At 53.3% G+C, this 122,150-nt stretch overlaps 6 protein-coding genes and 1 non-coding gene across 14 annotated transcripts; 3 read left to right on the plus strand and 4 right to left on the minus strand.

Annotated features, from left to right (window-relative positions):
* Nucleotides 1-1,562: 1,562 nt before the first annotated feature.
* Nucleotides 1,563-34,396, plus strand: TJAP1 (tight junction associated protein 1). 3 transcript variants are annotated; one of them, XM_038761325.1, is made up of 12 exons: nucleotides 1,563-1,685; nucleotides 15,358-15,478; nucleotides 26,942-27,056; nucleotides 27,299-27,333; nucleotides 27,739-27,906; nucleotides 28,701-28,729; nucleotides 30,811-30,972; nucleotides 31,071-31,137; nucleotides 31,403-31,432; nucleotides 32,134-32,241; nucleotides 32,897-32,980; nucleotides 33,413-34,396. In XM_038761325.1, exons 5-12 carry the CDS (start codon nucleotides 27,784-27,786, stop codon nucleotides 34,358-34,360), a joined length of 1,551 nt encoding a protein of 516 aa, XP_038617253.1. In that variant the 5' UTR covers nucleotides 1,563-1,685; nucleotides 15,358-15,478; nucleotides 26,942-27,056; nucleotides 27,299-27,333; nucleotides 27,739-27,783; the 3' UTR covers nucleotides 34,361-34,396. The 3 variants fall into 3 exon arrangements, with proteins under 3 accessions (XP_038617253.1, XP_038617256.1, XP_038617255.1); XM_038761327.1 differs by lacking the exon at nucleotides 1,563-1,685 and adding an exon at nucleotides 6,592-6,796; XM_038761328.1 differs by lacking the exon at nucleotides 15,358-15,478.
* Nucleotides 34,397-35,555: 1,159 nt separating this feature from the next.
* LRRC73 (leucine rich repeat containing 73) lies at nucleotides 35,556-40,739 on the minus strand. Of its 2 annotated transcripts, XM_038761267.1 has the most exons (6): nucleotides 40,421-40,737; nucleotides 38,228-38,388; nucleotides 37,672-37,794; nucleotides 36,855-36,955; nucleotides 36,046-36,232; nucleotides 35,556-35,839 (listed from the first exon to the last, which is right to left on the minus strand). In XM_038761267.1, exons 1-6 carry the CDS (start codon nucleotides 40,690-40,692, stop codon nucleotides 35,769-35,771), a joined length of 915 nt encoding a protein of 304 aa, XP_038617195.1. In that variant the 5' UTR covers nucleotides 40,693-40,737; the 3' UTR covers nucleotides 35,556-35,768. The 2 variants fall into 2 exon arrangements, with proteins under 2 accessions (XP_038617195.1, XP_038617196.1); XM_038761268.1 differs by lacking the exon at nucleotides 36,855-36,955 and having other exon boundaries at nucleotides 40,421-40,739.
* A 5,943-nt stretch (nucleotides 40,740-46,682) lies between these two features.
* On the minus strand, nucleotides 46,683-52,786 carry YIPF3 (Yip1 domain family member 3). The gene is made up of 9 exons (XM_038761286.1): nucleotides 52,670-52,786; nucleotides 49,416-49,613; nucleotides 49,160-49,266; nucleotides 48,496-48,541; nucleotides 48,155-48,247; nucleotides 47,882-48,013; nucleotides 47,525-47,638; nucleotides 47,182-47,305; nucleotides 46,683-46,900 (listed from the first exon to the last, which is right to left on the minus strand). The coding sequence occupies exons 1-9, from the start codon at nucleotides 52,748-52,750 to the stop codon at nucleotides 46,767-46,769; spliced, it is 1,029 nt and encodes a 342-aa protein (XP_038617214.1). The 5' UTR covers nucleotides 52,751-52,786; the 3' UTR covers nucleotides 46,683-46,766.
* A 300-nt stretch (nucleotides 52,787-53,086) lies between these two features.
* POLR1C (RNA polymerase I and III subunit C) lies at nucleotides 53,087-60,723 on the plus strand. Of its 2 annotated transcripts, XM_038761228.1 has the most exons (9): nucleotides 53,087-53,166; nucleotides 53,269-53,340; nucleotides 56,185-56,292; nucleotides 56,852-56,984; nucleotides 57,893-58,012; nucleotides 58,338-58,490; nucleotides 58,827-58,976; nucleotides 59,433-59,549; nucleotides 60,260-60,723. In XM_038761228.1, the coding sequence occupies exons 1-9, from the start codon at nucleotides 53,098-53,100 to the stop codon at nucleotides 60,376-60,378; spliced, it is 1,041 nt and encodes a 346-aa protein (XP_038617156.1). In that variant the 5' UTR covers nucleotides 53,087-53,097; the 3' UTR covers nucleotides 60,379-60,723. The 2 variants fall into 2 exon arrangements, with proteins under 2 accessions (XP_038617156.1, XP_038617157.1); XM_038761229.1 differs by lacking the exon at nucleotides 56,185-56,292.
* On the minus strand, nucleotides 60,613-96,899 carry XPO5 (exportin 5). Of its 2 annotated transcripts, none has more exons than XM_038761227.1 (32): nucleotides 96,691-96,899; nucleotides 92,835-92,956; nucleotides 91,484-91,556; nucleotides 90,065-90,202; nucleotides 89,308-89,490; nucleotides 87,891-87,914; nucleotides 87,285-87,470; nucleotides 86,774-86,850; nucleotides 85,469-85,568; nucleotides 84,333-84,416; nucleotides 83,921-84,046; nucleotides 83,396-83,486; nucleotides 82,301-82,429; nucleotides 80,706-80,821; nucleotides 78,837-78,992; nucleotides 77,930-77,971; nucleotides 76,987-77,076; nucleotides 75,718-75,917; nucleotides 74,528-74,627; nucleotides 72,673-72,854; nucleotides 69,012-69,112; nucleotides 68,633-68,729; nucleotides 67,973-68,109; nucleotides 66,883-66,980; nucleotides 66,245-66,291; nucleotides 64,776-64,873; nucleotides 63,990-64,049; nucleotides 63,398-63,480; nucleotides 62,847-62,954; nucleotides 62,602-62,739; nucleotides 62,033-62,197; nucleotides 60,613-61,827 (listed from the first exon to the last, which is right to left on the minus strand). In XM_038761227.1, the coding sequence occupies exons 1-32, from the start codon at nucleotides 96,793-96,795 to the stop codon at nucleotides 61,690-61,692; spliced, it is 3,594 nt and encodes a 1,197-aa protein (XP_038617155.1). In that variant the 5' UTR covers nucleotides 96,796-96,899; the 3' UTR covers nucleotides 60,613-61,689. The 2 variants fall into 2 exon arrangements, with proteins under 2 accessions (XP_038617155.1, XP_038617154.1); XM_038761226.1 differs by having other exon boundaries at nucleotides 87,891-87,917.
* A 1,982-nt stretch (nucleotides 96,900-98,881) lies between these two features.
* On the plus strand, nucleotides 98,882-120,061 carry POLH (DNA polymerase eta). Of its 3 annotated transcripts, none has more exons than XM_038760781.1 (11): nucleotides 98,882-98,933; nucleotides 102,892-103,032; nucleotides 103,503-103,637; nucleotides 105,053-105,270; nucleotides 107,350-107,519; nucleotides 109,151-109,254; nucleotides 111,082-111,201; nucleotides 112,049-112,172; nucleotides 113,642-113,707; nucleotides 116,637-116,806; nucleotides 118,405-120,060. In XM_038760781.1, the coding sequence occupies exons 2-11, from the start codon at nucleotides 102,896-102,898 to the stop codon at nucleotides 119,336-119,338; spliced, it is 2,178 nt and encodes a 725-aa protein (XP_038616709.1). In that variant the 5' UTR covers nucleotides 98,882-98,933; nucleotides 102,892-102,895; the 3' UTR covers nucleotides 119,339-120,060. The 3 variants fall into 3 exon arrangements, with proteins under 3 accessions (XP_038616709.1, XP_038616711.1, XP_038616712.1); XM_038760783.1 differs by lacking the exon at nucleotides 98,882-98,933 and adding an exon at nucleotides 99,842-99,860; XM_038760784.1 differs by lacking the exons at nucleotides 98,882-98,933; nucleotides 102,892-103,032 and having other exon boundaries at nucleotides 103,548-103,637; nucleotides 104,895-105,270; nucleotides 118,405-120,061.
* On the minus strand, nucleotides 108,724-108,851 carry LOC119941119. Its single transcript, XR_005455146.1, has one exon. It is a non-coding gene; the product is annotated as a U6atac minor spliceosomal RNA (small nuclear RNA).
* Nucleotides 120,062-122,150: the final 2,089 nt, after the last annotated feature.

Genomic DNA, 122,150 nt, shown 5'->3' on the forward strand with positions numbered 1-122,150 from the left:
TGTTGGGTAGGGACTGTCTCTATCTGTTGCTAGCTTGTACTTCCCAAGTGCTTAGCAGTGCTTTGCACATAGTAAGCGCTTAATAAATGCCATCGTTATTTTTATTATTAATGAATAGACTGTGAGCCCGCTGTTGGGTAGGGACCATCTCTGTCTGTTGCCAACTTGGACTTCCCAAGCGCTTAGCAGTGCTTTGCACATAGTAAGCGCTTAATAAATGCCATCATTATTATTATTATTAGTGAATAGACTGTGAGCCTGCTGTTGCCAACTTGGACTTCCCAAGGGCTTAGCAGTGCTTTGCACATAGTAACCGCTTAATAAATGCCATCATTATTATTATTATTATTATTATTATTATTATTAATGAATAGACTGTGAGCCCGCTGTTGCCAACTTGGACTTCCCAAGCGCTTAGCAGTGCTTTGCACATAGTAAGCGCTTAATAAATGCCATCATTATTATTATTATTAATGAATAGACTGTGAGCCCGCTGTTGCCAACTTGGACTTCCCAAGCACTTAGCAGTGCTTTGCACATAGTAAGCGCCTAATAAATGCCATCATTATTATTATTAACAACAGTAGGTAGGGACCGTCTCTATGTGTTGCCAGCTTGGACTTCCCAAGCGCTTTGCACATAGTAAGCGCTTAATAAACGCTATTATTATTATTATTACTACAGTGCTCACAGTTGGGTAGGGACCGTCTCTGTGTGTTGCCAACTTGGACTTCCCAAGCGCTTTGCACATAGTAAGCGCTTAATAATAATAATAATAACAACATAATATTATAGACATATATATTATCACACATAATTAACTACATTATATCTTATATTATTATAATATTATTATATTATATTATATTATATTATATTATATTATATTATATTATATTATATTAATTATATATTACATTATATTGCAATATTATATTATATTATATCATATCATTATATTATGTTGTGTTTTATATTATATTATATTATACATCATATTATATATAATAGATTATATTATCATACATAATGCATTACATTATATATCATATAATATTATTTTATGTAATATTATATAATTTGTTATATTATATAATATATAACATATTATCACACACAGCATATTACATGATCATATCATAATAATTTTATAATATTATATATTATATAATATCATAATATCATGTATTATTGCATTTCATACTATGTTATATGACAATATGATATAATATTATAATATCATATATAATTATGACATGATATATTATATATTATATGGTATAATATATTATGTATTATTATGTATAATAATTATATAATAATAATAATTATTATTATTACAGTGCTCAGCACACCGTGAGCGCTCAATCAATACGACCGAACGAGCGAACGAACGACCTCCGCCTCAGGCCCGGGGCGCCCCGCCCGCCGACAGCGCCCCCTTCCGGAGGCCGGGCGCGCCCCCCGCCGCGCCGTGCGACGCGCTGACGTCACGTGCGTCGCGCGCGTGGGGATTCCGCCGGCCGCGGCGGGATTACCCGACCCTCCCCGCGGCAAGATGGCGGCCTGAGGGGACCGGTCAGGGCCCAGAAAGTTTGTGGCGGGGAGGACGAGGCGTCGTCGCGGAAGACCCCTGAGGACAGGGGGGAACGGGAAGGAGGGAAGACACCGACAGGGAGACGGGGGTAGGAGCCGACCCGCCGGGGGGAGACGGACGGACGGCGTGGGGTGGGGGCCAACCGGAAGGCCCTGAGGGCAAGAGGGCCGACACGCCCAGGCCGAAAGTTTGAGGGGCCAAAAGGGGCCACCTCCAAACTGCTTCACCTGAGGGAAAAGTTGGGGTGCAAAGACCGGCCAACACCCTCCCAAGTCGGGGGGACGACCCTCAACCTCAGGCCAGAGTTTTAAGAAAGTTTTCAAGTGTGTGTGTGTGTGTGTGTGTGTGTGTGTGTGTGTGTGTGTTGGGGGGCCTGCACACAGTAAGCGCCCAAGAAACAGTAACGTTGATGATGGTGTTGGGTGAGCAATTCTCAAATGTATCGACGATTTACTGTGTGCAGAGTACCGTGCTAAGTGCTTATTATTCTATTTTACTCAATAACCAATCAGTAATAATCAAGTATTGATAATAATCAATAATCAGTCAAGCAGCGTGGCTCAGTGGAAAGAGCCCGGGCTTTGGAGTCAGAGGTCGTGGGTTCGAATCCCGGTCTGCTGTGTGACCTTGGGCAAGTCACTTCACTTCTCTGAGCCCCAGTTGCCCCATCTGGAAAATGGGGATGAAGAGTGTGAGCCCCACGTGGGACAACCTCATTACCTTGTTTCCCCTCCCCAGCGCTTGGAACAGTGCTTTGCACAGAGTAAGCGCTTAACAGATGCCATCATTATTTTCTAGACTGTGAGCCCACTGGTGGGTAGGAACCGTCTCTAGATGTTGCCAATTTGTACTTCCCAAGCGCTTAGTACAGTGCTCTGCACATAGTAAGCGCTCAATAAATACGATTGATGATTAATGGTGTGTATATAGCTATAATCCTACTTAATCTGATGGTGTTGACACCTGTCTATTCGTTTTGTCATCCGTCTTCCCCTTCTAGACTGTGAGCCCGTTGTTGGGTAGGGACCATCTCTGTCGCCGATTTGTACTTCCCAAGCGCTTAGTACAGTGCTCTGCACACAGTGAGTGCTCAATAAATGCAGTTGAATGAGCACTGTACGACCCAGTGAATGGAGTGAGGCCTGGAGGGAGTCTTCAACGGGGGGATTACCTCTGCAGTAGTAATAATAATAATAATAATAATAATGGTAGTATTTATTAAGCGCTTACTATGTGCAAAGCAATCAATCGTATTTATTGAGCGCCTACTGTGTGCAGAGCACTGGACTAAGCGCTTGGGAAGTCCAGGTTGGCAACATCTAGAGACGGTCCCTACCCAACAGTGGGCTCACAGTCTAAAAAGGGGAAGACAGAGAACAAAACCAAAACATACTAACAAAATGAAATAAATAGAATAGATATGTACAAGTAAAATAAATAATTAGAGTAATAAATATGTACAAGCATATGTACATATATACATATACACAATTGAATGAGCACTGTACGGCCGAGTGAATGGAGTGAGGCCAGGAGGGAGTCTTCAACGGGGGGATTGCATCTGCAGTAGTAATAATAATAATAATGGTAGTATTTATTAAGCGCTTACTATGTGCAAAGCAAGCAATCAATCGATCGTATTTATTGAGCACTTACTGTGTGCAGAGCACTGGACTAAGCGCTTGGGAAGTCCAAGTTGGCAACATATAGAGAACGGTCCCTACCCAACAGTGTGCTCACAGTCTAAAAAGGGGGAGACAGACAACAAAACCAAAACATACTAACAAAATGAAATAAATGGAATAGATGTGTACAAGTAAAATAAATAAATAAATAGGGTAATAAATATGTACAAACAGATATACATATATACAATTGAATGAGCACTGTACGACCGAGTGAATGGAGTGAGACCTAGAGGGAGTCTTCAACGGGGGGATTGCATCTGCGGTAGTAATAATAATAATAATAATAATAGTAGTATTTATTAAGCGCTTACTATGTGCAAAGCAATCAATCATCAATCGTATTTATTGAGCGCCTGCTGTGTGCAGAGCACCGGACTAAGCACTTGGGAAGTCCAAGTTGGCAACATCTAGAGCCGGTCCCTACCCAACAGTGGGCTCACAGTCTAAAAGAAATAGTAATGTTGATGATGGTGTTGGGTGAGCAATACTCAAATGTATTGAGTATTTACTGTGTGCAGAGTACTGTAATAAGTGCTTATTATTCTATTTTATTAATGCTGTGTATATAGCTATAATCCTACTTAATCTGATGGTGTTGACACCTGTCTACTTGTTTTGTCATCCGTCTCCCCCTTCTAGACCGTGAGCCCGTGGTTGGGTAGGGACCGTCTTTGTCGCCGATTTGTACTTCCCAAGCGCTTAGTACAGTGCTCTGCACACAGTGAGTGCTCAATAAATGCAATTGAATGAGCACTGTACGACCCAGTGAATGGAGTGAGGCCTAGAGAGAGTCTTCAACGGGGTGATTACATCTGCGGTAGTAATAATAATAATAATGGTAGTATTTATTAAGCCCTTACTATGTGCAAAGCAAGCAATCGTATTTATTGAGCGCTTACTGTGTGCAGAGCACTGGGCTAAGTGCTTGGGAAGTCCAAGTTGGCAACATCTAGAGACGGTCCCTACCCAACAGTGGGCTCACAGTCTAGAAGGGGGAGACAGACAACAAAACCAAAATATACTAACAAAATGAAATAAATAGAATAGCTATGTACAAGTTAAATAAATAAATAAATAGAGTAATAAATATGTACAAACATATATACATATATACAATTGAATGAGCACTGTACGACCGAGTGAATGGAGTGAGGCCTGGAGGGAGTCTTCAATGGGGGATTGCATCTGCGGTAGTAATAATAATAATAATAATAATAATGGTAGTATTTATTAAGCGCTTACTATGTGCAAAGCATCATCATCATCATCATCAATCATATTTATTGAGCGCTTACTAAAGCAATCAATCATCAGTCGTATTTATTGAGCGCCTACTGTGTGCAGAGCACCGGACTAAGCGCTTGGGAAGTCCAAGTTGGCAACATCTAGAGACGGTCCCTACCCAACAGTGGGCTTATAGTCTAAAAGAAATAGTAATGTTGATGATGGTGTTGGGTGAGCAATACTCAAATGTAGTAAGTATTTACTGTGTGCAGAATACTGTACTAAGTGCTTATTATTCTGTTTTATTAATGATGTGTATGTAGCTATAATCCTACTTATTCTGATGGTGTTGACACCTGTCTACTTGTTTTGTCATCCGTCTCCCCCTTCTAGACTGTGAGCCCGTTGTTGGGTAGGGACTGTCTCTGTCGCCGATTTGTATCAATCAATCAATCAATCATATTTATTGAGCGCTTACTGTGTGCAGAGCACTGGACTAAGCGCTTGGGAAGTCCAAGTTGGCAACATCTAGAGACGGTCCCTACCCAACAGTGGGCTCACAGTCTAAAAAGGGGGAGACAGAGAACAAAACCAAAACATACTAACATCGGGAGGCCAGGAGGGATTCTTAAATGGGGGGATTGCATCTGGGGTAATAATAATAATAATAATAATGGCATTTATTAAGTGCTTACTATTTGCAAAGCACTGTTCTAATCGCTGGGGAGGTTACAAGGTGATCAGGTTGTCCCACATGGGGCTCACAGTCTTAAATAATAATGATGGCATTTGTTAAGCACATGCTATGTGACAAGCACTGTACGACTGAATGAATGAATGGAGTGAGGCCAGGAGGGATTCTTAAACAGGGGGATTGCAATTGGGGTAATAATAATAATAATAATAATAATGGCATTTGTTAATAATAATAATAATAATAATGGCATTTATTAAGCACTTACTATGTTTAAAGCGCTGTTCTAAGCACTGGGGAGGTTATAAGGTGACCAGATTGTCCCACGGGGGGCTCACAGTCTTCACCCCCATTTTACAGATGAGGTAACTGAGGCCCAGAGAAGTGAAGTGACTTGCCCAAAGTCACACAGCTGACAGTTGGCGGAGCCGGGATTTGAACCCATGACCTCTGACTCCAAAGCCCGGGCTCTTTCCACTAAGCCACGCTGCTTCTCACTGTTCTAAGCACTGGATACAAGGTGATCAGGTTGTCCCATGTGGGGCCCACAGTCTTAATCCCCGTTTTACAGATGAGGGAACTGAGTCACAGAGGAGTCAAGTGACGTGCCCAAAGTCACACAGCTGACAATCGGCAGAGCCGGGATTTGAACCCATGACCTCTGACTCCAAAGCCCGACCTCTTTACACTGAGCCACGCTGCTTCTAAGCGCTGAGCACTGTAAGACTGAATGAATGGAGTGAGGCCAGGAGGGATTCTTAAACAGGGGGATTGCAACTGGGGTAATAATAATAATAATGATGGCATTTGTTAAGCGCTTACTATGTGGCAAGCACTGTTCTAAGCGCTGAGCACTGTACGACTGAGTGAATGAATGGAGTGAGGCCAGGAGGGGTTCTTAAACAGGAGGATTGCAACTGGGGTAATAATAATAATAATAATAATGGTGGCATTTGTTAAGCGTTTCCTATGTGCCAAGCACTGTTCTGAGCGCTGAGCACTGTTCTAAGCGCGAGCACTGTACGACTGAATGAATGGAGTGAGGCCAGGAGGGACGCTTAAACAGGGGGATTGCAACTGGGGTAATAATAATGATGGCATCTGTTAAGCGCTTACTGTGTGCCAAGCACTGTTCTAAGCGCTGAGCACTGTACGACTGAGTGAATGAATGGAGTGAGGCCTGGGCGGACGGACTCGGGGATTGCAACTGGGGTAATAATAATAATAACGGTGGCATTTGTTAAGCGCTTACTATGTGCCTAGCACTGTTCTAAACACTGGGGAAGATACAAGGTAATCAGGTTGCCCCACGTGGGGCTCTCAGTCTTAAGAGCGGAAGAGTCGGAAGTGGGTGGAATCCAGGAAAGACGCGCGCATCCCTCTCATTGCGGAGCGTTGAGGTCGGAAAGCTGGTGAAGAGGAAGCTGAAGCCGGAGAGGTGGGAGACGCCTTGAGATGGTAGCTCGGTCCCTCTCAGGAACTGACCTGATCTGAGCCAGGAGGGCTGCCATGTAACTACCCGGGACCCGAAGGCCTGGGGAATAGGCAGATAGAGCAACTGTCCAAGAGGAAGAGGCTTCCACTCAGGAGCAGGTGAGATAAGAAAGCTGGATCCCCGGGAGGCAAAACTGAGCCTTCCAGCTCCCGTCGGGAAGGCATCAGAGGGTCATTCCTGAACCCACCAGAAAGGTCTTCTCTATGCTTCCCCTATTGCTTTGCTCTGTGCTCGATGGCTAGAGGGCTGGAGAACTACTTGAGCGACTCTGTGTTTCGCCTTACAACCAGCCACAGGTGGAAACCCAGAAGTGGCCCAAATCGCACTGCCCATTATTCGTTCAGTCGTATTTATGTATCGTTTACTGTGTGCAGAGCACTGTACTAAGCGCTTGGAGAGCACAACTTGGCAACAGAGACAATCCCTACCCTACAAAGGGTTCACGGGCTAGAAGGGGGGAGACAGACAACAAAACAAGTAGACCGGCATCAGTAGCATTACTCTTACCATTACTCATCTAGGGGTACTAGGCATTTGGAACATAGCTCCAAAAACTCTAAAGATTCACCAGCTGTCGCCTCCAAAGGCGTCAAGGGGCCACGGGTGCCTAGCAGTAGTAGTAATGGTATTTAGTGAGCACTTACTAATTGCGATGCATGGCATTTAAGCTCCAGGGAAGGTACAACCGAAACACAAGACATATTCCTTGCCCCCAAGGGGCTTACCCTCTTAAAGGGGATACCAGACATAAAAATATTTACAGAGAGCGGGGTGAGAAGGAATGAAAGGCGTGGTCAGTCAACTGTGTAGATACAGTAAGCGCTCAATAAATACGATTGATTGATACATGAGGGCCGAAGATGGGTACAGATATAGAGGCAGCCTTTGGGTTCATACGAGCCGATGGGTTGGAAGTTGGGGAAGGCTTATTTGGGGAGGTGGAACTGGAGGAGGGCTTTGAAGGTGGGGAGATCTGTGGTCTGGTGGATTTTGGCAGGAAACGCAATTCCAGGACGGGAGGATGGAGTGAGCAAGAAATTGGAGGCGAACGAGGAAGGAGTTGGGCCCAGTGGTGGGGTGGGGAGGAGCAAGGAGTGAACGGTGATGGGTAAAATGGGGAGAACCCTGGTGGGGTGTCCTGAAGCTGATGGGAAGGAGTTTTTGTTGGATGAAGGTTTTGCAGGAGAGGGGATGTGTGCCGAGGGCGATGTTCCAGAGAGATGATCTGGGCAGCCGGGTAGAGGGGAGAGGCTGGCGGCAGGGAGATCGGCGAGGAGGCCGACACACCGTGAAACTGGGATGTGAGGAGTGCTGGAATCACCTCATGCCAGTTTTGGGTGGAGAGAAAGGGGTGGATCTGTGAAATGTGTTGGGGGAGGAAGTGGCTGGATTTAGCAATGATTGAATAGAAGAACTGAATGGCAGTAAAGAGTTGGGTTTTTTTTTACTGTTGTTACTTTAATGATATTTGTCAAGTGCTTACCGTGTGCCAGGGATTATACTAAGCACTGGGGTAACACAAGCTAATCAGTTTGGACACGGTCCATGTCCCTCTTGGGGTTCACAGTCTTAACCCCCCTTTTTACGGATGAGATAACCGAGGCCCAGTGCAGTGACTTGCTCAAGGTCACACAGCAGACAAGTGGGGGAGCTGGGATTAGAACCCAGATCCTCCGACTCCAGATCCTCCGACTCCAAAGCTCGTGCTTTTCCCACAAGGCCAAGCTTGCGGATGACAGCGAGGTCGCCGGCTTCGGTTACAGGGAGGGTGGTGGCGTCAGCCGGGGTGGGAAAGTGGGGAAAAGGAGAGGGTTTAGTAGGGAACACCAGAAGGACAGTTTTGGGTGTGTTGAGTTTGGGTTGCCTGGGGATAGGGAGGCAGCCAAACCGAGATTCTCGAGTGGACTGTGGCGGAGAGGCCAGGGCTGGACATTTGGGAGGCAGCCACATAGACGGTAGCTGAAGCCATGCTGAGTGAAAGGAGAATGAGAGTCAGAGAGGATGGCAGTGATTGATTGATTGATTGATTGATTGTTGGCAACTCACTCCCCCATCAACCCCCTCACAAGCGGGCTTCCTCCTGCCAGCACTCAGTTGTCCTGGGCTCTGTGTTTCACGGGCATTGAGGAGTTCCTGAATTGAGTTGTTGACCCAGTTCAAAGTTGCCAAAAAGCCTTTTGGACAGTTCATCCTGCTCAATTGGACCCACACCCGACGGGGCTGAGGGCCAGAATTCCAGATCGGCTGGACTTAAGGATTCGGCCGTAGGCATTACTGATAAGAAGGTCCCGGAGAGTTTTGGAGGGCTAGATGCTCAAACCCGACGATGCAAGTCAATTTGGGGTATTTGGGGGTTGAAACGATCCTGACCTTATCCTGGCCCGCTATGGAACCGAAGGTGCCGTGACTTTCCAGCGCTTAGAACAGTGCCCGGTGCTTAGGACAGTGCTTTGCACATAGTAAGTGCTTAATAAATGCCATCATTATTATTATTTCCTGCCCAGTCAGGCAGATGGAGCGGTTGACTGAATGTTATCTTCTGGGATCCTGCTGACAGAGCTAAGGGGACTTTGTGAGGTGGGGTTCTTTTCCCTCTCTGGAACCACCCACTCATGGTCCGATTAGACCAGACAAACTTCAAAATTGAGCCTGTAGACTGTAAGCGCATCTCTAGACCGTAAGCTTGTTGTAGGCAGGGAATATGTCTGTTATATTTTTATATCATATTCTGCACGTAGTAAGTGCTCAATGAATACGACTGACTGACTGCTAAATCTGGGAAGCAAAGCTGGAGTGCCACTTTCCAGGAAGGGAAGGGAAGAAAATCAGTTGCAAGTGAGACATGGCCTCCCTTCCAGCCCTCTCTCATCATCCCTTGTAGGCAGCTCTGATTCAGGATGTGCCCTGGGGTCGGGGCAGGAGCAGAGAGTGAGCACTCCTACCATTTTTTATTTTAATGGCATTTGTTAAGTGTGTACAATGTGCCAAGCACTGTACTAAGCGCTGGTGTTGATACAGCTAATCAGGTTGCACACAGTCCCACATGGGACTCAGAGACCTAGTTCCCATTCTTCAGATGCGGTAAAGGCACGGAGAAGTGAAGTGACTTGCCTGAGGTCACACAGCAGGTGTGTGGCAGAGCCGGGTTTAGAACCCAGGTCCCTCTGATTCCCAGGCCCTTGCTGTATCCACAAGGCCACACTGCTTCTCTGTTAATATATTTCTGCACAGGCGGACTAGGCCCAAGCCCAGGGCAGCAGATTTCACTGTTGCCCCCTCCTCAAATGAGGTTTGGAGTTGCGGTAGAATGGAATAGCAGAGTTTATGCCATTGGGGCTGCAGGACCGTTCCCAAGTCATTTTCATAAACCACTCTTCCCTCCTCCTGTGGCCATCAAATCCCAAGTGGCAGGACCAGTGGGGCAACCCTACCTTCCCACACGTCCCCTGCCGTTAGATCCGGCAGCAAAAATCCAAGTCCAGAGGCTTGGCATCCAGCGGGCCGCCACATTTTTTCCCCTGGGAGAGCCAGGAGAAGTGGTTTTCTTGGACAGATCTCTCTTCGGGATTGGCCGGGAAAACAGCAGGGCCAGAGCCACGACAGACAGAGAAGAGAAGCCTGGAATGCAGAGCCGTTAACTCTTACTAATAAGAAGCCGGGCGTAGCGATTTGAATGGGGAAGCAGGTGACCCAGGCTTCAGGATCGTAGCCCACCCGGCGATCTTGCTGTGATTTCTCTCATCCATCGTTACCCGTACGTGGTACCTGATTGGGAAGGGATGGCTGGTGGAGGGGAGGGGGAAAACTTGGTATTTAGGTGTGACGGAGTGAGGGACCATGACCTCGCCAAAGAGGTCATATGCTGGGCCGGACGTTGGATCCTGCAGGTCGTGTGGCTCAGTGGAAAGGACATGAGTCAGAGGCCCAGGTTTTAATTCCAGCACTGCCCCTGAACTGCTGTGTGACCTTGGACAACTCACTTAACCTCTCAGGCCTCAGTCTCCCCAGTGGGCCTGGCGGACGGGGCTCTGAGGGACACTGATGCCCGCCTTCACCGTTTACCTCCGCTGAGCCGGGTCAGATGGGGGTCCTGGGGCCTCATCTGAGTGGGCTGGGCCAAAGAAGGCCAGAGAGGGACCTTCTCCCCAGTCGCCGGCTGGCCAGCGCTGCACCCCTGTCCCAGCCCCTCGGCGGGACTTCCCGGGCACCGTCTGCAGCCTCAAGCTTCACCTCCGTGAAACTTGGGACCGAAGCACTTTTGCCCCGGATCTGGTCATCTAAGACGAAATCCTTCCTCGTTAAGAAAGCGTCAGGGCCGACGGGAATAATAATAACGGTAATAATTATGGTACTCGTTAAGCTCTTACTATGCGCCAAGCACTGTTCTAAGTGCTGGGGTAGATACAGGTTAATCACGTCGGACTTAGTCTCTGTCTCGCATTGGGTTCACGTGTTTAATCCCCATTTTTTACGGATGAGGTAACTGAGGCCCAGAGAAGTGAGGAATTCGTATTCGTATTCGATTGTATTTACTGAGCGCTTACTGTATGCAGAGCATGGTACTAAGCGCTTGGGAAGTACAAGTTGGCAACATATAGAGATGGTCCCTACCCAGCCGTGGGCTCACAGTCTAGAAGACTTGCCCAAGGTCACACAGCAGATACGTGGCAAACCCATGACCTTCTGTCTCCAGGGCCAGTGCTCCCTCCATTACGCCGTGCTGCTTCCCACAGCATGGGAAATGACTCCACGGGCCCGCTCAGCCCTTAAAGCTTTTATTTTGGGCGGCAGAGCGGGCATAGCATCCCGGGCTGGGGCGGCGTGGCTCGTCAGCGTGGTTCGCCAGCCCCACCGCGGGGTGGTAGCCAGCTTCCACGGAGCGCCCGAGGCCGGTTCGGTCGCCCGGGTTGGCAGCGGGGCCCTCGGGTGAATTTCTCCGTCCTGCATCCCCGTGCCTTCCCTCCCGTGCACCCTCGGGGCTCTCACGCGTGCACAGGGCACGGGAGAGGCGTGTGGCACCACACCCAGAGGAGCGGCCGGGATTTGGTACACTGGCATTCCTCTAGCCCAGGTCTGGGGCGGGCCCTCCCCCACTCCCTCCTTCTGAGTCATAGTCCAACTTTAACTCTCTTTCTGGGGCTCCCGTACACACCGCTCGCTGCCTGTCCTGGGCTTTGGGCCGGGAGGCCGTTCGACCTAACCCAAGAACCGGGTTCCCTTCCCTTTTCCTTTTTTGGGGTGCCCCGCTCCCTGCCCTGGGGGCTCTTTGAGGCTCTCTTGCCTTATGTGGGAAGGTGATGCCCAGGCACAGCGGGCGAACTGAGGTTCTGCCCACGTGGGCCTCTCAGAAATCACAGTGCAGCCCCCTCACAGAGGTGCCCATTTGGTGGCCAGTGGCTCAACTCATCAGCCTTCTTCTGGGCTAGTGACCGGGGTCTCTTCCACCTCTAGACTGTAAGCTTGTTATGGGCAGGGGATGTGTCAACTAATGCCGTTAATAATAATAATGATGATGGTATTTGTTAAGCGCTATTATGTTCAAAGCTCTGGTGGGGGGGATACAAGGTAATCAGGTTGTCCCACGTGGGGCTCACAGTCTTAATCCCCATTTTACAGGGAATTGAAGCACAGAGAAGTTAAGAAGTGACTTGCCCAAAGTCACACAGCCGTTAAGTTTCGGAGCCGGGATTAAAACCCATGACCTCTGACTCCCAAGCCCGTTCTCTTTCCACTGAGCCACGCTGCTTCTCTACATTATAGACTATATATATGCTCTACAAGAGTACGTTATATCGTACTCTCCCAAGCTCTTAGTAAGGTCCTCTGCACATAGTAATCACTTAATCACAGTCTTCTAGACTGTGAGCCCACTGTTGGGTAGGGACTGTCTCTGTATGTTGCCAACTTGTACTTCCCAAGCGCTTAGTACAGTGCTCTGCACACAGTATGCGCTCAATAAATACAATTGATTGATTAATAAAGCCTATTGATTGAGTGATTTTCTCCCCCAACATCCCTAGGTTCCTCCTCTTCTCCCCATTGCCCGGACATCTCTCGGCTCCTGCCCCTTGGCCATTGTCGCCGTTCCCCTCCCTCCCTCCCGCTCCTAGAACCTCCTTTCAGAGCTGGGGGCTTCTGCGGGAAGCGCGGCCGGCCCCGGCCGGAGTGTTAGGGGAAATGTGGCCTCGTCCCGAGAGTCCTCTGCGTTTGTAACCGATTTCCAGGCCAGCGATAGGAGTTGCTCACAATCGGGACATTGTCCTCGTGGCAAATGGGACGGAGCTGGCAGTTCTGAGCCGTGGGATCCTCTGTTGGCCTTGATTAGCTTGTTCGGCAGCCGGGAGCAGCGGCATTCATTCATTCATTCAATCGTATTTATTGAGCGCTTACTGTGTGCAGAGCATTGGACTAAGCGCTTGGGAAGTCCAAGTTGGCAACATATAGAGACGGTCCCTACTCAACAGCGGGCTCACAGTCTAGAAGGGGGAGACAGACAACAAAACAAAACATATTAACAAAATAAAATAAATAGAATAAATATGTACAAGTAAAATAAGTAAATGGAGTAATAAATTCAGAGCAGCATCATAATAATAAGAGCTTAATAAGAGCAGCATAATAATAATACAGCAACAACAACAGTTAAGCAGTTGAGATATTTGTTAAGCACTTATTATGTGCGACGTACCGTATTACTCCCAGGGATAGATGCAAGCAAATTGGGTCGGACACATTTGCCTGTCCGTCATGGGGCTTACAGGCTTAATCCCCCATTTTACGGATGACAGAACTGAGGCACGGAGAAGTGAAATGACTTGTCCAAGGTCACCCAGCAGACAAGAGGCAGAATTGGGATTTGTTCCCAGTTCTTCTGACTCCCAGCCTGCGCTTTATTCACTAGGCCACATTGGTTCTCCAAGATAGGCCTTCCCCAACCTTGATAGAAGCCCAGCGCTTAAGGACTTAAAACGAGGGCAGATGTCCATCAGGATCTCCTCCTCCCCATCCTGTCTGACCAGTCCCTCTTCTCGACCTTGTCCAGGGAACAGTTTTGAATATTTCTGGCCTCCTGGGCGTGCCCCCGTAGGCCTGCAGTAATCTATCCCCTGGCCCCCCTCAATCCATCCTTCCATTCAGTCATCCATCCGTCGGTGGTACTGATCGAAGACCTACTCTGTGCAGGGCACTGTACTCAGCTCTTGGGAGCGTGCAAGAGTTAGTAGACCTTATCCCCTCCCTCAGGGAGCCTTCAGTCTAGCGGGAGAGCTGCCAAACGATCACACGATTCCCAGTTGGTTTTCTGGCCAGGGCGGAGCGCCACAACCTGAAGAGTTGAGAGTGTTTCCCAGCCGGTGGGCACCCCTGCCCTTCTGAAGTCTGCCGAGTCGAACCCTCCCCCATCTCCCCATCCCTCAACGCGATCCGCTCCCTCCTTCCATCCTGAGGCACTGCTAACCTCAGGACAGTGGCGGCGTCCCCCACACTCTCCCCAGTTGGCCTTATGGGGAATGGGGTTGCAGAGAAGATCCTGGGCCGCTCGCCTTGGGGCCCGTGGGAAGATTTCCCCTCTCGGGCCTGGTTCTGCCACTAGCCTCCTCTCCCTGCAACCTGAAATTAAGGCATCAAAGCCCACCTCCTTTGTCTCCAGGCTCCCCGGAGGAGGCCTTGGAAGCAGAAGGGCCTGGGTTCTCAGCTCCACCATGTCTGCTCCGTGGCCTTGGGCAAGTCACTTCACTTCTCTGGGCCTCATCTGTAAAACGGGGATTAAGACTATGACCTCCATGTGGGTTATGGACCGTGGCCAACCTGATTACCTTCTATCTACGCCTGGCACATAGAAGAGAAGCAGCATAATGTAGTGGTTAGAATACTGGCCTGGGAACTGAAAGGTCATGGGTTCTAATCCTGGCTCTGCCACTCGTCTGTTGTGTGACCTTGGGTAAGTCTCTGCTTCTCTGTGCCTCAGTTTTGCTTCTCTGTGCCTCAGTTTCCTCATCTATGAAATGGGGATTGAGACTGTGAGCCCCAAGCGGGGCAGAGGGTGTGTCCAACCCAATTTAGTTGTGTCCATCCCCGCGCTTAGTACAGTGCCTGGCACCCAGTAAACACTTAACAAATACCACAATTATTATTATGATTATTAGTCTGCACTTAACGAATGCCATTAAAAAAAGGCTGCCCTTTGCTCCGATACCCGCCCATTGTACTGACTTTCTGACGCCTTTGCTCCAGCCTCAGACAACGCAGGCCGGAGCCGTCTCCGGCTCTCCCCATCAATGCCATGGGGGAGGGGTGGGCGAGAGGGCATGGCCTACCCTTGCAGCTGGCACACACGGAGACGCTGAGCGTTTCGGTGGTAGCTCCAGGCAGGCCGGAAAGAACAGCCCAACCGTCTGGAAGGGAGCAGGTTATCATCCGGCTGCGCCCACCCCTCCACCCAACTCCCAACAGTGCCTGGTTTCCGGATTCCCCTAGCAGAATTCCCTGCCCACCGTTTCAGGGCTTGCCTCCTGGGCACCTCTGCTTTTCCTTTCCTGCTGTTCCTGGGTGGCAGGGCGAGGCCGGGAGGAGAGTGTGTAGTAAGCCCTCCTTCTCGATCGTGGAGCCCGGGAAAAGGGGCTGGGGCGGCCCTTAGCTTGGCATCCTTCTCTCTTTGCAGCTCCCGAGTTTGGCTGCTCGTAAATCCAGCTGTCTGTTTGTATGGAGAACCGGGAAGGTGTCTGCCATGAGCTTGCTGCTAACACCAAGAACTGGCTGGCTTGGGAGACGACACTAACCTCGTGAGTCTAGACCCCCACCTCGCCGATCCCGTAACACACCCTCCCTCCGTCACCTTCCCGAGAGCCCCCCCGCGTCTGCTTGCCCCCTTGCTGCCGGCCCCTGATCCAGGAGTCCCTCTGTTGCATGGCGCTCTTCCCACACCCCCAGTTGAGAAATGTGGCCCTGGCTGCAGGTGGGGGCCGGGTGCCCACCCTTTCACTCCTCCCCTTCCCCAGCCCCCCCCCGGCACCCTTACGCTGGACACCTCCCTGCCTCTGGCTCCCCACTCAGCCCCACAGACCACCTCAACGAGGGATGAGCCGAGCAATCCCCAAACTCCACCGTGGCCCTGAGATGCTCTGGGCCAAGAAGGGAAAATGGATTTCCCACTCCTAATTATCTCCCGATAATCTCCTGTCCACCCCGGCGGACAGGGGCTTACTTACTTTTTTAAGTAAGTGCGTAAAAACCCAACAAAAACAGCCATATTTTCTCCACCATTTTCTAAGTGACCACAGTAAGTCTCCCAGGCCTTTCTCTAAGGAGCTGAATATGAGCCCTCGAGGGTTCCTCTGTCTGGGAGCTGGGGGCTCTGGGGGGAAACTGAGCCTGAGCGGCACCTTCTCTCTGCCAAGGGGACTCCAGGAAGACGGGTGGAGTTTGATCCTTCCGCACCCGGAGGTTGTGGTGAACTTTACCCCCCAAGGGAGGCCAGAGCTGGTTTAGGAGCTTCAGCTGTCCCTGGGCCGAAAGAGGGGACGGGGACTTCTGGCTGAGCCTGCTCAGATTCCCCGGCCGGTCGGCGGGCGGGCAGGAAGGCGGCCGGCTGGCGCTGGTAGGTAAGCGGAGCCCCGGCCTGGGCCCACCGGGGCCGTCTCCTCGACACCTCCCTCTTCCCTGCCCCGATTTAGCCGGGCGAGGGGGCCCGAAGCGGGGGAGCAGGAGTTGAGGCTCTAGGGTAACCAGCTCTCTCCTTGGCAGGGGGGACCAAGGAGGGGGCCTGTATCTCGTGGCGACTCTGAGCACCTCGGGAGGTCTGGGAGGACGGCCCGGGTGGACTGGGCTCGGTCCGGGGAGAAACCGGCAGGCAGCCCGTCCCCTTTAGCGGGGCCCCACGGCCTTGCGAGCCCGGGAAGCTGGGGGAGGGCCTGATGAGCCCGGGGCCCAGGCCTGGCTCTCATACATGGGTCACGGGTTGGTCCTGGCATGCCTGTGTGTCCGAGAGAGGTTCTTGACCCCCAGTTTTTTTTAGCGTGGGTATAAACTCTGAGATAGGTACAGGCTATTTCCACTCTGCCCGACTAAGAGTCTCACAGTGGAGGAAGAGGGACTGAAATTGCCCGTTTCTGCGGTCAACATCCTTAAGTCAAGCAGCCTCGCTGGACGTGTATGTGAGAAGGGGGTGGTCTTCAGTCAGTAGCCCTCGATCACGGACGGTCACCGCCTCCCCAGGGTGGGCCTTGGGCCTGGGTGACCCAGCAGGGCGGCCTGTGGCGGGCTCTGTGGACCTCAGAGCTCCCAGTTTCAGAGGGGAGTCCGTGGTGTCTGAATGTCAGGCGCCGTAGGAAGCGCTTGAGGGAATGGGGCATCCGGCCACTCCGTAGACCACAGGGCTTCCGCTTGCGGAGAGGCCTCGGGCTCCATGGGACACACACTGGGTCTCAGCATTGTCCGCTCAGGAGCCTGCGTGTGATCCGTTCGGGCACGGTTACAGCTCCAGCTTGGATAATTCCCAGAGACCAACTCAAGGAGGTGTGAGGTAGGAGAGGGGGGCGTTGGTGACCCTACCACGAGCTGAGAGCCCGGCTTCCTCCCCCTGCTCCAGAGGGACGGTCCTATCGGGGCAGGGAAGGGGATGAGTTGTGTCCATTGGAGTTTAGGAGCCTCTGGCCTAGAGGCAGTCCCCCTGGAGAGGGAACTCGGTTTCTGCCGATGAGAGGATGGTGATGATGACAGAAGCCGTTTGGTCTGTTCCTGAAGATCGTGTTTTTCAATGGCAGTGGCAGAGAAACAGTGTGGCTTAGTGGATAGAGCATGGAAGTCAGAAGGACCGGGGATCTAATCCCGGCTCCACCACTTGTCTGCTGTGTGACCTTGGGCAAGTCACTTCACTTCTCGGCGCCTCAGTTCACACGTCTGTAAAATGGGGGTTAGGACTGTGACTGTGTCCAACCTGATAACCTTGGATCTGCCCCGGTGCTCAGTATGGTGCCTGGCACATAGTAAGCACTTAGCAAATGCCATAAAAAAATGGCAACAATTGATCCCGGCCCTTTCCGGCCCCAGCAGCCCACCCTAGTCCACCACATGTGCCCTGGTTTATTTTTCAGGCCTCTGTTCTCAGACCCCTCCTGCTCCCCGGCCTCTGGCCAGCGACAGTGATCCCTCAGCTCTGCCCTGGTGCTGCTTGAAGGAGCGATGTCTCGGGGCCTCAAGTTTGGAGCTTCTGGCCCTGAGCCCGGAGAGGTGGCAGGCCCTGGGAGGGAGGCTCAAATACCGCCACAGCGTGAAGCACAGTCAACTAGGCCTTGGGGGTTTGAGGCCCCTGGACGTCCTGCCTTTCCTTGCGCCTTGCTGAAGGGATTTTGGATTTCTGGCCCTTGCCCTGGGGACGGGAGGAGGGGCTGATCTCTGGCCGTTGGAGGGGACCCTTTCAGCTTCCCGCAGTGTGGCACCTGGCGGACCCAGGTGAGGGAGAAGTTGGTGTTGGTGGCCAGGCCGGGGTCCATTAGGGCGGGACCATCTGTCCTGCCTCTCTTCCCCAGCGCCCAGGTCCCGACGGACGCCCCGAACCCAAGGCTGAGCGTCGGGCCGGGCCCCGCCTCCCCCGCGTACAGCCGGCCACCCGCCCGCCACGCGCCCGGCATTGCTGAGGGCTTGCTCACCTGTCCCAGGAACAGCTGCAGGCCGAGACGGGCCCCTCACCGCCGCTGCCCCAAGGCCGGCGGGGGTGGAGGGGAAGGACGGACGGAAGGAGGGAGGGAGGGAGGAAGGTCGGGAGGCACTCCAGAGGGGCTCTGGGCTCCAGGCCCCGATGAGATCTGATCGTGACCGCTGACCGCAGGGGTTGGGGCTGAGGACAGTGGCCAATCGCCAAATTAGGGGAAGAAGTTGTCCTTTGGCGAGGCCCTGGCGGGGGTGCACCACTCTCAGCCCCAAATAAACTCTTGCCTCTGCCCTTCCGGGGTCTGTGTGCCGCTCTGTCTGGCTGGGGGTAGGCTGAGGCCCCTGGGCAGGGGAAGGGAAGGCTGCCTTCCCCTGATGAATGGACTCCATCATGATGCTAATAATTGTGGGGTGTGTTCGTTCCTTTTACACGTCCAGGTAGATAGAGGATAGTCAGATCCAGCCACAGTCCCCAGATCCGGGTTCACAGTGAACAGGGAGGGAGATCCCATTTTGCCCCCGTTTCCTAACGAGGGGCAGGGCGGGCTGGTGAGCCCTTATTCTCAACTCTGCAGCTTGTGTGGTACGATGAGAGCCTCTGGGCCTTTTCCCCATCAGGGGTATCCCAGAGGAGGAGTTGGGGCGGGGAGGGGTGAAAGGGGAGAAGCTGTGAAGCCTAGTAGATGGAGCACAGGCCTACGAGTCGGAAGGACCTGGGTTCTAATCCTGGCTCCCCCATCAGCCTGCTGTGTGACCTTGGGCAGGTCACTTCACGACTCTGTGCCTCAGTTCCCTCATCTGTGAAATAGGGATTAAGGCTGTGAGCCCCATGTGGGATGTGAACTGATCAGCTTGTTTGTAGTGCAGTGCTTAGTAGAGTGCCTGGCACACAGTAAGCGCTTAACAAATACCATAAAAAAAGGGTGGGGGGAGGCAGGGTATATAGACCAGCTAGATGGCTGGCCCACGGATTTCCCCCAACCCTCTGTGCCCCTCGAAGAGCCAGCCAACTACTGAAAGCTGGTGTGGCCCCTGATGGAACTCAAAGTGGGTCATGGAGCTGGGTTTCCAGGGGTAGGGTCAGTGGTCAGGGGGTGGGGGACGAGGCGGGCAGACTGCCATCCGTCCAGGGGATGTCTATTTAGCAGGGAGGCTAACAGCAGAGACCACTGTTGCTTCTCTCCCATTGCCCCCATTCTCTGTGTCACACTACCACTGTCACCGTGGACTGTAACAGTCCACAGCTCCGGCCCTACCCCAGGGCTTTTAGCCCCCCCCCGTCAGCCCCCAAGTTGAGAAAGTGGGACTTTGGGGAGTCCCACTGCCTGGTTTTCAATGAAGAGACCAGGGGCTAAAATATGTAACAGTACTGACCGGTGTCGGGGTCCTGGTCACCTCATAATAGAAGTAGGATTAGTATTTATTAAGCACTTAACGGGTGCAGAGCCCAGGCGGGAATTAGACATGGCCCCTGTCCCTCAGGAGCTAAAAAATACGAGTGGGGGAGAGGCGGGTGGAGACATTCAGAAGCAACGAACTAGTAAAACTAAAACAGCTTAAAATACAAACGCGGGTACACAAAATAAAAACGAAAATCAGCAGGGTGCTGTGGCTAGGGGGTAAGGATTTCAGAGCCCAAGGCCCTTCTGTCGCCGCAGCGACCGCTACAACAGTCAGCCGCCTTCCCGAGGTTTTGTGTGCTGGGGGTCTCGGTCCGCGGGTGCTCTTCTGTTTGCCTCCGGGGTGGAGGAAGGCAGGATGGGATGGAGGCTTTTTGATGGCGCGGAGGAGGCAAGCCGAGGCCAGTCCCTGGCAGGGAGGGAATGGGGGGGCAGCGTGACTGTCACAGGTCATTGGGAGCGGGCGCCGTTGTGAACGGGGGTGGAGGGGGCAGCGGTTGCGGCAGAGAGCGTTTCAGAGCGTGCAGAGGCAGCTTTCATCCCCACATTGGGGGCTCACAGTCTTAATCCCCATTTTACAGATGAGGTAACTGAGGCGCAGAGTCCCAGAGTCACACAGCTGACAATTGGCGGAGCTGGGATTTGAACCCATGACCTTCGACTCCAAAGCCCGGGCTTTTTCCACTGAGCCACGCTGCTTCTCTGATCCCCGCTCCGCCCCTTGTCTGCTGGGTGACCTTGGGCAAGTCACTTCACTTCTCTGGGCCTCAGTTCCCTCATCTGTAAAAGGGGGATTAAGTGGGTGAGCCCCATGTGGGACGTGAACTTCGTCCAATCTGATTAGTTTGTATCTACCCCGGTGCTTTGCACACTGTCTGGCACATAGTAAGCACTTACCTAATATCATTTAAAAATAGATGATCATTTGGAGAAGCAGCGCGGCTCAGCGTAAATTGCGCGGGCTTGGGAGTCAGAGGTCATGGGTTCGAATCCCCGCTCAGCCACTTGTCAGCTGTATGACCTTGGGCAAGCCACTTAACGTCTCTGGGCCTCAGTTTCCTCATCTGTAAAATGGGGAATAAGACTGTGAGCCCCACGTGGGGCAACCTGATCACCGTATCATAATAATAATAATAATAATAATGGCATTTATTAAGCGCTTACTATGTGCAGAGCACTGTTCTAAGCGCTGGGGAATTTACAAGGTGATCAGGTTGTCCCCCGTGGGGCTCACAGTGTTAATCCCCATTTTACAGATGAGGTAACGGAGGCCCAGAGAAGTTAAGTGACCTGCCCAAAGTCACACAGCTGACGAGTGGTGGAGCCGGGATTTGAACCCATGACCTCTGACTCCAAAGCCCGGGCTCTTTCCACGCTGCTTCTCCAAATAATGATCTATTTTTAAATGATATTAGGTAAGTGCTTACTATGTGTATCCTCCTCAGCGCTTAGAACAGTGCTTTGCACATTGTAAGCGCTTAACAAATGCCAACACTGTTGTTATTATTTAAAGAAGGGTCATCACCCTCCAGCTTCAGCAGGGTCAGGACGAGACTCTTTCCCCTCTGCTTCTGTCGTGGCCATGCCGACAGCTTCTCTGGCCTTCTTGCCCAGGCGGGTTGAGGCGGGAGTTCGGGAGAGGGGCTGGGATGCTGTAATGGTCTCCCTGGGACCCCCAGACCTTCCCCGGTCCCCCCCACCCTCCGGGCTGCAGAGTTGCCGCTGGTCGGAGAAATCCGTTTTCCTTCGAAGAGCAAAAAGGGTCTCTTGAGGATCTTGGGAGCAGCCAGTCTGTGGGATGAAGACCGACCCTTGGAGGCTCTGAGAGTCATCTGCGTAGTAGTAGCCATGGTGACGGTAACTGTATCGAGTGCCCACCGCATGCCATGCACCGTACTAAGTGCTTGGGAAAGTACTACTGAAACACGAGACTCATTCTCTGCCCAGAAGGAGCTTACACTCTACCGGGAAAGGTAGGCCTAAAGTGTTTGCAGAAAATATTTCACGAGCGGTGGAAACAGAACAAGTAGTTTGTGATATATATTCAAATGTTAATAAATGCACAAATATCAGAGTTGGCTCAAGCACCAGACAAAAGAAGAGCCAGCGCTCTAAGATCTGACTGGATTTCTGTAGCTCAGTGTTACCACTTGCCTGCTGTGTGAACTTGGCCAAGTCGTTTAACTTCTGTGCCTCCGTTTTCTCACCTGTAAAGTGGGGATTAAATCCTGCTCCTCCCTACTTAGGCTATGAGCCCCGGTGAGCTTGGCACGGAGTGGGTGCTTAATAAATGCTGTTATCATCATTATTCTATAGCCCCCATCTGGAGGCTGAAGCAGACCCAGGGACGCAGGCCAAAGCCCAGCCAGCCTCAGTGGATCTGATTGTACCTCCAAGAGAGGCTCACAGAGGTGTTTCTCTTTTTGGCCTGAGGAGATGTGAAATAGGGGAGGGGGGCGTTCCACTCATGACAGTAGGGACTGTCTCTATGTGTTGCCAATTTGTACTTCCCAAGCGCTTAGTACAGTGCTCTGCACATAGTAAGCGCTCAATAAATACGGTTGATGATGATGATGATGACCCTCGCTTTACACCCTTGTTGACTGAGGATCTAGGTTCCTGACATCAGGATCTTGTCTCCCCCTTTTAGACTGTGAGCCCACTGTTGGGTAGGGACTGTCCCCATATGTTGCCAGTTTGTACTTCCCAAGCGCTTAGTACGGTGCTCTGCACATAGTAAGCGCTCAATAAATACAATTGATGATGATGATGATGCTAGCTAGCTGCTTGTCAGTTTCTTCCGTCGCTCTCTCAGGAACCGACCCCAGAGTCCCTGTTTGACTTTAGCCCAGAGCGATTGCGCGGGCCAGGGCCCCGGCATAGTTGATGGGCATGGACAATCCTTAAAGTCACTGTGTTCCTAAAATGATCTGGTATTTAGCTTGGGCTGTTAATTCCAAAAGAGGATCGAGTCACAGGAACCCCGGGAATGGTGTGAGTCGGATTCTGCAGGGACATGGACAAGGTGACCCCTCAAAACCCCTTCCGGCCCCAGGAGTTGGAGAAGTCTCTCGCCTTCAGGAGGTAGGGGCCACCCTCGCCATGCTCGGAGGGCAGGGAACAAGCGTAGGAGCCTCCGAAAATTGGGTTGGAGAGCCAGTGCATCCCCCTCAGACTCGGGGAGCCAAAGTGGGCCCTAATGGAATGAGCGGAAGGTTGGATTGAGGCGGTCTTCTGGGCGAGCCCAGGAACTGACCCTACCAACCTGGGGGAGGGTTGGGAAGGGAGAAAAGGTTGAGAATGTGTAGTAGCCGGGAGCTCAGAGCAGCCCCCTCTGCTTTGCTCTCCTCGCTGTCTCCGTCACCGGCCCCCGATTCTGGGAAGGGAGCCTGAAAACTCCAGTTCCCACCCCCACCTTTCTTGGGGAGGGTGGCGATTCCCTGTGGAGGGGTTGGAGAGGGGGCACACAGGCAGGTGGAAGTGAGTTTGTTGGGGTTTTTTTTTCCTCCTTTCCATCTACCCCCAGTCTGTGCTCCCTGCCCGGGCGTTCAGCAGCTTTGCAGTGCATGCCTGGTCCCATTTCTGCTGAAAGTCGACTTTGTTCTCCCAGCCCGCTAATCGTGCCCCATGGGGCTGTAATCAGAGAGAAGGTATTTAATAGAGGGCAGGCGCGAACAGGCGGCCTGTCCTAGCTGGCAGATTGCAACATGGCAATTAGCAAAGGCCCCTCTCCCTGCCACCCCCCCCGCCCCCAACCACCACCTGGAAGCGAGCAGACCCAGGGCGCAGGCCCCCGCTCTGAACCGATGGGCCCACGAGGGAAGAATGAATGCTATGTGGGTTGGGGCGAAGATGAGGGCAGAGCCAGGAGCGTCGGGCTCCTCCCCCTCCCCTTCCCGCTTCCTGAGCCCAGAAAGAGGCCTGGAAAGGGATTGCTGTAGGCTCTGCAGGTGGGGAGGGGCGAGCAGGGGCTGCAGCCCCCAGCCTGAAGGGTGCCTGCCCACTGTGTCCCTTCCTGCTGTTTGCGGGACGTGGACTACCCCCTCACCCCCCAACCCCGGCACCTCTCTAGCTGACTAGGCTTGGACCGAGCTCTGGCCATCCCGCTCTCCCCTAGTTCTTCTGGAACACCTGCCCCTCTTCCCCCGCCGTCCCTGCGAGCATCCCCGGGGCCACCCTGGGCCCAAGTTGGCCACTGACCTCCTTGGCCACCCCCTCATGGCGGCCCTCCCCCTACCCACTTGAGCTGGTTCTGGTCAAGATGACCTCCGGGAGGCAGGGGGAGATTGCTCAGGGTCCCCACAGTCATGGGACCCTGTAGGAACGGGAGCCCGGCCCGAGCCAGCTCCTAAGGGAGGAGGAGCAGGGTTGGCAAGACACCTGAGGACCCCACCTGCTCCCTGCTGGGCGCTCAGGCCGCTTGGGTGCCCGGGCAGCGGGCGGGCCGGGGAGCAGAAGGCCCGGCGCCCAGGAGAGGACGAGGGACAGGGTGACGGGGGGGCGTGAAGAGGCCTGCTGGGAGGAAGTTGTTCGGTGGCCCCCATGAAGCAGCGTGGCTCAGTGGAAAAGAGCCGGGCTTTGGAGTCAGAGGTCATGGGTTCAAGTCCCAGCTCCGCCAATTATCAGCTGTGTGACTTTGGGCAAGTCACTTCTCTGTGCCTCAGTTCCCTCATCTGTAAAATGGGGATTAAGACTGTGAGCCCCCCGTGGGATGACCTGATCACCTTGTAACCTCCCCAGCGCTTAGAACGGTGCTTTGCACATAGTCAGCGCTTAATAAATGCCGTCGTCATCATCATCATCATGAGGAGGGCTTGGAGGAAGGGGCAGGGAGCCGTCGTGTCCTGCCGGGAGGAGAGGAAGCAGAGGCGGGTTGGCTGAGCGCCCTCAGTCTTGGGAGACTCCTGAGGAGTTTGACCGCCCACCGGGAGCACCCCCTTGACCCTCCGACACCGCCGGACGTGCCCGGCCCGACCGTGACCCGGCTTCTTCTTTGCTCAGGGCTTCCGGGAAACCGGGTCTCCTGGACCCTGCGGTCTCGGGCTGAGCCCGCCCCTGGCAACCTCTGCCCCGGAGCGGGCCCGAGGGCAGCTCGGGGGCATACGTGGGGCAGAGGGAGGCTGACGGGGCGGTTGCTGCAAGAGCCAGCCGAGCCCGCTGGTTATTGTTTGCCCTTCGCCCCCCCCAGGAATGCACCGTGTCCTCCCCAGCCCCGGCGCTGGCCCCCGCCCAGCATTCCTGCTCGACAAGTCAGCACGGCGGGCGGCGGGCGGCCTGGGCCTCGGGGGGGACACATTCCCCGCCCCGCCGCCAAAGGGGGTGGACGAGCGGTGGCTCGTGCCAGCCCAGCCCCTCCTGCCCTCCCTCCCTCCCTCCCTGCAACCTGTAAGCAGGGTTGGGCCCGCGCCCAGTGGCCTGGGGACAGAGTGCCGCTTCCCCGCTTGGCCACACGACAGGCCCGGCCCCCGGCACGTTCCCTCTTTTGGCCCGGTCCCTGGCACGCTCCCTTCTCTTGGCCCGGCCCCCGGCACGCTCCCTCTTTTGGCCCAGCCCTTAGCATGCTCCTTCTCCCGGCCCGGCCCCTGGCACGCTCCCTCCCCGGGCCCAACCTCCGGCATGTTCCTTCCCCTGGTCCGGCCCCCCCCCAGTCCTCTCCCTCCGGGGCCCGGCCCCCAGGCTCGCTCCCTCCCCTTGGCCCAGCTGGAACGGGACGGGAACAGAGTCGTGGCCGGGACATGTCCCAGCGGCGGCAGCCAGCCGGAGCCGGCGCCCAGCCCGCTCTGTTCTCTCCCTCACTCCCCGGGGGGTGGGGTGGGGGTAGGAAGAGGGCACAAAGAGGGCAGAGATGGGGGCGGGCCACCTGAGGTAAGGGCCGGCCGGCCACAGCTTGCCCTCGGGCGGCAGTGATGCCCGTTGCAATTGGCAACGGCCGAGAGAGGCCGGGCCGGGGCTTTCGGGCCCTCTCCCCTGGCAGGAGCGGTAGCAGGGCTCTTCCCGTTGGGTGAGGGAGAGAGACGGGCAGAGATGGCGGGCCTGCCCTGTCTCGCGGGGGCCTGGCTCCATAGTTGGCCTCCTCTTGGCACTCCCGGTGCCCTCCTGGTGACGTGCCCTCCGGCTGCCCCTCGCTGGGCCGTGAGGATCACGGGATGGCCTTACACACCCGACGGGGTCGTGCGAGGAGGAGGAGGCCGGGCAGCGCTGGACTGGGAAACCTGGGTGTGATAGGGATGGCGACTATGTCCTGCCTGACCGTCTTGTAGCCGCCCCAGCGCTTAGTACGGGGGTCGGTCCGTAGTAAGCGCCGAACAGCAGAGAAGCCGCGTGGCTCACTGGCAAGGGCACCTTCTCGAGAGTCAGTGGTCGTGGGTTCTAATCCCGACTCCCCCACTTGTCAGCTGTGTGACTCTGGGCAGGTGACTTGGCTTCTCTGGGCCTCAGTTCCCTCATCTGTAAAATGGGAGTTAAGACTGTGAGCCCCATGTGGGACAACCTGATTAGCCACAGTGCTTGGCACATAGTAAGTGCTTCACAGATACCGTCATCATTTCCCTTCTAGACTGTGAGCCCGTTGTTGGGTAGGGAGCGTCTCTATATGTTGCCGACTTCCCAAGCTTAGTACAGTGCTCTGCACACAGTAAGCGCTCAATAAATACGATTGAATGAATGAATGAACAAACTCCCGAGGTTATCATTGCCGTTCTCAGCCCAAATAGCGGAACGTATTGAGTTCCTCCCGTGTGCCGAGGACTGGACGGGACGCTTGGGAGCGCATCCGCTAACTAGAAGACGGAGTAGCCCTGAATCGCCAGTTAGGGCTCCCTTGTGGGGCTAAGTAAGCCTCAGTTAGCAATCAATCAATCAATCAATCGTATTTATTGAGCGCTTACTGTGTGCAGAGCACTGTACTAAGCACTTGGGAAGTACAATCTGGCAACATATAGAGACAGTCCCTACCCAACAGTGGGCTCACAGTCTAGAAGGACCTCACCCCTTCTCCCTCTCTCTCTGCCCCGTGGGGCTGACTGCTAAATAATAGCGGTGGTATTCGTTAAGCCCTTACTATGTGCCAAGCGCTGTTCTGAGCGCTGGGGTAGATACAGAGTAATCAGGTCGGACACAGTCTCACCTCCCGGTTCCGTCCGGCGGCGCGGACGGACAGGCCACTGACGCCCGGCTTCCCTTTCTTTTCCATCTCAGGTTTCGGGAGCCGTCGGCCAGACGAGGTGGGGAGACCGCAGGATGCGGAGAAGCGAAGGCTGAGTGCGGGTCGGCGGGGAAGGGGAGGCCACCGCCTTCGGACGGCCCGGCCCGGGTACGGCTCGGTCCAGGCCCCGCTTTCGGGAAGACGGGAGCAGGGTGGGGGCGTAGATGGAGGTGGGGAGCAGAGGGGGTTCCCCTTGCGGGAGGAGGTGCGGGTCGCCCCAGGGGGGAGCGGGGAGGGCACGTGAACCCCGCCGACCTGAGCCTAGCCGAGAACCAGGGCCGGGGCGGAGGAAGCTGGGACGGGACGGCCCCGTGGGGACGACTCCCGGCTCCTCTCATTCTTCCCCACAGGATGCCCGACTGAGCCCCCTCGGGGAGTCCTGCAGGTGAGTGCGCGGGGCCCCCGGACTGTGGACCCGTTGTCTTGTAGTTCCCAAGCACTTAGTACAGTGCTCTGCACACAGTAAGCGCTCAATAAATATGAATGAGTGAATGTCTCCCAAGGCCGCTCTCTGCCCCTGCTCCATCCGCAGCCTTCCGAACAGATGAGAGGGAGGGAAGGAGGGACAGAGGGAGGGGATGGCTCGGCGGCCCAGCGGGAAGGACCCTCCCTAAATGCCAGATCAGGGGGTGTCTGGGCCGGGGGGAAGATCTGTCCCTGTCTCCCTGGCGTAGGGTGGGGGCCGGGTCTCATTTCCGCTCCCGCTGTCACCGCCATCGTCCCTCTCCTTGCCTAGGAGCTGCCGACCGGGCCTCTGTGCCAGCCTGCTTCTCTCTCTGCCCCCCGACAGGTGAAGCAGCTGCCCCCCGCCTCCTGCCATCACCACTGCCCCAGGATGGCCAGCACAACTCCAGCCAAGAAGCCTTATCGCAAGGCCCCCCCGCAGCACCGAGAGCTGAGGCCCGAGGTGCCGGGACTGCGGGCCGAGCAGGACGGCGTCAGGGCTGAGCCGTGCCAGGTAACGGGGCCCACCTCAGTGAACCCCTCCGTCCTCCCTCCCCACCCTCCGCCCAAGGGGCACCGAGCAGACAGGACCCTCCCAGGCTCAAGCCTCTGCCCCGCTCGGTTTCAGCCTCTCCCCTCGTCCCTCGGTCTTGGGAACCGGGTTGGGAGCCGAGGTCCCGGGGGAAAGCCTGGCAGGACCCGCTGGCTCCGCCGTATCTGGAGTCACGGAGACGACCCCCGGGGATCGAGGATGCTCACATGCACCCCAGGAAGCCCCAGGAACTCTTCAGGACAAATGCCCTGAGGCTTTTGACCCAGGCAGGGGCTCCCCAAGCTTGTCACCACTCAAGGGCATCCAGCCCTGGCACCATCGGGGCCTCCAGAGACCAGGCTGGCCGGCTAGCTGAGGAGGACCAGCCCTGACCAGGGGGAGGAAGGGGAAGAACCCAGCAGAAGCCCCAGGGAGAAGCCATTTGGTTTTCCTGGTCCCCCATGCTTCTCCAGCCCAGTCTGCCCGCAGCGTTCTGCTCCGTGCCCAGCTGGCACAGGGACCTCGGCTGTTGAGCTGCCGCAGTCACTCCCAATCTGGGTCCTGCCCCACTCCCCCCACAGTGGTCCGTGTGGCTCTCAGGTTGGGGTCACAGAGGAGCTTTTGGGCTGTTGGGGTTTGCCGGCTCTGGGGTCTGGTGGAGAAGGGTGTGTTGGAGGGTTTGGGGGGTGAGGAGTCTCTGTCCAGTTGCTGGGCAGGTGGGGGACGCAGAAGAATGGTTCAGGGTGGACTCCTAAGGCCTCTCTTCTCTTTCCCAGGAGCCCCTGACGGATGCAGAGAGGATGAAGTGAGTGTCTACCTTGGACACCCCCCTGCCCCCTTAACTGCTTCTTCACTGGCTTCTTGTTTGAGTGTTTTGGGGCTATTAGTGTGGTATCTGTTGAGCACTTACTATGTGCCAGGCACTGTACTAAGCTCTGGGATGGCTACAAGCAAATTGGGTTGGACACAGTCCAACTAATAATAATAGTAACTAATAGTAACTAATAGTAACTAATAGTAAGCACTTGTTAAGTGCTTACTATGTGCCAAGTACCGTTCTGAGCGCTGAGGCAGATTCAAGTTAATCAGGTTGGACACAGTCTCTGCCCCACATGGGCCTCACACTCTTAATCCCCGTTTTTTACGGATGAGTTAACTGAGGCCCAGAGAAATGCAGTGGCTTGCCCAACGCAGCAGACAAGTGGAAGGGCCGGGATTAGAACTCAGGTCTCCTGACTCTTGAGCCCTGTCCATGCCTCCCACCCCCACCCCGCTCTTGCCCAGCCCTCCGAACTACATTTTCAAGAGATGAATAATGGACAAGGCTCTTTGTGGAGCTGAGAAACCGGAGCTCCAGTCCCGGTTGCCTGGAAACCAGAGATGGGAGGGCAGGGGGTGGGGGGGTCCGGCCTCCCGGGTAGGTCCCCACCCTCTTCCAGGAGCCCCCCAACCCTCTGAATAAGAAAAACTGTGGTATTTGTGAAGCACTCCAAGCCCAGTACTAAGGACTTAACGTAGATCGAATCCAATCCGAAATAGTCCTCTCGAGTGAATGGTCCTTGTGAGCAGGGGACATCATCATCATCATCATCATCATCAATCGTATTTATTGAGCGCTTACTGTGTGCAGAGCACTGTACTAAGCGCTTGGGAAGTACAAATTGGCAACATCTAGAGACAGTCCCTACCCAACAGTGGGCTCACAGTCTAAAAGGGGGAGACAGAGAACAAAACCAAACATACTCACAAAATAAAATAAACATGCCTGTTGTGTTATTCTGTTGTACTCTCCCAAGCACTTAGTACAGTACTCGGCACAGAGTAAGCACTCAATAAATAGGACGGCCTGCCCGACTGCCTGCCTGCGGCTCTGTCTCTGTGTGGAGGAGATATTTTTGCAGAGGAGACTGAAGCATAGCAAAGCTAACTAGGTCGGCCACGTTGTTCACAACAGACGGGTGGCGGGGCCGGGATTAGAACCCGGGTCTTCTGATTCCCAGTTTGGTGCTCTGACCACCGGACCATCCTGCTCCAGCAGCGTGGATCTTCTGAAGCCCTCTTAGTGGTCGACTGAACGGAGCCAAGCTCTTCCTTGCCACTCCTGTATGCCTTCCATACTGTCCCCTGCTCTGCCTGAGGCCCCTGACCAGTCTAGCCCAGTTGCCCTCCCAGTCCATCTCTGACCCTGTCTTCCCCAGAGGAAGCAGGGTGGCTCAGTGGAAAGAGCCCGGGCTCTGGAGTCAGAGGTCATGGGTTCAAATCCCGGCTCCGCCGCTTGTCAGCTGTGTGACTTTGGGCAAGTCACTTCTCTGGGCCTCAGTGACCTCATCTGTAAAGCGGGGATGAAGACTGTGAGCCCCACGTGGGACAACCTGATCACCTTGTAAACGCCCCAGCGCTTAGAACAGTACTTTGCACATAGTAAGTGCTTAATAAATGCCATTATTAATAATAATAATGCTATAATAATGATAATAACAATGATATATAACAATAATATTATTATTATTAGAGGACCCGGGTTCTAATCCCAGCGCCACCCCTTGCGTGCTCTCGGACAAGTCACCTACTTTGTGCCTCAGTTCCTTCATCTGTAAAATGGGGATTATGACTGTGAACTCCATGTGGGACACGGACCGTTTCCAACCTCATTAGTTTGTACCTACCCCGGCGCTCAGTACGGTGCCTGGCAAATAGCGCTTAAAGAATAGCATTTAAAGACAAAAAAAAAGGGGGGGATGGGGAAGGCCACCGCGGTGCCCTTTTCCTCCCTGCGCTCAGTACAGTGCCTGGCTTAAAGAATAGCATTTAAAGACAAAATAAAAGGGGGGTGGGGAAGACCACCACGGTGCCCTTTTCCTCCCTCTCCTCCTGTCCCGTCCCCAGACTCCTCCAGCTGGAGAACGAGGAGCTGCGGCGGAGGCTGGCCGCGGCCACCAGCCGGATGGAAGCGCTGGAGCAGGAGCTGGAGAGCGGCCAGGACTTCCTGGAGTCGGAGCTGGGCCAGAGCCGGGAGGAGCTGGACAATTTCAAGGACAAGTTCCGCCGGTGAGGCCGGGCTGGGGCGGGGGGGTGAAGCTGACCGGGCCCCCGGGGACCCCCTGGGATGAGAAGGGAACGCCCGGTTGTCCGTCCTCCCCCCGCAGGCTACAGAACAGCTACTCGGCTTCCCAGAGGAGCAACGAGGAACTGGAAGAGAAGCTGCACACGCTGGTAAAGGGCCGGGAGAGAGTCGCGGCGGACGCGCTGCCCGGAGCCGGGCGGGAGACCCGCTGGCCGGGGAGGGGCCCAGCCTGGGGGTGGGGGGCAGAACCCCCGGCCCGGCTCGGGGGATGGCAGGGAGGAAGGGCGGGAGGGCGGGCACTCGGTCGGGGGGCCCGGGGGGCGCGGTGTGGGCCTGCCTGTCTCATGGCTGTTTCTCTGTTTCCTCCTCGTTGCTCCCCTACGCTGTCCGCTGCCAACGCTCTTCTTCTTTCAGGCCTCTCTCAGCCAGAGCTGGATTTTGGCAGTTGCGTCTGAGTTTGTGTGTTTTCTCCTCTGCCCCTCTTGCTTCCCTGTCTGCCCTCCCCCCCGGCCACCTCCCAACCCCGCCAGGCCTCCCCACCCCTGGCCCGGGCCCCGGGCTCCGACCCGAGAGGCTACCTCTGTGACCGAGGCGGTACTGACCCAGGGACTCCACCACACAAAGAGGCTTTGGGTCCGAGGCCCCCAGGTGCCCCCAGGGAGGCCCGGACCTTTCCTCAACACGGGTCATGGTCCAGAATCGGCCCCAGGGACTCAGAGCCCAACCCGCCTCACTTTCTCCCGGGCCCGGTGAGGTGCCCGGTGTCCTCCCGGGCCCGGCCGAGAACGACGTGGCCGAAGGGTCCGGCTGCCCCTTCCTGGGCCTGGCAGAATCCGAGCCCCTGAGCCCCTTCAGTTGCAGCAAGGGGTGGGCTTCCCGGGGAAGCCCCTGCTCTACGCTTGTCCCACCCCCTCACGTCACGCCACGCCACACGCTCTCCAGATTAAGCCCGTGACTACGCGAGGCCCGACACTGGGCCGGAGAGCGGAGAAGGCCTTGCCTGCGGCTCCCTGCTCTGCCCGCCTGCCCGCTTACCCACCCACCTTGCCTGCCTTGGCGCCTGTGTTTTTCCGGGGGGGGCTTGGGGGCGCGGTGGGAGGGGACCCGGCCGTGGGCCCTCGTTCACGCCGAGCCTTGTGCCTCAGATCAAGAAGGCCGAGACGGACCGCAAAACTCTGGACTGGGAGATCGTGGAGCTGACCAACAAGCTTCTGGATGCCAAGACCACCATCAACAAGCTGGAAGAACTTAACGTAGGGGCCTGGGCCCGGTCTGCTCCAGCCTCAGCCGGGGCACGGGGCCGGGAGATAGGATGGGGATCCAGGGTCAGACTAGGAGAGCGGGGGTTCTCGTCCCCTTCCCTCACAACTCTTCTCTTCCCGTTAAGGGCAGTGGCCCCCGAGCGGAAATCCGGGAGTGCCTGTCGTAACCCCTAATGAATCCCTCCTGTCCTGCTTCCTCCCAGCTCCGCCAGGGTCTAGCCGAGTCCCCTCGGGATCGGTCAGCAGAGAGGCGGGTGTTGGGCCCAGCGTGGCCGGTCGGGCCGGGCCTCCGACTTCTCAGCCTGTGCTGGGCTCTCATCATCATCATCATCATCATCATCAATCGTATTTATCGAGCGCTTACTTACTAAGCGCTTGGGAAGTCCAAGTTGGCAACATACAGAGACAGTCCCTACCCAACAGCGGGCTCACAGTCTAAAAGGGGGAGACAGAGAACAAAACCAAACATACTAACAAAATAAAATAAATACCTCAGGTAACCTCAGGTTACCTCAGGGTCACCACGCTCCCTCTCTCCTGATTGCCTGCCGGCGGGGACCACTGAGTCTGGGGGGAGAGGGTGGAGGGAGGGAGGGCCGTCAGTCGTGGCGAGGAGCAAGGTGCCAATCCCGCGTCCTCCCCGCAGGAACGATACCGGCAGGACTGCAACCTGGCCGTGCAGCTGCTCAAATGCAACAAGTCCCATTTCCGCAACCATAAGTTTGCCGACGTGAGTACCGCCTGCTGCCCTCCTCCCCGACCCTCCCTTCGCGTCCTTCCGTTCCTCCCTGGCTCCGCCTGCCCTCGGGCTCTTTCCGCCCCTGTCTCGGGCTGGGTCAACCGCCTGGTGCCCGCTGATCCCGTGGCGGGGTCTTGTTGCCCCGCCGGCGTCTGGCACGGGAGGGGCCGGAGCCACTCCAGGTCTGGAGAAGCTTCACGCTGGCCACCGGGGTTGGGAACTGGGGCAGGGATCAGGGTTAGGGGCAAGGGCCAAGTTACCATCAAGGCCCAGTCCTCCCCGGCAGTGCCGAGACCCACCCGCTTGGCTTTCTCCGGAAGGGCAGCGGCTACCCTGGAGATGAATTTGGAGAGGGTGGAGGGTCGTGCCGGGGGGCCGGGGAGAGGGCAGGGTGGAGAGGGTAACACGGTTCCTCCCCGCCAGCTCCCTTCCGAGCTCCAGGACATGGTCAGCAAACACCTGCACGGCGGCCCGCGGGCCGACGGCCCCAGCTCGGGCCCGGCCCCCGGCGACGTGGTGCCCGCCGCGGTCATTGCCCGGGTCCTGGAGAAGCCCGAGTCCCTGCTGCTCAACTCGGCCCAGTCGGGCAGCCCCGGCCGGCCCGTGGCCGAGGACGTCTTCGTGCACGTGGACATGAGCGGGGCCCCGGGCGAGGCCCGGCCCCCGGCCCAACCCAATGGCCGGTGTGGCCCGCCGGGGGTCTCGGCGGCCTCCGCCGAGGAGCCCCCCCTCCCCGCGTTCGAGAAGCTGAGTCCCTACCCCACCCCGTCGCCCCCGCACCCGCTGTACCCCGGCCGCCGGGTGATCGAGTTCTCGGAAGACAAGGTGCGCGTCCCCAAGAACAGTCCTCTACCCAACTGTACCTACGCCACCCGCCAAGCCATCTCCCTGAGCCTGGTGGTGGAGGAGGAGGCGGGGGCGGCGCGTCCGGCCCCCGGCCCGCCGGCCCATCCTCCCGCCTCGCCCCTGGGGCGGGGCCGGGGACCCTCGGGCTCCTCCGACGGGGAGGACTCGGCCCCCCCAGGGTGGGCCGCGGATCCCCAGAGCCCCGGCCCCCGGCCTCTCCCGCTCACCCCCCCGGCCCGGGGCCGCTGGCCGCCCCTCGACCCCGAGGACGAGGAGGATTCCAACCTGCCCGTGACTGTGGCCGAAGAGCGGCAGCGCCTCCTCTCCGGGCATGGGAGCGAGGAGGAGGAAGAAGAAGAGGAGGAGGAGGAGGAGGAGGAAGAAGAGGAAGAGGAGGAAGGGCCCAACGGGGCCGGGCCGGGTTCCGGTCGCCCCCACCGCAGCCCCAAGCGAATGGGCGTCCATCACCTGCACCGCAAGGACAGCCTGACCCAGGCCCAGGAGCAAGGCAACCTGCTCAACTAGGGGCTCCTCCCTGCTGCCATGGGGGGCCCCCCGCAGAGGGTCTCCGGCCTCAGGACCCCCCAGCCTCGGGCCTCCCTTATATCCTGGTTCCCCCTCTGCCCCCAGCCCGGGCCAATGACCAGCAGACCCTTTTGTTCGGTCTCCTGGTCCTAAGGAGGAGGCCCCAGAGTTTGGGTTGGGGGCAGCTCGCTCCCAGCACCTCCCCCCGAGGGTTGATTTAGGCCTGGGTTGCCTCTTCCCTCCTCCGCCCACCCCGACTCCCCTTCCAACACCCCTGGCTGTCCCAGGGGCCGGGCGGGAGCCGCCAATGCCAGAGACCAGTGTCCGGGTCCCCGGGCCCGCCTCCTCTCCCCTGGGCCGGTCCGCTCACGGGTGGGGTCTTCAGTGTTTGCCCCCCTGGCACCCGCTCCCCCAACTTCAGGGGGCCAGGAGTTTTTGGGGATTTGTTTTCAAGTTTGAGCTGAGGGGGAGAGGGGCAGGGCTCGGCAGCCCCTTGCCCTTCTTCCCCCTCGGTCCTGCGTCTTGTGCAGGGGAGCCCTTGGAGGTCGGGCCCGGGCTCAATTGCTACCGCCTCCTTAGGGCCTGGGAGGGAGAGGAAAGGCGGGGAGGGGTCTTCACCCACCCCTCACCCTTCCCGTTTCCCCCCCCTCACCCCTGGCACCAGACTGTTACCCTCAGGTTTGGGACGCTTTCACACTGATGAGTCTATTTTAAAATAAGAAATAAACTATTTTATCGTTAACAGGTTTGCTCCCTTCATGCCTCCTTCCTCAACCCGCTTTGTTTCCCCCCCCCCCGCCCGCTGCCCATCCCACGCCCTCCGCTGCTCCGCCCCTTATCCGTGCCGCCGCGGCGGGAACGCGGGCAGCTGGGCTGAGCCGTGGCGGGCGTTGCGGCCCTCAGGTAGGGACGGGACCAGGACTGGAATAGAGGGTGACCCTGTGCCGGCCGCTGGGCCGCCCTACTTTGGGGTGTGGTGATATGGAGGTGCTGGGAGCCAGCCGGGTCGCAGGCTCTCAGGCCCCCATTGCCCCCGTCCCGCGGTGACCAACAGCCACCCGGCTGTTTGTGGACTTTATAATGACGTTGGTATTCGCTAAGCGCTTACTATGTGCCAAGCACTGTTCTAAGTGCTGGACTTTATAAAATAGAATGAGTCCAAGGCTCCCCTCCCCTGCCCGCCCCACCCCCCGAATAAATACTACCTCGCAACCCTCCGTCCATCAGGGCTGCTGACATGGTCCACCCCTTCCCTCCCCCGTGGGACCCAGCTCGCGTCACCAAGGGCGACCCCCACTCCCGCGTCCCACGCAGGACGGGCCCGGTGGCGAGTGCCCGGGTAGCAGGGGCAGGGGATAGACCCACGCAGACGTGCCGAGTGGGGTGAAGGGGCCGGGGACGAAGAGGGTCACATCTCTGTCTCTGCCAACAGGCTATCCCCCAAACCGGACGTCATCAGCACCATCTGGGAGCCGGGGGCTGCGGAGGAGAGAGGGCTGGGGCTCAGCTGGCGTCTGGGTGAGCACCGCATGATCGCCTGCCCACTTTCCCCGTCACGGTATCAGAAATTTCTCCTCTCCCCCTGGGCCCGCGCTCTGGAGATTGGCTCTGGGTTGGGGTTGGTCGTGGCGGGGGGCAGATGCTACGGGGGAAAGGGAGAGAGGGCCCTGAACCCCGGCCCTTACCGTTGGGGCCAACCCAGGGGCGGCCCCGCTGGTGGCCGGCGGGCTCCGGCCCCTCGGGCTCCTCCTCTTCCTCGCCTTCGGACAGCAGGTCGCAGATCTGCTGCTGCAGTTCGGGGCTGATGCTGTTCTCGGCCAGGACCAGGCTCCGCAGGGCTGTGGGGTAGTTCTCCACCATGTCCAGGAGGGTCTGCGTGGAGGACGGGCCGGAGGGGAGGTTGAAGGGGGGGACAAGGAGATGGGAGAGGGGCGGTGGAGGACAGACGGGAGGTAAAGGAAGGGAGAGATGAGATGGAAGGGAAGGGGAAATGGAGGTGGAAGAAGGGGAGACGGTGGGGAAGGGAGAGATGAGATGGAGGAGAGGGGGGAATAGGGATACAGGGGAGAGGAGATGGAAGTGGGGGGAATGGAGGGGTAGGGAGGACAAGACAGGGGAATTAGCAGTGACGTACAAGGGTCTCCTGGCCCAATTCCTTATTTTCCCCCTTCCCACCCTTCCCCTATGGATCACCCTGCTCCGCACCCCTTTCGTTCCCCCAGTCTTCTTCCCCCGTCCTCTCAGTTCCTCCTCTTGCTCCCTTCCCGTCAGTGTTCTCTTTTCCAACGCTCCCAATCCCTAAAGCCCCTAATATTGGACCTGCTCCCTGCCCGGGGGTGGGGGGTGGGGGGCATTTGTGTAGGGGCAGGCGGTAGGGAAGGAGGAGCGGGGCAGGGCGGAGGGTGGAGAGGCAGCGCCTGCAGTAGCGGGGGCAGCCTTGATGGCCAGCCTCCGGGCGGGGCTTGCCCGGGGCCAGGATCCCCCAGCCTCTCACCTGGGCGGACTGGTTAGTGAGCCCCGTCCCCTCCAAGTCCAGGACCTCCAGGGTGCGGCTGGAGGCCACAGCCACGGCCAGCATCCCCGCCACGTGGTCACCTGAAGTGGGAGACCCGGGACCAGACCACTGGGCCCAACGCCCCCCACAAACCTCCCTATCCTATCCCGGATCCCCTTGACCTCCGACTGGAGGGCCGCTAACGGGCGGCAGTTGGGGTTGGTTGGTGGCTATAAGGGGGCAACCAGGATTTGAAGTTGGCGGGGGAGGGCAGCTGGGATTGGCAGGTGACTACTGGAGGGCAGCCGGGATTGACGGGTGCTCGTAGGAGGGCAGCCGGAATTGGCAGGTGGCTGCAGGAGGGCAGTTGGGATTGGCGGGCGGACGTACAAAGATGGTTGTGGAGGGCAGCTTGTGCTCCCAGGAGCTGGCGGGCAAACATGTGGCACCTTCCAGCCCCCCTCACCGATCTTGGGGGCTTCATTCCACTCCCTCTGGGCCCCTCTAAGGTCCAAGGTCAATCCTTCCTCCAGGATGTTTGGGGCAGAAGAGGACCCTCGCCCTCCCCCCGTGCCCCCCATCCTCTTCTGGGCGACTTCTAGACTGTGAGCCCACTGTTGGGTAGGGACCGTCTCTATATGTTGCCAACTTGGACTTCCCAAGCGCTTAGTACAGTGCTCTGCACACAGTAAGCGCTCAATAAATACGATTGATCGATTGATTGACAAGGGAAGCCAGACCCCACCGCCTTGAGGGGGAGTGGCGGAGAGGCCTGAGTTGGGGGCCCTGGGGCGGGCCGTGACCTCGGAAGGCTTACCAAGGGGGTTGTAGTCCAGGTTGAGCACTCGGACCTGGGAGCTGTGGGCCACGGCGATGGCCAGCCGCCCCCAGCCCTTAGGGGTGATGCCCGGGTTGGCGCTCAGAGTTAACTCCTTCAGGCCTGGATCGGTACACACAGAAACAGGGATATCACGGGTGTAGAGTTGTGGCTGCGGGGGGTGGTGGTGTGTGTGCTCGGGGGGGTGGGTTACAGCGGAGCCTCTGATAGAAAGAGAATTAACTAAAGCCCAGGAGAGGGGCTGAGGAAAATGGGATCCTGGGTGTGGGACCCTCGCCTCCCGGGTTCTCATGTGTGGCTCATGCCTGTTTCCTAAAAGGATTGGGGGGGTGGGGGGGTCTGCAGAATTCCTCCCTCACCCCCTAGGACTTGTCTCCTCCCCCTAAGGCCTTGGGGGAGGCAGCATGATTCAGGGAGAGGATGGGCATGGGCCACCCCTAGGGGAGCGGAGATCCAGCAGCCTCCACCCCAGGCCCCCGGGGTGTGCCATCGCGGAGGGGGGCTCCGTCGGCACCGGCGGTCGGCCCCGGCCTACCGGACTTGGCTCCGTCGGGGGGCAGGAGGCCGCAGATGAGGTTGACGCCCTCGTCGCCCAGCATGCAGTCCCCCAGGTCCAGGGCCACCAGGGCCGGGTGCAGGGCGAGGGCCGGGTTCAGCAGGGCCAGGCCCGCGTCCGTGAGGGGGCTCCCGTGCAGGCTGCGGGGGGCGAGGGGCCGGGAGGTCAACGGGGGGGCTTCTGGCTTCCGACCCTCCCTCCTTTCCCTGAGGACAAGCCCGTCCTTCCTGAGCTCCCCCCGGGCTACCTTCCCCCATGGAAAGAGCCCAGGCTTGGGAGTCCGAGGTTGTGGGTTCTAATCCCGAATCTGCCACTTATCGGCTGTGAGACTTTGGGCGACTCACTTCACTTTGCTCCCAGTGACCTCATCTGTAACTGGGACTGTGAGCCCCACGTGGGACAACCTGATGACCTTGTATCCCCCCCAGCGCTTAGAACAGCGCTTGGCACATAGTAAGCGCTTAACAAATACCATTATTATTATTATTACTTGCACCAGGAAGTAGCTGGATCAAACCGGGAAGGGTCGGCGGGCGGGGGGATTATCACCAGGCTAAGGGCTGGGGGGTAGCAGGGAAGGATGGGGGGAGGCCACGGTAAGAGGAGAAGATGGGGAGTGGGTTAGCCCGGGGGGAAAGGGCTGGGGGGGGATCTGAGCCACCGGATTTGGGGGAGGGGGATTCGGGAACCCCAACAGCAGGGGCTCCATCCTCCAGCCCCCTCCCCCCGAGGATGATGACGGTATTTGTTAAGCGCTCACTATGTGCCCCGCACTGTTCTAAGTGCTGAAGGCCACGGTAGGATGAGAAGATGGGAGGGGGGTGGCCCAGGGGGGAAAGAGGTCACCCCCCCCGGAGGCCACGGTAGGATGAGAAGATGGGGAGGGGGCTAGCCCAGGGGGGAAAGGGGGGGGAGGGAAATCGGGAACCTCAACAGCAGGGGCTCCATCCTCCAGCCCCCTCCCCCCCGATGATGATGACGGTATTTGTTAAGCGCTAACTATGTGCCCCGCACTGTTCTAAGCGCTGAAGGCCACGGTAGGATGAGAAGATGGGGAGGGGGCTGGCCCAGGGGGGAGAGAGGTCACCTCCTCCGGAGGCCACGGTAGGATGAGAAGATGGGGAGGGGGCTAGCCCAGGGGGGAAAGGGGGGAGGAATCGGGAACCTCAACAGCAGGGGCTCCATCCTCCAGCCCCTTCCCCCTGATGATGATGATGGTATTTGTTAAGCGCTCACTATGTGCTCACTATGCACTGTTCTAAGCGCTGAAGGCCACGGTAGGATGAGAAGATGGGGAGGGGGCTAGCCCAGGGGGGAAAGGGGGGGAGGGAAATCGGGAACCTCAACAGCAGGGGCTCCGTCCTCCAGCCCCTTCCCCCTGCTGATGATGATGGTATTTGTTAAGCGCTCACTATGTGCCCCGCACTGTTCTAAGCGCTGAAGGCCGCGGTAGGATGAGAAGATGGGGAGGGGGCTGGGGGTGGGAAGGGGGGATCTGAGCCACCGGGTTTGGGGGCCGGCACTCATGATGATGATGATGGTATTAAGCGCTCACTATGTGCCCCGCACTGTTCTAAGCGCCGAAGGCCACGGTAGGATGAGAAGATGGGGAGGGGGCTGGGGGTGGGAGGGGGGGATCTGAGCCACCGGGTTTGGGGGCCGGCACTCATGATGATGATGATGGTATTAAGCGCTCACTATGTGCCCCGCACTGTTCTAAGCGCTGAAGGCCGCGGTAGGATGAGTAGATGGGGAGGGGGGTGGCCCAGGGGGGAAAGAGGTCACCTCCCCCGGAGGCCACGGTAGGATGAGAAGATGGGGAGGGGGCTAGCCTAGGGGGGAAAGGCGGGGGAATCGGGAACCTCAACAGCAGGGGCTCCATCCTCCAGCCCCTTCCCCCTGATGATGATATTAAGCGCTCACTATGTGCCACGCACTGTTCTAAGCGCTGAAGGCCACGGTAGGATGAGAAGATGGGGAGGGGCTGGGGGTGGGAGGGGGGGATCTGAGCCACCGGGTTTGGGGGCCGGCACTCATGATGATGATGATGGTATTAAGCGCTCACTATGTGCCCCGCACTGTTCTAAGCGCTGAAGGCCACGGTGGGATGAGAAGATGGGCGGCGGGGGGGGGGGGGGATCTGAGCCCCCGGGTTTGGGGGCCGTCACTCACAAGAGGGACTGGACGGAGCGGTTGGCCCCCAGGGCGTCGGCCAGCTGCTTGACGCGGGCCGGGCTGGACACGACGCCCAGGTTGAGGTTGAGCTGGGCCAGGGCGGTGGCCCCGGCCAGGGCCCGGCAGATGCGGCCGAAGTCGCGGTCGCAGAGGCGGCAGCCGCGGAGGGACAGCAGGCGCACGGCGTTGTCCCGCAGGCCCCGGCAGATGTCCCGCACCTCGGCGCCGGACAGCGGCTCCCCGGAGATCTGGATGGAGCCGGGCAGCATGGCCCCGGGCTCACGGCCGGAGGGAGGATGCTGGGCGGCCGGGGCCGGCCGGGGCAACGCGCGGCCCGCGTTCCCATGGCAACGCCCGCATCACCGCCGCTCGCCACGCCCCTGGGGGAGCACCAGCCCCTCTGCGCGTGCGCGCAGGCGCCGAGCGCTCGCTGCGGCGCCGGTTCCCACGGCAACGGCCGCCGCGTCGACGCTCCGTGCGTGCCGACGTACGTGCGTGCGCGCCCCCGAGGGGCCAGAACTGAGGGAACGCTTCTCGCCGGGCCCCCCCAACGATAATAATAATAATAATAATAATAATAATGGTGTTTGTTAAGCGCTTACTACGTGCCAGGCACTGGTCTAAGCGCTGGGGAGGTAACAAGGTCATCAGGTTGTCCCAAGAGGGGCTCCCAGTCTTCATCCCCATTTGACAGAGGAGGTAACTGAGGGCCAGAGAAGTGAAGATAATAATGATGGTGCTTGTTAAGCGCTTACTATGTGCCAAGCACCGTTCTAAGCACCGGGGAGGATACAAGGTCATCAGGTTGTCCCACGAGGGGCTCCCAGTCTTCATCCCCATTTGACAGAGGAGGGAACTGAGGCTCAGAGAAGTGAAGATAATAACGATGGTGCTTGTTAAGCGCTTACTATGTGCCAAGCGCTGTTCTAAGCGCCAGGTGGGGGGGGGAGGGATACAAGGTGATCAGGTTGTCCCACGAGGGACTCCAAGTCTTCATCCTCATTTGACAGAGGAGGGAACTGAGGCCCAGAGAAGTGAAGATAATAATGATGGTGCTTGTTAAACGCTTACTACGTGCCAAGCACTGGTCTAAGCGCAGGGGAGGATACAAGGTCATCAGGTTGCCCCACGAGGGGCTCCCAGTCTTCATCCCCATTTGACAGAGGAGGGAACTGAGGCCCAGAGAAGTGAAGATAATGATGGTGTTTGTTAAGCGCTTACTACGTGCTAAGCACTGTTCTAAGCGCCGGGGAGGATACAAGGTCATCGGGTTGTCCCACGAGGGGCTCACAGTCTTCATCCCCATTTTACAGAGGAGGGAACTGAGGCCCAGAGAAGTGAAGATAATAATGATGGTGTTTGTTAAGCGCTTACTATGTGCCAAGCACTGGTCTAAGCTCAGGGGAGGTTCCAAGGTCATCAGGTTGTCCCACGAGGGGTTCCCAGTCTTCATCCCCATTTTACAGATGAGGGAACTGAGGCCCAGGGAAGTGAAGATAATAATGATGGTGTTTGTTAAGTGCTTAACTACGTGCCAAGCACTGTTCTAAGCGCAGGGGTGGTTACAAGGTCATCGGGTTGTCCCACGAGGGGCTCCCAGTCTTCATCCCCATTTGACAGAGGAGGGAACTGAGGCCCAGAGAAGTGAAGATAATAATGATGGTGCTTGTTAAGCGCTTACTATGTGCCAAGCGCTGTTCTAAGCGCCAGGTGGGGGGGGGAGGGATACAAAGTGATCAGGTTGTCCCACGAGGGACTTCCAGTCTTCATCCTCATTTGACAGAGGAGGGAACTGAGGCCCAGAGAAGTGAAGACAATAATGATGGTGCTTGTTAAGCGCCTACTATGTACCAAGCACTGTTCTAAGCGCCGGGGAGGATACAAGGTCATCAGGTTGTCCCACGAGGGGCTCCCAGTCTTCATCTCCATTTGACAGAGGAGGTAACTGAGGCCCAAAGAAATGAAGAAAATAATGATGGTGTTTGTTAAGCGCTTACTACGTGCCAAGCACTGTTCTAAGCACAGGGGAGGTTCCAAGGTCATCAGGTTGTCCCACGAGGGGTTCCCAGTCTTCATCCCCATTTTACAGAGGAGGGAACTGAGGTCCAGAGAAGTGAAGATAATAATGATGGTGTTTGTTAAGCGCTTATTACGTGCCAAGCACTGGTCTAAGCGCAGGGGAGGTTACAAGGTCATCGGGTTGTCCCACGAGGGGCTCCCAGTCTTCATCCCCATTTGACAGAGGAGGGAACTGAGGGCCAGAGAAGTGAAGATAATAATGATGGTGTTTGTGAAGCGCTTACTACGTGCCAAGCACTGGTCTAAGCGCAGGGGAGGTTACAAGGTCATCGGGTTGTCCCACGAGGGGCTCCCAGTCTTCATCCCCATTTGACAGAGGAGGGAACTGAGGCCCAGAGAAGTGAAGATAATAATGATGGTGTTTGTTAAGCGCTTACTATGTGCCAAGCGCTGGTCTAAGCGCTGGGGAGGTTACAAGGTCATCAAGTTGTCCCCCGGGGGGGGGGGGTCCGTGCGGCGCCGGTTCCCATGGCAACGGCCGCGTCACCGCCCCTCGCCCCGCCCCAGGGGCAGCCGCGCCCCTCCGCGCGTGCGTACTGACGCCGCGCGTCCGCTGCAGCGCGAGCCGGGGCAACGTGCAGCGCCGGTTCCCATGGTAACGGCCGCGTCGCTGCCGCCCCTCCGTGCGTGCCGACGTACGTGCGTGCGCGACCCCGCGGGGCCCGTGACGCGGCGTCTCCTCAGGGCTCAAACTGAGGGAACGCTTCTCGCCGGGCCCCGCCCAACAATAATAATAATAATAATAATAATAATAATAATAATAATAATAATAGTGTTTGTTAAGCGCTTACTACGTGCCAGGCACTGTTCTAAGCGCCGGGGAGGTTACAAGGTCATCAGGTTGCCCCACGAGGAGCTCCCAGTCTTCATCCCCATTTTACAGATGAAGGAACTGAGGCCCAGAGAAGTGAAGATAATAATGATGGTGTTTGTTAAGCGCTTACTACGTGCCAAGCACTGGTCTAAGCGCTGGGGAGGTTACAAGGTCATCAGGTTGCCCCCCAAGGGGCTCCCAGTCTTCATCCCCATTTTACAGAGGAGGGAACTGAGGCCCAGAGAAGTGAAGATAATAATGATGGTGTTTGTTAAGCGCTTACTATGTGCCAAGCACTGGTCTAAGCGCTGGGGAGGTTACAAGGTCATCAGGTTGTCCCATGTGGGGCTCCCAGTCTTCATCCCCATTTTACAGAGGAGGTAACTGAGGCCCAGAGAAGTGAAGATAATGATGGTGTTTGTTAAGCGCTTACTACGTGCCAAGCACTGGTCTAAGCGCTGGGGAGGTTACAAGGTCATCAGGTTGCCCCCCAAGGGGCTCCCAGTCTTCATCCCCATTTTACAGAGGAGGGAACTGAGGCCCAGAGAAGTGAAGATAATAATGATGGTGTTTGTTAAGCGCTTACTATGTGCCAAGCACTGGTCTACAAGGTCATCAGGTTGTCCCATGTAGGGCTCCCAGTCTTCATCCCCATTTTACAGAGGAGGTAACTGAGGCACAGAGAAGTGAAGATAATAATGATGGTGTTTGTTAAGCGTTTACTATGTGCCAAACGCTGTTCTAAGCGCCCAGGGGGATACCAGGTCATCAGGTTGTCCCCCGAGGGGCTCCCAGTCTTCATCCCCATTTTACAGAGGAGGGAACTGAGGCCTAGAGAAGTGAAGATAATAATGATGGTATTTGTTAAGCACTTACTATGTGCCATGCACTGTTCTAATAGGTGAGATAGATACAAGGTAATCATGTTGTCCCACTTTACAGATGAGGCAACTGAGGCACAGAGAAGTGGAGTGACTTGCCCAAAGTCACACAGCAGACAAGTGGCAGAGCTGGGATTACTCTATTTATTTATTTTACTTGTACGTATCTATTCTATTTATTTTGTTAGTATGTTTGGTTTTGTCCTGTCTCCCCCTTTTAGACTGTGAGCCCACTGTTGGGTAGGGACTGTCTCTATATGTTGCCAACTTGTACTTCCCAAGCACTTAGTACAGTGCTCTGCACACAGTAAGCGCTCAATAAATACGATTGATGATGATGATGATGATGATGATGGTATCTGTTAGGCACTTACTATGTGCCATGCACTGTTCTAAGTGCTGGGGGAGATACAGGGTAATCAGTTTGTCCCACTTGGGGCTCACAGTCTTAATCCCCATTCTTACAGATGAGGTAGCTGAGGCACCGAGAAGTTACTGATTTGCCCAAAGTCACCCAGAAGACAAGTGGTGGAGCCGGAATTAGAACCCTCGTCCTCTGACTTCTCTTTCCACTGTGCCACGCTGCTTCTCTACAATGCCTACTGCACTGTAGTACACTGTACACAGTAAGTGCTCAAGAAATACCACTAATGGATTGATTTGGGGGGGGAAGGAAGGGGATGGGAGCGATTTACTGCCCAGCATCCTTTGTGATGGGCCGGTTTGGAGTGGCTAGTGGAGGGAGGGGTGTGGGCTGGCTGAGCAGGCCTGTTCTGGGGCCCGGTAGCGCTGTTTAAGAATGAGGGCTCCCTTTTCTTCACTCCTGTTCAAGGCCAACTCTGCTCCCTGTAAGTCTGCAGTAAACGCTGTTGGTGACAGCGAGCCAGAGAAGAAACGTATTCAGGTCACCCCGAAAACTCCCAGAAACGGCCCAGTTTGGCCCCTGCACAAGGGAATGGTGACTTCCTATTTTTTTTTTCCCCCACCGCAGTCTTCAGTCTCCTCGAGGGCAGGGATCTAGTCCGTTGACTCTCTTATGCGCTTCTAAGTGCTCAGAGTGTTCTGCCCACAGTTAGTGCTCAATAAGTCCTATCGATTGACTTCAGGTAGCTGGACGGGGCTGTCTAGAGCAGGATATCCTTAGGTCAGGCCCCCGGGAGCGAGGGGAATTGCTGTCCTAAAGGATCTTTCACCCCAATCTGAGATACAAGCTGTCCACCCTTGGACCTCAGGTGGGGCAGGTATTGGGGTTGGGCTACGGCCTGGTAGCATTTGACTTCCAAGGACTAGCACAGAACAGCTTGGGTCAAGGATGGGAGTGGGCAGACACCTCCAACTGGGGAGGCAGGATGGGACTATTATCCCAAAGGCTCAGGAGCAGACAGGGAGCTGGGCCCGAGGAGATCGTGGATTCGAAAGCGGGAGAAAGTGGTAGGGGCAGAATGAACCCCCAGACCACCCCTAGGAACTCAGGCTGTGACCTCCAGATCTTGGCCATAATAGTAATAATAATTGTGATCTTTGTTAAGCACTGTGTGCCAAGCACTGGGACAGTTACAATCCAATCAGATCGGACACAGTCCCTGTCCCCCATGGGGCTCACAGTCTAAGGGAGAGGGAGAACGGATACCGAGTCCCCATTTTACAGATGAGGAAATTGAGGCCCAGAGAAATGATGTGACTTGCCCAGTGTCCTTGCTGGGAGTCCTGACTGATTACTAGAGCTGTGTTCTTTCCACTTGCCCCGTTGTTTCTCTGGCCGGGCGGGAGGCCGGGAACCGAAGGCAGCAGGAAAAGCACAGAGGTCAGCCAGTCTGCACCTGCTTCCCAGCCCTCCAACACTACTGTTCGATTACAAAGCACCTGTAGCCCCCGTGCTTCTGGAGGAAGGGGCGTTTGTGTGTTGGGGGCCGGGGGAAGAGGGGAGTTTGTGCATCCCTGTAACAAACTCAACTGGGTTTGGAGAAAGCCCTCGCAGGCTCACCTAAGGGCCTTCCCTCATGGGCTCATGTGGAAGACCCAGACGGTGGCTTGGCTACCAGCTCTAAGTCTTGGGTGTATGGGGTGTGGGAAGATGCGGTGGGTTCCAGCTAGGGCAGAAGAGACCAGAGGAGCTAACCTGTGAAGGCTGCCTGGGGACAGAAGCCCCAAAGTCCGTGCCCAGGGGTCTGCACAGCATGCGTTCACTCTCTCTCTCTCCCCCCACTCCAACCCACCACTCTAAATGAGTGCGGAGCTGGGTTAGGGGACCATGGAGCATCTGTGCCCGCTGGGTGGGAACTGTGGGCACGTGTGGTTCGGGGCCTGACCCCGGGGCCCCTGCCTTCTGTGGCAGAGGGAGGAGGGGAAGCAGGTCCCAGGTTGCGACTGGGGCTACAAGACCCAGGGGCGGGACGGAAGGAGGGAGCTGGGAGCAGAAGTCCCGGGAGCGGGGTGGAAGGAGGGTGGCATGCAGAAAGTCCGGCCTCTAGCGATCACGCCCACGTGCCCAGCATGGTCCTTTAATCATTCCCTTGGGCGGGCGAGGCAGTGTCCGGGAGGGCGGCCCGGAACGCCCCAGGCCCGAGGGTCAGCGGGGTCGCGGGGTCAGCAGCAGGGCCTTCACGGTGTCGTTGAGCACGGCCACGGGGGCCCCGGCCGGGACGTCCCGGGCCACTCGCTGAAAGGGGGGCACGTTGGGGCCCTCCAGGGTGTCCAGGAGCCCTGCGTGGGGGGAGGGGACGGGCAGTCAGGGGTGGCCAGAGACGGGCAGGGGGGTGTCTTGTGGGCAGGAAGGCTGGCACGGGAGAGCTGCGGCTTTTAAAGGCTGCTGAGGCCTTAGCCGAAGTGGCTTCCGTCCCTTTGCTTCCCAGGGAACGAGTCGGGGTGGAGGCAGCTGGCAGCCGGGTGCGGCAGATTCCTCTCCGACCCGCTTCCCCGCCGGCCCAGCCCAGGACCCACAACTAGAGCCCCCCCGGACTCCCACCGGCCCCCCGGCCGCTTACCTTCCACCACCTTGTGGTAGGCAAAGTGCAGGTAGAGCAGGAAGAGCATGTGGAGAGTGGCCAGGGTCCCGCACAGGAGCAGCCTCTGGGTGGGGCCCACCGTCCGCGATAGCAACACCGCCACCTGAGCGCACACCACGGGAGGGTGGGGACACGGACACGGAGAGTCGGTGTATGCCCACGCCTCAGCTATGCCCTAGTGGGGACATAACCCGCTCCAGGGGCCAAACCTGGTTTGCCCCACCCCAACCGGGGCTTTCTCGTCCCTCTGCCCCCAATCCCCCTCCCCAGAGCTCGCGGCCCCGCGGCTCCCTCCCGGTCTCCCTGCCCCCAGCCAGCTCACCATGCGTAAGGTGGACAGCCCGCCCAGGAGCAGCCAGAACAGGTAGAAGAGGGCGTGGAGGTGGACGTTGTAAGTAACAAACAGGACCACGCAGTGTCCGAACAGCCCGTAGCCCTGGAACGTGGTGGGAGAGGGGAGAAGGGAGGCGGACGGTGTCCCCAGAGCCTACAGGCATGAGGCAGGTGACGGATTCCAGGGGCCCGCGGTCTGAAAATCCCCCCTCCCCGCCCCGCTCCACCCGCTGAGCTCCGCTAGCTCCCCCGACCCGGGGCAGCCACGGCCGGGCTTGGCGCTCCGCCCGGACTGGGGAAGCGTCCGGGGGTCTCCCCAACCCCGGGGCCCGACCCCCAGCCCCACCAGCAGGGCCAGCATCTGCAGCATGGTGATCTGGGCGTTGCAAAGGTAGGCCAGGAAGTAGATGAATGAGGAGACGCCCAGCCAGTAGCCGAAGCAGGTGCCGATGGCGGTGCCCATCAAGGTGCCCTCTCGCTGGGGGACGGAGGGCAGGGTTCGGTCAGCCTTCCGCCTCCCCACCATACCCACCGCCTGGGCCCGACAGCAAAACGGACACGAATGTCCTCTTGCGGCCGGCCCGCCTCCCCCCCGCCACATTCCGGTCCCGCTCCTTACGATGATGGTGTCAGACGTCTTCATGCCGTGCAGGAGGATGGCCACCAGAGTGAAGACCAGCATGAGGGGTCCATACAGCTCGCCTGCGATCTTCTGCAGACGGGGCAAGAGAGCCGGGGCAAGGGAGGGGGCTGCTGCTCTCCCGGTGGCCCAGGGCTGCCCATACCCCTCAGCTGACTGAGAGGGAGGGTGGCGGGGGGCTTCGTCCCTCTCCCACAGTCATGAGCACCACACTGTGCATAGCCCTTCCTCTCCCAGGGGTGGGACTGGGGGGAGGGTGCCTGGGGCAGATCTCTGACCAACACCCTCCTCAGCAGCTGGGCCCCGCTGCCCGCTCTTACCTGGGGGAAATTGACCATTTTGATGGGCATCAAGGATTCCAGAAGCCTGGCAGGGGGAGAGGACAGCAGGAGGGGTGAAAGGGGAATCAGAACAGGGCTTCCCTTTGTGGGCCTTCCCTCCCTCCCTGGGAAGGGGGCAGGGGGGAAGCTAATCCTGGATGGGGAAGTGGAGGGCCTGGGGGGTGAGGATGCAGAGGAATCCTATGCCCCCCAACCACCGGCTGCTGCCCGGAAGAGATCAATGGGCTGGGGAGCTCTTGGGGAGGTTCCCACGGCAGGACCAATGGGGGACAAGAGCAGCAAGGGGATGGCCGAGTTTGGGGGTGTAGAGGAGAGACGGGGTCCTGTGTGAAGCTGAAATCACTCATCAACATCATCATCACCATCCTTGGTAGTAAAAGGCCCACTGAGCGCCCAGCCCCAGGGTCCAGCTGCCCAGTGTTCAGAAAAAACCCTCTAAATCCGGAGGACAGGAGGGGACCGGACACATTCCAGATCACCTCAGGGTACCCGAGGGGACGAGAAGCGGGGGTGGGAGCCGAGCCCCGCGTGCCCACAGTTCACCTGACCAGACTGGTGGGTGACTTCGGGGTCTCGTTGTGTTTCCGGGGGAAGGAGGGAGGACGTGGGGGGAGGGCGGGGGAGGAGGGGCCCGACTCCTCACCTGCTGCGCACCTGGGCGGGCTCCACGTCAAAGTAGGGCCGGAGGATGTCGATGTTGGCGTACAGGCTGAAGGCCTTGGTGGCCTGCCTCTTTCCGGCCTGCCACATCTGGGAAGGGGCAGGAGGGGCCGACGGTGAGGAAGACCACATCCCTCGGCATCCTCGTTCCCCTCCCTGGGCTTTCCGGAGCCCGGACAAGCCTTCCTGGTTCCTGGGGAGTGGGGGGGGGTGGCGGGGAGGGGCCGTGCCCCACTCACCTGGTCGGCCACCTGGCGACTCAACTGTCCCTTGAAGCCCTTCATCCCCAGGAACTCGCCATCTTCTTCGTCGTCGGCGGCGGCCTCGGCGTCCACCTCCTCCTCCCGGAGGCGCTGGTGCAGCTCTCCCATGTCCTCAAAGCTGGAGCCCGATGTGTCGTCCATGTTCTCCATGTCGATGACAGCGGAGCCCCCGCCCTGGGTCGGGCCAAGACACCTCACCAACTGACCACTCCCAGCCTGGGGGGACACCTTGCCCTGTGCCCCTTTGAACAGGTAGGGAGTTGTTAACTTTTCTAAACCTTTCCTCTGCTTCTTTCGCAGAGAAGCAGCGTGGCTCAGTGGAAAGAGCCCGGGCTTTGGAGTCGGAGGCCATGGGTTCAAATCCCGGCTCCGCCAACTGTCAGCTGTGTGACTTTGGGCAAGTCACTTCACTTCTCTGGGCCTCAGTTCCCTCATCTGTAAAATGGGGATTAAAACTGTGAGCCCCCCGGGGGGACAACCTGATCACCTTGTCACCTCCCCAGCGCTTAGAACAGTGCTTGGCACATAGTAAGCGCTTAATAAATACCATCATTATTATTATTATTATTATTTCCCAACTGCTCGCAGCTCTACATTTGTACTTCCAAGGCTCGCCTTGGGCCATTCCATTCTCCTGGAATGGAACAGAGGAGCAGCGTGGCTCAGTGGAAAGAGCCCGGGCTTTGCAGTTCATTCATTCATTCATTCAATCGTATTTACTGAGTGCTTACTGTGTGCAGACTGAGTCAGATTGACCCAAACTGAGCCTCCTCCTTCCTCTCCCCTTCCTCCTCCTCCCCCTCCCCACAGCACCTGTATATATGTATATATGTTTGTACATCTTTATTACTCTATTTTACTTGTACGTATTTATTCTATTTATTTTATTTTGTTAATATGTTTTATTTTCTGTCTCCCCCTTCTAGACTGTGAGCCCGCTGTTGGGTAGGGACCGTCCCTTTATGTTGCCAACTTGGACTTCCCAAGTGCTTAGTCCAGTGCTCTGCACACAGTAAGCGCTCAATAAATACGACTGAATGAATGAATGTGCAGGGAACTGTACTAAGCGCAAGTCACTTAACTTCTCCGGGCTTCAGTTCCCTCATCTGTAAAATGAGGATGAAGACTGTGAGCCCCCCGGGGGACAACTTGATCACCTTGTACCTCCCCCAGCGTGCTTAAAACAGTGCTTGGCACATGGTAAGCGCTTAACAGCCCACTGTTGGGTAGGGACCGTCTCTATATGTTGCCAACATGTCCTTCCCAAGCGCTTAGTACAGTTGTCTGCACACAGTAAGCACTCAATAAATACGACTGAATGAATGGGCCTCAGTTCCCTCATCTGTAAAATGAGGATGAAGACTGTGAGCCCCCCGGGGAACAACCTGATCACCTTGTATCTCCCCCAGCGCTTAGTACAGCGCTTGTCACATTGTAAGCGCTTAATAGCCCACTGTTGGGTAGGGGCCGTCTCTATATGTTGCCAACCTGTCCTTCCTAAGCGCTTAGTACGGTGCTCTAAACACAGTAGGCGCTCAATAAATAAGATTGAATGAATGAATGAACGGGCCGCAGTTCCGTCATCTGTAAAATGAGGATGAATAATAATAATAATAATGATGGCATTATTAAGCACTTACTATGTGCCAAGCATTGTTCTAAGCGCTGGAGACTGTGAGCCCCCCAGGGGACAACCTGATCACCTTGTATCTCCCCCAGTGCTTAGAACAGCGCTTGGCACATTGTAAGCGCTTAAAAGCCCACTGTTGGGTAGGGGCCGTCTCTATATGTTGCCAACCTGTCCTTCCTAAGCGCTTAGTACAGTGCTCTAAACACAGTAAGCACTCAATAAATAAGATTGAATGAATGGGCCTCAGTTCCCTCATCTGTAAAATGAGGATGAATAATAATAATAATGGCATTTATTAAGTGCTTACTATGTGCCAAGCATTGTTCTAAGCGCTGGACACTGTGAGCCCCCCGGGGGACAACCTGATCACCTTGTATCTCCCCCAGCGCTTAGAACAGTGCTTGTCACATTGTAAGCGCTTAAGAGCCCACTGTTGGGTAGGCTCCGTCTCTATATGTTGCCAACTTGTCCTTCCTAAGCGCATAGTACAGTGCTGTAAACACAGTAAGCACTCAATAAATAAGATTGAATGAATGAATGAACGGGCCGCAGTTCCGTCATCTGTAAAATGAGGATGAATAATAATAATAATGGCATTTATTAAGCGCTTACTATGTGCCAAGCATTGTTCTAAGCGCTGGAGACTGTGAGCCCCCCGGGGGACAACCTGATCACCTTGTATCTCCCCCAGCGCTTAGAACAGCGCTTGTCACATTGTAAGCGCTTAATAGCCCACTGTTGGGTAGGGGCCGTCTCTATGTGTTGCCAACCTGTCCTTCCTAAGCGCTTAGTACGGTGCTCTAAACACAGTAAGGGCTCAATAAATAAGACTGAATGAATGAACGGGCCTCAGTTCCCTCATCTGTAAAATGAGGGTGAATAATAATAACAATGGCATTTATTAAGCGCTTACTATGTGCCAAGCATTGTTCTAAGCGCTGGAGACTGTGAGCCCCCCAGGGGACAACCTGATCACCTTGTATCTCCCCCAGCGCTTAGAACAGCGCTTGGCACATTGTAAGCGCTTAAAAGCCCACTGTTGGGTAGGGGCCGTCTCTATATGTTGCCAACCTGTCCTTCCTAAGCGCTTAGTACAGTGCTCTAAACACAGTAAGCGCTCAATAAATAAGATTGAATGAATGGGCCTCAGTTCCCTCATCTGTAAAATGAGGATGAATAATAATAATAATAATAATAATGGCATTTATTAAGCGCTTACTATGTGCCAAGCATTGTTCTAAGCGCTGGAGACTGTGAGCCCCCAGGGGGACAACCTGATCACCTTGTTATCTCCCCCAGCGCTTAGCATTCATTCACTGATTCACTCAATCGTATGTACCGAGCGCTTACTGTGTGCAGAGCGCTGTACTAAGCGCTTGGGAAGTCCAAGTTGGCACATAGTAAGCGCTTAATAAACGTCACCACGATTACGACTTGGGGGGAGCGGTCCCGACGGGGCTATTACTGGGAGCCCACTGTTGGGGAGGGACCGTCTCTCTACGTTGCCAACTTGGACTTCCCAAGCGCTCAGTCCAGCGCTCTGCACGCAGTAGGCGCTCAATAAATACGCTTGATTGATTGATTGATTGATTGGTATTACCTGGCCATTGTCTTCAAATCCCGCCCAATCGGGGGCGGCCCCATGGGGGGTCCCCCCCGCAGGGGCCGAAGGACTGGCCATGCCCCCCTCACACAGGGCAGGCCTTCCGCCCCGAGGGTCTTCGCCGAGGCCCCGGATGTTGGCTCGGCCGGGCCGGAAGCGGCGGCCCAGTGCGCCTGCGCGCGCGCGGCCGGCCCAGTGCGCCTGCGCGCGCGGGCTTCCCAGTGCGCCTGCGCGCGCGGGCTTCCCAGTGCGCCTGCGCGCGCGGGCTTCCCAGTGCGCCTGCGCGCGCGGGCTTCCCAGTGCGCCTGCGCGCGCGGGCTTCCCAGTGCGCCTGCGCGCGCGGGCTTCCCAGTGCGCCTGCGCGCGCGCGCGCGCGGCCGGAAGTCGCGGGGCGCTCTCGACGAGGGCGGCGGCGGCGGGCCAAGATGGCGGCGGGCGAGGCCGTGAGGGAGATGAGGAGCCGCGTGGTGCTCGGGGAGTTCGGCGTCCGCCATGTGAGTTTCGGGGGCCCGCGGGGCGGGGCGACCCCCGAGGCCACGGCCGAGCCGCCATCCGGCCCCCCCCCCCCACCTCCTCCTCCTCGTTCTCCGCCTTAGGCCCACACCACCGACTTCCCGGGGAACTACGCCGGCTTCGACGACGCCTGGGACCGGAGCCGCTTCGAGAAGGTGAGGGCCGAGGCGCCTCGCCCTCATTCAGGCATTCATCCCTTTGCTCATCCATCCATCCCTTCCTTCTTTCATTCATTCATCCATCCATCCACTCGTCGTCATTCATCCATCCCTTTATTCATTCATCCATCCATCCATCCACTCGTCGTCATTCAGCCATCTCTTTATCATCATCAATCGTATTTATTGAGCGTTTACTGTGTGCAGAGCACTGGACTAAGCGCTTGGGAAGGACAAATTGGCAACATATAGAGACGGTCCCTACCCAACAGTGGGCTCACAGTCTAAAAGGGGGAGACAGAGAACAAAACCAAACATACTAACAAAATAAAATAAATAGAATCGATAGGTACAAATACAATAAATAAATATCTATCCATCCATTCATTCGTCGTCATTCAGCCCTTCATCCATGCACTCGTCGTCATTCATCCATCCACTTGTCATTCATTTAGTCGTTCATTCATCCATCCATCCATCCACTCGTCATTCATCCAGCCCTTCATTCATTCATCCATGCACTCGTCGTCATTCATTCAGCCCTTCATTCATCCATCCACTCGTCGGCATTCATTCATCTCTTCATTCAGACATCCGTCCATCCACTCGTCGTCATTCATCCATTCCTTCATCCATCCATCCATCTATCCACTCGTCGTCATTCATCCCTTCATCTATCTATCCATCCATCCATCTATCCACTCATCATCATTCATTCAGCCCTTCATTCATTCATCCATCCACTCGTCGTCATTCATCCATCCACTTGTCATTCATTCAGTCCTTCCTTCATTCATCCATCCATCTACTCATCGTCATTCATCCATCCACTTGTCATTCATTCAGTCCTTCATTCATTCATCTATCCATCCACTCGTCATCATTCATCCATCCATCCATTCACTCATCATTCATTCATCCCTTCACCCATCCATCCCCCCACTCATCGTCATTCATCCATCCATCCCTTCATTCATCCCTTCATTCATCCGTCCATCCATCCACTCGTCGTCATTCATTCATCCCTTCATTCATTCATCCAGCCAGCCACTCATCATTCGTACACCCATCCGCTCATTCAGTTGATTTTATTAATATGTTTTGTTTTGTCGTCCGCCTCCCCCTTATAGCCTGTGAGCCCACTTTTGGGTGGGGACTGCCCCTATCTGTTGCCAACATGTCCTTCCCAATCGCTTAGTACAGTGCTCTGCACACAGGAAGCGTTCAATAAATACGATTGAATGAATGAATGAGTCCGATGCTCTGCACGCAGTAAGCACTCAATAAATTGCATCGATTGATTCATTGAGTGATGCTTTGGGAAAATGATCCATATTTATTACTCTATTTTACTTGTACATATTTACTACTCTATTTTGTTAATATGTTTTGTTTTGTTTGTCTCCCCCTTCTAGCCTGTGAGCCCGTTGTTGGGTGGGGACCTCCTCTATATGTTGCCAACTTGTCCTTCCCAAGCGCTTAGTACAGTGCTCTGCACACAGTAAGCGCTCAGTAATAATAATAATAATAATAATGGCATTTGTTAATCACTTATTATGTGCAAAGCACTGTTCTAAGCGCTGGGGGGATACAAGGTGTTCAGGTTGTCCTGCGTGGGGCTCACAGTCATCATCCCCATTTTACAGATGAGGTAACTGAGACTCCGAGAAGTGAAGTGACTTGCCCAAGGTCACACAGCAGACATGTGGCGGAGCCAGGATTTGAACCCATGACCTCGGACTCCAAAGCCTGTGCTCTTTCCACTGAGCCACGCTGCTTCTCAGTAAATACGAGTCACTTCATTCATTCATGTACTTAATACAGCGCTTAGAACAGTGCTTTGCACATAGGAAGCGCTTAATAAATGCTATTAAAAAAACAAACTTCTCTGAGCCTCAGTTACCTCATCTGTAAAATGGGGATTGACTGGGAGCCCCACGTGGGACAACCTGATCACCTTTCATTCATTCATTCAGTCGTATTTATTGAGCGCTTACTGTGTGCAGAGCACTGTACTAAGCATTTAATACATTGAATTTATTTATTATTAAAACATTTATTATTAAAACGGGGATAAAGACTGGGAGCCCCGTGTGGGACAGGGACTGTGTCCAATCTGATTCGCTTGGATTATAATGATAATGATAATAATAATGAGGGTATTTGTTAAGCGCTTATTATGTTCTAAGCGCTGGGGGAGATATAACATTATCAGGTTGTCCCACGTGAGGCTCGCAGTCTTCATCGCCATTTTACAGATGAGGTAACTGAGGTACAGGGAAGTTACGTGACTTCCCCAAAGATACATAGCTGACCACGTGAGGCTCGCAGTCTTCATCCCCATTTTACAGATGAGGTAACTGAGGTACAGGGAAATTACATGACTTCCCCAAAGGTACATAGCTGACCACGTGAGGCTCGCAGTCTTCATCCCCATTTTACAGATGAGGTAACTGAGGTACAAAGGAGTTACGTGACTTCCCCAAAGATACATAGCTGATAAGTGGCGGAGTCGGGATTAGAACCCACGACCTCCGACTCCCAAGCCTGGGCTCTTTTCACTGAGCTATGCTAATTCTAGCTCAGCACTTAAAACACTGCCTGATGCATAGTAAGCGCTTAACGGTTACCAAAATAAAAAGGGGGAAAAGGGGTTGAGGGCTTCAGAAAACAAGGGCAGGGGAAACTGAGGCATCCGCGGATTGTGGTTCTTACAGTCCTCCAGACCGTAAGCTCAGTGTGGGTAAGGGAGGCGCCTGCTAATTCTGTTGTATCGTTCCTCACATCTCCCTGCACGTAGTAAGCGCTCAATAAACAGCATCGATTGGTCACGCTCGGCAGGGTTTCCGTGTGGACGTGGTCCAGATGGAGGAGGACTCCTTGGAGTTTGACATGGTGGGAATCGACGCGGCCATCGCCAACGCTTTCCGGCGTATCCTGCTGGCTGAGGTTCGGATCGCCTGTCCCGTCGGTGCCTGTGGGCCGGGAGCTAAATCCGCCGTACGCCGAGCGGGAGCCCTCACGTCTGAAGCACCGTGGCCCAGAGGAAAGAGCTCAGGCCTGGGGGCCGGAGGACCTGGGTTCTAATCCCGGCTGCGCCACTTGTCTGTTGTGTGACCTTGGACAAGTCACTTCTCCGGGCTTCAGTTCCCTCATCGGCACAGTGACTCGGTATCTGGGACTGAGTCCCAGCCTGCTAATCTTATATCTACCCCAGCACTTAGTTCAGTGCTTAGCACATAGTAGGAACGAATACTTCAGTCATTATCCGCTTTTCTGCCCCAGCACTGGGGCCCCCTCTCTTCCACACTTTCTGTGCTTTCTTCTCTCCCCGCTTTATACAGGCCCCACCTGGGTGGAGTGCGCCTGTTATAGTGTCGCATTGTACTCTCCCAAGCGCTTAGTACAGTGCTCTGCACACAGTAAGCGTTCAGTAAATAAGATTGACTGGAGGAGTGAGGTCAGGGCAGGGCTTGGAGCTTTTCAGCGTCAGCGTCTCTCCACCCAGGTGCCCACCATGGCCGTAGAGAAGGTCTTCGTGTACAACAACACGTCCATCATGCAGGATGAGATCCTGGCCCATCGCCTGGGGCTCATCCCAATCACCGCCGACCCCCGCCTCTTCGAGTACCGGAATCAAGGTGAGTGGTTGCCGAGCGGGGAGGAAGGATGCTCGGGGGGGCCTGGTGGGATTTATAGAGCTGGGTGCGGTGCACTGTACTAAGTGCCGGGGAAAACACAACCGAAGCAGGTTGTTTGTGGCCTAGTGGAAAGAGCACCGGTCTGGGGAGTCGGAGGACCTGGGTTCTACTTCTGGCTCTGCCACTCACCTGCCGAATGACCTTAGGCAAGTCACTTAACTCCTGTCTGCCTCAGCTGTCTTTTGCAAAAGGGGGATTCAGTCCCTGTCCTCCCTCGTACTTGGGTTGTGAGCCGGGTTATCTTGTTTCTCCTTCAGCCAAGTACTGAACTAAGCACTTAACAAACGCCACAGTTACTACGCAGCCCCTGCCACAAGGAGCTGACAGTCTAATGGTGGCGGGAGCAAGATATTGGGAAAAGGGAAAGGAGAGAGATTCAGACTGATGGAGCCTAGTCATTCTTCACGGTCTTACCCGCCCAAATGTCCTGTCTGCGGCTGCAGTTAAAAGTTGTCCTTGGACCCATCGGTGGCTGGCCCGCCCTGTCTGACTCGCTGCTTTCCGCTGGCGGTCCAGTTTGTCTCCTTGAAACCCGTGTCCCCTGCCAAGTCTGTGATGCCCCCGTCTTGCCTCTGAAACGGAACTTCTTTTCCGCTTCCGTTCCTGTCCATTTTATCCCTCCGCTCCTTCCGATCTCAGCTGGATACACTTGCCTTGAGCATCCTGTGGCTCTCTCCTTTCTTTAAAACCCTCTTGCCCCCCTCTGTAGGTTGTGGAATGGGGGGAAGGGGGTTGTACTTGTCTAGATCCTCCAGCAGGCTGGGAACTACTTGACGGTCTCTAATGGCCGTGTGCCGGTAACTAAGGCGTTGGGGTGATGACCCCGGGTCACTCTGCTCCGTGCACAGGGGATGAGGAGGGCACAGAGATAGACACGCTACAATTTCAGTTGAAGGTCAAGTGTACTTGGAATCCCAGTGCTTCCAAGGACTCCTCTGATCCCAACCAACTCTACCTCAATCACAAGGGTGAGTAGGGGGCTTGTGTGGTGAAATGATGGGGGAGGGCTTTCCCTAGGGGCTGCCACTTTAGGAGGGCTTTGAGGATGGGCGAAGATGTAGGCCGGCAGGCTTTCGGGGGGTGGGGGGAGCTGAGCAAGATGGCACAGGAAGGGGAGTTGAGCAAAGTTAGGAGGTGAGCCGTGGTTAGGAGATCCCATTTGCAAAGGTGGTGAGCCTTGAAGCCAAACTGAGGCATTTCCGCTCTACGAGGGTGGAGCTGGGGAGCCCTCGGAGGTGCCGGGGGAGCGGGGCGCCGTCTTTCGGGACTTGACTCGTTCCTTTCCCTTTGCAGTGTACACAAAGCACATGACCTGGGTGCCCCTGGGAAACCAGGCCGACCTCTTCTGCGAAGGCTCCATCCGCCCCGTGCACGACGACATTCTCATTACCCAGCTGCGCCCCGGCCAGGAGCTGGATCTGCTCCTGCACTACGTCAAGGGCATTGGTGAGATGGATAGACAAACAGGTGGAGTCTGGGTGGGACACCTCCCTTCCCCCAGCCGCACCCCGGGGGAACGGCTGTGCAGCTTTGGCTCCCAGGGGCGTGGGTTGCTCTCCGCGTTTGTAGGAGGGCGTGTGCTCTGAGAGCTACCTGAGCGCCCAGCGCGCCAGTTCGAAACTTGGACCAAAGTTTAAAACCGTCCGTGCACGGAAGAGAAGCCACCGGGGGAAGAAGTCAGAGGTCCCCTTGGGCCAAGGAGCCGGGAGGCAGAGACTCTGGGCTCGGGTCTGGGGCTGACTTGATACTCTGCGTATCAGCGCTGCCCTCCTCCCGTCCCAGGCAAGGATCATGCGAAATTCTCCCCCGTGGACACCGTTAGCTACCGGCTGCTTCCCGACATCACCTTGCTGCAGCCAGTGGAGGGGGAGATGGCTGAAAAGCTGAAGGACTGCTTTTCGCCTGGGGTCATCCAAATCCAGGAGGTCAAAGGTACCTAGGGTTGGGCTGCTCCCCCGCCCCCAGAGCTAGGAGCCGGAGGTCCTGGGGCATTCGTTCCGTGGTATTTAGCGAGCGCTTACTAGGCGCCCAGCGCTGTCGTACTAAGTGCTTGGGGGAGTACAGAATCACCTGACAGCAGCTCAGGACGGGACCATAAGCACGTGTGAGCCCATCGGGGTCCTGCGTGACTGTCCCCTGAGAGGGTCCGGGGGGCAGAGTGCTGTGGAAGGGGTCCCGTTAGTGGGCAGGGGCTGGACCCAGCCCTCCTTTAGGCCACTGGAGATCTGCCGCAGCGAAGGCCTGCTCGCCAAACCGCCGCCCTGCCTCGCGGTCCCTTCTCAAAAGCCGAGCGCTCACCCTGTGGCCATCAGCCGGCCCCGGGAGCCGAGGAGGCGTAACTGCCCCGCCGTGAGCCACGGGGCCTGACGTCAGTTTTGCCTCCGTCAGGGAAGAAGGTGGCGGTGGTGGCCAACCCCAGGCTGGAAACCTTCAGCCGGGAGGTCTTCAGACACGACGAACTGAAGAAGCTGGTGCGGCTGGCTCGAGTGAGAGACCACTACATCTGTGAGTGCCCCCGCCCGCCCCAATCCGACCCGTCGGCCGTAGGCTTCAGGAACCGGGTACCTCCCTTCAGAGGGCAGGCGTGACCCCTCCGAGGCGCAGAAGCGGCCCACGCAGGCTGCTGGGGACAGCAGGTGACCGCGACCCGGCGTTTTCCTTAACCGAGGGCTTCCTTTGTAAGACAGCGACCCTCACCTCACACCCAGGTCTTTTGTAACCTAAGCCACAAAGTGACACAAGTAGAGGAAGAAAGTTGGGCGGGTGGACGCGGTGGCAAGCCACGGTGTGACGCTTCCGTGGCACTTTATGTAATATGGTCAAAGAATTAGCGACAAGGCGCTTTTCAAGCGGACAGAACATTTACCGGAGGAATTTACCCGGCTGAAAGAGGGAGAGCTTTGAACCAGCCAACTCCTTGCTTGGTAACTATAACTTTATTTTTCCCATTAACACGAGGTTCTTCAGAAAGTCTTCTAACACAAAAGGACAGGCCGGATAGCCCCTTCTGAGAACCGGGGGCCGGGCCATGGCTTTCGGTTTATCGAGGGATGTGTAGGGGAAGGAGCAGGAGTTGAAGAGGCAGAAGACCCAGGTTCCAGTCTCAGTTCTGCCACTGTCTCGTGCGACCCTGGGCCCGGTTCCTCGTCTCTACAACGGAGACGCGTGGGAGGTGAGAGCGTCCTAATGCCGACTTCTTTTTGCTTTGGCCTCAGTCTCCGTGGAGTCGACGGGAGTCCTGCCGCCTGACGTGCTGGTGAGCGAGGCCATTAAAATCCTGATGGGAAAGTGCCGCCGCTTCCTGGACGAGCTGGATACAATCCAGATGGACTAGGGGGGCAGCAGGCCCCTGGCCAACCTAAATGACTTTCTGGACCCTCACATCCCAACTTGCGTCTCTTCCCCTTCAGAAGGTGCCAGGTATAGAAGGTTCTTGGGCTGAAGAAAATGTGCCCTGGCCCCACCTCGTTGGCAGTTGCCAAATCTCCAGTCCTGCATTCCCAGGTGGGGAATGAGTGAGTGAGTGACGGGCGTCGATGCAGCAGCAGTAAAGGGAAACGCCGGGCCCTCTGTACGAAAACTGATAGTTTTTACTGACATGCAGAGGTGTACCATGGCCTTAGGGTTTACAGTCCTACAAAAGAGGCTCTAAAAACAATAAAAAAATTTCTAGTGTGAAGTCACGGGATATTAAAAAAATACCACGACACAATAAATACAACCGTCCTCTCCAGCAGCCCGATCCGTGGTTTAGGGAGTATAAAGTGTAGTTCCTTAGGCAGCAGTAGAGGCGGCCGGGGTAGACGCCCTAGTGCTGCTTTTGCGAAGGATGGCACGGCAGAGAGGGAGGGACCCAGGCCGGCGGGAGAGCCTGAGCCCATTTCCATCAATCCAGCGGGCCTCGCTCGAATACTACTGTTCCACCTGGAGCAGATGGATTAGAGAAGGGATTAGCTGGGTTAAGTTGAGCCCCCTCCCTGTCCTTCGACCTGGCTCCGTCCTCAGAAAGCATTTTGTCTCAGGGCCCCACAGGATCTGAGACTTTTTTTAGAGGGGGTGTTGGGTCAGATGGTAGCTAGACTGAGTTAAATTGTCCTCGGCTGGTTGGGGCGATGGGGGAAGATGTTCCCAGGACTCCTGAAGAAGCTCCCTGCTCCCATCCTGCTTTTTTGGACAGCAGGAATGAGGCCCGTGCTGCTGCCTTGACAACAACGCTTCCCATCTCTGGCTTCTGAGGATTATAGCCAACGGGAGGAGCAGCAGGAGCTGTTCAACCCCCGTGGGAAGGCCCGCTCCTGCCCCAACCCTTGGTGGGGGGAGAGGAGCTTGTGACAGTGTAAGAGGGGGGAAGAAAGAGGATGAGGAGCTGCCTTCTGCTGCTCCCCTTGACAGCTAAGCAGAGGAACAAGCTAGCATCCTCTCAAGGCCCCTTTGCGGGGCTGGGCGCTGCTCTGCTCCAGCTGCTGCCCACCAACCATCAAAGGATGCCCCTGCCCCCCCCAATCAATGGGCGCTTCCTCCCACGGATGGGCCCCTGGGGCTGGGAGGACGGTGGTGGAGAGGGCCTGAAGGGTTAGAGCTACAGGGGGACAGAGAGAAGAGATGACAATGGAGGCTTTGGAGGGAGGAGTCCGTGTGTTTGGATTCAGGGCTCGAAGAGGGCGGTCAGGATCCCGTCCTCGCTCTCCAACACTTCCGCTTCCAGCATGGGCTTGGTCTTCTTGAAGAGGGACGGGAGGTTCTTGATGTGGACCTCTTTGCGGAATTTCTCGCCCAAAGGTTTCTGGAGGAAGACAGGCCGTGATGACGCCGACGGCCTTGAGAGGAAGCCTCCGCCCTCCTCCTCCCCGCTCTTTCCCTCCCTCAGCTCCTCTCTTTCGCCAGGATGCTGCTGAGCAAGAGGTGCCACGGTCTCCGCTCCCCACCGGCCCGGAGGATCAACCTTCCGTCGCTGTTCAGGCCCTCCCCGCCCCTACAGTGGGCCCTACCCCAATGCAGCCGGCGATGAGGCGCTTGAAGTGGTCCTTCCTGCGCTTGTCGGCCATTTTCTGCAGGGTGGGGTTCAGCAGCTTGCTGTCGAACTGCTCCAGCGCTTCCATCTGTATCTCCGGGATCTGCTCCATCACCGCCCTCACTTCCATGTACCGGGGACGCTGGGAGACAGACAGAGCCATTCAGGAAGGTGGGCTTCACCCTGCCCTACCCCCTTTAGGAAGGGGGCTTCTTGGGACCCCGGGTTCCCCTTCCAGCTCCTCGGGAGGCCAGGATACCCTAGCAGGGCTCGGCCTCCAACTCAGCGAGACTTTAAAGTCAAGCCTTGAGGATAGGCGCTTTCTGTTAGGAGCGGAGGAAGAGTACGGCCATGGGCCCCCTCCCCGAACACCGTTTGCTGGCCACAGATGCGAGGCGGGCAGGACGCCGCTGGTGACTGCAGCGTGCCGAGCCCGGGGGATCGGGAAGGAGCCCCAGAGGACGCCAGGTAGGGGGACTGGCATAGCCCTGGTGGGTGTGGGGGGGGTCCCGAGCCACCCCCCTCTGCCCCCGACGCTGCCCTCACAAGGGTCTCGTAGATCTGGAAGGCCAGGTGGACGAGGGCAGCCATGCAGCCGTCGTGCTGCCCGTGCATCTGCAGCCCCTTCAGCACGCTAGTGAAGAACCACGTGACCGCATCCGGAAGCAACGTGCCGGAGAGCACCTGGGGAGGGGGGACAACGGCGGTCAGAGCCGGGGGGCACCTCCCTGGGTCCCCCCCCTTCCCTTCCCACCCCTCCAGGACTCGAGGGAGGGGGTGAGAGAGCCTACCTGTTTGAGCAGGGGCCAGCAGAGCTGGGTGGTGGTCCTCTGGCAGGACAGGGTGTCCTTCCACGACAGGGAGTTGAAGGCAGTGACCAGCATGGCTGTACACACGTCCTGGGGGGGTGAAGAAAAGGAAAATAAAAAAGGAGTGACATACAGATGAGAGGGGAAGCCCCGTTCTGGCCCGAAAGGAAACTTCTGGGCTTGGGACCCTGCTGAGGGCTCGGGTGACAAGGCGTAAAGGATCAGGGCGGTCGGAAAACGAACCCGTTATCCAGCAGCTTGAGAATCCGCGACCACGTGGCACCTGTACCTGAGGTGAGATGCTGGGACCGCAGTTGTTGGCGGGAGTGACCCGGGGAAGTCAAAAAGTTGGCCTGGGCATGTGTGCTGCTTGCCGTGGACCAATCAACATGTTTCAAAAGTTATAAATTCACCCCTGGGGGGAAGAGACGGGCCCACCCACTTCCTGCCTTTTTCCAAGGCTACAGGGCAACGAATCCCTCAATGCCCGTGAGGAGGTGGAGTCCTGGGGGCCTCCTAATTCGCTCGCTCACCTCGTGCTTCATCAGACATTTGCCGAGGTCGGTGAGCTCTGCCATGGACGGAGGGGTTACTTCTGTGGACATCATTTCGTCGTCTATGAGCAGAGGAAAGACTTATTAGCCCAACCCCTGTCCTGGGGATGCGCCGGCCTGGGACGTCTCCAGCTTCCAGCCCACAGCACTTGCTTTGGCCCTGGCAACTCGCCCCGAAGAGCCAAGGTTTCTCGGGGGGGCAGACCAACCAGGACTTGGGGATCGTTTGGGTGGAGGAGGCTCCGTAAAACCAAATGCTGCTTCGGAGGGAGTGGGGAATGGAAAAGGAGCTTCTTCAAACCACAAGGATGAGAGCCTAACTCATGGCAATCTGTTTGATACGAGGGTCAGACCCTACAGGGACCCAAGTGTCCAGGTCTTGCCCAAGACGTTGAAAAGGACCAAGACCAGGAGTCTTTCTAGACTGCAAGCTCACTGTGGGCAGGGAATGTGTCCGTTTGTACTCTCCCAAGCGCTCAGTACAGTGCGGCGCAGAGCCGGCGCTCAATAAATGCGATTCAATGAATGAGTGACCAGGAGAAGGGGACAAGGGATGGTATCTGCAACTCACCATCTCCATCAGTGGTGGTACTGTTGTGTTCCGCTCCTTTCTTGGAAACACAGCAAACGGCTGTAGACAGAAAGCTGGGTCACTGTGGGAAGCAGGGGTTGAACAACCACAGCACAACTTCTCAAACAACAGCTAAGGACCGCGCCTCTCACCCCCACACCGGTGCAGGCTGGTATTTGGGTGTGCTAGTGCGAGGCACAGCCTATGTTGTAGACACCCGAGACGTGGTGCTCACTATAGCACTTCGGAAAATACGAGGGCTAGCTATACAAATTCAAAGTAACGTGAAGCAAAGGGCTACCTTTTTTTTTAAGGGGCTGGCTTAGTTTCTAATCATCTCATGTTTATCCTTATATCTTTGTGAAGTAGGAAGGAGCTGTTACTCTCCCTATTTCACAGATGAAACAGATTAAATGGTTAAAAAAAAAAATATTCACAAGTGGTGCTGAGGCCAAAAGCAGGGTCTCTCATTTTTTTCACTGTGACCTTCCTCAACTAGTATATGTTCCCAATCAGGCCTGAAATGTTGCCATCCGGGAAGCGTGTGGCCCTGTCCTCTGCAAACGTTTTCAAAGATGCCACCGTCACCACCTTTCTTGGGAACAACTCCAATGCTTCACGGTGCTTTTGCTCAGGAAGTTCTTCCCGATTCTTAATCTCCCTTACGGTAATTTAATCCAGTTTCCTTTGTTCTAACCGGAGGAGGGGGGCAGAAAACGGCTGCTCTCCGCCATGCGGGCGCGATCCCCTTGGACACTTTCCCCCCCCGCCCCAGGTCCTACTCACTGATCAAATCCATGACTTCCCGGGTCAGCAGCCTCACTAGCTGCTCCTCCAGCATTTCCTGAGATTCCGGGTTTTCATCCGCTGTCTCTTCCTCACCACTGGAAAACAGCAGGTTGTTAGTCTCCTCAGGGGTAGAGGAATCGTACCTCAAATATGGAGAACCATGTCTAATTCTGTCCTGCTTCCCCTGCCCCTCACCCAGTGGTACTTGTTAAATGCTTAGACTACATGCCGGGTGCTATATTACGCACTGGGGTATATATATATACATATATATATATGTATACATATATATACATATATATATATACACACACAATCTCTTGCTTTCTCTAAGTAAGGTCTTCATGGCCTGAGAAGATAGTTTATGGCATGAAAAAGGAAAATGCTGCTTCATGCAAAAACTGTCCTGCTTACTGTTCAACCCAAGGTCTTCAAGGCCATCAGAGGGACTATATGAGATGAAAAAGGGTGAATTTGCCCTCACCCTTTCTCCCTTTTCACCTCAAATATTCTCTTTTGAGGCCTTGAAGGCCTTAGGGACACAAAAACTGGAGTTTGTTCACATGAAGCAAATTGCTCCTTTTACACCGCAAATATTCTCTTCTCCGGCCTTGAAGACCAGAGCCAGAGAAAAGCAAGTTGGAGATATATATAATGGCATTTGTTAAGCGCTTACTATGTACAAAGCACTGTTCTAAGCGCTGGAGTGGATACAAGCTAATCAGGTTGGCAGCTTGAATATAGTCCTTGTTCCACAAAGGGCTCACAGTCTTAATCCCCATTTTATAGATGAGAGAACTGAGGCGCAGAGAAGTGAAGCGATTTCCCCAGGATCACCCAGCCGACAGGTAGCAGAGCTGGGATTACAACTGCCAGGCCCGGGCTCTACCCCCTAGGCCACGCTGCTTCTCGTGATACGTCGGGGGTGGGTGGGTGTTCCAGTTTCACAGGTCTGGGGCAAGGGAGAAGAGTCAAACCCCAAAGGATAAAGTGGTACTTAACAGGGAGTTGCGGGTTGTCCCTGCAGAAGTCAAGAGGCCTGCAGGCAGACCCACAGAGATGATAATAATAATGGCATTTGTTAAGCGCTTACTCTGCAAAGCGCTGGGGGTGGATACAAGGTGATCAAGTTGTCCCACGTGGGGCTCACAGTCTGAACCCCCATTTTACAGATGAGGTAACTGAGGCTCAGAGAAGTGACTTGCCCAAGGTCACACAGCAGACATGTGGCAGAGCCAGGATTCGAACCCATGACCTCTGACTCCAAAGCCCGGGCTCTTTCCACTAAGCCACGCTGCTTCTCTTGAGATGGGATGCTCAATCACCCCACTTGTCAGGAGACGGTACTGGGAATGGGAGATTGAGTCGAGGGGGCCAGTGGGGCCCCGGAGGGGGTGACCCCTCTGCCAGATGGCACCCCCGTTCACAAGTCCCCCTTCAGAGAGGAAGGAAGGTTGGCTTCTTACCACAGCATACTCCTCTGATTGATGATCTGCCATTTCTGGGACAGCCTCTGGAAAACACGGAGGGAAGGTGAAAGGTTCCATAACTTTTCCTCCCTTTAATCCTATCCAGGCCCCGCAGAAACCCTGGACAAATTCTCCTTCCTGAGTCACTCTCCTCCTCCTGCCCTCCCTCGGACCTAAATTACGCTTCTGGAAGAGGGAACGACTCTTTTACCTGTTAGAACCTCTGCCACCCATTGCCACCTTGGGATTTACCCCTGCCAGTTCAGTGGCCTGGGTGACCTGTAGCTTTTTTTCCCTCTGGGCCATGGGGTTTCCCCTCCTTTTCCCCTCTCCCGATCCTTTTTAACTTTCACAGACATAGAAACCAAAGGCGGGGGGAGGGGGAACACATACATAAAATCCAACAATGGGATTGGAATTCAGATCTCCCAGTCCTTTGTTCAGAGCCCCGAATCTCACTTTCTTTCATCGACCATCAGGAAATTCACTGAAACCAGGGCATCTCAAGTAACCCAATGCTTAGGCAGAGGGACGCCCGGCTCCTGCGGGAATTTCTGACTTAGTCTGTGGTCCCCAGGAATGTCGGGCTGTTTCTGAAGAAGCAGTTGGAGCTCCCTTTCCAGCTGGCTCCTTACCATGTGTAAGTACGTGAAGAGAGGCCCCAGAATGGGGGACACGAGGGCTTCGTAGTGCTCGGGGGGGCAGAACAGCACCAGAGGCTTGACGAAAACGCGTGCTCGGCTGGTTAAGGAACCGTGAGAACCCATACGTGGTGCAGATGGAAAAAAGCCTGCACCTTCCTCTTGGCAGGCTGGAGACATCCCTGAAGGCAGATCTGGGGGGTCCGCAGGCGGGGCTTAAGGGGGCCGTTGGCAGTTAGGAGGGAAGGCAGAGAGATCTGCTGCTCCCAAGCTGTCTCCACAGCCAAAAAAAGGCCAGGTTATCCTTCTGCCTGCCCCTCTTCCTGTCTCTCCACCCTCACAGCTCTGGCGGACAGAGCGGAGTCAAAAAGTCCGCATGGCTCAAACCTGAAGTCGTGCGAATCGTAAGCATCTTTGCCCCAGTCACGGAATTAGCTAAAAGGTCTCCCTGGAGCCCATTTTCTTAGAGTTAGACGAAAAAGGGTTCTAAATACAGGCAGGTCTGGGGCTTTTGCGTTGTCCTGTTAAAACTCGGTTACCTTTATATTTAAAAAAAAAAAATCAGCAGGGCTTCATTTTCTGTGGAAGATTCTGCCTGGGGCCCTTGTGCCCCCTTCCCAATCAAGATGTGTGACCTTTCCCTGGATTTCTATTAGCGGGGAGGCACTGAGCCCAGTAGCTAACAGGAGAGCAGAGTAGCGTGAGAGAAAGAAGGTTTTCTTCAAAGCACTGCCTTGTCTCTAACTACCAGGACTCCCACTCTCATCTCCCCGACTTAGGTCACCTCAAACAACCCCTGTGAGGAATTTTACATCAACCCCACTGCTCGGTTTTCACAGTTGGGCTAGGCTCTACTGAAAACATTCCTAGAAAACACTCCATAGTTCTTGTGCACGATAAATAATTCCCCTCAACTCCCTGCCACCAGCTCCTCCCTTACTACTCCTCTTCTGATCCGCCCCACCGACGGTGTCCGTTTTCTCCCAGGTGTCGCTTCCGGCTTCGAGTCCCTGTCCGACCCCGTTCCCCCGCCCGGGACCTGCCCCAGCCCAGGCTGGATTTACTCCACCAGCCGGAAGGATATGGAGCAGGGTTCGGAGACGGTAATCGGGAATGTTGTTCAGGTTCATGAAGGCGGAACCGAGGAGCTGGGTGGCGAGGTCTTTGACCGTGTAGAAGTCCTGCTGCATGGATGGGCCTGCGTTCCCCAGAATGTGGAAACTGCAAGAGAAAGTTGTTCCAAGACCATGAAGAAGCAGTACGGACCTATGTGGGCCAAATCCTAGCCTGACAGTCTCCAGAGAGCTTGGAGCCGTGGCACAACAGATTTCCTAAGGGGACTATGCCCCCGCTGAACAAGTGATAACTGGGCAGTGCCCACATGTCAGTATTGGGCACAGGCTAGTTCAGCAGTCAGAGGGGCAGACGGGGGTTCAATGCCTGCACTCTGCTGGGAGGGAGCACTACAAAACCCTTCTTCACGGTGAGTCTGGGTCCGCTGGCACTGTGGTGTTGGACCATTTTGAAAAGAGGCAAAGCCAATCTTCGGTGGGACTTGGGAAGATTGGGGGGGCATTCCCAAGCTTACGGGGAAGATCACTCGCTCCACCAAGAGCTTTTAAGTGCCAGGGTTACCAACAGCATCCTCCACGGTACGCCGGCAAAGGGATCGAGCGCTCAGCGCTGACGGTGGGAGGGATGGGTTAAAGGAAAACAACCCATAAGGACAGTACCCCTCTCTTACCAGTTATCGTAAAGAGTACAGAAGAAGCCCTGCATCCTTTCTATGACTGTTTTGTACACAGGGGAATCATACAGCTCCAGAAGAGGCTGAGGCAAACCTGGAAAGAGAGGACCGCTTCGTTACTTTGACATCAGCTTTTAAAGCCTGCTGTTAACTCTGCCATGAATACTACCTCAGCGCTGAGTCCAATGCTTGGCGCACAGTAAGCACTAAATACTATTATTATTAATACATTTCTCCCTACTGAAAGCTACATACAAGGTAACAACAGCACAGCCCATGGCAATCTGGAGAAACTGGAATCTCTGAGTCCTTGAAGTAAAGCAGGCCAGCCCTGGCAAACAGATACAATCTAGAGAGGATTAAAAAGTTCCATTACCTAAGAGGGCATTTTTCTCCACTTCAAGGATGTCCAGTGCTCTTGAGAAAGGCTCCCCCAGTTTAGCCGCCATCTCTGGTGTGTACAAATTGTTATAAGTCCTGGTGGAAAAAAAAAGATTAATTTATGTGTACACAACTCAAGTGATCTGTTCTGTTAAGGACTATAGACTGTAACCTCCTTGAGAGCAGGGATCGCCTCTGCTAACTGTTGTACTTCCCGGTCCCCAAGGAGCTTCCAGTCTAGAGGAGCTCCCCACACACAAATATGCCTGACCTCAGCCTTCCTCGGCTCCTAAAATTCCACTTCCTCCGACCCAGCCGAAGTCTTCCCCAATTCATGATTCCCGACGCTCCATGCTGTAGCGACTCAACACTCATCCACAGCCCCCATACCCACCCTCAACATACGTATATTCTCTTAAACATTCAATTGCTTATTCTTATTTTCTCTGATATTTCATCCAGTCATAGTCACCCTACTTCCTACTTGATCCCTAGTCTTTCTCCTTTCCTCGTGATTTGTAAAACCCCCTGGTAGGTCTGTTCCCACAACTCGAGTATGAGCCTCTCATAAGCTGGGAACGAGGGTTTTACGTCTGCTGTACTTTCCCACGTGTTAGTACAATGTTTTGCACTTAGTGGGAGCTCAAATGCCCCTGAATTCATTCACTCAATCGTATTTATTGAGCGCTTACTGTGTGCAGAGCACTGTACTAAGCGCTTGGGAAGTACAAATTGGCAACATACAGAGACGGTCCCTACCCAACAGTGGGCTCACAGTCTAGAAGGGGGAGACAGACAACAAAACAAAACATATTGAATAACTGCAGCAGCCCACCTTTAGCCTCGAAATGCAGATGATTTCCAATAATCCTGTTGGGGTAGGACGGAGAAAGGAGGAAGCAACAGAGCATTCCCAGGAAGAAGAGTGATAAATTTGATGTATTCAAATCCATTCCTCTTTGAAAACTGGCTAACTGGAATTCATTTCTTTCCCCCTGGGAGGACCTCAATCCTTCTTACATAGAGTTTAGCACCTTCTGTAGCCCACAAAGTGGGAGGCAATGATTGAAACCTCAATCTTGCAGGAACCCCTAAATATGCAAATACTTAAGTTAACACCCTCCCCCCCCAACCACACACAAACACAAATTACCCATCTGGAAGATCTGCAATGATCCCGCCGGCATCTATCAATGGCCCTTACTCCCTTGTCCCCTAGACACCAATTCTTGCATTTAAGTGGATGCAGCAAATGAGAGAGTGAGACGTATTTCCAAACTGGCCTTGTCAGTGACAACTGCACACATGGACAGCAATTCATCAGTGGCGGCCTCTCCTAATTCAAACTCTCCCTCCTTTCCTGTCTCTCCCATATGTCTAGGCTAAGAGAACAAAAACAGCCGACCCAAGTCTTCCTCAAAACCAAATTCCTATCACACCATCCCAAATGGCATTAGGAGTGCCAGAAATTATTCCTTTGCATTCTTTGGTCTAGGTGACCTGAGCCTGGTAAGATAAATTTACCGCTTGAAAGTGAAGTGACATTCAATCCCCGTCAAGAGCTGTCCGTACCAGAAACCAAGAGGCCTTTGCGTCAGGCCAAGGAATTCTAGACATCTGAGTCTCCTCCACTTCTGTTTGTTCATTTGACCCTGAATTCTGGAGGACCACTAAATCTATACACTTCCAAGTATTTGAAAGTGGGCTTAATTCCAACCCCGCCTACTTCAGTCAGGACCCGAGGCCGGTTTCTCAGAGGCGTATCAATTTAAATCACAAAAAGGCTTTGTGATTTCCAGATAATGACTCTCAGCATCACCTTCCTTATACTTTTATCGGGTCACAGGGAATCTGGAGAAGAGGAAAGGAAGGTTTGCTCCATCTCCATTAGACAGCTGCGTGGGTGGAACTCTGTTCAGAGTGTCTTTGTGCTTTGGAAGCTGACACTTCTCAGTCAAAAAAACCCCATTAGATGAAAACGACATTTCCTTTGCCTAAATACCTTTACCCCAAAGGCTTGGGATTTCCACTTTATTCTGCAATTCTCAATTTTGTCCTTTTATTTTTTTTTAAAGTAGGAGTCGGTATTTACCTCCATTTCTGTTTGTTCATTTGACCCTGAATTCTGGAGGACCACTAAATCCACACACTAAATCCACATCCATGATTGTGGATCAATCATGAATCCACACGGTAGTCCTATCTCTAAAGAGCCACCCCAGTCCTTAGGATGGCTTAATCCCTGCTGGCTGGGAGTCCCTGGTAGCAAAAGAGCAAGCATCACTCAAACCAAGTCCCTAATACCAGGTGGAGAGCACAAGGAGAAATTCAAATGCAGCTTTAAGTTTCGGTGGTTATCCCCTAAAGCAAAAACTGTACCCCTCCACCCAACACATGGCTCTTCCTTCAGGGACTCGGAGCTAATACTCACTGTGGCGACTGTTAATAATAATAATAATAATGGCATTTATTAAGTGCTTACTATGTGCCAAGCACTGTTCTAAGCGCTGGGGAGGTTACAAGGTGATCAGGTTGTCCCCCGCGGGGCTCACAGTCTTCATCCCCATTTGACAGATGAGGGAACTGAGGCCCAGAGAAATGAAGTGACTCGCCCAAAGTCACACAGCTGACAATTGGCAGAGCCGGGATTTGAACCCACGACCTCTAACTCCAAAGCCCGGGCTCTTTCCACTGAGCCACGCTGCTTCCCCTGTTAACTGTTAGCTACTGCCTGACTTCTGCCTTAGCTGGCTTGCTTCCAAGTCACTTTACGCGTATAATTCAGGTGGACCAAGTTGGCTCCGCAACCATCTCCAAACACCAACCACCCCCCTCCCATTTGGTTTGGAAAAGGCCGATACTCCCCGATGCTTGACCCGGGTTGATTTAATGCGCTTTTCTACAGAACCAGCAAAACCACAGACCAAGAGACGGCCACAGCGAGTATCCTGGATTCCATATCCAGAGTGGCACGTTTCAAGGCAGACTGCCTTAGAGGATCAATGGGACTGATTTACATCAGATGCACTTTGGTGGATAGAAAGGAGAGATGAGAGTGGGAGGAAGACAAAAGCAACCACCCTAGCAGAAGCTCCTCTGGGCTTCAGCGGATTGTCAGGTGCAGGAGGAAACAGTTCCTTCCTCCCTCCGGAATCCCTAAATGCCAGTTCTGGGGCCACTGCCCAGGCTTCCGTTTCAATTTTGATGTGAAGCCATGCCCAGCACGGATACCGACGTGGGCACCAATTCCACGGGGGAGACAGGGGTAACTGCCCTCATGGGACTGACCCCAATCAGGGGGTACATGGCTCTGTGGCCAGGATGGATAGCTGGAGCAGTACCCTGCCCTAATCTCGGCAGGTTGTGTGTGTCCTTTTGGCCCTTGGGACAGAGGATCAAACCACGCCCTAGAGAGGACCGTAGTACAGTGCTCTGCACACAGTAAGCGCTCAATAAATACGATTGATGATGATGACCTTGAAAAACGGTAGCGCGGGCAGTTGGGTACCCTCTCCGTTCTTTTCCATCCCAGCCTTTCCCCTCCCGTTACCCTCTTGCCCCTTCAATGCCTCGCCCCCCCGACGTCCATACAGACACGGACGCTTCACCTCAAGCGGACGATCCAACTGGTATCACGTCCCGCTGGCTCAACTCACCTTATGAGAGCGAGCAAGTTGTCGAGAAGCTTCAGGACCTGCTCCGTGCAGGGGTTCCGAAAGATTGGACTGCCGCCGGGCGTGCAACCGATCACAAACCCCCCAGCCTTAGCCTCTTCCAGGTCCGTGGGCCAGCGGGCCCGCTTCACGATTCCCAGGATGGTGTACACGCAGAAGCTTATCTACGGCAAGAAAAAGAAACGACAGAAAAACACAGACACCGCACTGGGTAAGGTGAGAAGAAAGAGAGAGATTGGGCAAACTTTTTTTTTGTTTGTTTAAAAGCACAGGCTCGGTCAGGGCTCGGGCAAAAAAGCGGCTCGAGGCCGGCGAGAAGGTGAAGTCGCTTCCTCCACCCGCTCACCGGACCCCGCTTCCGTCATGCCGGGAAAAGCCCAAGGGGGAGTCCTCCAGCCGCCCCTCTTCGGGCCGACGGCAGCCTCTGGAAACCTGCCGTATCTAAGCTTCCCCACCACGAGGATACCTGCGGGGGCCTGCCAACGACCCTTCCACGGGCGTTTACGACTGGAAGATGTCTCGGTGCCAGTCTGGCTGAGTCGAGTGTCCGCGGGACATATGCTCTAAAAGGAAGCGTTTAGGTCACCGCTATTTCGTCGCCCTGCTGCGCAGTGCTCCGAGGACTGACCGCGAGAGGACCGACCGGGAGAACCTCGCTCCTGGAAGAGGTCTGAAAGGGGATTAGCGTCTCCGGGGCATCCCGAACGGCCTGCCGGTCCCTGCCGGCCCAGGGGCGACCGGGCGCTCTTCGAGATCTCCCGGGTCGACACACCTGAAGCCGTTACGAGAGGTTTGGTTCGGGTTCGTCTTTGGCCGGGACCCTGAAGGCTTAACTCTTTTTTCCCCGGCATTCCCTCCGCATAGTCGTGCAACCCGACTGCTGGGAGTCGGCCCGGGGGGTGGGCGGCCAGAGGACCTGGGGGTTCTCATCCTGCCTCTGCAACTCGCTTACTGGGAGTGACCCTGGGCAAGTCATTTCACTTCTCTGGGGCCTGTTCCCTCAACTATAAAATGGGGGTTAAATACCGATTCTCCCTCCAAGTTAGCTTGTGAGCCCAGGTGGGACGGGGACCTGTGTTTTATACGATTAACTTCTCTCTACCCCAGAGCTTGACACCTGTTAAGGGCTTAACAAATATTATAACTCCAACCCCCTAAACAGGCTACTGTTTTACAACGGTCCATCACGGATGGGATTAAGTGCTAACACAGGCTAGGGGATATTGGGAAATATCCATCCAGATTCCTATTTTACACACCACCAAGAGATTGCTTGGTGGCGGGGAGGGGGAGGAGAGAGAGAAGGGAGAGATTTGCTGTCCCAGCTCTCAATTACATTCCAGATACCAGTGGCCCAGGAGAGCCATCTGCATTTCTTTAGATGGGAAACAATGTGGCTCACTGGAAAGAGCCCAGGGCCTGGGTTCTAATCTCAGCTTGGCAATTTGCCTGCCGTGTGACCTTGGGAAGGGGCTTCACTTCCCTTTCCCGAGCTCCCTCATCTGTAAAATGGGGATTCAATGCCTGTTCTCCCCCTTATTTGGACTGTGAGCTCTGCGAGGGACAGGGACTGTGTCCGGCCTGATTTTCTGGAATCCACCTGAGCTCTTAGTCCTGTGCTTAGAACAGAGTAAGCGCATACCTGTTGTCACTATTACGTATATCAGACACTCTCTGGACCCCTTATTTCCACGACCAAAGGAGAGAAAGTAGGGAACGATCAAGGTTTAAAAAGACTCGCAAGTTCAACTCAGCTCACAGAGCTGGAGGGTGGAAGAGCAGGATGGGGGCTGGACCCCAGACATGGGCCATCGCTAGTCAGCTCTTGCTCACTTACTCGGGAGCGATTCAGGCCGCTGGAATCCTCCGACGCCGGGTCGCTGACTTTGGAATCAGCACCCACGTAGGAGATGAACGCTTCGGCGTCTGAGAGCACTCTAGGGTCCAAAGAGAAGACAGAAAACAAAACCAAAAATCATTACACAGTGTGCTCCCGATCTTGGCTCCTGGTGAAAAGGGAAAAATAAAAATTAAGAAATCTAGTCTCCATCTTGTCCCAGAGGCTTCGTCCAGCACCACCAGCCTCACTGAAAAATAAGTACGGCATCGACAGGCAGTTTTGTTTTTCCTTCTTCTTGACAGTTATGTGCTCCGATTTTGACTTTAGCGCAATCAGATATGTGCCACCCAGGGGTAAATGCAAGTCAATTTGCCCCACGTGGGGCTAATGGTTTAAACAGGAAGGATTAGGACTTACTCCCCATTTTACAGATGGGATAACTGAGGCACAGAGAAGGCCGCAAAGCAGCCATATGGCTGAGCTGGGACTAGAAGAAGCAGCGTGACGCAGTGGAATGAGCACGGGCTTTGGAGTCACAGGTCATGGGTTCAAATCCCGGCTCCGCCAACTGTCAGCTGTGTGACTCTGGGCAAGTCACTTCACTTCTTTGGGTCTCAGTTCCCTCATCTGTAAAATGGGGATTAAGACTGCGAGCCCCCCGTGGGACAACCTGATCACCTGCTAACCTCTGCGGCGCTTAGAACAGTGCTTTACACATAGTAAGCGCTTAATAAATTCATTCAATCGTATTTATTGAGCGCTTACTGTGTGCAGAGCACTGTACTAAGCGCTTAAATGCCATCATTATTATTATTATTATAACTCAGGTCCTCTGAGTCCCAGGCCCGTGCTCTTTCCACTAGGTCACACCACTTTTCTGTAAGTTTATAAAGCGCTTCGGTAGCAAGCACGCTCTTTTTTTGTTTCTACCCAGGGAGCTCTGTTTAATCAACGGCAAGCCTACGGGGTGAGTCTGAAGGCGTGTTTGGGACGGATCAGGATCGCCCCACATACGCTTCTCCGATATCCCTTGAAGAAACGCGTCCCCATCCGGGGTGGGCGGTTCCAATTTGTCAGCCACCACAGCCCACCCACTCTGATCGAGCTTGGCAAGGGACGGCCGTTTCCGCGTGGTTTCCACTACCTAAGAAGGTACCGGGGGAGAGAAGTTAAAGGCCCTGCCGTACCTTTGCATCTCCTCAGAAAGCCAGAGGTTGGCAACTGGCGACATCAGCTCCTCCAGGAAAGCTTTCTGCCGCTCGTAATCCTTGAACTGGTTGCTGATGAGGACCAGGGCCTCCATCAGGGCGCACTTCTCCATCTGCGTCAGGAGCAGCTCGTTGGAGAGCAGCTGCTTCACGTGGTTATACAGCATCTCAAAATTGGGCTGCGGAGCACACGAGAGAAGAGCTGGGGGCCGGGGCTGGGGGGGAGGGCGGCAGCGAGGGCTCCCGGGGAACGCCTCGGGAGAGCCGGCACTAGGGAGGTGAGCCCGGCTCTTGGGGTCTGGATTTCAAACAAAATCTAGTTTTGGAAAGAACTCACCCAGGCCACGGCTCAACAGCCACAACGGCTGAAGACAAAAACCCACTGCCTCAATTATCAGGGTGTTTCGGCAGCAGAAGAGGGGCTGTGAGCCCCTTGTGGAAAGGGACTGGGTGTATCTGACCTGAGTGTTTTGTAGTGGAAAGATTTGTTGCAGAATCAACATCTGCATTGGGTGTTTTTCTTGCCTCCATTTTGCCAGAAATTTTTCCGGACCAGGCTCTAAGTGAGCAGGTGAAGGGAGAAGAACCGCTGCTGGGCCTTCAATCGACCAACCAATGGTATTTACTGTATGCGCAGCACTGTACTAAGCACTTGGGAGAGGACAATACAACAGTTAGTAGACATGTTCCCTGCCTGCAGAGAGCTTACGGCCTAGAAGGGGGAGGAAGACGTTACTATAAGTAACGGATCTGTAATAACGGCTGCGGGGCTGAAGCTGGGTTGAAAACCCAGTGAACCTGGGCTCTATTCCCGCTCTGCCACTTGCCTGCTACGCAATCTTGGGCAAGTCATTTCACCACTCTGTGCCTGGAATTAAAGCTGTGAGGAAATCAATTGTGGGCAGGCTGATTATCTATCTACCCCAGCATTCAGTACAGTGCCCGGCACATAGTAAGCGCTTAAATAGCATAAAGAACTCCCCCAAACAAAAAACGGAAACAAGATTGGCATGGTCATGGTGGGACTCTCACGAGTAATAACGAGGGCCACTATAATTCTTTTGGAAAAACCATTTTGAATTTTTAACTCTGCGGATGTTGAGGCATGGGGAGAAGCACGATCTGCACACAACCTATGAGGATCATCACTTAAATCACAATCCGATGGGGGTACTTTACATTCTGAGGAGGGGGTATAGCGGGGGCAGGCTTTTCTCACTGACTTGTTGGCCTATTCCGGCTGCTTACCAGCACGAGCTGGGGATAGTCTCTGCACATCTTGATGATGGATGAACAGGCGTGCCTCCTCACATTTTTCACAGCACGAGTTCTGGGGGCCTGAAGCCAAAAATTCCAACTCAAGACCACCCGCGCACAAACCCACACGCCCATACGTGCGACCCACAATCGCCTCGGGGGCAAACGGGCATTCAGAGTTCCCGGGGCTCCACAACCAGCCCCTTCTAAGGGGGCACCAGAACCTTCTGTGACCCTCAGGTCCTGTAGGGTCCCCTGGGGAGAATCCTCCTTTCAGGGACTCTCCTGGGATGCCCAAGGTCCCAGCTTTGGGGATGACCTGCATAGAAAACTGAATCCAACTCCCGGGAGCTGGCTTAGGAATGGCGAAGGCGGGAAGGACAGACCCAATCTCCTGCCTGTAGAGGTTTCAATCCTGGGCAAGTCAGAGGGTTACTTGACTAGCCAAGCGGCAGGATGCCTGGGGCCTGCACCCCCAACTTAGGGCTTTGGAGGTCCAGAGGGCTCTCAGGAAGGCATCCGGTCTTTGCTCGCCTCGCAAGTGAATGGCTGGGGGAAATGCAATCTGGACAGGACAACCTCACGGCATTTGGGAAAAGCGGAAGTGTCCCAATGGGCTTCACTGGGGAACCGGCCTGATAAAAAAAAATAATGCTTTTGGGAGCTTCTGGAATTGGGGGGTAATAACAAACACATAAGCCCCTCTATGGTCGCCTGATATTAAAATGGGAAAGACGAGGGGAGAGGAAGCAAAGCACAGCGTTAAAAAATGAGTCCTAATCAGGCAGGTACTGGTTGATTCCATCTCTTCCCTGCTAACTGTGATGAGGGAAGGAGAAATGGCACTACGGCGGAGATCTGAGGCACTAATACACTCAGCAACCACCCACCTGAGGAACTGGAATCCAAGAGTGAATCAAATCCATCACCTTACCTTACTTTCTTCGATGACTTCAAAAGTGACAGCTGTAAACAGCTAAGAGAAGAGAAAAATTCCTCATTAGTTAATGAAAAGTGCTCGGGTACCTGTACATCAAAAAAGGTAAGTGAGTTCAAGGGAACTATACAAATTTAGGACAGACTACTAAGAAGTGGGCGTTCTCAAACCACCCGAGGACTGTTTTGTACAAAGACCATTCAAGCACGCTTGAAGCGGCTAAACTCATTTCTAGACAGCCTCCATTCTGGTAACTCCATGAGGTGGATCTCTGGCAGTTGCTTCCCGTCAGAAGCAATTCTGAAAGTTTTCATTTTACGAATGGAGGGGGTCTCTGTTTTGGTTGGTTACCTCCTCCTTTTGGGTTCTTGCCTCCTTTCTCCTCCTCGTGAAGGTGTGCCAATAGCTAAACTGTGAGCACGATTCTCTGTGTTTCCCCGCGTATCTACGTGTGTCCCTGTATTGGCGTCTGGGTGGGTGTGTTGGTACCCCTGCCGTGTTTTTCGGTTTCACTGCTGAATTTAGTCTTCCCTATCTGGTCCTTCAGCCAGGCTCGGAGAGAGCTGCCCCATTTGAGTGGGCCTGGAGAGGGAATGGCAGAGCTCTGCCAGGCTAGGAGGACCAAAACGGTGGCCTCTTGGCTGAGATCTAGTGGGGCCTCTCCTGCTTCCCTATGCCAGCTCAAAGGGCTGAGGACGTGGTGACGGTCTTCAGCGTTGTTGGCGTGCTCTCACTTGCCAGCACTTGAGCTTTTTAATGCCAGGTCGTTTCAAGATGACGTGCAATAGCTTGTTAAGCCTAGACTACAAAACGAATCGGACCCCAAACTCGGGACTACTCTTGTGCCAAACGGGCTGGGGGGAGCGGAGGGAGAGGAAAGAGAGAAGAGACCGGAACCGCTTACCTTGGAGAGGACCTGGGGCAGGTACTCTGGTCTATATGTGACAAACGGGAAGAGTGCCGAGATGTTGGTGAGGACACAAGACAGGATAAGGGGATCCTTAGTATTAAAGGTCAAAACAAGCTGCAACAACTCTATGCCATCATTCACTGGGATTTCCTAAAATATTAAAATCTCCATGAGTGGGGGACGGCAATTTCTGAAGCTTCTCCCTTAAGTGAAGTCTCATGCTCAAGCCAAAAAATGCTAAACATGCAAACTGATCCTTCAGACAACCGTAATTAAGAAAAAGCCTCCCATTAGCAGTTCGGGTTATACCAGAAATTGTTAGGCATAATGACTCCTTGAGAGTCTGTCTTATCGTGCCTTTTGTGGTTGAGAGCCAAAAGACAAAAGTAGGGAGGGAGAGAGAGTGAGAGCGAGAGATTAAATGGAGGGGCGTTCTGGTCCTGAGACAGGGCTGGAAATACAGGGGACGACAAGCCCTTTGAATCATCATCATCATCATCAATCGTATTTATTGAGTGCTTACTATGTGCAGAGCACTGTACTAAGTGCTTGGGAAGTACAAATTGGCAACATATAGAGACAGTCCCTACCCAACAGTGGGCTCACAGTCTAAAAATCAGCGCTCTTTATTATTAAATCACGGCTAAACCAGGGAAACTCTAAACTGGGTTTAACTGCTTCATTAGTAGGGCTTTTAATCAATTCAGTCTAGTAGGAATGGAGCTAGTACAGGTGATGGTGGTTTGATTTCTTCAGTGGTCCGTTCTCCTGACTTTTGGAGAACAGACCACTAGACTGTAGTCCTTTAGACTGTCAGCTCACTGTGGGCAGGGAACGTGTCCGCCAATTATATTACATCGTACTCTCTCAAGTGCTTAAAACAGTGCTCGGCACACAGCAAGCTCTCAGTAAGTGTGACTGATTGATTTCGGGCTATTTCCCCACTTTAAGAAAAATGACATCTTTTTCCCTGTCACTACCAGAACCCTGGGCTTGACTGGATCACCAATCAGATCCAGTAAAGCCTGTCATATGTTTATGACTGAAGTACAGCTGGCCACCCACCAATAAACTTTCCTGTAGTTAGCAAATCCGTTGTCTCAGATTAAATAACCCTAGCTCCACGTAACTGGCTTTCTTGTCCTACCACATTTATTCAGTGAGAAATCCCTGACCTCTAGAGCTTTAAAAAAAAAAACCTATAACTGGGTTTAAAAAGTGCAAATGACATCATGACTTCTGTGCGCGGTTTATGTGGTCAGGGGTTTTCTTTCTTTAGAAAGATTGAATATCCACGTAAAGAGAAATTCCTGTAAGTAGTTGCTTCCAAATAGGGCGTTAAAACACAGCTTGCCACAGTCAAAGAACAGTAAGCAAGATGGAGGAACGACAATTCCAAGAAAGTACAGGATAATAGGGACGGAACTGTTCTGGAAGCGAGAGGAACCCAGGCAGGAAAACGGTCAGGTAAAATGACACTTGGGCCCTGCAACTTTGGAATAACGAGACAGGAGTTGGCTTGGGGGCTGAGTTTCCCGGAATCTCTCCAGGTCTGTCCCAAAGCGAGCCAAATTTCCGAGAAATTTCCAGAACAACTCGGCCTCCCTGGTGTTTCCTGGAGTGGAGAGGACCCAGGTCTGGGCTAGACCCGCCAAGGCCTCTGGGACTGGTGGCCCATTGGGCCTTGCTGTCCCCTCCCGTGCCTCCACTGAGCTGGTCACTGGCTCGCAGATGAAAGAGGAGTGCCTCGATCACTTAAAACCTCTGTGAATTAACTGGAAAGCTGAAAAACAGACCCCTCCCTCTATCTGAGAACCCCTGGAGAACAAAAATCATGCAAGAGGAAAAAAAAAAAATACGTACTTCTTTATCCAGAGTTCGAAACATCTGGCTAATTATACTCTCTGAAAAAAAGGTCATGGCGTCCCACTGCACGAAGAAGGGAGAGAAGATGGAGCAGAGGCCTTCCCCCGTCTTAGCTGTGTGTGGAGAACAGGACATTGGAGCATACACTTCAACACAAGCCAACTTCCCTCTACTTTAACTGGATGAATGGATATTTTAGCCTTAAAAGGTCTTCTCGGCTCTAAGTGTGCCTTTATAAAACCACTGCACTAAAATCCTCTAGGTCAGCAAGGAATTACTGAGCAATTACAGGGTGCCGAGCACTGCATTAAGCGCTGTGTCCTCTCATGTAGTTTAAATGAGTGGTGAACTGCTCAACAGGTCAATTTGCTAATGACTACGAGCGAGGGTGCAAAACAAACAAAAACACATCAAGAAATGGCTCTTCTACAATTTAGGAGGGACGCAACAGACCTAGGGAAGATAAACAGAGGCGCAATCAAAACCATCGGGGCGTGCAGCAGTGTGCTCAGAAAAACATTGAAGTGGTTAGGACTCAAGTCCGCAAAGACAGAAGGCTGAGACCCGAGTTTACAAATCATGAAAGGGGCCGGTGGGGTAATTGTTGTTGACCACATTCCACCTCGACGGGGCTGGCGGTGGGGGAAGCCCCATCGAAGCCCGAGGCTGGTAGGGTCCAAACTAAAGATGTGCTCCTTTCTCCAGTGGTCTGGAATAATAAAATGGGCAGGAAAAATATGGATGGCTTCAAGGATAGATTCCTCGTTGACTAGAAGGAAGATGTTATATGGTGCATTCCCAACCTGAAGACTGGATATCGGGGAGGGCCATTTTCTCACTTTCCCCACCTTTCCTCTTACTGCTGTTGTGGCCAGAGAGGAAATAAAAGGCTGGATGGGCCATTGATCTTTCTATCTACGACTCATTTTGCCCATAAAGAGCTAGATGCCTCCTGCCGAGTGATATCTGAACAGTTCTGCCACGCTGCTGCCTGGTCAGTTTTTTTTTTCCCCAATCAGTGGGGAGGAACGGTAGCATAAAAGAAGCTAGCCGGAACATCGCCAAGTGTGACAGTGACCTAGGGAAGTCTCGAACATCAGTAACGAATGGGACGGAATGATTTTAAAACCAAGGAAAATTGAGAATGAGCCTTTTCATTTTAAAAGGATAGAGGTTCTCGTGGTGAGCCACCTGCGCTCCCCTTAGAGACATGAGGGGAGAGTTGTAATGGTCAGGGCTGCCTACCAGCCGGCAATGGGGGCTCGGGCTGGGAGAAAAACATCCACTCTGCAGAGTTATAACGGCAAGGAGGCAGGTAGAGAGTCCGATTTCTGAACTTACCGAGCCTCGCCTGACAACCCAAGATTTGTGCTTGGCCCAGAGAAGCGCCCAGCCCCATTCAGATATCTGAACTGGGGGCTCCTTGGCTTCCCGTGCTCAAGGAGTTCACAGGCGAACACTTGCTTGCTCGGTGGGAGGCCACGACAAGCTCGATATTCGTCAGGTTGCTTCGTGTCTGTTGTGGGTGGAGGTCTGAAATAACCTAAGAAGCAGACTCCTCCGGTGGGACTGAACAAATAAGCCAAACTTACAATTTGTGGGTCCGATTTCGACGGGGGCTGTGAGCTGGTATTTTAACCACTCCCCTGCCATCTGGAAACCCGTCTTCGGATCGAGGCGGCAGGCCATCCTCATCACCTCTCCCAGCTGGGCCCGGAATGCTGTTGAGACAAAGGAAATCTGTTCTGGATTCCTAGAAGATGGTACCCAGAGTTCTTTTGCTCGAGGGTCTCGCCTCATCTTAAAATAATATTCATAGCGGCATTTGTTAAATGCTTACTATATGCCAAGCACTGTACTCAACGCTTAGAACAGTGCTTTGCTCATAGTAAGCGCTTAACAAATACCATTATTATTATTATTATTATTACTAAGCGCCGGGGGAACAAATAAACAGATCAGACACAGATCCTGCCCCACATGGGGCTCAGAGTCCAAGGGGAAGGGGGATCCAACTTGCACTTCCCAAGCGTTTAGTACAGTGCTCTGCACACAGTAAGCGCTCAATAAATACGATTGAATGAATGAATGATCAACCAAAGGTATTCATCGAGGGCTTACAGAGCACTGTACTAAGCGCTTGGGAGAGTACAATATTACAGAATTAGCAAACATGTTCCCTGCCCATAATGGCCTTACAGGCTAGAGGGGTGGGAATCCCCATTTTACAGATGAAGAACCTGAGGCACAGAGAAATGACTTGCCTAAGGTCACACAGCCAGGATGCAAATCCATGTTCATTCTACTAAAAGGCTCTCAACAAGGACAGCATGTCCACTTCAAGTGCCATGCTCTTTAAGTTTCTGATTGATACCAATCTTCCAATTCTGTTCATGTTTCGGGGCTCACCCACTCGGAACTTCAAGCTTCTCACCCTAAGTTACCTTTTAGGGGGCTGTTACAGGTATTGATGGGGGTGGGGGGTTTAGTATTAAAAAAAAACCCAAAAAAACCGAGTCTTAACTTAAGAACGACATTTAAACCCATAGGAAGCATTTTTAATGAGGATGCTGATTAGCTGTCCATGTTTATTGAGAACCAAGCAGGCTCAGTGGAAGTGAAAGAGATTCTGGTAGGCTACTGGGGTGAATGCTCACAGAGGAAATGTGCGCTGGGCAATCACTTACAGTTGAAAAAGGCATTGAAGTCCTCATCGCTGTCGAAATCAAAGCGAGAATATTCACAGCTGGGGCTGTCTGATTTGGAGGGAAAGCCGATCTAGAGAGAGCGAGAAAAGACCCGACCCTGAGGATGAAAATGGTTTTGAGCCAAAGTTTTTATCTCGGGCTAGTCAGCCGGCTAGACAATCAACACAGGGGTAGGAGAAATGGCTAAAAGCATCTGCTCTTCAAAGGTAAATTTTTTTTCATGGTACTTGTTAAGTGCTTACTATGTGTCAAACACTGTTCTGAGCGCTGGGATGGATAAAAGTTAACCAGGTTGGACACGGTTCCTGTCCCCTTCACAATCTGTGAAATGACTGGTAATTGGTGCTCGATGGATAAATAGTCAGGACTGAGGGAAGACTGCTTAAGGAAGGACTTTCCAGACATGGGGGAAAACTACAGACTTCGACGGTGGCCAGTGAGAGCTCGGCACTAGCGCCTCTTTGCCCCCTCACGATTCGTTTTACTCGGGGTGCCATCATGTACCTTCACCAGGTTAGTCATCGATGCACGGAGATATTTGGGGACCATTCCTAACAGCAGAGGGTCCCGGGACAGGATTTCATGCCTGAAGAGGGCTCCCCAAGTGATCTGAGTGGATGAGCGTAGAAACTGAAAAAACGAAACCAAACAAAGAGGCAAGGTTTAGTGAGGAGCAGGGGATTTTCACAGGAATTTCCGGGGTTTAAAAACCCATTATAATCTAGGCTTTGCGCCTCTTGGCTGAGGAATTTGCCCCACAAAAAGGACAACGATGACCACAGGCTTCTGGCAACGGTGGATTACGTCTGGTCATATCTCCAATAGAGAGATACGAATGCTGAGACTCCAGACTTCAGTGCTGCCCATCGAACGGAAAATGAAACGGTGGGTCCTTGGCGGGTGACATTCTACTCACCTGGCTGGGATGAGTTGTAAAGGCAAGAAATGATTCGAGGAATTTTCCCAAGTTAGCTGGTGTTTCCACCTCAGAATCTGAGCCCTGTTGGAAAGAGTTATTTTAGTGTTAATGGTAACCGAAAAAACCTGTCACCCTTTCTCTGTCACCTTGCCACTCTCCCTGTCACTCTGAGCTGTTTGGCTCATTGATGGCTGGCTGTGTCGTCAGTTGTTCAAGAAGGGAAGGCGACATTGCAAAGGCTGAAAGCTGGCAGATGAACCAAAATTCTGTCTACATAACATTTTCCCAAAATGCCAGTTTTCCATTAGGAACTCTCAGCTTCTAAAAGTTGGCACTGGAAGAGTGTAGTAGGAGAGAAGCAGCATGGTGTACCTGATATCTCACAGGCCTGGGAGACAGAAGGTCTTGGGACACAGGGTGAATGTGACTTGATTATCTTATTAGACAAATACCACAATTACTGTTCTGTTCTATTGTATTTTGAAAACCCCCAAAAACATTGTCACTTTTCCCACAGCAGCTTACAATGATGGGAAAGCCCACTTCTGGGGAAGGGTTTTCAACACCAGTTTCCCCCTCTAGACTGTAAGCTTGTTGTGGGCAGGGAATATATCTGCCAACCCTGTTGAACTGTACTTGGCTGGGAATGTGTCTGTTCATTGTTATATTGTACTCTTCCAATCAATCGTATTTATTGAGCGCTTACTGTGCGCAGAACACTGTACTAAGCGCTTGGGAAGTGCAAGTTGGCAACACAGAGTGCTCTGCACACAGTAAGCGCTCTATAAACACGACTGAGTCCAATGCTCTGTGCACAGTAAGCGCTCAATAAATATCACTGATGATGAAGACGATGTTTCAAACGATTATCCCGTTCTCTCTCCTACACAGCCTGCCTGGTCCCCTTGTGGGACAGGGACTGTGTCCAACCGGATTGACTTGTATCTACCCCGGTGCTTAATACAATGCTTGGCACATAATAATAACAATAATGATGGCATTTATTAAGCGCTTATTATGTACAAAGCACTGTTCTAAACGCTGGGGAGGTTACAAGGTGATCAGGTTGTGCCACGTGTAAGCGCTTAACAAGTAGCAAAATGATAGCCGTTTAGTTCTTGGTGAGAACTTACCAGCAATGCACAAAGCTGGCTGCCTAGAGCACATAAAACCTGGCAGAGTCTCTTCAAGAAAACGTAGTGTTTTTCAACCAGACCGCCTCCATCGGCGATCCTACAAGGAGAGGAAAAAAATGGGACCCCTGGTTAGGCTGGGTCTTAATGACGAAGTAAGAAAAAGGTTCCAACAACGGTAAATTAGATCCCAGAGACCATCTGACCACCCTTTGCTCTCAGATCTCTCGCTTCATCCTGTTGGAACTTCCTCTCCTTTCAAATCTGCCCCAGTTCTCCCCATTTTCAATGCCCTCCTGAAATCCCGCCTCTTTCGGGAGGCTTTCCCCAACAAATTTTCTTCTCCCGGGTCATATCCTCCTAACTCCTCCAGGGAAGCAGGGTGGCCTAGTGGATAAAGCACGCGCTAGGAAGCCAGAGGACCTGCCTTCTAATCTCAGCTGACATCTGCCAGCCACGCGTTCTTGCGCATGTCACTTCACTTCTCTGTGCCTCAGTTTCCTCGAGACTGCGAAATGGGGATTCGATACCTGTTCTCCCTCCTGCTTAGACTGTGAGCTGCAGGTGGGACAGGGATTGCATTCATCCTGATTGACCTGCATCTACCTCAGTGCTTAGAACAGTGCTCGGCACACAGTAAGAGCTTAAATGCCACTAAAACAAGTACAAAAAAAACAATTTTACCATTTATGGAGTCTCAGCCATCCAAACCACTTTTGAGCCTATCAAATTATGTACCACACTAATTAACAAATAAGTCTTTCTATTCTTTTTCCCTATCCATAAATAATCCAGTATTATAATTACTTAATCCACTTATATATTATATTACTATAATATATATTATGTATATTATAGTATTATAATATGTAATATTATAATCTGCAAATAATCCAGTGTCCCTTGTCACGTTGTAAATTCCTTGAGGGTAGGAACTGTGTCTTTTACATCTATTGTTCTCTCCCAAGAGCTTAGCACACAACAATAATAATGGTATTTATTAAGCGCTTACTATGTGCAAAGCACTGTTCTAAGCTGAGTGGTCAGTAAATGCCCAAGTGCATAGAGGAATGGTAGACAAGCCTGAGAACTCATCTACACCCCTGAAGGAAGAATCTAGACTGCCTGTGAACAAAAGGACTCCCCAGTCACAAAACTACACCTCACTCACTTTAGGTCCTGGCTACTTTGAGCCAAATGGAAAAAGCCTGGGGCTGGAAGGGGACATGGCTGAAATTACCAATATCCTGACTCTACATAGGGTTGGGATATTTTGCCATATTCAGAAAGGTAGAAGCGACTTACTGCGCAGCAGAGAGTACGTAATGCATGGCGACATCTCCAAACAACATCATCAGGGGTTTCCGGTCTTCTAACTTGCCCTAAAAAACAAAGCAAAAAAACGGAAGGGAAACCACAGTCGACCTACACTGCACCTTAATATCCTTACTGCAAAAAGTTCTCGGACGGATACATTATCGAGCAGCTGCTCCCGTGTCTTTGGGCTGCTGTCATCCGTCAGAGTGGAAGCTCCCTACGGGCAGGGAATGTGGTCAGCAGCTTGCTCAGTACTTTGTACAGTGCACTGTGCCCAGTGGGCCCGCACAAAATGCTATTACTTCTACCCTCCGATTCCCAAAAGGACTCTGGCGTACACGAGACGGACAACTCTTCGCCAACTCGAACGTGATGGGCCTAGGCTGGCTTCGATGAGGAAAGCACGAACCCATCTCACGAAGGCCGAAATCAGCTGCGTAAATACAGGCCAGGCTACGAGAAAGTCAGGATGAACGACGAGTTGGAAGGGCTGACTCACTTTTCGGCTGACGGCGATGAGGAGACACTCGGCTGCCCCGACTTGGAGTTCGGGCTCGTTGAGAAGGAGGCACAGCATCTCCAGGAGTTTGCAGTTATCGGCCGTGATGTGGCCCAGGGCCACCCAGTCGATGTAACCCGCTAGCGTGTTGAGCGCTGCTAACCCTACTCGGCAGTTGGCGTGGGCCTGGGAGAATACAGAAGTGGTCAAAATAACTCGCCCATTACCCCACAGAAGAGACCATTTTCCACCTCCAAGTCTGTCACAGCCTCAAAATGAAACAGCGAAGTTCCTTCTGAAGCTGCAACTACGTTCCAATTGGTTTTTTGCCTCTCAAATTTTAGTCCAAATGACAGATATGGCCAAACTCCTCAAAAATTTAAATACTTTCCTTCGGACTACAAATGAGGGGGTGGGGATGATTGAAGTGAATTTTACTTATTTGGAATATTGCGTGTTCCTCCATCTCGGTGCAGAGGATTCTGAAGGCATCGGGGAAACGGCCTGGGTCACCCCCAGCCAAACAGAACCATTCTCAGACCTCGAGCGTCCGGGAGTGATCTAATACGGTTACGGGGCACTCTCCTCTCTCAATTATGTACTCACCTTTGTTTCCTGAGATGTGTCTGTCTTCTGAAAGAGAAAAGAACAATAAGGACTCAATGTTCTCTTCGAGCCTGGGCTTCACGAACTTCTACCATCTTCCAGAGGCAACATCCCTCCTTAAGGGGCATTAGAGGCATTTTTTTTTTTTTTTTTGCTTCAGCAAGGTTTGAAATTTTATCCCTAGAACTGCTTCAGAGTCTGATAACCTGACCAAAAGGGGCGGCAGATAATCTATCCATCAATACATGTGATCCGCCTATACATCATTTCACCCTATTTTCTTCTAAGAAAATGCCTCGCGGATTACATGACTTCAAGGAGGGATGGGAGAAAGTAAAACACGCGGGTTTGAAAACCTTTGCAATACTCATAGCACTTCATTCCAGGAAAGCACAAAACCATATTTAAAGCAGAGAAACATAGGCGTGTGTGTGCGTGGATATTTTCCCCTGGGAATGGGGAATAACCAAGCGCTTAGTACAGTGCTCTGCACACAGTAAGCGCTCAATAAATACGATTGATGAATGAACGGAAGAGTCAGAGGACTGCCAAGAAATCTCCTCCCTGCAGCTCTTTTGAAAAGCGATGTACCCTGGGGGTTCGAGGACCTGAGTTCTAATCCTGGCCCTCCCACTTGCCTGCTGTGTGAATGTGGGCCAGTCACTTTGCTTCTCAGTGCCTCAGTTACCTCATCTGTAAAATGGGGAGCTTCATGTGAGAGAGGAACTGTGTCCAACTCAACAACCTTGTATCTACCCCAGCGCATAGTACAGTGCCTGGCACATAGCAAATACTTAGCAAACACCATTATTATTACTATTATTATTGGGAAGTAGCTTTTAAAAGGGCCCTTGGACACGGAGTGCTCCTGAAAGCAAGAGGAACTCAATGTTAAAACTGCCTTTGCCTGAATAAAGGTCTCAGACAGGAATGATATGATGGCAGCAAAGATTCTCAACCTTAGTAAATGGCTTTTCAACCACATGAAACCGAGACACTATAAGAGCGGCATTAATGACACCCTGATTTAATAGGTGCGATACTGGGTATCGCCGGCCACTTCACTTCTCCGTGCCTTAGTTACCTCATCTGCAAAATGGGACTGAAATACCCCTTCTCCCTCCTAGATGGTGAGCCCCACAGGGACTGTATCCGACCTGGCTATTTTAGTACAGTGCTTGGTACGTAATAAGAGCTTAACAAATACTATTATTATGATTGTCAAACGTCTCAATTCCAAACCTCCGCAGATGGAAAAATCTCCGACCGCTTCGCTTTCAGCCCTGTCAGCCCTTAGCTGTCCTCTCGCCACCATCAAAATAGCTTCCTTGCGGGCAGTGCCGATCCTCACCGAAATGCCCATCCAAATCGGGCTCTTCTGCATGCTACCTCACTAGAGAAGGGTCTCTACCCTTACCATTCGTCGATACTTGTTCACATTCTGCTGAAGCGTGTTGAGCAGAAAGCTGAAGATATTTTCCATGTTCTGGGTTAGTGTTTGTTGGATGTCCCTTCTCCTCTGGGTGGGCAGGTTCTGAAAAGTCACCACGTCCTCTGCCAGGCGCAAAAGGATGAACATCACTAGCTCAGTCTGTGTTTCCTAAAACCAACGGAGACCAAAACAAGTGAGGTGCAGTGACGAGCATTTGAAGCCCCCTGGGGGGCCTAGAGGATAAAAAGCCAAGGCCTGGGAATCAAAAGGACCCGCGTTTTAATCCCAGCTCCGCCCGCTGTCTGCTTTGTGAGATCTTGGGCAAGTCACTTCACTTCTCTGGGCTTCAGTTTCCTCATTTTTAAAATGGGGAATAAGACTGTGAATGCCTTATGGAACAGGGGGCCGTGACCAACTTGATTAGCCTGTTGCTCTGGGCTTAGTACAGTGTCACATGGTAAGCACTAAACATCAAAAAAACATGCCCTGGTACCAAAAGACAACCTTTGGGAAAAAAAAAAAAGATACCCTGGAACTCAACTGTCCTGGAGTTCCAGGAAAATTTTTTATCTATATGACGTCAGTCAAGATTACAAGATGCATTGTACGATGACTCCTATCGCTGACTGATCCTTGCCACCGATTCAGTGTCAATTGTTTCCTTCGACGGAAGAATGAAGCCTTTCAGATTCGCTTCAGATTCGAGAGAACTGCATGGACAAGGGCGTGATGTGTTTCCTACCCCTTGTTTGGAGAGCGTGTCCAATTCCTTCAGCATGTCAGGCCAATGCTGAGGCCATTCCCGCTTGATCATTTCCACCACGATGCGGGATAAAACGTCTTTAATGTGGCTCTCCTCTTCCAAGATATTCTGCGTTCCCTGGAGGAGACACAAACAAAAACACTCTGTAAGAGATTGGTGACACAGAAGGTAAGACTCTTGAGCCCCATGTGGAACAACCTGATTACCTTTTTCTCTACTCCAGCACTTAGAACAGTGCTTGGCACATAGTAAGCGCTTAACAAATACCATCATCATTATTATTATTGAACACGCGCACCAAAACAGCCAGAACCACACAGGAGATGGTCGAAAGCAAACAAACAGAGGCAGTCTACAGGGTTTTCACTCAAGATGTACCAAGCCTCAAGCAAGTTATCTGCTTGCCATTCAGTTGGAGACATTTCCATTTGCATGGTTTTTTTTTGTGATCTGTTTTTCCCTTAGAGTATAAGCAGTATCCAGGTCTTTTCCTTCCTTGTAATCACCACAATATCTAGCAAAGTGCTCTGCACTCAGTGGGCACTCAAAAGCAGCCGCCTGACCCTCCTCTGTCTGGGAAGGACCTATGTAAGTTTGGACTTCCACCTCAGTTGGGTCCATGTCAACACATGAGGCCTGAAAGCAATATGAAAAACCTTAAAGACCATTTAAGCAGGGTGACAAGCTTGGAAATGATCTTTACATCATTACCAGCAGCTCTTTCTTTGAGAGGTTCAACATGCTTTCTGCCAACAGTTTCAACAGATATCCTTTTACTCTGAGGCTGCGACATATATCCAGCCTGAAAACAGCATTTTGCTGTCAAGAGAAGCCACTGCCCCCTTCTCAGATCTTTCCCTGGAGTTCTTCTCAAACCAATTTACGTACCTCAATCTCGTCTATCTCGCCACTGACCCCCTTGCCCACATCTTCCAGCTGGACAGGAACTCCTTCCCATTTCATATCCAATACAACTCTCCCCACCTTCAAAGCCATATTGAAATCACATCTCGTTCAAGACACCTTTCCCAGTTCAGTCCTCATTTCCCCTACACCCTCTCCCTTCTGCATCCCCTATGCACTTGGCTCTGAACCCTTTAAGCATTTGATCCTCAGCACTTACGTACAGATCCGCAATTTATTAAAATGCCTGTTTCTCCCCCTAGACTGTAAGCTCCTTGCGGGAGGTACCAACCCTACCGTATTGCGCTCCCCCAAGAGCTTAGTACAGTGCTTTGCACGTAGTAAATGCTCAATAAACACCAGTGATTAAATAACATCACTCAAATTGCACAGCCTCCTCCCATTCCTATAACCTCAGATCATCTCTATGTACTGCAGCAATATTTACACTCCAGGTTTATGTCACACATCAAATCTAAATCTTCAATTACTTACATTTGATATTAGCCCCATGACATTGTTCTTTAGATAAACCTTCTCTAAGCGAGGCATGGTGTTCCATCGAAACCTGGCCAGAAAAAAGCAAACACCCGACTGATTTAAATGGGAAACAAATTTCTTGAGGTCTTCTCTCAATACGAATCCATTCTTCCCGCAAGGTGGGTTTCCAGGGTACTTATTATTACCTCGTTTTTGATCATTGCTTCCATTTATACAATCACTTTTCCTAGAAAGCCCATTTTCATTACCCATTTAGGGCCCATTACCCATTATGACAGAAGAATGGGCTAGGGATGGGGGAGGAGGGGTCCTCCTGACAATGGACATCTGTCTAGATAGATGGACAGCACAGCTCAATATTGTGAGAAACGACTGTGCGTAAGTTAGCGGCATCGGTCAGTGCCCAAGGACCATAATGAAACTTTTCCTTAACGCGAAGTTTACCAAGAACCAAAGCCCCCTGGAACAGAAAAACCAACAGTACGAACATTTCTTCTCACTGAACTCAAGACTCACTGAACGGGCTACTAAAATATATACCAATAGCAGCACAATCCCGGGAACGGGTTTATCATCTGCACAACCAACAATGGGAGCCTACAATAGGGATTGTTATCCCCAAATCAACTACTTGTTCTTCCACTATTTCACTATAGCTTGGTCAAAGTAAATATAAGTGCCTGGCAGAGCTACAAACACGGATTGCTACTGCCCAGGGGTGCTGGCCGGTGAATGAGGGGCTGACAGAATAAGGCAACTGGCATTGAATGGATTCTGTCCATTGCCTTGGTTTTGACTACGGGTATGGTACTTTGGCCTATGAGACCCAAGCACAGGTTTCAGATGCTATGGGAAGATTTTTTTTCTCGTCCTTTACGTGCTTACTTTGTGCCAAGCATTGTACTAAGTGCTGGGCATCTACCAGATAATCAGGTTGGACAAAATCCCTTTCCCACGTGAGGCTCTCAGTTTAAGTAAGAGGGAGGAGCACTGAATCCCCATTCGACAGATGAGGTAATTAAGGCTCAGAGAAGTTAACTGACTTGCCCAAGTTCAAGAGGCAGAGCCAGGATTAGAATCCTGGTCCTCTGACTCCCAGATTTGGGACACATTGCTTCCATAAAAAGAGAAAGGTGACCAATTTACAGTTAAAAGCTCCTGAGATTTCCTAGAAAGATGAATCAGGGTTGATCCTTCTTCACTTGTTAGAAAGTGGATAAAGGGGTTTAAGGACAAGGGTGATCAACAAAAGTAAAGCTGGGAATTTATATTAATGAACCAGAGTCAAAAAATTACAATGAGGCGCCATTGCTTTCACACAGGGAAGAGAAGACGATTCTCTTACTTGACAACATGTTCCAGGATCTGAAGACCAAAGTGTCTGACGATAGCAGTTTGGGTTTTCTCAGCCAACTTCAATCCGCAAGGGACACAAATAGGACACTTCTCTTTAAACTCTTCACAAAACTGAGGGGGGAGGGAAAAAAAGAGGCAAGTTTTCTACAGAAATTTCAGGGTCCCTGCAATATTTCAGAGATTTGAGGAGCTCCATCTTTAAATGAGTACCTTCTGCTCCTACGCTTTGTGTTTTCAGGGGAAAAAGCCAGGCCGGCTTTCATATAAATAGGGGCCCAATAATATTGCTGAACACTAGCATTCTTCCCAAATAAAGCTAATTAAGTAGGGACCATTAGTTTGAAACGTCTCAAACTTAAGCTCTTGCTAGAGTCAGGCCTAAAAACAGAACTCAAATACTTTTCAAGTTAGGTCTCGGATTCAGTCCATACTTTTTCCTGAATATTCCCATTAATGCAGAGAAACCTCACTAGCAAGTACAGTAGTTTCTTTTAAACATTACTCACACGCATAGTTCCTAGTTTAGTGGGGAGTCCACACCTACTTTACAGTCTGACAAACTTAGTTACTACATGACCACTTGGGTTGAGTCAATAGAAGCAAAACACGGAAGCCGGGATTCCTGACTCCTTTTAAACTGTCCCTCTCTTGCAAAAGGTATAATAATAGCAGAAGAATGGTTCCTAAATTATTTACAAGAAAGTACTGGGGGAGGATCCGAAGAGAGAGAGAGTGGGGTGGAGAAGTTCAAAGGACGGTAAAAACCTGAGTTCCTGAAATGGGAGGGGGACGATGTTAAAGAATCACTAGGCTACCCACTCCCTCCTATCTGGACTTTAGTATCTATCTCCCCTACTACATTTGATGGCTACTTGAAGGCAGGGATCAAGCCAAATAATTCTGCTGTAGTCTCTCCCAAGTCTGCACACAATAACAGGGGCTCATTCATTCATTCGCTCACATTCACTGAGCGCTTAATGGGTGCAGAGCACTGTACTAAGTGCTTGGAAGTGCAATTCAGCAATAAAGACAGACAATCCCCGCCCACACCGGGTTTACAGTCTAGAAGGGTGGGGAAGACAAACATCAAATCAAATATACAAGCAGTTTAATACTCAATGCTCAACAAATACTGTTGATTGATAGAAGGGAAGGACTGACAGAGGCTGCAAAAGCCTCTACATTTGTGTATATATCTGTGATTTTATTTATCTACTTTGATGGTATTGATGCCTGTCTACTTGTTTGGTTGTCTGTCTCGCCCTTCCAGACTGCGAGCCCGTTGTTGGGTAGGGATTGTCTCTGTTGCCAAACTGTACTTTCCAAGTGCTTAGTACAGTGCTCTGCACAGAGTAAGCGACTGAATAAATGAATTTGGGGAGGGCGGTAGGATGAAATGTGGGCCTGGGACGGAAGTCTCCTCAGAGACTAAAGACTCTTCTAGACTATGAGCCCACTGTTGGGCAGGGACCGCCTCTATATGTTGCCAACTTGTACTTCCCAAGCGCTTAGTACAGTGCTCTGCACACAGTAAGTGCTCAAGAAATACGACTGATTGAATGAAATGAGGAGGGGGAGATGAGAACATGGGCTGGGGGGAAAAAAGATATGGAGGAATGAGGTCTTGGGGGTAAAGAGGGAACTGTGCAGGGCAGAAAAAGGAGGTTGGGGAGGGGGGTATGGAAAGATAGAGGGGGGACAACGGGCAAAGGGGGACAGTTGGACGAGGAGGGGGAAAGGGGAAAGACCGGGCAAGGATGGGGGAAAAGAGGGGGGGGGGCGACTAGGCAAGGAGTGGAAAGAAGGAGAGTAGACCAAGCAACGATGGGGGGAAAAGTGGGGGGACGGTTGGGTGAGGAGGAGGGGAAAGAGGGGACGACGACCAGGAGAGATGGGGGGAAAAGGGGGGACGAACAGGAGAGATGGGGGGGAAGAGGGGGTGACCAGGAGAGATGGGGGGGAAAGAAAGAGGGTAGACTGGGCAAGGATGGGGGGAATCGGGGCGATGACCGGGAGAGGAGGAGGGGAAAGAGAGGGCATGACCAGGCGACACGGGGAAGCAGCGTGGCTCAGTGGAAAGCGCCCGGGTTTTGGAGTCAAAGGTCATGGGTTCAAATCACGGCTCTGCCACCTGTCAGCTGTGTGACTTTGGGCAGGTCACTTCACTTCTCTGGGCCTCAGTTCCCTCATCTGTAAAATGGGGATGAAGACTGTGAGCCCCACCGTGGGACAACTTGATCACCTTGTAAGCTCTCCAGCGCTTAGAACAGTGCTTTGCACGTAGTAAGCACTTAATAAAGGCCATCATTATTATTATTATTTATGGGGAAGGGGGGGAAAAGGGGGAGGACGACTGAGCCCCCTCCTTCCTCTCCCCCTCATCCCCCTCTCCATCCCCGCATCTTACCTCCTTCCCTTCCCCACAGCACCTGTATATATGTATATATGTTTGTACATATTTATTACTCTATTTATTTATTTATTTAACTTGTACATATCTATCCTATTTATTTCATTTTGTTGATATGCTTGGTTTTGTTCTCTGTCTCCCCCTTCTAGACTGTGAGCCCACTGTCGGGTAGGGACCGTCTCTCTATGTTGCCAACTTGGACTTCCCAAGCGCTTAGTCCAGTGCTCTGCACACAGTAAGCGCTCAATAAATACGATTGATTGATTGTCTCTATATGTTGCCAACTTGTACTTCCCAAGCGCTGAGTCCAGTCCTCGGCACACAGTAAGCGCTCAAAGAATACAATTGACTGATTGACTGTCTCTATATGTTGCCAACTTGTACTTCCCAACCGCTTAGTCTAGAGCTCTGCACACAGTAAGCGCTCAATAAATACGATTGACTGTCTCTATATGTTGCCAACTTGTACTTCCCAAGCGCTTAGTACAATGCTCCGCACACAGTAAGCGCTCAATAAATACGATTGATTGATTGATTAATTGACCGGGAGAGGGGTGGAAAGAAAGAGGGTAGACAGGGCAAGGATGGGGGGAAAGGGGGGCGACCGGGAGACCCATGTCTCTATATGTTGCCAACTTGTACTTCCCAAGCGCTTAGTCCAGTGCTCTGCACACAGTAAGCACTCAATAAATACGATTGATTGATTGATTGACCGGGAGAGGGGTGGAAAGAGAGAGGGTAGACCGGGCAAGGATTGGGGGGAAACTGGGGGTCGACCGGGAGACCCATATCTCTATATGTTGCCAACTTGTCCTTCCCAAGCGCTTAGTCCAGTGCTCTGCACACAGTAAGCGCTCAATAAGAGGTCATGGGTTCATATCCCAGCTCCGCCAATTGTCAGCTGTGTGACTTTGGGCAAGCCACTTAACTTCTCTGTACCTCAGTGACCTCATCTGGAAAATGGGGATTAAGACTGGGAGCCCCCTCCTTGGGACAACCTGATCGCCTTGTAACCTCCCCAGCGCTTAGCACACTGCTTTGCGCAGAGTAAGCGCTTCATAAATGCCATCATTACCATTATTATTAATAAATACGATTGATTTCCCTTCCCCACAGCACCTGTATATATGTTTGTACATATTTATTACTCTATTTATTTTATTCGTACATATCTACTCATTTTATTTTGTTAGTATGTTTGGTCTTGTTCTCTGTCTCCCCCTTTTAGACTGTGAGCCCACAGTTGGGTGGGGACTGTCTCTAGATGTTGCCAACTTGGACTTCCCAAGCGCTTAGTCCAGTGCTCTGCGCACAGGAAGCGCTCAATCAATACGATTGATGATGATGATTGATTGAGAGGAGGGGGAAAGGGGGGATCTAAAGGAGGAGGAGGAGAAGAAGAGGGGGAGCAGGTCCCCCCCCCCCCCCCAGCTACCTTGAGGGCCTCCAGCCGGTAGCGCTGGGTGGAATTGGGGTCCATCATGACGGTGACCGCCTTCACCAGCTGCTCGCACAGGCCGCTCACTTGCTCCGTCGACATGGCGGGATGGGGAGCTCCAACGGGGACGGCGATGGGAAGGACGGACGGACGGAGGAGGAAAAGGAGGAAAAGGAGAAGGACAAGAGGAAGAAGAGATGGGAACACACCTGCAAGGGACGAGGCAGAAGAGGTGGGACCTCCCCTGCGCACGCGCGGGACCGCACCGCTACGCACGCGTTCGACCTCGCCACCGCGCAGGCGCGCACCCCCGTCGCTGCGCACGCGCTCTAGGCGGGAAGGCTTTCGTGCGCACGCGCCGGGCCGCCCCGCTCCGCCCGCCTTCGAAGGCGACACCACGCAGGCGCTCTAGGAGGGAGGCGGGAAGGCTTCAGTGCGCACGCGCCGGGCCGCGCCGCTCCGGCCGCATGCGCTCTAGGAGGGAGGCGGGAAGGCTTTAGTGCGCACGCGTTCGGACGCGCCACCGCGCATGCGCGCACCCCCGTCGCGGCGCTCGCACTTCAGGGGGGAGGCGGGAAGGCTTTAGTGCGCACGCGCCGGACCGCCCCGCTCCGCCCGCCTTCGAAGGCCACACCACGTAGGCGCTCTAAGAGGGAGGCGGGAAGGCTTTCGTGCGCACGCGCCGGACCAAACCGCTCCGCCCGCCTTCGAAGGCGACAGCACGCAGGCGCTCTAGGGGGGAGGCGGGAAGGCTTTAGTGCGCACGCGTTCGGACTCGCCGGCGCGCGCGCTCTAGGCCGGAAGGCTTTAATGCGCACGCGCCGGACCGCACCGCTCCGCCCGCCTTCGAAGGCGACACCACGCAGGCGCTCTAAGAGGGAGGCGGGAAGGCTTTCGTGCGCACGCGCCGGACCAAACCGCTCCGCCCGCCTTCGAAGGCGACAGCACGCAGGCGCTCTAGGAGGGAGGCGGGACGGCTTTAGTGCGCACGCGTTCCGACGCGCCACCGCGCATGCGCCCACCCCCGTCGCGGTGCTCGCGCTTCGGGGGGGAGGCGGGAAGGCTTCAGTGCGCACGCGCCGGACCGCACCGCTCCGCCCGCCTTCGAAGGCGACACCACGCAGGCGCCCTAGGAGGGAGGCGGGAAGGCTTTAGTGCGCACGCGTTCGGACGCGCCACCGCGCATGCGCGCACCCCCGTCGCGGCGCGCGCGCTCTAGGCGGGAAGGCTTTCGTGCGCACGCGCCGGACCGCCCCACTCCGCCCGCCTTCGAAGGCGACACCACGCAGGCGCTCTAGGACGGAGGCGGGAAGGCTTTAGTGCGCACGCGTTCGGACGCGCCACCGCGCACGCGCGCTAGGCGGGAAGGCTTTAGTGCGCACGCGCCGGACCGCACCGCACCGCTCCGCCCGCCTTCGAAGGCGACACCACGCAGGCGCTCTAGGAGGGAGGCAGGAAGGCTTAAATGCGCACGCGTTCGGAGGGGCCACCGCGCATGCGCGCATCCCCGTCGCGGCGCACGCGCTCTAGGCGGGAAGGCTTTCGTGCGCACGCGCCGGACCGCACCGCTCCGCCCGCGTACGAAGGCGACACCACGCATGCGCTCTAGGAGGGAGACGAAAGCGGGGAGGCTTTAGTGCGCACGCGTTCGAACGCGCCACCACGCATGCGCCCACCCCCGTCGCGGCGCTCGGGCTTCATTCATTCAATCGTATTTATTCATTCATTCATTCATTCAATCGTATTTATTGAGCACTTGCTGTGTGCAGAACACTGTACTAAGCGCTTGGGAAGTACAAGTCGGCAACATATAGAGACGGTCCCTACCCAAAAACGGGCTTACAGTCTAGAGGGGGAAGACAACCAGCAAAACAAAATAATCACTCATTCATTATCGGTGGGGGGGGGGAGGCTTTAGTGCGCACGCGCCGGACCGCACCGCTCCGCCCGCGTGCGAAGGCGACACCACGCATGCGCTCTAGGAGGGAGACGGAGGCGGGAAGGCTTTAGTGCGCACGCGTTCGAACGCGCCACCACGCATGCGCCTGCCCCCGTCGCGGCGCACGCGCTGGAAGAGGGAGGCGAAAGAGGGGGAGGTGGGGAGGTTTTAGCGCGCACGCGCTACCACGCATGCGCCCACCCCCGCGGCGGCGGGAATGCTTTAGTGCGCATGCGCGGTAACGGTCGCGGGCTTTTGCCCGCCTTCTTGAGTTCTGAGGAGCGGCTCGACGGCCCTGTTGGTGAGGAGCGGCCCCTTCCCTTCTTCCCTCCCTCATCCCGAAGCCCTTCCAGGAATCGCCTTGGGATACAGCTTGGAGGAACAGGGAATTCCCCCCTTCCCCCTGACCCTATTCCCGGAGTAAAAAGTGGCGGCCCAGTCAAAACAGCGCTATTTATTGAGCACTTCCTCTGTGCAGGGCGCTGTAGTGAGCGCGTAATAAGAATATTGGTAATAATAATGGCATTTGGTAAGCGCTTAGTCTGTGCCAAGCACTGTTCTAAGCGCTGGGGAGGGGGCGAGGTGATCAGGTTGTCCCACGTGGGGCTCACAGTCTTCATCCCCATTTTACAGATGGGGGAACTGAGGCCCAGTGAAGTGACCTGTCTGAGGCCCAGTGAAGTGACCTGTCCAAGGTCACACAGCAGACATGTCATCATCATCATCAGTCGTATTTATTGAGCGCTTACTATGTGCAGAGCACTGTATTATGCGCTTGGGAAGTACAAATTGGCAACATGTGGCCTTGTAACCTCCCCAGCGCTTAGAACAGTGCTTTGCACATAGTAAGCGCTTAATAAATGCAATTATTATTATTGTTATGTGGTGGAGCCGGGATTAGAACTCATGACCTCTGACTCCTAAACCCGGGCTGTTAACACTGAGCCATGCTGCTTCTCTAGCGAACGCGTAATAACAATACTGGTAATAATAATAATTATGATGGCATTTGTTAAGCGCTTAGTATGCACCAGGCGCTGTTCTGACTGCTGGGGAGGATGCAAGGCGATCGGGTTGTCTCACTTGGGGCTCACAGTCTTCATCCCCATTTCCCAGATGAGGAAACTGAGGCCCAGAGAAGTGAAGTGACTCGCCCAAAGTCACCAAGCTGACAGTTGGCGGAGCCAGGATTTGAACCCACCACCTCTGACTCCCAAGCCCTCAGCTGGTAAGCACTCACTATGTGCCAGGCTCTAAGAGCCGAGGTTGATCTGTTGCTCAATTGTACTTTCCAAGCGCTTAGTCCAGTGTTCTGCACACAGTGAGCGCTCAGTAAATACAGTTGAATGAGTGAATACAAGCTAATCAGGATGGACACAGTCCCTGTCCCACATTCATTCATTCAATTGTATTTATTGAGTGCTTATTCTGTGCAGAGCACTGGACTAAGCGCTTGGAAAACACAACTGAGCAACCTGCTCACCTTGTAACCTCCCCAGGGCTTAGAACAGTGCTTTGCACATAGTAAGCGCTTTAAAAAAATGCCATTATTATTAGGGGGATGAAGACTGAGCCCTACCTGGGACAACCTGATTACCTTGTTTCTACCCCAACGCTTAGAACAGTTCTTGGCACCTAGTAAGCGCTTAACAAATGCCAACATTATTATTATTACTCCCCGAGGCTCTGTCCTTGTCCCCAAACTCAAATCAGCTCCCGTAGCTTTAGCGACACTTTGCACAATGCTGTGCACAGAGTAGGGACTCAGTAAATACCACTGATGGTTGCACTCCTTAATCAGTTGTAGTTTTGAGTGCTCACAGGGTACAGAACACCGTATTTGTGCAGAGCACTGTAATAAGGTCTTGGGAGGGTACAGTATAACAGCTGGTCGACGCTTTCCCTGCCCACAACAAGCGTACAATCTAGTCCTCAAGTGTGTTTTGGTAATCTGTCTGTCACTTGCCCTGCTTTCTTGCATTTTGCTTACTCCAGGACATCTCCAGTTGGGATATCGCCACTGGCATCTCTAGCTAAATACGTCTAAAACTGGGTTTCTGATCTTCCCTCCCAAATTTGCTTTTTCATCAAAGTCAGCTACACCACCTCCCTGTCCCAGAAGACAGTACTTTAGTGTTATCATGACTCCTCACTCTGCAGGTCTCACATTCAGCTTGGAATTCAAGCCTGTCAGTTTTTCCCCCACAAACATTTCTCAAATCTGCCCTTCATCTCCATCCAAATAGAGTAGCAGTGATAGTATTAAGTGCATACTGTTTGCGAAGTACTGTACCAAATGCTGGGAAAGAATACGCAGGTGGGAATTAGACGAGATCATTTAAGTTGTATACGAAAAAGAAAATCTCCCTGCTTTCTCCAGCAGAGCGTATGAACCATCTCACTTCCTTTCTCAACAAGATTGTCTGCCAATGCACTGATTCCTTTTCAGCAAAATAACAATTCCATTTACTAAGTTTCCCCTGGTTGTAATGTACTGTGCCGAAGACTAAGACCTATTCCTTACCCACAATGAATTTACACTCTAGTGGGGGAGAGAAGCATAAAAAAAATTACAAATAGAGTAATCAGAATAAATATATTGTGCATATTCCTTCCTCTCCCCCTCGTCCCCCTCTCCATCCCCCCATCTTACCTCCTTCCCTTCCCCACAGCACCTGTATATATGTATATATGGTTGTACATATTTATTACTCTATTTATTTATTTATTTATTTATCTTGTACATTTCTATCCTATTTATTTTATTTTGTTGGTATGTTTGGTTCTGTTCTCTGTCTCCCCCTTTTAGACTGTGAGCCCACTGTTGGGTAGGGGCTGTCTCTATGTGTTGCCAATTTGTACTTCCCAAGCGCTTAGTACAGTGCTCTGCACATAGTAAGCGCTCAATAAATGCGATTGATTGATTGATTGATTGATATGTAGGGAAGCAGCGTGGACTAGGGGAGAGAACATGGGTCTGGGATTCAGAGGATCTGGGTTCTATTTCCAGCTCTCCCACTTTCCAGCTGTGTAACCTTGGGCAAGTTGCTTAGGTGCCTCAGTTTCCTCATCTGCAAAATGGGCATTCGAAACCTGTTCTCCCTCCTTCGCCACATGGGGCCTGATTATCTTATCTTTTATCTAAGCCAATGCTTAGTACAGTGCCTGGCACAGAGTAAGTGCAAGACAGATATCCCAATTATCCTGTATTTATTATTTATTTACAGGCTTTGTCGTGGCTCTTCAGAAAGTTTTGTGTGATCCAAAGAGCTCGTCGTTGTATGTTTGCCTTGTGCCAAACTGACAAATAATTAAGTAGCTTGGAGGGGTCAGACCAACAAAGATATTCCCAATCCCCGGCCCTCAAAAACAGACCTTTTTCCTGGCCGGGGTTGTCAAGAGCATATGCCTTAGCCTTTAAGCTAATTTCAGTGGCCGCAGGGACTCATCATTATCTTCAACAGCATTTCTTGAGGGCCTGTGGGGAAATCAAGTGAAGTAAAAGTTACGATCCCTGCCCTCGACTTACCAGCTTCACGGGGGCGAAAGATGAACTGAAATCGCTGAGTACTGTAAACATTTGGCAAAAGCGAGATAGTTGATAGAAATGATAAATAAATATATGTGTGAGCGCTGATGGGATGGTGTGATGAGGAAGGTAGTCGGGAGAATTGGTCTGGGATTGCTTTATATGTATATATGTACATATTGTTCTATTTACTAATGATCTGTATATATCTGTAATTTTATTTTATTTTTTTGTTTCTACTTGTTTTGTTGTCTGTCTTCCCCCCTCCTAGACTGTGAGCCCGTTGTTGGGTAGGGTTGCCGAATTGTACTTTCCAAGCGCTCAGTACGGTGCTCTGCACACAGTAAGCGCTCAGTAAATACAGTTGAATGAATGCTTTCTGAAGGAGGTGACTTTTGAGGAGGGCTTTGAAGGGAGGAGATAATGTGATTGTGGGGTGAGCATTCAGGGTGGGGGGTCAGAGAAGGGAGAGTTTTGAACGAGGTAGCAGCGAGCGAACACCTAGAAAGAGGTGGGCTCCAAGGTGACTCGGGCCCAAATGTTGGAAAACTTGGGTTGAGTAATACCTGGAATGGGGAAACTGTAAAATACGCCATACTGCCCCTGCCTTCAGTGAAATCTAGTCAAGACGGAGTTCCCGCTCACATTACCCTTTAGCCCAGGCGTCGTTTCGGGTTCTCCTGACCCCTCCCGTGAGCGATCTCCTGAGACCCTGTGTTTCCTTTTGCAGAACAATGGCGAGTGGGCAGGAGCGTGTTGTCGCCCTCGTGGATATGGACTGCTTCTTTGTACAAGTGGAGCAGAGGCAGAACCCCGAGCTGCGGAACAAACCCTGTGCAGTTGTGCAGTACAAATCGTGGAAGGGCGGCGGGTAAGGCGGGGCTTTCTCATCTCTAGCGTCATCGTTTCACGCTCCAGTGAACGTGCCTAGGATGCGTGGAACTGTACATCTTATGCCGGCACGGGTTTTGAGTAAAGGCTGCCCACGGCAGTGTATCCTCAAGCCATGGCCCATGGAGCGAGGCCCCCTGATCTTCTGTGGTCGTCTCTTTTAGAGAAAATGAAGGGTCCTTTATTATGCCTGCATACTCTCGCTCAACTCTGAGGCCCTTCCCTCATCATGGATTTTCTACAAATGTGCTCCCAGTGCTGTTTTTAGAACAGACCTTCTGCTACTCATCTTCTCCTGAGACCTCCTTCTTCTTCTTCTTCGTACCACCAGGCCCCTGAGTGAAGCAGCTAGTCGCTGAGGTCCGGGAATCACCAACCTGGTGAAATTCTCCCAGTTCTCAGTGGTGCCATAATTGCCTAGTTGTTTCCCTTTACTCTTTTTTCCTCTAGAATAATCGCAGTTAGCTACGAAGCGCGTGCATTTGGAGTCAGAAGAAGCATGTGGGCCGACGATGCCAAGAAGTTGTGCCCAGACCTTTTATTAGCCCAAGTTCGGGAAACCCGTGGAAAAGCTAATCTCACCAAGTAAGGAAAAGCGTTGCGGGGAACGGGAGCATGGGAATGGTGGTACCAAGCCCAGAATCGCGGTTTAAAATGTGTTTCGAGTCACTAGGTGTCTGAAAAAGAGTTTTTCCGTATTGGCCCCTTAAAATAAAAATAGGGGCGCTTCAGATTTGGATCGTCTAACACAAACCACCGGCATGTCGACATTTGCTGTTGCTCTACCTGGCTTCCTCACTTGTTACAGCTAATAGGATTTTAAAAATCAAGATGAAGCTAAGGACTTCAAGCCAATCTATACTCCAGTCTGAATAGTTAACAATCTGAAGACTCTTACAGACCAGGGGTTATATAAAGCGATCTATTAGCCTAGGAGTCTAGGGAAGTATCATGGCCTAGTAAAAAGAGCGTGGGCCTGGGAATCAGAGGCCTTGCTGAGTTCTAATCCCGGCTCTGCCACTTGTCCACTGTGAGACCTTGAACGAATCACTTTACTTCTTTGGGCCTCAGTTCCCTCACCCGAAAAATGGGAATTAAAACCGAGCCCTATGGGACAATGGACTGTGTTCAACCCGATCAGCTTGTATCTACCCCAGCGCTTACTGCGGTACTTGGCACTTAGTAAGTGCTAAATAAATAGCATTATAAAAGAAAGAAGAGTCTGAAAGTTGCAGGTGAGAGAAGACAACTTTCTAAGTGAAGTGATGGGCTCTCGTTTCCTGGAGATCTTTAAAGTCATCACAAACAGTCGCTTGGGATGCTGTGAGTATCTGAAGCCTGGAAGATGCCATTCGATCTAAAATTTGTATTCCTTAATTTTTGTCCTAGAGGCTTCGTGTGTCTTGATTTAGAAGTGTGTCTACATTAGAGATGAAGGATAAGTAGCATTGGAGTATCAGGACTGGAACAATTTCTAGGATGACTGCAACCAATAAAACCCAAATTGTGTTATTGTGAGCCAACCCGGTGTTTAGATTCCAAACACCAGTGTGCCATTTCTGCCTCCCTCCCCTGCTATTCACCCTTCAAAGGCAAGATTTTATGTTTGTGTCTGAGCAGGCTGTCTACAAAGCAAGTGAATAGGAACTGTATTTTGAAGTATCCTTCCTGTGACGGTTGGCTCCACTTCTCCTGTTTCATCAAGAAGTATTTTTTTACTTATCTCCTTTTATGTGGAACATTCACCAGCAGACTCTGCAGCAACCAACATTTTCATCTTTAGGTGAATCCTAGCGAGCTGGAGGGGATGTAAATACGCTCCTTTTTTTTTTTTCTTGCCAGCAAAACGGGCCCCTCGGGGACAGTTGCCCCCAGCCCCACAGCAAGTGAGAGGCTGATCCCAGCAAAAGGACCAGGAATATTGGTAGTGCTGAAGCCCAAGGGATGGGAGAACGAGAGAAAAAAACGGGGAAGAGGCCACTGACCTGTCTACTCCTCAGGTATCGGGAGGCCAGCGTGAAAGTAATGGAGGTGATGTCCCGTTTCGCTGTGATCGAACGCGCCAGCATCGACGAGGCCTACGTCGATCTGACCCACGCGGTACAGGAGAGGCTGCAGAAACTGCAGGGTCAGCCGATCCCAGCCGATCTCCTGCCAACTACCTACGTCCAAGGGTTACCTCACGGCTCCGGAGCGGCCCAGGGAGCTCCTCAGAAAGGTACCCCCTCCGTGGCCCTCCGCTGCTTCTGCTCCCTGCCTCAGGAGCCCGTTTCTCTCGGCCGGGCCGGACCGTCTTACAGGTCAACCACCAGCTCAGACGGCGCTTACCGCAAAGGCACACTAACATAGCACTCATCTACGGTGCTGGAAAGGCAACAGAAATCGGCTTCTCGTTCAGCCGTGGGGACCGGCGGACGGCGTGGGGTTGCCAAGCCCGAGGCTGCTGCTACGGTTAAGGGAAAACCGCATCCCAGTTGGTTTAACTCTTTTTCTGTCTAGCTTGTGTTATCCTGGTGCTCAGGAAAGAAGGTCTCGGATTAGATTAGAACAAAATGAAGAAATGTTCCGCTTGCGTTTTCTCCCGGGATGTCGTATCAGGTGGAATCGTGTTGGGATTTGGGAGAGATTGGCAGTTGGTCTAGGAAAATCTCGATGGAGATTAGGATCTAGGAATTTCCGTGGTCTGCTGTGATTTGAGACCCAAACTGGTCTTTCTAGTTCAGATTCTCTTTGAATCTTTCCCCCTTTTAGACTGTGAGCCCAATGTTGGGTAGGGACTGTCTCTATATGTTGCCAATTTGTACTTCCCAAGGGCTTAGTACAGTGCTCTGCACATAGTAAGCGCTCAATAAATACGATTGATGATGATGATGATGATAAAACAGCAGGTTTAAATGGTAAAGCTGCCTAGGCTGCTTTGTACTTGGGCAAGATCGGAGACTAATATTGATTTCCTAGCTGCTGGGCAACTTCCTTCCCTTATACCCTACTCACAAAACACTAAGGCCTTGAGTCAGAGCCTCTGAAAAAAGCAGATATTGATAGGAGGCTTCGTTGAAAGCAAATTGTATTTTCATTTACTGATCTGTTGATGATGGAATAGTAATCCGTGTGTCTCTCTTCTAAATGTCGTGCTATGTGTTCTAAATTGTAAGCTCCCAATGGGCAGGGACCTTGCTCATTTAATGCAGTATTCAGAAGCAGCCTGGGCTGGTGGAAAGAGCACAGACCTCAGAGTTAAAAAAACAAAAAACACTGAGTTTTAATCCCAGCCCTGCCCCTTTTTTGTGGTGGTGGGGTGTGGGAGAAGGCAAATCACTTAATTTTTTGTACCTCAGTTTTCTCATCTGTAAAGTGGATATTGGCTACATGTTCTCATCTTAGACTGTGAGCCTCAAGTGGGACAAGGACCGTATCCAACCTGTTGATTTAGTATCTACCTCAGTTTGCTTGTGCCTAACAAATACCACAGTTATGATGACGATGGTAGTACGCCACTTTACTTGAAGTCGAGGCTACAGAATCTTGAGGCTCTTTGAATCACAATAAACGGGTGAAATTTGATCGGCTTTTGTGTTTTTGGTAAACTGTTTGTGAAACGTTATATGCTCATCAGCCCGATGAAATTGGGGAAATTATCAGAGTTTCATCAATCTAGGGGAACAGGGTCTCGTGGACCACGACCAGAAGTCTAGCCAGGGCAAACAGGAACCCTATCAGTGCCTTTAACAATCAATCACAGCGCTTACTGTGAGCAGAGCACTGTACTAAGCTCTTTGGAGAGTACAGTACAACAGAATTGAATGAAAAGTTATCTGCCCTCAAAGAGCTTACAGTCTAGAGACTAGCAACCAGTCATCATCATGATAAGGGTGGTATCTGCCAAGCTAGTTCCCTTCTGAAGACATTGTGATGGTGGGGAAGTTGTGTGGCCTGTTTTTGTCACCTGAGGCTGTCAGAGCAACCAGTACCTTCTGTTTATTGTTGTACTGTACTCTCCCAAGCACTTAGTACAGTGCTGTGCACACAGTAAGTGCTCAATAAGTACGACTGACTGACTTCAGTGTGAGCATCACTTCACTTGGACACTGCTGAGATCCACGGGCAGCCCTTCCCTGCTTCGGATGACCTAGTTGCCTTGTATCTACCCCAGTGCTCCGGGCCATTAAACCTTTCGATCCTTGGAATTGTTGCTCAGTGCTGCTGCTCTACAGCCTCGCTATTCTGATGGCTTTTTCTCCAAGGAAAAAGATTTCGGGTTGAAATCGACTCTGACACCCTCTTTTCCATTTTCCAGAAGAGACCCGACAGCAAGGTCTGGGCCGGTGGCTTGACTCCCTCCCCTTGGGCGACTCCAGCTCTCCGGACCTGAGGCTCACTGTGGGGGCAGTGATCGTGGAGGAGATGAGAGCAGCTGTAGAGACGGATACCGGCTACCAGTGCTCCGCTGGGATTTCACACAACAAGGTGACGGCTGGACGGAAGATGGGGTGTAAAAAGGCAACGCGGACATTTTAAGGACACCAAAAATGGGATGGGGAAGGGTCACTTAAGTCCTTCAAAAAAGTATTTGAAAACGGGTCCCTGTTTGACTTCACTGACAGAGCCAGAATTCCAGTGACCTGCAGAACAGAAATGAGCAAGGCCCCCAAGTTTTTCTTTCCAATTTTGGAACCCTATTAGAGTGCATTTCCTCTGCTCTTGCTTCAACTGTAAGGAAGTTTAGTAGCCGTTTTGTCCCCTTTATTTTGGTTTAATGACACCCCTCCGTCTTCTAAATTGGTGTGTCCCAGGTCCTCTGTGTCATATGTTTGTGGTCCCAGTTGAACGACTCCGGTGACTCAATCAACAGACAGATGGATGCACCTGGGATTGGCAACTCTGGTGTTTATTTGACAATCCCTATACGTCAAGCTCAGTGCTAGGGAAGATGCGGGATAATCAGGTTGGCCTCCATCCCTGTCACAAATCTAGGAGGGAGCGAGTGCCTGCATCACATCCCCCCTTTTTACAGGTGAGGAAACTGAGGTCCTGAAAGGTTCAGTTCTTGGCCCAAGGACACCCTGCCAGCCTGTGGCAGAGCTGACATTAGAAGCCAGGTCTCCTGATTCCCTTTCCCATGCTCTTCACCTGGCCACATTGTCTCCAAATGGTGGTCATCTTTAACTGGACTCACAGGGAAAGTCACAGAGTCAGCAGGACTCAACAAAGGGGAACAACTAAGTTAGGAAACCAGTAGGATCATTTAATCCTAGGTTCTTTTAACACCAAACATAGAAGCCTTGGCCCCTAGTAGGTAACTAGTCAGCATCTCTTCTGGCTGCCTCCCCTAGCCGTTCGGCTTGATGAACTTCCAAAAGTGAGCCGAGCAAGCGAAAGGGAACCATTGGTGACAAGATAGTAATAATAATAATTATGGTATTTATTAAGCGCTTACTATGTACAAAGCACTGTTCTAAGCGCTGGGGAGGTTACAAGGTGATCAGGTTGTCCCACGGGGGGCTCACAGTCTTAATCCCCATTTTCCAGATGAGGTAACTGAGGCACAGAGAAGTGAAGTGACTTGCCCAAAGTCGCACAGCCGACAATTGGCAGAGCCGGAATTTGAACCCATGACTCTGACTCCAAAACCCGGGCTCTTTCCACTGAGCCACGCTGCTTCTCCTAAAAAGAAAAAACTTGGTTAGATGCCACGAAGTAGGTGGCAATGCCTTAACCATATGTGTGTTGTATAGGCCACTAGGACCTCTTTCATCCTTCTCGAGGGGAGTGCTAACCTTCTCTCCTTTCATTCAACACAAGATGGAGGAGGAAAGCAGTTGAGGAGAAAACTACTGGTGGGAAAGCTGTGAGAACAAAGATGATTTAATAGTATAAACCCTGCCATCAGTCTTCGTAACATTTTTTCCACTGCAGATGTTGAGGACCACCAAAGTTTAGATATGTCTAGAGTTTCTGGTTTTATTTTTGTTTGGGATCTGGAAACCATTAGCAACAAGCCCTTGAGTCCTGCCTGGGTTTCACGCTGGGTTGGCCAACCCTTTGTGCGGGGGTGGAGTTGGCAAGAATGCCGTCTCGCCATTCTTTCCGAATTCCAGGTCCTGGCAAAGCTGGCCTGTGGGTTGAACAAGCCCAACCGCCAGACCCTGCTGTCCCATGGATTTGTCCCTGAACTCTTCAGCCAAATGCCCATTGGTAAGATGTAAGTATCCCGGGAGCGGTTTGCACCGCGATGAAACCATCTGGGGCTGCATCTGGCTTTCTCTGACTCACTTAAGTTCTGGGCCAGTATTTTCTTGATAGGTGGGGAGGGAGTGTGGATCGTTCTCCTGGTAATCCGCCAAGCTAGCTCTCCTCCTCCCTTCAAGGCCCTACTGAGAGCTCACCTCCTCCAGGAGGCCTTCCCACACTGAGCCCCTTCCCATCTCCCCGCCTTACCTCCTTCCCCTCCCCACAGCACCTGTATATATGTATATGTTTGTACGTATTTATTACTCTATTTGTACATGTTTATTCTATTTATTTTATTTTGTTAATATGTTTGGTTTCGTTCTCTGTCTCCCCCTTCTAGACTGTGAGCCCACTGTTGGGTAGGGACCGTCTCTAAATGTTGCCAACTTGTACTTCCCAAGCGCTTAGTCCGGTGCTCTGCACACAGTAAGCGCTCAAGAAATACGATTGAATGAATGAATAAAAAGGGGGCACCGTCAGTCTTGTCTTTGAAATTCGCAGTTAGCCGAGAAAGGGATCGGAGTGAGCCAGGATCGTTGAAAACTTAATCAAAAATCTCAGTTTAGCAAGTGGCTTCCACAGCTTTCTCTGGAATTGCTTCAGATTAGCAACGCCGACGGTTGGAATTCATGTCCTTCCTCTCTCCCGAGCTCGTGAATGGGGAAATGCAGAATCGGTAGGGACAATAAGCAGCAGAGTATGCAGAGAAAACTTTGGGCTCTGAATGAATGATTGGGTCAGCTATACATACTTGGGACTTGAAATCAAGACTCCCCTCTTGCACTTGCTGCTCTTTGTCCCCAGACCCGATGGAGTCTCAGACAAAAGTTAATTTCCATACCACGACCAGTCGTATTTATTGAGCACTTCCTGTGTGCAGAGCTAAGTGCTTGGGAGAGTATACTACAACAGAGTTGGTAGACGTTCCCTGCTCACAAGGAATTTAGAGTCTGTAGCGGGGGAGTATTCTTATGATATATGATAATTTTTAGCATATTCTTATGATATTCAATATATCCTATTCGTATAATACGATGTGACTATCCAAATGATACCTCAAAATCTCCATCCGGATTTTTCCGCCAGCTTTCCTGCTCTTCCAGGGAGTTATCGTTAGAGTGAATTCTAGGGTCTCCTGGCTCACTCGCACCATGTAACTTGACTATCCGGATGATATCTCAAAATCTCCATCCGGATTTTTCCGCCAGCTTTCCCGCTCTTCCAGGGAGTTATTGTTAGAGTGAATTCTAGGGTCTCCTGGCTCACTCGCACCATGTAACTTGACTATCCAGGTGATACCTCAAAATCTCCATCCGGATTTTTCCGCCAGCTTTTCTGCTCTTCCAGGGAGTTATCGCTAGAGTGAATTCTAGGGTCTCCTGGCTCACTCGCACCATGTAACTTGACTATCCGGATGATGCCTCAAAATCTCCATCCGGATTTTTCCGCCAGCTTTCCTGCTCTTCCAGGGAGTTATCGCTAGAGTGAATTCTAGGGTCTCCTGGCTCACTCGCACCATGTAACTTGACTATCCAGATGATACCTCAAAATCTCCATCCGGATTTTTCCGCCAGCTTTCCTGCTCTTCCAGGGAGTTATTGTTAGAGTGAGTTCTAGGGTCTCCTGGCTCACTCGCACCATGTAACTTGACTATCCAGATGATACCTCAAAATCTCCATCCTGATTTTTCCGCCAGCTTTCCTTCTCTTCCAGGGAGTTATTGTTAGAGTGAATTCTAGGCTCTCCTGGCTCTCTTGCACCATGTAACTTCCACCGTGTGTCTCTTCTCTTTCATCAGCCGTAGCCTCGGAGGAAAGCTGGGAGCCTCCATCACCGACACCCTGGGAGTAGAATACATGGGTCAACTGACCCAGTTTACTGAATCCCAGCTGCAGAGTCATTTTGGAGAGAAGAATGGGTAAGTTGGTGTTCATTCATTCATTCAGTTGTATTTGTTGAGTGCTTAATATGTGCAAAGCACTGCTCTAAGAGCTTGGGAGAGTACAATATAGCAAGGACAGACACATTCCCTTCCCACAACGAACTTACATACAGGAGGTTTCCTCCTAACAGGATTCTCTGGAAAATGCCAGGTCGTGAGCCCATTGGAGGTTATGGTAAATTAGAAAAAAACAAGAACTCGTTTTTTTGGGCCCCAGAAGGAACGTGTTCGTTATAGCCTGTAGTCTAATGAGGTGTCCATTTTTCAGAGTGATCCTTAACCGTCTGTATACTTGGGCGAGTTTTCTAGCAGAGTGTGGCGCAGCACTGTTGCAGCCAGGTTTGTGCCTGCTGTTGAATTCAATTGTTAATGACTCCTCTTTCTAGACATGGGCCCTAAGTGAACATTTAGCCCGTGGAACTAATAATAATGATGGCATTTCTTAAGCGCTTACTATGTGCCAAGCACCGTACTGAGCGCTGGGGTGGATGCAGGGTAGTCAGGTTTTCCCAGTTGGGGCTCACAGTCTTAATCCCCATTTTACAGATGAGGGAACCGAGGCTCAGAGAAGCGAAGTGACTGGCCCAGAGTCACCCAGCAGACAAGCGGTGGAGCCGGGATTAGAACCCACATCCTCTAACTGCCAAGCCCGGGCTCTAGCCACTACTGAGCGTGGCTGCTGGTTTGGCCCCGCACAGCAGCGGCGTTTTCAAAAGTGCCACGTCAGTCCGTCCTGTTTAATTTTGGAGATGGGGCTAGGGCCGCGGCGATCCTCAAGGCTGCCCATCCCAGCGGGCACCCGGGTTGGATTTCTTCTCGGCAGGTCGTGGCTGTTTGCCATGTGCAGAGGAATTGAACATGATCCGGTGAAGCCCAGGCAGTTACCCAAAACTGTTGGCTGTAGCAAGAACTTCCCAGGAAAAACCGCCTTGGCTACTGAGGAGCAGGTAAGCAGACATCAAGCGGTGGCGTTTATTGAGGTCTTGCTATGTGCGGAGCACTGTACAAAGCGCTTGGGAAAATACAGAATTAGCAGACACATTCCCTCATCATAACGAGTCTGCGGTCTAGAGACATCAATCAGCGGTATTTATTGAGCGCTATGTGCGGAGCACTGTACAAAGCGCTTGGGAAAATACAGAATTAACAGACACATTCCCTCATCATAATGAGTTTGCGGTCTAGAGACGTCAATCAGCGGTATTTATTGAGCGCTATGTGCGGAACAGTGTAGTAAGAGCTTGGGAAAATACAGAATTAACAGACACATTCCCTCATCATAATGAGTTTGCGGTCTAGAGACGTCAATCAGCGGTATTTATTGAGCGCTATGTGCGGAACAGTGTAGTAAGAGCTTGGGAAAATACAGAATTAGCAGACACATTCCCTGACCATAACGAGTTTGCGCTCTAGAGATGTCAATCAGCGGTATTTATTGAGCACTGTGTGCGGAGCCCTGTACTAAGCGCTTGGGAAAATGCAGAATTAGCAGACACATTCCCTCATAACGAGTTTGTGGTCTAGAGACGGCAATCAGTGGTATTTATTGAGCACTGTGTGTGGAGCACTGTACTAAGAGCTTGGGAGAGTACAGTACAACAGAATTAGCAGACACATTCCCTTCCCATAATGAGCTTACAGCCTAGAGACATCGATCGATGATATTTATTGAGCGTTTACTATGTGAGCTCACAGCTCAGATAGCTAGGATGTCGTGAATGGAGGGGAAACCATCAATAACGCAGCACGTGAGCTGTCGCTGGTGGGCTGCAACAGGGACGCCGGGCCTCCTGGCTAGCGGCTCAATGAGCCGAGTCAGGGACCACAAAGTGCAAAAAGCAAACTGGTATTTCCCCCGCCTTCGACTGGGAGTCCCATGAGCGACAGGGCCCGGGTTTGAACCGACTGCCTTGTGCGAATCCCAGCTCTTCGTGCGGTGCTTGCCTCTGCCCATCCGCCAAGCTAGCTCTCTTCCTCCCTTCAAGGCCCTGCTGAGAGCTCACCTCCTCCAGGAGGCCTTCCCAGACTGAACCCCTTCCTTCCTCTCCCCCTCGTCCCCCTCTCCATCCCCCCCATCTTACCTCCTTCCCTTCCCCACAGCACCTGTATATATATCTGTACATATTTTTTACTCTATTTTATTTGTACATATCTGTTCTACTTATTTTATTTTGTTAGTATGTTTGGTTTTGTTCTCTGTCTCCCCCTTTTAGACTGTGAGCCCACTGTTGGGTAGGGACTGTCTCTAGATGTTGCCAATTTGTACTTCCCAAGCGCTTAGTCCAGTGCTCTGCACATAGTAAGCGCTCAATAAATACGATTGATGATGATGATGGTGATGCTTGGCACCGTACTGCGGAATAACTACTCGTGACTGGGCTGAACGAACACTGACAAAACAAACGCCGTCTTCCAGGTGCAGTGGTGGCTCTTGCAGTTAGCCCTGGAGCTGGAGGAGAGGCTGAACAAAGACCGAGACGATGTAAGTAAGGGAGATGCTTCTCTCTCTCTCTCTGGGGCCTTCAGAGCAACCGGGAAAACTAGAGTTTGAGATGGATTGGGATCGATGGGCTCCGCGCCCCTTTACTTCACGGGAACTAGGCGTGGCATTGCTTTACTAGCCCGTGGCAAGTGACATGAGTAGCCAGCGGAGAGCCCAGCTCCAATGGGGGCAGTGGAGGCTGTTCACAGGAGTTTCTCGCTCCGGCCTATGGCTTTTGGGGCGGGACTGCCAGCCTTATTCGTTCCAGGTCTCTGGCAAAACCGGCACGTTTGTGAGCGGTGCTGAAATCGGTCTTTTTGGCAAAACCTGCTCTCCTTGCTCGCCCTCCCAGCCCCTTGGCCCACATACAGTCTCTCCTTAAATCCCCTTCTTCATTAGTCCCCACCTCAAGAGAAAAGTTGCCCCATTTGGTTCTGTCAGATACTCCTGTGCGCTTCCTCCAACCCCGTTAAACCTTCCAGCTTTGACTTCCACACCTCCTTCTGCTTCGACTTTGGGTTTGAGGAGACCGAATTGGTAGCGTGGCAACAACGGGTCGGCGGGCTCACCTGAATTAGGAGCCCCCGACCCAGTCCTGAGCCCTTCTCAACCCAGCCGGACCACCAAGCCATGGACAGGCCTTGGCTGGATAATAATAATAATGATGGCATTTTTTAAGCGCTTACTATGTGCAAAGCACTGTTCTAAGTGCTGGGGGGATACAAGGTGATCAGGTTGTCCCACGGGGGGCTCACAGTCTTCATCCCCATTTTCCAGATGAGGGAACTGAGGCACAGAGAAGTGAAGTGACTTGCCCAAAGTCACACAGCTGACAATTGGCGGAGCCGGGTTTTGAACCCTTGACCTCCGACTCCCAAGCCCGGGCTTTTTCCACTGAGCCACGCTGCTTCTCCTGGATCAGGAGGGAAGGCGGGCATACTTTCGATGGAAGTGGAGCCCACCTCTCGGGCTTGTGCGTGCTGATTTAGACTGTGAGCCCACTGTTGGGTAGGGACTGTCTCTGTATGTTGCCAACTTGTACTTCCCAAGCGCTTAGTACAGTGCTCTGCACACAGTAAGCGCTCAATAAATAACGATTGATTTCACCCATGTGTGGTTGCCCCAGAGGCTGCTGGGAGTGGAGCGCCATGCTAACCACACAGAGACAAAGCATCGTGGCCTAGTGGGAAGAGCCCAAGATGGGGAGTCAGAGGACCTGGGTTCAAAACCCTTCTCCGCTACTTATCTGCTGGGTGAACCGGGACAAGTCACTTAACTTCTCCGTGCCTCAGTCACCTCGTTTGTCAAATGGGCGTTAAATCCGACTCCCTCCTACTTAGACTGTGAGTCCCCTGTGGGACGGGGCCTGTGACCAGCCTGATTAATGTCTCTCCACCCCAGCTCTTAGTACAGTGCCTGGCACGTAGTAAGTGGTTAACAAATGCCATTGCAAAAAAAACCTCAATGCTCCAGCAATTATACTCGGCCCCGTGTCCCAAAATGTTTGAAAAAGACAACGTGAATCCCTCCAAGGAGTCCTCAAGCTTAGTAGGGTCCAGCTTTATCTCGGTGTAGCCTACGAGCCCAGCCTGCACAAATTGGACTCACTCTGGACTGGCTTCTGTCGAGGAGCATCTTGGCTATTTTAGTTCTTCGGCTCATCTCCAGTTTCCCTGGACATTCTTGGCCCACCGTATAGTAACATACTGTAATTTTATTTGCACAGTTACTGCTCGTTCCTTGTGTGTCGAAACTGTATTTATTTCAAGGAGGTTACCTGCCACCTGCATTTAACCCTTTTGCCCGCCCGGGTTATTTCACCTTTTTTTTCCCCGTTCGTTACTAAAACGTAGTTAAATGTGCACCTGGATTATCTGGGCTTGCTTGCTCCTGAGTGACCGGGAATTGAGATTTTACTGTATTCGAAGCCCCCGTGGACTTGGAAATAGAGGTTTGTGAGGGGTTCTTTTTCGCATCCGCAAGATATCACTCTTTTCTGACCTTCCAGGGAGCTAAGCCACCCTCCAGCCCGGACTCGTATTTTGCTGACGTTGTTCCCCGCAAGAAGGAGTTATCAAGCATCCCCATGTGCTGTCTAAAGGCCCGTTTCCATGGAGGGAGTAAATCTTTTAGGCAGAGCGTCCCTTATTTCGGTCATTCCCAAACTTTCTACCGAGGCCCCCATTTCCTTTCCTCTATTATCTTTAAGAGGCATCTCCTCCAGCGTCCTAATCCTTACTCTTCCCTCTCTGAGAAGCAGCATGGCATAGTGGATAGAGCCCGGGCTTGGGAGTCAGAAGGTCATGGGTTCTAATTCTGGCTCTGCCACTTGTCGGCTGTGTGGGACCTTGGGCGAGTCACTTCACTTCTCTGGGCCTCAGCTACCTCTTCTGTAAAATGGGGACTGAGACCGTGAGCCCCACGGGGGACGAGGGACTGTGTCCATCCTGATTTGCTTGCATCCACCCCGGCGCTTAGTACAGTGGCTGGCACATAGTAAGCGCTTAACAAATACCATAATTATAGTAGTAGTACAGTGCTCAGCACACAGTAAGCACTCAAGATATTGGACTGATTAATTGGCTGTTGTGTGATATCAAGGCCCCAGCCAGAGTCAGCAGCAGCTCCGTAATGCCAATACCATAATTACTAGTAGTAGTACAGTGCTCAGCACACAGTAAGCACTCAAGATATTGGACTGATTAATTGGCTGTTGTGTGATATCAAGGCCCCAGCCAGAGTCAGCAGCAGCTCCGTAATGCCAGTCTCATTCATTTCTTCTTGCCGTTGTGCTCTGGACCTCGGGTAGTCGTTTGGGCTCCCAGTTCCAAACTGCGTCATCGCCCTGGCTATATTCCTCTTCCTCTGAGCTAGTCACATCGGGCAGCCGGAGCTCTGACTTCTCCTCTCTCTTCTTTGCCCCCTCAAGAACGACCGGGTGGCCACCCACCTGTCCGTCAGTGCCCGCGTACAAGGGGACAAGAGACTCAGCAGCCTGCGGCGCGGCTGCCCCCTGACCCGCTACGACGCCCGCAAGATGAGCAGGGACGCGCTCGCTCTCATCAGGAGCTGCAACCTGGCTGAAACCCAAGCCGCCTGGTGAGTCCCTTTCCTTCCAGCCTTTTCCCCCGCCCCGGGGGAAAAGAGGCCGTCTCTACCCCGACCGCGGTTCCGCTGGCGGAGTCAGAGAACTTTCCACCGGCCGAGGCCGAGAATAAACGCAAGCGATCCGGGTCATTAAGTTGCGTGCCACGGGACTGGGAGGGGAATGTGTCGTCGTAACCCCAGGAGCGAAGCTGTCCAGCTGCATCCTCTCCCCCGTTAGCCAAAAGGCCTCTAAGGCCCATGCTAGGTCAGGCCGGTAACTGGTCACTTGGGTTAGGTTTGCCCAGAGGATGGCAGCCAAAATGAGAGAGCCTGGGAATTTTCCTCCCAGTCGAATGAGCAAACCCTGAAAATATATCTGACCCGTCAGCATCAGCCATTGGGTACTTTCTGCGGCATGGATGTGCAAAACACGATATCAAATTGGAAACATAGCCCTCCTAGCCGCAGCGATAGTTAAGGACTTGGCGAAATGAATAAATTCAGAGTAACAAGTAATATTTTCCCTCACCGACTCGAAGCACAAGTTTATGTTCAGAAAGCGCATTTAACCACCTCTCCCAGGAGTTGATACGGCTCTCCTCTCCAGCTCTACTTCTTCCCGCAGCCTGGTTATTTTTTTTTTCCTAAAACGTCACTCTGCACACGCCTCCGCTCCTTAAAAGCCTCCAAGAGTTTGCTTAGGAGAACCCGGCAACCTCCAAACCCCAGATTCAGTTGGGTGAATTCAGACGAATTCAGCCGGCTGAAATAATCCAGTCTCGCCCCCAGACCCAATTCCTGACCCACGACGGGTTGGATCGCTTGCGACGTCATCTGTGTGGAGAAGGACTTGGGTGGTGAAGTGTGTGTCAGTTTGGTCCAAACCGCTACTGTGAAAACTCTGCTGGGAGCGCACCCTTTCTCCAGAGCGAATCTTTTGTAGAAATGTTTTTTCTGGGAATGTACGTGTTGAAAGATTTGGGTTTTGTTTTCTCACCGATGTTAAAAGATTGTTCCCCTTAGACTTCCACTCCACAGGGAAGGGGCCAAGGAGAGCCGGCTCTCTGAGCAAATTGGATCTGAAATACTTGGGAGAATCAGCTCGTCTCTGTCTTTCACTAGGGTAGAACAAGAGGAGTAAGAGGGATTAGGGTCAGACCTAAGCAGAAATGTTCTGGTGGTGTGGTGGAAGTGGTTCCCAACAGAGGTGGTGAACTTTCCCACCTCCGGAGCCGTTTTAAAAACAGAATCGGTTCTCGAGCGGGGTTAGTGTTTGAGGCGGCCTGCCTGAAGGCAGAGGAATGAGTTACACGCCACCTTCATGCTCCTCTTTATTTTTGCTGTTGAGGCTGGGAATCAGACCAAAAACTCGAGACGTGTGAATTTAGTTCAGGGCCGGGGTAGGGAATCCAGCGGAAGCTGGCCCAGGTCAGACGCGTCGACCGTCAAACCTCATCCAAGCGCCGTTTGAGGCCAATTTTCAGCGAGAAATGTTTACTCTCCGCGGTCCGATGGAGCGTCCCAGTCCAGCGGGGTGGTAATCCAGGTTTTGCCGCCCGAACGCCGAGGTTTTTGGCTCATCTGTGTCTCTTCACTGCTTCTCCTGGCAGGTCTCCTCCCCTCACTATGCTCTTCCTGTGCGCTCACAAGTTCTCTGCTCCTGCCCCTTCCCCCGGCGGGAACATCACCAGCTTCTTGAGCGGCGACGCGCCCTGCCTCCCGAAGGCAGCGGCTTCCGGTCCGGATGCGGGACCCCCGGGCGGGAGTCCCAAAGCGGCAGCCCCCAAGAAGGGAGCCAGTGCTCTCGAGGTGCTTTTCCAGAAGGCCGCGGAGAAGCAAAGAGCCCGAGAGGCCCTCCTCGCGTCTCCCCCGGCCCCCGGGGCCTGCACGGCCACCGCGGCCGGCTCACCACTCAAGCCTTCGCCGCCGTTCCTGGGCCGCAGCACGGCCGGGCGGGAACCTTTCTTCAAGGGCGGGCGTCTGGATGCTGTCAAACCGCAGGACTTCCACAGCGGCCCACCTCCTGTCGCCCCGCTGCAAAGCTCGCAGACCTCCTCCGGCGAGAGGCAGCCCACGTCTGGGAACCCGCCTGATAAACCCCTGCCTGCCGGAGAGCCCGCCCGCCCTTCCGCCCCCCGGGAGGCTCCAGAAGCCGGGCCGCAGTCGCCAGCAGAGTCGGCTTCGGGCCGAAGCGGGCCGAGCCAGCAGCGGGAGCTGCCCTCCTTCCCCGACTTCCCCGAATCCGAGCCGGGGACGGCAGCTGCGGCCCCGGGCCTCCCGGACGCTGAGGACCAGGTGTGCTGTGAGAAATGCGGCTCCCTGGTGCTGGCGTGGGAGATGCCGGAGCACGCAGACTATCACTTCGCCGTGGAGCTGCAGAACTCTTTCCTGAACCCCCACCCCCTGGGCCTCCCCACCGCCACTGCCGCCTCCCCTTCCCCGACCAAAAGGACCCCCAAGAGTCCCTTGGCCTCCGCTGCCAAGAGGCCTAGGCCCAAAGGCACCCAGACACTGGAGTCTTTTTTTAAACGGTTAACGCGCTAACCCTTAACGGAGCCTCACTGCCCACCGTGCCCCCAGCGAGAACGCGTCTGGTGGGGACCGGAGAGTGCCGTCTTGGCACTGTGCAAACCACTAGCCCCAGAATCAGTTCCTCCACGCAGATCCGTTCGTTGCTCCCGACAGGACAGTCCATTTCTCTTGGAAACCACGTGAACCAGAGCGGAACTTAATACCGAGCTCGCCCGAAAGTGGGAGCGTGATAAATGGGTACTTCCCGGGACGCTGACGATGATCCCTTCTGTTGGACCGCATCCGTGGACGGCCTGGAGATCCCGACTGTCCCATTTTGGAGCTGTGCGGATCCGGGGAGAGATGGAAGTCCCGCGAGCGCTAGGCCTCTCGCCCTCAGGGCAGAACTTGGAAGCGGGAAGTCTGGACCCAACTTCCACCCCGCGCCGAGAAGGTGATCGTAGTATGAGCGGGGCACTTGAAGTCGTTTGGTTTTCTCCAGCACTCGGGCCTTTAAAGAGAATCTGCTGCGAGACAGTGGGCCGTGTGTCAGTCCCGTCCCTTCCGGCTAAAGTGAGAGCTTCATTCGGCAATTTTGGAGTGGCTTCATTAAAATACTTTTGCCTGCCCCCTGCATTGAAGAATATTTTGTCCTGCACCAGAATTCCACATCGGTCGTACTACTGAAGGGTAGCGACGTGGCCTAGTGGAAAGAGCATGGGCCTCGGGGTGAAGACTTGAGTTCTAATCCCCGCTTCACCACCTCCTGTGTGACCTTGGGAGATGTCTCTGTGCCTCAGTTACCTCATCTGCCAAATGGGAGTAAGACTGTGTGAGCCTTGTGTAGGGCATGTATCGTGAGCCAACAGATCATTTTGTTGATCTTTTCCCGGTTTTAGACCGCGAGCCCATCGTTGGGTAGGGGCCGTCTCTGTATGTTGTCGGTTTGTCCTTCCCAAGCGCTTAGTACGGTGCTCTGCACACAGTAAGCGCTCAATGAATACGATTGAATGAATTTTGTATCTACCTCAGTGCTTAGTACAGCACTTAACAGATGCCACTTTTTTTTAAAAGGGGGGCCAGTGGAGGAAATAACTTGGGGGACGAAAAAGGACAATGGGTTCATTCATTCATTCAATCGTATTGAGCGCTTACTTTGTGCAGAGACTGTGAGCCCACTGTTGGGTAGGGACTGTCTCTATATGTTGCCAATTTGCACTTCCCAAGCGCTTAGTACAGTGCTCTGCACATAGTAAGCGCTCAATAAATACGATTGATGATGATGATGCAGAGCACTGTACTAAGCGCTTGGGAAGTTCAGTAGTAATGGTCCTGGAGCCAACTAAAAATAGTAAGCTTTCATTCATTGTTTTAAGTGCCTACTGGGTGCAAAACACTGTACGAAGTTCTTGGGAGAGCACAATATAGCGGTAAACAGACACATACCTTACCCACAGCGAACTTACAGTCCGAGTGAGACTGGCCCTCACGGGAAACCCTGGTGACTTATTGCATGACGGGATATATACGCTAGACCCTGGAGGCCCGTGTGACTGCAAACCAAACTCAGCTCTCACTGAGAGGGTTTCGTGTCGATCACAAGCGGGACAGTCAGGTCTGCTGCGCAGTGGCCAAAGGGGAGCCCCGTGCCAACGCAGGGAGGGGCGCGGCAGCCCGGGCCCGCATCAGGAAGTATCAGTGACGGGAGGCCCACGTCCTCAGTCGGCTCGTCCCGGCCCTCGGAGGGAAGGGAAGTCGTCAACGGTGTCACAATCCTTCACGTGATCTCACAGCGTTGAAGTGGCCAGGCCCGTTCCCAAGCGGAAACCGCCCGACTTATCCGGAACAGGAAGGCACTTCACCCACCTGCTCTCGTGCTCAGAAGCCAAGGAGGAGGCACCCAGAACCGCATTTTATCACGCAGCTGCACGCGGGGGCGGGAACAAGGGTGAGTTAGACTCCGAGCTATTAATTCGGGGTAGATGCCGGCCTCTGGCCACCTCTGGAAGGCCCCACCCCTCGCCCCCGGCTGTTGCCACCAACTCACCCGCGCGGAAGGAGCGGTCTCGTGCCACCTCGGGACCCAACTCCCGGTAGTCGTGCCTTTCCGGCTCCCTCTGGATGGGAGTTGGGCCAACAGGGAGGTCCCCGCGGAGTCCGAGTCTCCGCAGCTGTTCACTTCCCGCCCCACCATTCCCCGTCGCCGTAGAGACGACCAGCGGAAGTCCGGGGACTGATGGATGCCGCGGGAGTCACGATTAACCGCAAGTTTCAAGAGCCATCGCCCGAGAGGCGGGGCCGGGGGAAAGTCCAACGGCCCGGAGGCCAGAGAGCAATATAATCCAGAGGAGAGGACACGGCCCCGGGGGTTTGTTTCTGTTTTACGGTACGCGTTGAGCGCTTACTCACTGGGGTCGATACGGGCTAATCAGGTTGGGGACAGTCCCTGTCCCACACGGGGCTCAGAGTCCCGCTTTAAAGATGAGGTGACTGAGGCTCAGAGAAGAGCTATTGACGCAGGCAAGGCACAGACTAAAAAGAGCCCTTTGAGGAGTTGCCCCAGGAAAATAGTCAACCCCAGTTTCAGGCCCAGGCTGTACTAGGCGCTTAATACAGTGCTCTGCACACAGTAAGTGCTCAATAAGTGATTGAATGAATGAATTCCCACTTCCCTGGCTTTGGCTCCGTCTGCCCCTTTCGCCTGGCGTCTCTAGCTCAAGGCCAGAGGCACTAGGCCACAACGGGAGAGACCGTCTCTAGATGTTGCACAGTGCTCTGCACACAGTAAGCGCTCAATAAATATGAATGAATGAATTCCCACTTCCCTGGCTTTGGCTCCGTCTGC

Source organism: Tachyglossus aculeatus, chromosome 19 (genome assembly GCF_015852505.1).
Source record: "Tachyglossus aculeatus isolate mTacAcu1 chromosome 19, mTacAcu1.pri, whole genome shotgun sequence".
Lineage (NCBI taxonomy): Eukaryota > Metazoa > Chordata > Mammalia > Monotremata > Tachyglossidae > Tachyglossus > Tachyglossus aculeatus.

What these genes read in the sequence shown, in the direction of transcription:
- POLR1C (XM_038761228.1), top strand. Translation starts at nt 53,098, where the DNA reads ATGGCGGCGGGCGAGGCCGTGAGGGAGATGAGGAGCCGCGTGGTGCTC. An exon ending in ACTCTACCTCAATCACAAGG is followed by an intron (nt 58,013 to 58,337) that starts GTGAGTAGGGGG and finishes TTCCCTTTGCAG; the next exon opens with TGTACACAAAGCACATGACC. An exon ending in AGTGAGAGACCACTACATCT is followed by an intron (nt 59,550 to 60,259) that starts GTGAGTGCCCCC and finishes CTTTGGCCTCAG; the next exon opens with TCTCCGTGGAGTCGACGGGA.
- YIPF3 (XM_038761286.1), bottom strand. Translation starts at nt 52,750, where the DNA reads ATGGCCAGTCCTTCGGCCCCTGCGGGGGGGACCCCCCATGGGGCCGCC. An exon ending in AAATGGTCAATTTCCCCCAG is followed by an intron (nt 48,248 to 48,495) that starts GTAAGAGCGGGC and finishes CCCCGTCTGCAG; the next exon opens with AAGATCGCAGGCGAGCTGTA. An exon ending in CTACCACAAGGTGGTGGAAG is followed by an intron (nt 46,901 to 47,181) that starts GTAAGCGGCCGG and finishes CCCCCCACGCAG; the next exon opens with GGCTCCTGGACACCCTGGAG.
- TJAP1 (XM_038761325.1), top strand. Translation starts at nt 27,784, where the DNA reads ATGGCCAGCACAACTCCAGCCAAGAAGCCTTATCGCAAGGCCCCCCCG. An exon ending in TCAGGGCTGAGCCGTGCCAG is followed by an intron (nt 27,907 to 28,700) that starts GTAACGGGGCCC and finishes TCTCTTTCCCAG; the next exon opens with GAGCCCCTGACGGATGCAGA. An exon ending in TTCAAGGACAAGTTCCGCCG is followed by an intron (nt 30,973 to 31,070) that starts GTGAGGCCGGGC and finishes CTCCCCCCGCAG; the next exon opens with GCTACAGAACAGCTACTCGG.
- XPO5 (XM_038761226.1), bottom strand. Translation starts at nt 96,795, where the DNA reads ATGTCGACGGAGCAAGTGAGCGGCCTGTGCGAGCAGCTGGTGAAGGCG. An exon ending in ATCCTGGAACATGTTGTCAA is followed by an intron (nt 91,557 to 92,834) that starts GTAAGAGAATCG and finishes TTTTCTGGCCAG; the next exon opens with GTTTCGATGGAACACCATGC. An exon ending in TTCGAACTCTGGATAAAGAA is followed by an intron (nt 78,993 to 80,705) that starts GTACGTATTTTT and finishes TTAATATTTTAG; the next exon opens with GAAATCCCAGTGAATGATGG.
- LRRC73 (XM_038761267.1), bottom strand. Translation starts at nt 40,692, where the DNA reads ATGCTGCCCGGCTCCATCCAGATCTCCGGGGAGCCGCTGTCCGGCGCC. An exon ending in CCCCGACGGAGCCAAGTCCG is followed by an intron (nt 37,795 to 38,227) that starts GTAGGCCGGGGC and finishes GTACCGATCCAG; the next exon opens with GCCTGAAGGAGTTAACTCTG. An exon ending in CCCCTGGGTTGGCCCCAACG is followed by an intron (nt 35,840 to 36,045) that starts GTAAGGGCCGGG and finishes TCTCCTCCGCAG; the next exon opens with CCCCCGGCTCCCAGATGGTG.
- POLH (XM_038760781.1), top strand. Translation starts at nt 102,896, where the DNA reads ATGGCGAGTGGGCAGGAGCGTGTTGTCGCCCTCGTGGATATGGACTGC. An exon ending in CTGGGATTTCACACAACAAG is followed by an intron (nt 107,520 to 109,150) that starts GTGACGGCTGGA and finishes TCCGAATTCCAG; the next exon opens with GTCCTGGCAAAGCTGGCCTG. An exon ending in CATTTTGGAGAGAAGAATGG is followed by an intron (nt 111,202 to 112,048) that starts GTAAGTTGGTGT and finishes TCTTCTCGGCAG; the next exon opens with GTCGTGGCTGTTTGCCATGT.